This window comes from Telopea speciosissima, chromosome 1, assembly GCF_018873765.1.
Source record: "Telopea speciosissima isolate NSW1024214 ecotype Mountain lineage chromosome 1, Tspe_v1, whole genome shotgun sequence".
Lineage (NCBI taxonomy): Eukaryota > Viridiplantae > Streptophyta > Magnoliopsida > Proteales > Proteaceae > Telopea > Telopea speciosissima.
In genome coordinates this window covers 31,945,431-32,089,609 of record NC_057916.1, presented here as the reverse complement: position 1 = coordinate 32,089,609, position 144,179 = coordinate 31,945,431, and the positions used below count along the sequence as shown (strand labels likewise).

The following is a 144,179-nucleotide window of genomic DNA, read 5'->3' as shown; positions in this document are numbered from 1 at the left end:
GGTCCTAAATTTTACTTTATTTTGTAATCAAATTCTTTTGATTTGAAAAGAAAAAATAACTTTTATACTGATTAATTATTATTATTTATTTATCTATGGTAAGAGTTTTAGATAAATTACACAATTATGATTGCAAAACTTTATTTTTCAAAAATGATTTCACTTTTCTTTATAATTACTTACAATAACCAAATGAAGCTTAAATGAATTAAGTTTAGGTTTTAGTGATGGACAACGTCAAAGATGTCATCACTTACGTAAGTGGTGAAGCCTTATTCAAGAATATATATATTTTTTTGGTAAAGTTATTCAAGAATATTAATAGCTAATAAAGGAAGTGAATGATCCTCGTCTATTTTTGGAAGGTAAGTTCTAATGGGCCACCTCGTGAAGTTGGATCCTAGCGATGCATGGCTCGTTTAATGCTTTCTCGTCTTTGGTGTTTTCTTCATTAAAGCTAAGATTTTCTTCTACTTCTTGTCGTCTTCTCATTAATCTAATTATTATATTATGTCTCTTTGACAATCCATCCATCTATTTTCTTCTAGTAATTAGAGCCAAAAGTAAAGTTGTTCGTAAATTAATATAATAATTCGCCTAATAAAACATGCTCAAGGCTCAGACACGGCTCATGAGTCATAAGCTTGAAAGTTGAGCCACGTCATAAATCATAATGGAGCAAATTTACCGTTTCGTTAAAGCCTACCCTCCTATGAACCAATGAACCCAAAAAGGATTTTTATTAAAAAAAAAAAATCTGCAAAGGACCCGTGCATAAGATGTTTTTCCTTGTATAAGAGAACAATGAGGGTATTATTGATCATTCGTAAATATGTGACATACATTTATGGCCATTGATAGATGTGTTTTTCTTGCACCCACACTACACTAAAACTTTCTCCTTTTTTTTTTTTGTTTGATAAAAAAGATAAAGAACTTTATTTAAATGTAGAGGGTTATATCATCCATTACATTTTCGTTATAACAAAACCTACGCGTTGCTTGAGCTAATTGATGAGCAATATGGATCTCATGTCTATCTTTTTTTATTATTACAACATTCTGAAAATTAAGGAGATCTGCCTTGATGTCAAAGAGCCGAGAAAAAAGTTTCCATGGCCATGGGTAGTCTTGTTGATTTTCTATCCACCGCACCAGTTCTAGATAGTCCGTCCAGACTTCTATGCTTCTGCTTCCCAGTGATAATGCACTTTTGATGCCCTGTTGGAGTCGCTTGGTTTCTGCTTCTAATGCTATACCTGTGCAACCAAAATCCATAATTGCAGTTATAAGAGTATAGTTATGAAATACTGCTACTCCCCAGCCACCAATTTCAGTGATTGGGTCAAAACTGTCATCAGTGACGATAATGTATTTATCAGCGCTTGGTAGCTGCAGGTAGTATTCAAGTGTAGGGGGCTGGGGTATTGTTCTGCATTGATGGTGCCCTCCAAGTCGGGCTCACTAAAAATATTCAAATCCTTTTCCCATCTCCTGATGTTCCTTATGATACCGATAGGATCCAATCTTGTCTTTTGGAAAATTAATCGGTTCCTAGCCAGCCATATGAAATAACCAGTGATGCACGCGACCTAAAGAATTGTAGTTTTTTGCACTTTTGTTATCCCCGCAGTTGTGCAAATGGTATTGAAAAGTGTTTTTAAGTCCTAGAATTGTAAGGACTCAGTGCGCACTCCAAGAGACCCTGTAGCCCAGATTCTCTTTGTTACATCACAGGACAATAGGATATGCCAAGTTGTTTCCTCCTTCTGATTGCAAAGAGGGCAGAGTGTATCTGTCTGGATAAAGCCTTGAAGCCTGACTTTGGTTGGCAAGGCATTGTGTAGTGCTTTCCAGGCAAAAGTTTTGAACTTGGGATGGGTCTTCAGATTCCAAATAGTTTTCCATTTCACCTGTGTATCTTGTCCTGTTGGATTTAGATGAGATGCAGCCAGCTTGGTGTTGAATTTCCGAGTTTATGCATGGGTGAAATGAGGAAATCCGAGTGGGGGTGTTGGGGTAGTTGGATCTCACGAGAATTGCCTTTGTGGTATGTGTGGGGAAAATGGATGAAATGAGGAGATGTTCCGAGATTGAGCTATCATCGATTGCGACAAGCGTGTATGGAGGGTGTTGTGAGGGGGGGGGGGGGGGGGGGGGGGGGGGGGGGGGGGGGGGGGGGGGGGGGGGGGGGGATCCATGGGGATTTCCAAATTGAAGCCAGTTTACCATCCCCAATTTTCCAACAAATTGTTTTTCGCAGTTCCGGCAGAATTGAGTGAATACCCCTCCAGACCCAAGAACAGTTTCTTTTGTGACTAAAGAAACTGTTCTTTAGTCGATTCCTTCTGGCAGGACATGAGGTAGGTAGGAAAGCAGGACATGAGGTAGGTAGGAACAAAGTTTAGTACTGATTTAATCAGGGTTATTCTCCCAGCTTGTGAGAGGAGATGGCTGTGCCATCCATTCAGTTTGCTTTGAACCTTGGTAATGACATCAGAGAGGCTCCTAATCTTAGAGATAGGGGGGAGAAGGGGGGTTCCCAAATATTTGGCTGTATGGTCCATTTCAGGGATACCAAGGGACCTCGTGATGGAAGCCCGCAGATGTGGAGGGGTGTTGGCGCTAAAGTAGATACTGCTTTTGGCCAAGTTAATCTCTCTGAAAGGTCTTCAAATAGGGAGATAATGGATTAGAGAGTGGAGATGTCCTCATGAGTGGCTCTGCAGAACAGTAATGTATCATCTGCAAAGAAAAGATGAGTAATTTCTGGAGCTCCCCATGCAATTTTGATTCCCTGAAACATGTTGAGGTCTCTGTAGGTTTGGATAAGTCTAGCAAAGCACTCCATGGCAGTAATGAACAGATAAGGACGAAGGTGCACGCTACCAATGTGGTGATCATGTCTACCCACTCCTGCGGAAAGCCTAAGAATCCAAATATTGCTTTAATGAAGTGCCATTCAATTCGATCATATGCCTTAGACATATCCAGCTTGAGCCATAAAACCGAGTCTTGCTGTCTTTTTCCCCTCGGGTAGTGAAAAATTTCATGGCCAATGATAATGTTGTCACTAATTTATCTTCCTGGCATAAAGGCGGATCGAGCGAGGGAGATAAAAGTGTCGAGAAGAGGTTTGAGGCACAGGCCGAAGTTTGGTGATGATCTTGTATGACACATTACAAAGGCTAATTGGTCTAAACTCCTCAACGTGGCAAGCATTTGCCTTTTTGGGGATCAGAGTTAGAAGAGTGTGATTGACTCCAAGGGGGAGATATTTGGTTGTGAAGAAGTCTTGTACCAACTTACACACATCCCTCTTAATCAGTTCCCAGTGGTGTTGGTAGAAGAAAGCAGAGAGTCCATCAATACCAGGGGATTTAAAGCTCTCAGGCTGAAAATGGTAGTTTGGATTACGTCCTCCAGTGGCAAGGATAAGAGTTGAGCCGCTTGGGAGGTGTTGATACATGGGGAGAAGAGACTACTTACAAAATCAGGGTCTAGAGGATGCATAGTAGAGTAGATCTGCTTGAAGTAACCAACAAATTCTGCAGCAATTAAGGGAGGTTCAGAGATTTTATCCCCATCAGGGCGACGAAGGAATAGAGTGTTTTGATATTGGATATTCCCACGTGCAACAGAGTGGAAAAACTTGGTATTCCTGTCACCCTCTTTGATGTAGGAGACTCTGGATTTCTGCATCCAAAAAATTTCCTCCGCCTCCATCAGGGTGAAAAGTTTTGCCTCGGTCATAGTTAGGAGGGAGATAGACAGATAGTATCATCGGTCGGGGGTAAGGATTCAAGGGAATGAATTGAAGCAATGAGAGAGGATTTTAGGGTTGAAATATTTTGGAAGGTGGAAATATTCCAACGAGCCGAGAGACAGAGAGGGTTCCCGGCAGCGGACGGGTTGTGATAGAGGCTAGAGTCCCAAACATTTTCAAAGAAGGGGTCAAAGTCCGGGTGTTTTGTCCATGCCGCGATAATGAAATCTTTTACGGTAAGAGGTTGTGAGAGCGGGTTGGAGTTTAGGATGAGGGGCTTGTGGTCGGATCCCAGAGAAAGTAAAGTCCTTAATTCAGCATTGGGCCATAAGGAAAACCAGTCTTTTGACCCTAGGCAATGATCCAGGTGGGCTAAGATGGTATTGGGGGGCTTCCTTTTATTAGACCATGTGTACCATGATCTAGCGGGGTAGATTTCCTCAAGGTCCCTATCACCAATCAGGTGGGATAGGATATCCGCCGAGGGTCGAGGGGTAAAAAGGTCCTTCCCTCCAAATTTATCTTTTGGTTCCAGTGTTTCATTGAAATCACCAATAATGGTAAAAGGGTGGGGTAAAGTGGATAGGTATGTGGCCAGAGTTTTCCAAAAACACCCCCTGTCCGCAGGTTTGGGGGGGGCGTATAGGCAAACAAGGCACCAGAGAGACGAACATGCCACATCATTAATGGTAATACAAATAAACCTATCAAAACTATCAATCTTGTGTATAAGGATCTTTGGTTTGCCCAGAAGCCATAGTCCCCCTCCCAGGCCTTTGTTACCAGTACCAAAAATAAAAGCAAGAGAAGAGTAGGATTTACAAGATCTAGGTAGGGATGAGAAGGCAAAAACAAGAAGCTTAGTTTCACATAAAAAAATAAAATCAGGGCTGTATTTAAACACATGTGTCCCTAATGATCTAAAGGAAGTCTTACCTTTAAGACCACGAACATTCCAGCTCAGAACAATCAGTATTACAGGTTTTGGGTGTGCACAAGCAAAATAAAATTTTGGGATAAAGACACAGTAGAGATACACAGACATAAACAAATGATAAAATAAATCGCCAGGAAATCACTAGAATTAAAAGAGTTACAAGAGTGGAGTACCGAGGTCTCTGCAGTGTCTGGTTCCCTACGCACTCTTGATGGTCCACTAGCTTCACCAATAGTGATAACTCGCTTTTTGCGTGAAGTACTGTGGTGCCCAACTTCAGTTCTCAATTTACTAACCAGGTGGTTCATGTGGGGGGGTAGGGTACCCGGGGATTTGGACAACTCGATGAGGTTGGAGGAGAGTTTATGCAAGATTTCAAATTTGGCAGGGTGGTTCGCCACCGGGTCTCCAATCGGCGAAGTAGATGCTACTGCCCTTTTTCTTTTCTGTTTTCTTAGCGAGGCGGCAGGGCTAGAAGTATGAAGGGGTACCGAATGGGAGGATCCAACATTCTCCAGATCGTGGTGTAGGAGGTTCCTAGCCATGGTCCAAAGATTAAGAAGAGAGAGGGAAGCCCACCACCTAGGGTGCTTCTTGTAACGGCGCAATCTGCCAGCAAGGGGAAGGAAGGTTAATGAGTGTCTAGGCCGACGGCTCCGCAGAGGAGGGAAGGGCTTGGGGGAGTGGGTTCGGGTAGGAGCAGGTGCGGCGGTGGTAAAGGAGAGTGGGGGCAGAGGCGCGGGGCTAGGAGAGGGGTACAAAGGGGGGTGTGGGTGAAAGAAGTGAGAGGGAGGGAAGTGTGTTGGATGCGGAAAGTAGGAGGGTTGGGTCGTGGGTGGTGGGTATTTATAGGGTGGGGGGTTGGAAGTAATTAGTTCGAGATTGGTCAGAGTAGGAGTAGGTGGTGCAAAGTTGGGTGGTGGGGGTGGAGACAGTGATGGGGGTGATGTTGAATGGATAAGGGTGGGGACAAGCGCGTAGATGGCTTGAGTTGGATTTTCCAAAAAAGTTATGGGGCCAAGGGATTGGCATAGGAATTTGGTCCCAGGGTGGGCAAGTGGAGGAGAGTGTTGGTGGGTCAAAGGTAGCGGGGAGAGGTGGCGGGGGTTCAAGGATGGAGTATAAATCATTGCAAGGGGGATCATTCCACAGGGAGTCTAGATTGAGGAGATCAGGTGAGTCGGGTATTTCTCCCTCTTCAAGAGGGGGAATCATGGGGATTGGTTCAGGGGGTGGGGGGTTAATGGGTGGTGATGGAGTTGAGTGTGCTTGAACCACGGACGGGTGACCCGCGGTATTAGGCATAGAGGGTTTCATGACCAGGCAAGGGGAAGGGGAAAGTGGTGGGTTCGACATTGGAGGTAGTCCAAATGTAGGGGAGGGTTGCATAACCGAAGGGGTGGTGGTGGAGGAGGAGGTGGAGGAACTAACGGGTATAGCTGGTGCAGAGTTAGTGAGGCTGATAGAAGACATGGGGATCATTTTCATGGGTGGGGAGGTGATTCCTAGAATTTTAGCATCAGGCCAATTGGGGTATAGTTCCATCATTTTAATGTCATCTTTAGATTTTGGAAAATGAAAAGCTGCTTCATTGGCGGAGCAATCGGGCAAACTATGAGTGAGGCAACCGCAACGGAAGGAATAGATGAAGGTCTCATAGCGGAGGATGGTGGTGCAGGGGCCTCTAGAGGGGTTAGAGAAGGTGATGGAACGTGTAATCGGGCGTCTCTTGGGGTATTGCACTTTAACACGGGCAGTGTAAGGAGGAAGAAAGGATTGCTCCCAGTTACGTGAATAACCAGGGGTTCACCAATAATTGATACAGCCAGGGAGATGAGCTCCTTAGAGAAATAGTCCAGTGGTAGGGAGAGAAGTTGAGTCCACATAGGAAAGGATGTTGGAGCTTTCCGTATTATTGGGAAAGAAGAATTTTTGGGGTAGACATGGAGGAGGAAGGTCATGTACCACCAAGGGGATTCCAAAAGTATTTTTTCATAGTCTATTGGTTGATGAAAGGAGACTTCGAAGGTGCCATCATCGAGCATAAGGGCTTTGCGGATTCGACAATGGTCCCAAAGAGAAAGTAGGTGATCACCAAGATTTCTAGGTGGTTTCGAGCTACCCACAAGATACCCATACAGGGTGCACGTAGAGGCAGGTACACGGGCTGCAAGTTTAGAAGACGGAGCCATGGCCGAACCTCCAAACAATCTATTCTTCAACTTGGAGGTGGATGGTGTTCCCATGCAAGTTACTGAGGAGGCATGCAGAGAGGTGAAGTTGCCCATGCAAAGAGGGGGACAGTGCCCGTCCAAGTACAAAAGAAAACAAGAATAACAGGGGAAGGATGGATGGAGGGAAAGAAAGTGGAATATGATGGAAATAGACAATCAGCCCAAGAGTAGAAACGTGAAGCACCTAAATAGGACAAGTTAAAAATGTAAAGCTGTGGACGGAGAGTAATTAAGTAGGGCCCAAGGTAAGACAAATGTAAAATCAATGGCAGAAGGTGCAGGAGATAAGGTAGAAAAGGGCAGTCAGTAAGGTGAGCTGTGTACCCGTGTTGACAAAAAAGGAAAGTAATTAATGGGAAAAGAGTGGGAGGGAGGAGATGTGGTGGGGGTATGGTGATGTGTATATGCCCATGCCACAAAATTAGCAGGGAAGTATACCAGGGTAGGCTTGTGGTCCAAGAAAACCCAAGCAATGGTCATGTCTTGTCAGTGGTGAGGGAAACGCAAGTTACACTGTTCTAACTAAAAGACAAGAGACAAAGTCCTATCTGAAAGACTAGAAACAGTAAACGGTGGTGGTGTAGGTAGAGTGCATGGAGAAAGAAGGGTGGGAAAGTAATGAAGAGAGGCAAAGAGAGGGTCCTCCCCTCTCCCCTAACGTTACATACCTGGTTAGAGCCGTGAGAACCTCAGTGAGCCATCATTGCGCGTAGGGCTCCAGAACACTAGTGCAGAAGACCGGAAAGTGGCAAGGGAGATAGATGAAACCAAGAGATGGAAGAAAATGGAGGGGGAGGCAATGGTAGGAGGAGCTGCATATTTACTGACTCACTCAAGTTTTATCGGAATAATCGTTCTAAAACTTTCTCCTTCATTATTATACTTCCAATCATTTTACATCGAAACAATAAGATCTAAATGAAAGACAGATGATAAAGAACAAAGAAACCTTCCAATTTTAGACTCAATGCTAAATTCAGGGTTGTTTAACTAAATTAAAAGATAATTTATCTTATGGGCACTCTTCTTGACAATAGAATTTGTGACATGCTCGGAAAATTATCACCTCCAGTTTGCTGACCGGCCCAGTTCCCCAGTTCCTCTAATAGGGGGATGGTGGACCCCACCCGGGCACGATGTTTGGACATGGGTAGAGAGGTCATTTCAGTCCCCCTTTGTTAGAGGAACTGGGGAACTGGGCCGATCAGCAAACTGGAGGTGATAAAGATCCGACATTCCCAACTCTTTGAACTTGAGTAGGTTCTAGATTTTACTTGAGATAGAAGCATGAGAAATGCCAACAATGGGTCTCCACAACCCATTTATTCACAATATAGGGCGTCTAAAAGAAATGGTAGAGCTACTTAATAATTATAACTATGATTCCAAAAAAGGTTCAACCTGGATAGCAAAGAAGGGGCCGGGAGACATGGTTTTAAAACTCGGGTTGGAATCTACTAAATTGGTTGGAACCAATTCCAATCAAATTGATTCAACGCACATTGAGTCTAACTGAGCTTCTTGACATACAATTCCATTGTTACCATATCATAGCCAGAGCTTCTTGACCTGTGTTGCCATTGTTAACATGCAATTCTCCTCCTTCCTCTTTCTTTCCATTATGCAGAGCTCCAAAGTTATGATCATCCTCAAATCCACTATTCCATGGCCAATGCCACAAACATCTTGTGAAAGTGCTCTCCATGCATCCTCAATGGTCTCTGCAACTTTGTTGGGGATGAAACTTCGAAGTTTGAACACCGAATGAAATATTACCAGGTGGCTACAACCCGCTAGTTTGATGAACTCAAGACCTCCAAATTTTATGCTTGATTTGAGCAGAAACTTCTCAAAGTTAAAACACATAAATTGGTCTCCTTCCCCTCCTCACCCCTGTGTCTCTGGCCTCCCACCTCTCCATCTCCCTCTCCCTCGGCTTCCCCTGCATCTACCTCCTCACCTTTGACACCCTGATCTCCCCCTCGTCATCCCTGTGTCTTTGGCCTTCCACCTCTCCAGCTCCCTCTTCCTCGGCTTCCCCTATATCTCCCTCCTCACCTCCGACACCCTGATCTCCCCCTCCTCACCCCTACACTCGACACTCCCCCTACTCCTGATCTCCCCATGTCCTACCACCTTGCCCTACTCTCCTACCTCCTTGTCCCTCCCCCCTTGATCTCCCCTTCCTCCTCCCTTGCTGACACACACCCTAATCTCGCTATCCTTTCATGCTCCAAGAAATCCAGTAGTTCTTCCTTGTTAGTGGTTGTCCTTCGTTGTTGCAATAGCTCCACAAATCTTGTTCCGTCACCAGCATTGTAGTCAGCTATGTTGCACTTGTTGCATTCCCCTGCGACCCCGTCTACCTCTGCATCACCTACCGTCCTACATCGTCGTTGTTGTCCTCTACAGTCGATACCCCCCACCCTACTGTTGATGGCTCTAATTGGGTGGGAAAACACTTTCTAGGCTCTGGCTCGATAAGCGGGTGGCAGGTGTGAGGAGATAGTGGTCCCTTGGTCGATGAGGTTGACATCTTCTTCTTCGTCTTCTTTTTCATCTCTTCCTCCTTTGAATCTAGCTTCCTGCCTATCAAATCCCTTTTATTTTTTTTTTAAGTTCACAAGAAGAAGACATAAGTCCATCATGTTGCTGCATGTTGGCCACCTGTCCATCATGGTTTCCCCTGTCTCTCCATCTCTTTTGACCTTTTCTTTTTCTTTCTTTCTTTCATTAATGAGTCCATGTGTGCACTATGCATTTGTCATATGGACTTTTAAGGGAATCGGTCAGATCACTCCACCTAGCTTAATTTAGAATCATAGGAATTGTAATTGGTCATGACCAATATCGAATGATTGAGTCATCCGATTCAACCGATCCAATTCTGATTCTTGAATCCTTGTTTGACCTAGATTCGATGAAGACCAATCCCAAATTCGGTTTTAATTTTTAAAATCTTGGAGACGGCGGTCCCTCGTAGGATAACTCAGTGTGATTGTGGTTTCTGAGGGACTGAGTCCAATTAAAAGATGCATATATTTTCTGCATCATTGAAAACATATGTTACAAACCATTTTCCCCCAATTATTCGGTATGATATGCATATTATACATTGGACCGAGTTTTCCTTAAGCCACAATGAATGGGAATCCATTCACCATGTGGTTTCAGATGCATGTGGGAAGGTAATTTGGAGAACATACTAAAACCTATAGGGGTTTGTGAACCCTAAGATAGTGTGGTGAACCTTCACATGTTGAAGGAAAAGTTTCTCATTATACATCATTAGTCATAAGTAAGGGTGTCAATCGGTCGGATCTAGCCGGTTTCGCTTTGGCTTAATCGGTGCCGACCAATTTAAGGCCTCACACTGTCTCTGCCCGTTTGGGTAATCAGGCCTTGTAGACTAGGGCATGGACACATTTCTATTCGAGTGGTCGATTTTTGGTCCATAATCGGGCTCAAGGTAATTGGGATAATAGAGCTATACTCAGGATTTAAACGGAATAATTGGCTAATTGGGCTCAAAACAATCCTTAAAAGGGCCATAAATGGTCCTTAAATGGACTATAATTAGGCTAAAAAATTCTTAAACGTGCTATAAAGGGTCGGTTATCAGTCAATCACAACATTCAATCAATCCCAATCGCCTCCTGTCGGGCCACCGCCTTGTATCGGTACCACCCGATTATTAATCGGTAATTGCTTGAGCCGAACATGTTTAGTAATAGTTTGAACCAGTCTCGAGCTTCAACCAGTAGATTTAGGTCAGACCTACCTATATGGGCCAACTTTAGAGACCCCTAGTTATAAGTGTATTTACTATAGGTGAGACCTTTTTTTTAACACAACACTACCATGATTTATTAATTTGAAAGATTCCGGCAAGTAGCTCGAAGTACAACAGGGATAGAGGGGGGGGGGACTAGCCACCAAACATTAGAAAGAAACAAATTTGAAGCTTGTACAACAAAATAATGAGCTTCAGTGTTGAGCTTTCTGGGGAATGTAACGAGATAGAACAGAAGAAAACTGACAGACAAGGGAATCTATATCAACTACAATATCCAAAGTAGCCTAATCAGCCGTACTAGGCGAAGAGTGTAGAGCCGCCAATAGAGCCTGGCAATGAGAGAAGATAACCATGTGCTGCAAACCCAAACGCAGCGCCAACAAAAGACTATCACACAATGCCTCAGCTTCCATAACTGAGGGGGAGATACCAAAGCCAAAAGTACTCTGAGCCACCAAAAAACGTCCAGAGCTATTCTGAAGAACCACTCCACGACCACCCCTATAAGAAGAAGAAGACCATGCACCATCTGTGAAAAAGAAATGGAGGGAGTGGCAATGAAGGAAGAGGACTCATAGAGAACATGGGTAAAGCCACACGAAGCTGCTTGGACCGATGGGCCGCTTGCTTGCCTTCAGCCACCAAAATGTCTATAGTATACATAGTTTGCCTAAGATCAGGGTCACATCTACGAAAAACCGCATGGTTGCGAGCTTTCCAAAGAGCCCATAGCACTGAAACCAAGATGATGACAATATCGCTACTATCAGTCGAATTGCCAAACTGGCTAAGCAAAAAAGAGATCCAGTCCTGAAACGATAAACCATGGAAGCATGAAATGTCAATGCGTAAATGGGAGGGAGGCTCTCCAACAAGAAGCCACAAATGGACACTGTACAAGCAAATGCAATACAGTTTTAGATTCTGCATAACAAATAGGGCAAATATCTATCATCAAGAGGTGTCTATTGGTCAATGCCATATAAACAGCAAGACTATCTGTGCAACAACGCCATAAAAAGATCTTAGGCGAAGGAGAGTGGCCATTGTGAAGGGGAGAGAGAGAGAGAACACCAGGGTTCAGACTCAGCTCATTGAGCCGTTCCATAGCTCGGCTCCTTGCAGCTCCACTGGCTCATGACAAATTTGGCGAAACACCGGTTCGTTTTTCCCGGGTAGGAAACAGGGTTCGGTTTTCTAATACCTAATTAATGTTTTCTTTTTGTTTAGTATAAACCAAGTAATTAACACTCCAAATTTACGACATAGTCTCCCACTCTCCCCCCTCCCCCCTCGCCGAGTCCAGACCTTTTTAACCATGTAGCCAACCAGCAATCTCAGAGCCTCGGAGATCCCATTAATGGCGATTGCTGTGATTCGTTTCTCAACAAACACTCGAATTCGTCTCTGTCAGTTACTGCTTTCCTAATTCATGGAAATTTTATTGTATTTCTTTTACGTCAGTGTTTCACGGTATCAGATTCTCAATTGACCACGTAAAGATTTATATCCGATAGATATAGCTTCTCAAAGTTCGTAATTCGTTAGGGTTTACTACTTGTTGATAACCGTATGTGCTCTTGGATGTGATTGGGATGGTTACTAATGGCTCGAGACGGACACATCGTTCCTGCGGATCCTCAGGCTGCTCTGAAGAAGAAAACAGCCGTCTCGAGGAGTTGGATATTGCTGGATTGCACTGGAGAGGGCACTATATTGGATGTCGACAAGTATGCTATTATGCACAGGGTTCAGATTCACGCCAGAGATCTCAGGATCCTCGACCCTCTGTTGTCGTATCCTTCCACCATTTTAGGTCGAGAGAAGGCTATAGTTCTCAATTTGGAGGTGAAATTCTGTTATCCTTATTCTGTTTTTGCTGTGTTTCTGGAGGTTTTATGTGTCTTCTATATTGCTGACCTTGTTTTAATTCTTGTTTTCTTTACTTTGCGTCTGATGTTCAGCATATCAAAGCAATAATCACTGCAGATGAGGTAAACTTAATTAGTTCACCCCTGTTTCCCTTAATTGTTGGTTTTTGTTATTGTATTCTCAGTTTTTCTACTTGTGGAACTTTAGTTGGAAAAATTCTGATGTTAAGCTGTTTCAGTTATCTCTCTTTGAGCATCTGGTATAAGATTAACAATTTAGAAGGCGGCAATAACGCTAGTTTCAGTCTGTTGTTTCTTCTGGAATTAGGTATTACTTCGGGATCCACTAGATGATAATGTTATTCCCATTGTTGAAGAACTTAGAAGGCGACTGCCACCTTCGAATCTCATTCACCAAGGACAAGGAGATGGGAAGGAGCATCTGAGTGGGCAAAATGATGAAGCAGGCGAAGAAGATGGTACACCCATAATTAATGAAGCTCTTGTCTTGTATGGTTTTTGTTTCTTTTGTATTTCCTTCTAAAATTTTTGAAACTTTTTCTGGTGATCCAAAAGAAGTAAAGGATCCCGCTGATTGTCTTGCTATTTGTTGCCCCGTCTTGGAAGGGATTATTTCCTTGCAAGCATGTTCCCCTTGTAGAACCAATTCGTCTCTGTTTTATTTTTTTAAAAATAATTTTAAATTTGTGTTATTATATTTTGTTTTGTCATGGTGTTGGGAATGCTATGCAGAGTCCCCGTTTGAATTTCGGGCACTGGAAGTAGCATTAGAAGCCATTTGTAGTTTTCTTGGTGCACGTACAACAGAACTGGAGACCGCTGCTTACCCAGCTTTAGATGAGCTGACCTCGAAGGTTACAAATGACTTTTTCATTCCTATTTATTAGTTTAGTAACAGAATGAAATATATAGTTGATTTCTGTACATTTCAGGCTTATACTCTTTGTATGTTTGCATGCACTAAAACTCTAAAAGTGGGTAATTTGTGCTCACACTGGACTGCGGATAGTGTATTGGACATTCGATTTTGCTTTGTGACGGAAGCTAGCATTATGTTTTTCACAATATCATAGTTTGGCCTTTTAATTAAGTTTCTGCTATCGGGTTTGTCCTTTTGCCTGTCCTCTTACATTCTGTTTCATGAATTTCCTTATTGTGTTTTGATAATTGCTGATGGAGATAGCTTTGCTAACAATAGGAATGAGAGTGGGGTGGTGACAATTGATGATAGGGAGTTACCACAATGTGATAGCTTTAGATACATAGGTTCAATCATGAGTAAAGAAGGAGAGATAGATGATGATATTATATAGAGAATTATAATAGGGTGGATGAAATGGAGGAGTGCATCCGGAGTATTGTGTGGTCGGTGTATCCATTTAAAACTCAAAGGGAAATTTTATAGAGTTTCTTCCTTTTTTCTCTGTCTTTGTTTTTTGAGCAAGTGTGTTTTTAGTCGAGTGTTGATGTCTAGGTTTTGAGTTTTTAGAGGTAGATGACAGGCGAGGCCTCTATATAGTAGGCTGAGTGAAGGTGGTAGATGAAGGGCGATGCCCATTCTCGCTTCATTACCCTCATCTCGCTGAATTCATAAGGAATTCAATCGGTTTGGGAACATTGGGTGGAAGCTGAAGGCTGAAGGCTGAAGGCTGTATTTGGCGGAGTAGGCGAATGTACTCATGAAGGAAATGATCTTTACATGGAAATGAAATAATCTGGAGTGATTAATGAACAAAATATTGCAGAATCTAAAGTGGCTCTAGTCTATGGAACAGTCGTATGACCAGCAATTACATATGGAGCTGAGTGTTGGGCAGTTAAGAAAATACATTTAAACAAACTTAATGTGGCTAAAATGAGAATGTTGCGTTGGATGAGTGGTAAAACTAGAAAAGATAAAATAAAGAATGAACAAATTAGGGCAAACCTGGGAGTTGCACCTATTCATGATAAGTTGCAAGAAATTCATCTGAGGTGGCATGGGCATGTGCTGTGGAGGCCTTAAATGCTCCAGTATGGAGAAGTGAACTGTTTCAAATTGAAGGTGCTAAATGAGCTAGAGGTAGGCCTAAAATAACCATAGGGGAAGTTGTGAGGAAAGACATGTAGAGTTTGGGTCTGGAATCTTTTGTATGGCTTTGAATAGAGCTAATTGCAGAAAAAGGATTCATGTAGCCAACCTCATTCAGTTGGGATAAGGCGGAGTTAAGTTGAGGTAGCTTTGTTAAAGGTGGAGTGTGGTCTATTGCCTATTTCTGGTTTTGCCCGTAGTTTGATTAGTTGGTTGCATAGTTCTGATCACAACTAGTAAAGCTCAGCTTATATGTCAAACGGAAGGTTTCCTTCCTTGAGTTGTTGCAGTTGTTATAGTTTTGAGTGAATGGCTACTGGAAGTTCATATAATTAACATCTTTTCTGCATCTAAAGCGGCAACTAGAAAATGAAAACAATCATATTATTTGGGTCCTTTCTGTGTTCTTGGGTTTGCATGCAATTGTACATTTTTGAGTTTTATAACTACTGGAAGTCACACTTGGCATCTTGGCTCATTTCTATCTCTGAAGCAGATCTTAGAGGGATAAATTTGAGAACAATCATATTACCTGGCTTCTTCCTCCTCTTGTAGGACATGGAGAATTGATCTGTTCCAAATTTTTTGTTAGTAAATTCGTTGGTTATATTTTTGCCTTATGTATATCAAATAGTTGTGCAACATTTATCATCAGAGCAATTATGTGGTTGTCTCCCCCTCTGCATGCACATTGGTAGGAGCTACAAGGAAATAGACTGTCACCTATGCTAATAAAACTAAATTTGTGGTATAGACCATAGAATACACTCTCCCTTCCTCCCACGGGATGAAGCTTGTGGCCATGTACTGTCCTAAATCGTAAACACTAACTATCACAAATATGCTATTTTCTACAGTGTAAGCATAAACTATTGCATTGCAAATGACTGTAGTACAACCATATAGAGGACTTGAAAAATGAAAATAATGTTTTGCACGACTTTCCCAATGATCCGTTGATCCTCAGACTGATGTCTTATTCAATCCCGATAATGATCTCTCAGTCCTTGTTCCCAATGGAATTTTGGCTTTTGAGCCTTAAAAGCCCATTAGCCATTGCTTTGGGGATTTAGTAACCCAAAGGTTTTGTGGTTTTGGCTTTAGGTGATAGGGTTAAGAGAAAAAGGGCCAGAAATGGGTTCTAGAGTAGGTGCTTGAAGTTTTACTTAGCTGGGTAATGTAGTACTGAATTTGAATGATCAAAACAGTAGCCAAACAAGATCTGTTCATAGAAAAATAATTCCAGATTTGGGGAGATTATCAATAACACAAAATCAGATGGTTGAATGGTCCTATAACTCCAATCGAGTTCAGTATAAGGTTAGAGGAATAGTTGCTGAAAGTTTGAACCCAATCGGGTGGTTGAATCCGCAACTGATAAGGTAATCCTAGTACTAGTAGGAGTAGGGATAAAACAGTAATTTAGCTAATAAAATTAGGGTTCAGAAATTAACGAAGGTTAGTCGAATCAATCATGAACAAAACATATAATCAGTACTTGAATAGGTGTAGCAAATCAGAATCGATTCAAGCATGAAATAGGGCTTTAATGGAGAAAAAGGGCAAAACAGGAATTTCACTATAACAGCCAATCAGCTGGTCAGAACAGCCTAAATTTTGGATCGAGTTTCCCAATTAGGGTTCTTGATATTTGATAAAAAAAAATTGAGTATGATCTGATGGCTGGATCGCTTAATCTAAAAAAATATGTACTCTTCTAGAAACAAAGGTTCTTGGTGCAGGAAAATAGAAGAATACTTACTTGTTAATGGATGAAGAAGATGATGGAATAATAAGAACAACAGAAAATAACACCCGGGCTTCACACCATAAGGTGGTTCGATTGGATCAAACACCAACCTACCTTGATCGCACACAAGGGATTCCTTGATCAAACACAAGGGATCTTGATCAACTACAAGAGATCTTCAATGAAGAAGAAGAGCAGCAAAAGCAATAAAGAATCAAAATTAGACTCCTACACTAAAAAGGAAAGGCCTAACCCAATCCTTAACTAATAAATAACCTAAATTGACTAGGTGTCAAACCTGCCCCTGACTGGCTGGAATTTTTGATTGAAGGACAGGAACCCCTGACATGGCATCCAAGCACACTGTGGAGTATCACTCCAGTGATTGAATTTAATGGAGAACCCTCGAGGATGTCCTCATACATACCTGTCAGAAGATGGATTGCTGATCCTTGCAGTTGTACTGCCCACAATACAATGTACTGCTTGGACTCCAGGTATTCTCTCTCCTCTCCATGAATGTGGGTCCCACACCTGAAAATAGATGCAAAGGGCCTTGAGTGACATGTAGGTGCAAGGCCCCAACCCTGGGTCAAAACCCTATGCAAGCCCAAGGTGAAACAGCCTTGCTGTATTCTCTGGGCGATGCACACATCACCCAGAGACATCTCCCAGAGTGGAAAAATGCATTATTTTAATCTGTAGATGTGTGGGGACCACCCATATTAGACATGGGCACCCTCCATAGGTTGAAGGGAGTCTGAGGAACCACCTCATACCCTTGGACCCCTGTGGGCCCCACCTGAGTGCCCAGAGGGACTGAAAATCAGTTTAAAAATGCATTCTCAAAAGGGGCCTAAGCAAGCAAACAGACCTCAGTGGGGGCTGGTCTATAAATAGAAGACCCCAGCTCAGTTTTAGAAGTTTATTACATTGTTGAAACCGTGGAGAGAAAAAGAAGAGAGAAAAGAGAGAAAGAGAAAGAGAAGGAGAGGAAGAAGAAAGGAAGGGAAAGAAGAAGAGAGAAGGAAAGGAAGCTATCCCTTGTGCATCAGCCCAGTCTTGCAGCCATCCCTGCATATTCCAGGTATGAAAACATACCTTAAAAATGCTGCCATATTGCTGTTACCGTTCATCCCTCTAGATCTCTGTGTTTTTGGATGAGTTTTGGTCATGGTTTGCCCAAAACACTAAGCGGCTGCCATGTATGGCTTCAGATCTAACATGCAAACATGTTGCATGGAAGATCTGAGCCTTGAGACATGATTTTGGTTGCTGTTATACACCTGAGACCGAAATCCATGCATGTGCCAGACTGCACTGCATTGCATTGTTGCACCAAGAACAGGCAGTCTGGACTCAGATCTGTGTGCCCTGGCTGCATGTAGCCTAGCCATGAGTTGCAACAGCCTTAGATTGCCCTAACACACGTGAAACAACCCTTGCATGCAGCCAAATCCATGGTCTGCAGCTGAAGCTCTACTGGGTTACTATTCACTAGGCTGTCTGGGCAGCTCCTGGCAGCCAAGAGGTGGGCCCAGGTAAAAATCCATGAAGATCAGTGCAAACTGCACCCCATGAGGTCCATAATGACCTAACATGCATGGGGGATTGATCAAGGCACTGCCCGTGGTGCAAAACATAGGAATTGGAGCCTGCTCACGTGCTAAACAGGCTCTGGGCGATGCGATGCACACATCACCCAGAGACATCGCCCAGAGAATTAAAAGAGGTAATTTTGTTGATCTGCTTTGGGGACCTCCACATATGGACTATAAGCATTGTAAGGAGGTGGTAAATGACCAAAATACCCCTCCTCACATTTGCCCATAATTATGAACACCTTGGGTGCCCAAGTGGGCCCCGCAGGGCTTGGAAACCCTGCCTGTGTTGGCCCTGCAACACTGCTGACTTGGGGACAGTGTTGTATGGCTGTTGTGACCTAGATACATGTACTGCAGGGGATAGATTACCATTCTGCCCCTAGACCATATTCTCCGAATGATGCACCGGGACTTGGACCTAAAGCCCAGTGCAAGGCCTAGAGAATTCCAAGTGATGACTGACTGCACACCGAGTCAAACCAGTGAGCCTAGATCAACCCTAGGACGTCCAAAAATAGTTTGGAATATTAAGTAACATATTTCTGATTTATATTTAGGGTTGGTCCCGCGCTCGAGGTATACTGCCAGACCGCAGCCGGAACTGAAACAACAGCTGATCTCGTAGAACTAGACCCAGGTGAGTGAAATGTTATCATGTATGTACGTGGAACATTATTATTATTATGCCGGCAATTAATTTATAATTATAATGTTGTGTTACTTAATCAAATTCTATTTCATTATTATTACACATCGCGTAACTATTGATCAACTCTGTTTGAATATATCATGATGATTGTGACTGTTAGACTAGATGCAGTAGCCGGCTTGGAAATGAGCTTGTGGTAACCCGTAGAATGGGATATGGTTGACACCGCCTGACTCATACGATGCCATACAGACATGGGGCTAGAGATTCATCACCCGTGCTACGCACCCTTGCCAACAGGGGTTAAGGTGTTGGATGCCTGTGAGGACTACCATAAAACCTCGGGCGAATACGCCGGGAAGCCTCGGCAATATGCTGGGATGCCTTGAGCTATAAGCTGGGAAGCCTTGAGCTACATGCTTGGGAAGCACCGATGAGTGAAATTATGGCTATAAGCCAAACAAAGTTGATCTTCGAGCTACATGCCGGGAAGCACCGAAAGGGTGAATTATGATATTGAGTCGGTTATCTCACAGGTTTAATCACAGAGGGCTGGTCGGGCTGACCAAGGATTTATGCGCTGGTCCTCTCCGACAACTCAATGGGTGTATCGCGGGAAGGGGTAACCAAGCCCACACCAAGGATACATGTATTGGGGATTGTAGTAGCACTAACTTGTCTTAGTTGTATTGATAGGTGATTAATAAATAAATAACTGGACTTGCATATTATGTAGGATCATGTGGAATGTGGTTGCATATGCATGCATGATGATACGTTTTACTCACGGGCTCAGTGGAGCTCACACTCTGTTATATATGTTTTTCTATTAGATGATTCTACAGGTGGATGCCGCTGTGGCGTGGAGGCTCATTACGAGGAGGAGAGCCCTTGTGGTTATGATGATATTGGTATGGACCCCGACGGAGGTCGTGCCGATGATGCGAGCATTCTCAGTGGTTATTGATGAAGACCCGTGAAGGGTGCTCTTGATGCTTTTTGTCTTGGGGACTCCTTTTTGATTTGTCAGGAGTTTATCCTCGTTCTTGTTTCCTATTTTAGTTTCTTCTTTTCTTTTTGGGGTTGAGTTTTCTCGCCCTGTACATATTTACTTTTGTTTCCGCTTATGTATATGTCAGATCTTACTGTTCAGTTTGTGGGTTGTGTGGGGGAGATGAACAACTTTACTTATGTATATATATCACTATCATTTCCCGTATCACTATGCTTTCTCTTTTTCCTTTATAATTATAGATTATCTGCAACACTTTGATTTTACTTGTGGTAATGTTATGGATGTGTGTCCGTGAATGTATTAACTGCTTCTAGATCCGTGGGATTTGGCGGATTGCCGTTATGCAATTCGGGTCACCTACTTATTCCTCCTGGGGGGTGGTTTGGGGTGTGACAGAGCTTGGTATCAGAGCGTGAGGCTCTTTCTACATTCATGGGTTGCAGAATAGGACTAATAAGCTACCAATAATAAAACATGCTATAAAGTAAAAGCTATAGGGGAGGTCAATGCAATTAAAAGACAAGTGCATAATTACATTAATATAAAGATTACTATGGCCGAGCCACTACATGAGATTTGATTGAAAGTACTACTTTCAATTGACATAAGCTAACCAAAAAAAAAAAAAAACATAAATCATGATAAAAAAAAAGAAAAGGGGATAGAAGTCAGAACTACATCGAGTCAAGTCAGGCTACATAGAGAGATGCTCGAGCTGGAGTGCTACTCTGGTGGAGGCTGGGTCTGTCGTGAGTCGACGCGATAATATGTATCCTAGAAGTCCAAGCGTCGCTCTACTGATTCCACTCTACTCTCCAAGGACGAGAAGCCCCGATCCATCCTGGTAGACATGTCGGTGCGCTGAGTGCGGAGGTCCTGGAACTGTGACATCATCTGCGACCACCCGTAGGACTCTGGCACCTGTGAACTGGTGGCACCGGTCGCCTCATATGGGGGCAAGTCAGTGAACTGTGCACCAATCCCCTCTAAGTCTCCCTGTTCCTCTTCTTGCTCATCTCCCTGCTCCTCTCCCTGTTGCTCCCCCTGCTCCATCTGATCTCCCTCTGGATCACCTCCTGGCTCCCCTAGCACCTTCATCTTTAGGATCGAGGTCTTATTGATGGGTCTAGACCTGTCCCTATCTATATACTCACCATCCAAGGGAACATCAAAGTGTCGGAACACCAAGGTTAGGAACTTCCCATATGGAAGGTTCCCATCAGAAGGGTTTTGGGCGTGATACAACATGGCCTGTAGAAGAAGATATGGGAGGTTGATGACTGGACCCCCCTGACCCGCTCCCAACAAGCAGTAAGTAATGTAGGCCCTCAACATAGAAATGCTACCTCTATTCCTGCCCTTTGGGTAGATGTTATACGAGACACACCTACTGATGATCCGTGCACTAGGTTTGTAGGCAGCCTCGGACTTAGGAGTCCTCTCCGAACCTGTCAGTGCCTTGAAGACCCTCCTCTTGGTCTCCAAGGAAAACATGTATGAGATGTCTATCCTGGGCTTGTAATAGCATCTCTCACCAGTGTTTGGCAGCCCAAGGATCCCTGCCAAGGTGGCAGTGGTAAGTCTAATATCCACTCCCTTTACCCTGCTCTCCAACCCGAACTCCTGTGCCCCAGATGGCACCAAGTTACAATAGAAGTACCGAAATTAGGGTAACATGGCTCGGTGGGCAACAACATAGGTGCCCAACCTAGGATGTTAAACCTAGTGTATAAGTTGTACTGATGGAAGTCATCCACCTGTACCACCCTCCCATTCACTATGCTTTTGGACCTAAACTTGTCCCAATCCTTGAAATGCTCGTACCTAGAAAATAAGAACTGGTCGAAATCCGGCTCCTCGGAAGAAGAATCCTCTCTCGGTGAGGTGGGTGGCACTGATGAGGACGAAGAATGCTCAGATTCGGACCGTAGCCTCTTGCGTGCTACGGATTTCCACGCTGTGCGATGACTAGTGGACATGGTGCTGCAAAAAGGGAAGAATAGGAGAGCTTAGGGCAAGAAAAATAGTAAAATCCAAGCCAAGACAAGGAAATCATGGAAAATAACCTAAAACAAGAGAAAAAGTTAAAGAATCTTACCCTAGGTCGGGTAGGATCGCGGGGGACCCGTGAAATTGGGTGGATATGGTGTGGAAGTAATCACACTAGGCTTTGGAGCTCTGCCCTAGGTGTTTAGGAAGCACTAGAGAACAAATGGGGTGAAAAGGACTGGTCTCGGACTGATATAAGTTGGGCCCCGATTCTCTGGGCGATAGCACTGGGCAATGTGACAACGACCAGAGACAACGCCTAGAGAATGGAACTTTGCTGTTTTTGCATAAAAACCTGTGAACTTGTAAGTTTTGCCTAGAAAGGACATAATAAACATAAAAACACAAATTAAACCCATATGTGAACTTAAAGAAATAATATATTAATAATAATAAAATTTTTAATTAAATAATTAAATAATAATACACTTGTGGATAAATAACATATTGCATGCGGGGTGGGAGAAGTATAAAAGAATGCATTAGGGCATTTAGGATTTCCTCTATTTATTTAGATAATTAAGAATAAATGAATATGCTCATATCTATGAATAAATAGGGTGTACTTAATATTAAGTATTATGTGCCTATTGTCATGCATGTATGAACCATGATTGAATGTAGACCTCACCGTACCCACAACCTAGTTCAACCAAGAGTAGGTTCCGATAGGTTGTCTAATCGAAGTTAAACCCCATAGGTGCTAAGATGCCTCAAGCCAACCTATTTATTTTCTCCTGCTCATGATTACTTAAATTCCTATAGACATGTACTTAATTCTGTTAATTAAGTATCCATAGTGACTTGATACTTAGAACCTCTTCATGACAGGACCTTACTACCTCATTCAAGCCTAGAGACCCCAACAACATGCGATACATTAGGCAACTGAGGAGAAGACTGATCAGGATACATGACATACAAGCCCGTGTTGAGAACCAATTAGTAATTTACTTAGCTCTTGCGGACGCTAGTGGACCTGTGGATCGAGCCATTTACCTATCCCCAGCAGACGAGGTTAGAGGTGATATAGCTTACCTTTATGTGCAGAATATTATCACTAGTTGGCAGTTGCAGAGACTTGCCTGTTAGGCCCAGGTACATAACTCAAGAGAATCGTTGCTAAAATTTTAAAACTCAAGTGAACATCATGCATAACATGACATAAAACAAATAACAAAAAGAATTGAATGAATAAGCAAATAAAACACACCTTGCTGGAATGACTACATGAATTCACTGGAACTGTGGAATAGGTATGTACATGTATTAACTAGGAAATTGTTTGTTAGCCTCAGTAAGGAGTATCAGATTATTGAACAAGTTGCTCTTTTCAGAAAAGCAACCATGGTCAACACAAGAAGTACCCGCGGTGGTCGTCGAGGAAGACACCCTCGCACTATTCCAGAGGTTGAGTTGCCAAATGGAACCCAGGCCCAAAATTCTGAAGCATCGGTTATTCCGCCAAGGGCACCAATGGCTGCTCAAGCCACTGCTGCGGCACCTCAGCCGGGTATAGCAGCCGGTGAGGTGAATGCGTTCATGACTACTATGATGCGGACTATGCATTAACAACAAGAGCTGCTGGGCCAAATGTCTACACAATTTGCCGCCGTGATGCAAGAGTGCGCAACTCCACCTCCACCACCCAACCGGCCCGTACTCTTTCCATCACTTGTACCTCAATACTTAGCGGAAAACTCTACCACCAAGGTAATGGAGAGATTCAAGAAACTGCAGCCACCCGTGTTCTCCAAGTTGAACTCGGAGGCAATGCAGCCGGAACGGTGGATTAGCGCCTTAGAGAAGGCATTTGATGTGCTCAAATGTACGGATGCGCAAAAGTTGATATGTGCGGGTTACCAGCTATAGAATGAGGCTGAAGCTTGGTGGAAGGCTACTAAGCCAAATCTTGAAGCCGCTTACCCGAATCCCGCGTGGGAGCAATTTATAGAAGTCTTCTTCAAGAACTACTTCCCAGAGAGCTTTAGGGACAGGAAAGAAGCTGAGTTCTCCGCACTGGTACAAGGAAACAAGTAAGTGCTGGATTATCAGCAACGATTCGAAGATCTGTTTCATTTCGCTCCAGAGCACCTGAAGGGGGAAGTCAGTAAGACGAAGAAGTTTGAGAAGGGACTTAAACCTGAGATCGGGTCAGTTCTGTCGATTATGGACATCCGGGATTATGCTCAGATGGTCGACAAGGCGAACACTATGGAAGACAGATTTAAAGAGAAAGAAAAAGAGAAGGCTACAACGTCGCCCGGGTTGGGCAAAAGGCTAAACAATTTCCAGACTTATGGTTGGCCAAACAAGGTTTTTCGAGGAACAAGTTCAAGCCCCAATCCGACTCTGTACCGTAAGCCAAATGTGGGTCAGAATCCTTTCCGCCCCACTTTCAATCGACCTGCTCAATCGGTTACAAGTCAAGTGACAACAGCAGCTTCGCCAGCCCGACCAGCCACAATCCAAGTGAGCCAAGCCTCAACACCAGCTGTTCCACTGTATAAGTGTTACGTGTGCAATAAAGAAGGGCACATGGCCAAAGAGTGCAGGCAGTGCGGATACAACAATAATTCGCCAAATCAGTCCTACACTAGACCTTTTCAGCCACGGGACAATCGGACGCGAGGAAAGGTGTTCGCATTAACAAACAAAGACGCAGAGGCGAACCCCATTGTAATGACAGATAAGTCCACTGAACACTACTAAGTTATAGGGAATAACCGGTGTAAATGTGTAACCTAAACTATATACAAACCCTAGCTACCCTGAGTGTCTCAACCATTCTTGCACGAGTGTTATTCGACTCGGGCGCATCCCACTCCTTCTTTTCCACCACCTTTGCGAGTAGGATGGGAGCTCAACCGAGAGACATCGGGCGCGATTTAGTAGTCAGTACACCGACGGGTGGTATCGTGAGCTTGAAGGAAGTCTACGACCCCTGTCAGGTAGAAATTTGTGGGAGAAACTTGATCGCACGTCTAATAAAGCTCGATATGAAGGACTTTGACGTGATATTAGGTATGGATTGGCTATCCGCCTATGGAGCAAACGTCCTGTGTGTGGAGAAGAAGATAATATTCACCTATCAAAGTGAACCAAAGAAGAAACCCAGAAGGATAACCTTATCCGCCCTCTAGGCACGGAAGTTGCTGGATGATGGGTGTCAAGGCTTTTTGGCCACAATAATGGACACCGAGGCAAAGATAAAGCCCTTGGAGGAACTTGACATCATCAAAGAATTTCCTGATGTTTTTCCAGAAGATCTGACCCAGCTACCGCCTGATTGTGAGACAGAGTTCGCGATTGATCTAATTCCTGGTGCAGCACCGGTATCCAAGACACCATATCGAATGGCACCTATCGAATTGAAGGAGCTACAGGTCCAGTTACAAGACCTACCGAAGAAAGGTTTTATACGACCTAGTGTGTCTCCCTAGGGTGCACCTGTGCTATTTGTAAAGAAGAAGGATGGTAGCATGCGGCTGTGTATCGACTACCGCGAGCTAAATAAGCTGACCATCAAGATTCGATACCCGTTGCCGTGCATTGACGACCTATTTGATCAGCTACAGGGAGCGAGGGTTTTCTCCAAGATTGATCTTAGGTGCGGATACCACCAATTAAAGATCAAGAGCGGCGATATACACAAGACGGCGTTTAGAACTCGATATGGACATTATGAATTCCTAGCCTTATCGTTTGGGTTAAGTAACGCCCCAGCGGCATTCATGGATATGATGAATAGAGTATTCCATGACGTGTTGGATAAATTTGTCATTGTGTTTATTGATGACATTCTGGTGTACTCCAAGAGTGAAGACGAGCATGCTCGACACCTTACCTTCGTGTTGCAGCGGTTAAGAGAACACCAGTTATATGTCAAGTTCAGTAAGTGTGAATTTTGACTTCACCAAATTGGATTCCTGGGGCACATCGTCACCAAGGATGGCATTAAAGTGGACCCAGACAAAGTGAAAGCGGTTCTTAAGTGGGAGACTCCGAAGAATGCCACAGAGATCCGAAGCTTCTTAGGTTTCGCCAAGTATTACCGCCGGTTTATTGAAAATTTCTCGCGCATCTTGGCACCCATGACAAAGCTAACGAAGAAGGGCACAAAGTTTGAATGGAATGAGGCGTGCGAGAAGAGCTTCCAAGAGTTAAGGAACCGGTTGGTGACGGCTCCAGTTTTGACCATTCCGGACGGCACCAGAGGAATGGTGGTATACACTGACGCATCCAGAACAGGATTGGGTGGCGTCTTAATGCAAAGAGGTAAAGTGGTCGCCTATGCCTCAAGACAACTGAAGGAACACGAAAAGAACTACCCCACTCATGACTTAGAATTGGCGGCGGTGGTCTTCGCGTTGAAGATAAGGCGACATTACCTTTATGGTGAAAAGAGCGAAATCTTCAGCGATCATAAGAGTCTGAAGTATTTTTTTCACCCAGAAGGAGCTGAATATGAGACAAAGACGGTGGTTAGAATTGATGAAAGACTACGTCTGTGAGATTCAGTACCACCCTGGCAAGGCCAACGTAGTGGCGGATGCACTGAGCAGAAAATCACAGACTGCATCCCTCGCTTCCTTGGTTGTAAGCGAGCAGTTGTTAGAAGAAGCCCAGAAGTTTGATCTAGAACTCGTGATCAAAGGAATGGCTATGCAATTAGCAGCTATGGATTTACAGCTGTCGATACGAGAAGAGATAATTGCGAAGCAACCGTTGGACCTCGAGTTGGCCAAGCTAATCTGGGAAGTGCAGCAAGGAGTCCATAAGGACCCAGATTTCTCACTGTCCCATGATGGGGCATTGTAGTTTCGAGACAGATTGTGCGTGCTCGACGATTATGATGTCCAAGACCGAATCCTTAAAGAGGCACACAACTCACCCTATTCAATCCACCCTGGAAGCACAAAGATGTACAAGGATCTGAAGAATTACTACTGGTGGATGGGGATGAAGGAGACCATAGCAATATACGTGTCTGAATGCCTCACCTGCCAACAAATAAAGGCAGAGAGACACCAACCGTATGGGTTACTGCAGCCACTCCCTATACCTGAGTGGAAATGGGAAAGGATCACTATAGATTTTGTGACAAATCTACCCAATACCAGAAGGGGAATGAATGCAACTTGGGTGATTGTAGACGGACTGACGAAAGCAGCTCACTTCATCCCCATCAGAATAAACTATTCGATGGAGAAGCTTGCCCAACTATACATTGAAAATATAGTCCGCTTACATGGTGTGCCTGTCAGTATTGTATCTGATAGGGATCCTCGATTTACCTCAAGGTTTTGGAGAAGTTTACAAAAGGCACTGGGATCTCAGTTAAATCTTAGTACGGCTTTCCACCCGCAGACGGACAAACAGTCCAAAAGAACAATCCAGACTCTGAAGGACATGCTCAGAGCCTGTGTCTTGGAAATGAGCGACAACTAGGATGCCCACATACCTTTGGTGGAATTTGTCTACAACAATAGTTACCACTCCACCATTGGCATGGCACCGTATGAAGCTCTCTATAGTTGAAAGTGCCGGACCCCGTTGTATTGGGATGAAGTCGGAGAACGGAAGTATCTTGGGCCCGAAATGATACAGGCGACATGTGAGAAGGTGGATATCATTAGAGAGAAGATTAAAGCGGCCCAATTAAGGCAGAAGAGTTATGCTGATAATCGGAGGAAGGATATTGAGTTCAATGTCGGAGAAAAGGTATTCCTCCGGGTGTCCCCAACAAAGGGATTGCTACGTTTCAATAAAAAGGGCAAGTTGAGCCCAAGATTCATTGGTCCCTATAAGATCCTCAACAGAGTAGGACCCGTAGCATACCGGCTGGCATTACCACCAACTTTACAGGGCGTCCACGATGTTTTCCATGTGTCAATGCTAAGAAAGTACATCAACAACCCAACACATGTATTCTCAACTGAACCTGAGCAGTTGGATGTGGATATGACTTATGAAGAACAACCTACGGAGATATTGGATAGAAAAGAACATAATCTCCGTAACCGTACGGTTGCCTTTGTAAAGGTTTGATGGGGAAATAATCCCATAGAAGAGGCTTCGTGGGAACGTGAAGAAGAAATGAAAGAAAAGTATCCCCAACTCATCGAGCTACAAGGTAAGCAAATTTCGTCCTCGAAATTTTTGTAAGGTGGGGAGAAATGTCAAACCTGCCCCTGACTGGCTGGAATTTTTGATTGAAGGACAGGAACCCCTGATATGGCATCCAAGCACATTGTGGAGTATCACTCCAGTGATTGAATTTAATGGAGAACCCCCGAGGATGTCCTCATACATACCTGTCAGAAGATGGATTGCTGATCCTTGCAGTTGTACTGCCCACAGCATAATGTACTGTTTGGACTCCAGGTATTCTCTCTCCTCTCCATAAATGTGGGTCCCACACTTGAAAATAGATGCAAAGGGCCTTGAGTGACATGTAGGTGCAAGGCCCATAGTTCGAGAACTCGCGAGATCTCGTCGAGTTTCTCGATTTTTGGAAAAGCCGAGACGAGACTGCCTACGAGTCTCAAAAGTGCAATATCTCGGCGAGATCTCGGATCTCGGTTTTGACCCATTATTTTAACCCACCTACCACTTAAATACCTTTCCTAATTGGACAAAACTCGACATATCTCGGTGAGATCTCGGATCTCGGGTTGACCCAAAGTTGAGGCTTCGAGTTGAAAAAAAAAAATGCACCAACTCGGCGAGATCTCGACTCTTCTCGGTTTTTCCAAGAGTCGAGTTGGTATCGAGACCCGAGTTTTAGTACCTTGGCAAGGCCCCAACCCTGGGTCAAACCCCTATGCAAGCCTAAGGTGAAACAGCCTTGCTGTATTCTCTGGGCGATGCACACATCACCCAGAGACATCTCCCAGAGTGGAAAAATGCATTATTTTAATCTGCAGATGTGTGGGGACCACCCATATTGGACATGGGCACCCTCCATAGGTTGAAGGGAGTCTGAGGAACCAGCTCATACCCTTGGACCCCTGTGGGCCCCACCTGAGTGCCCAGAGGGACTGAAAATCAGTTTAAAAATGCATTCTCAAAAGGGGCCTAAGCAAGCAAACAGACCTTAGTGGGGGCTGGTCTATAAATAGAAGACCCCAGCTTAGTTTTAGAAGTTTATTACACTGTTGAAACCGTGGAGAGAAAAAGAAGAGAGAAAAGAGAGAAAGAGAAGGAGAGGAAGAAGAAAGGAAGGGAAAGAAGAAGAGAGAAGGAAGGGAAGCTATCCCTTGTGCATCAGCCCAGTCCTGCAGCCACCCTTGCATATTCCAGGTATGAAAACATACCTTAAAAATGCTTCCATATTGCTGTTACTGTTCATCCCTCTAGATCTCTGTGTTTTTGGGTGAGTTTTGGTCATGGTTTGCCCAAAACACTAAGGGGCTGCCATGTATGGCTTCAGATCTAACATGCAAACATGTTGCATGGAAGATCTGAGCCTTGAGGCATGATTTTGGTTGCTGTTATACACCTGAGACCGAAATCCATGCATGTGCCAGACTGCACTACACTGTTGCACCAAGAACAGGCAGTTTGGACTCAGATCTGTGTGCCCTGGCTGCATGCAGCCTAGCCATGAGTTGCAGCAGCCTTAGATTTCCCTAACACACGTGAAACAACCCTTGCATGCAGCCAAATCCATGGTCTGCAGCTGAAGCTCTACTGGGTTACTATTCACTGGGCTGTCTGGGCAGCTCCTGGCAGCCAAGAGGTGGGCCCAGGTAAAAGTCCATGAAGATCAGTGCAAACTGAGGTCCATAATGACCTAACATGCATGGGGGATTGATCAAGGCACTGCACGTGGTGTAAAACATAGGAATTGGAGCCTGTTCATGTGCTAAACAGGCTCTGGGCGATGCACACATCACCCAGAGACATCGCCCAGAGAATTAAAAGAGGTAATTTTGCTGATCTGCTTTGGGGACCTCCACATATGGACTATAAGCAGTGTAAGGAGGTGGTAAATGACCAAAATACCCCTCCTCACATCTGCCCATAATTATGAACACCTTGGGTGCCCAAGTGGGCCCCGCAGGGCTTGGAAACCCTACTTGTGTTGGCCCTGTAGCACTGCTGACTTGGGGACAGTGTTGTATGGCTATTGTGACCTAGATACATGTACTGCAGGGGATACATTACCATTCTGCCCCTAGACCATATTTTCCGGATGATGCATCAGGACTTAGACCTAAAGCCTAGTGCAAGGCCCAGAGAATTCCAAGTGATGACCGACTGTACACCGAGTCAAACCAGTGAGCCTAGATCAACCCTAGGACATCAAAAAATAGTTTGGAATATTAAGTGACATATTTCTGATTTATATTTAGGGTTTGATCCCGCGCTCGAGGTATACTGCCGGACCGCAGCCGGAACTGAAACAACAGATGATCTCGTAGAACCAGACCCAGGTGAGTGAAATGTTATCGTGTCTGTACATGTAACATTATTATTATTATGCCGGCAATTAATTTATAATTGTAATGCTGTATTACTTAATTAAATTCTATTTCATAATTGTTACACATCGCGTGACTGTTGATCAACTCTGTTTGAATATATCATGATGACGGTGACTGTTAAACTAGATGCCGTAGCCGGCTTGGAAATGAGGCCTGTGGTAGCTCGTAGAATGGGATACAGTTGACACTGCCTGACTCATACGATGCCATATAGACATGGGGCTAGTGATTCATCACCCATGCTACGCACCCTTGCCAACAGGGGTTAAGGTGTTGGATGCCTCTGAGGACTACCGTAAAACCTCGGGCGAATACGCCGGGAACCCTCGGCAATATGCTGGGTTGCCTCGAGCTATAAGCTGGGAAGCCTCGAGCTACATGCTTGGGAAGCACCGATAGGTGAAATTATGGCTATAAGCCAAACAAAGTTGATCCTCGAGCTACATGCCGGGAAGCACCGAAAGGGTGACTTATGATATTGAGTCAGTTACCTCACCGGTTTAATCACAGAGGGCTGGTCGGGCTGACCAAGGATTTGTGCGCTGGAGCTGGCTGGTCCTCTCCGACAACTCAATGGGTGTATCCCGGGAAGGGGTAACCAAGCCCACACCAGGGATACATGTATTAGGGATTGTAGTTGCACTAACCTGCCTTAGTTGTATTGATAGGTGGTTAATAAATAACTAACTGGACTTGCATATCATGTAGGATCATGTGGAATGTGGTTGCATATGCATGCATGATGATATGTTTTCCTCACGGGCTCAGTGGAGCTCACACTCTGTTATATATGTTTTTCTATTAGATGATTCTATAGGTGGATGCCGCTGTGGCATGGAGGCTCATTACGAGGAGGAGAGCCCTTGTGGTTATGATGATATTGGTATGGACCCCGACGGAGGTCGTGCCGATGATGCGAGCATTCTCAGTAGTTATTGATGAAGACTCGTGAAGGGTGCTCTTGATGCTTTTTGTCTTGGGGACTCCTTTTTGATTTGTCAGGAGTTTATCCCCGTTCTTGTTTCCTGTTTTTGTTTCTTCTTTTCTTTTTGGGGTTGAGTTATCTCGCCTTGTACATATGTACTTTTGTTTCTGCTTATGTATATTTCAGATCTTACTGTTCAGTTTGTGGGTTGTGTGGGGGAGATGAACAACTTTACTTAAGTATATATATCACCATCATTTCCCGTATCGCTATGCTTTCTCTTTTTCCTTTATAATTATAGATTATCTGCAGCACTCTGATTTTTCTTGTGGTAATGTTATGGATGTGTGTCCGTGAATGTATTAACTGCTTCTAGATCCGTGGGATTTGGCGGAATACCGTTATGCAATTGGGTCACCTACCTATTCCTCCCTGGGGGTGGTTTGGGGTGTGACTAGGAAAGTGAAATAATAAAGTAAACAAACTCAAGACAGGACTGGACTTATAGAATCCTAATCCAGCCTAACTAAAACACTTAATAACCATTAAAATAAAGAAATAAAGACACCTAATTAAGTAATTCAGTATTTCTAGCCTCTACCCACATTATAGGCCCATTAATCCATTACAAAGAAAACACATGGGATCAAAGGCCCAACACTGGCCTCTCTATATCTTTCCATGAGTCTCCTAAGTAAGAAAATTGCTTTTCATGGATAGAATTTGTTACAGTGGAGTTTAGTCTATCCTTTTCAAATTGGTTTGATTGTGTGCTTCTCATTGTTTCATTTTAATGTTCACAGTTAGTGGTATTGGACTTGAGCAACCCTCCCTCCTTGCTATTGGTTTGTTAAATTTTGTTACAATTTGCAGATAAGTAGCCGGAACTTGGATCGGGTACGTAAACTGAAGAGTGCAATGACAAGGTTGACTGCTCGGGTTCAAAAGGTATGGAATATCTCTCTCAAGGCTCTGGTATCCAAAGCACTGTAGACATTTTACTTGTATTTAGCAATATTATGTATTTTGTCTTATTCCCAAAATTTCTTTAAGTTAGGGGTGAAAAAAGTTTTCAAAATAATTTGAAAGTGCCCTTATCATAGTGTCATTCTCAAGAACTGTTGTTGTCTCACACACGTTTTGAGTACACATGGGAAATGAGATGAATTTACCATCACCGAAGAAGTTTGTTATTCTTAAGAGGGCAAAAAAATAAGGTTACAAATTATTTGACACCTTAAGGGGTGTCAATAAGAAAATCTCATTAATAAAAAAAGATGGTGGTTAAATTTTTTTCATGGCAGGGCAATCGAAATATGACATATGGTATTGTTATACTTTGACCTTTTTTATCGAAGCTTTAAATTATTGATATGCTAATTTGACTTCTAGCAAATGGTTACAAGAAAATCATCTTAGAATTTATTGCAGACTGGTGACACCAGAAACCTCTGAAGTAATACTGTGTGATCTCAATTCTGAAAGGAGTTTTATAGACTGTAGATATAATAATGCAATTTTTGAAGTGATAATTTAAACAAATTTCAAGGTTGTTAGGGAAGGGAAAAATAATCATTCTGGTCTCGGTCTTGTCATGATAAGCTTGTTATAATTCACAAATCAGGCATATGCCCCTCATATAAGTCAACCTTACAGCCTGAAGAATGCTTTTCATGTGTATCTTACTTTTGAGCTATGAACCTCTCCTTAAGCATCTTTACATCAATGTAAGCTCAGACATTTCTATCTGGTCATTCTGTTTTCCCAGGCTGATAAAGACTTCTGATTGTACGGGTGTGGCAGTGTTAGTAAATGACAGAACCCTGAGTGAATGTGATTAATTTTACACACTACCTCTTGTATGCATCCCCCCCGGGAAAAAAAAACCCCTAAACAAAAGAAGGTTTGGATATTCTGCTATATACTGTCTATGGTTTTATATCCTGGCAAGTTTAGTTGTTGGGGGGGGGGGGACAATGGGACATTATATTAGACTTTATGCAGTTTATCTATCCATGTTTAGTTCATTTTTATAGTGATAATACATGTTGTTTTTTTTTATTGTCTATCTATAGTTTTCGTAAGAATGGAGAATTAAGTTTTTGCTTTCATTTGTATTTTCAGCTGCATATTACCAATAACACTGTTTCCTTATAGGTTGGAGTCCTAAATACTGAAAATCAGACTGGCCTTGGGCATATTTAGGATTTTGGTTTGTAACAAATGTTGCTGCTTTCAGGTAAGAGATGAGCTTGAACAACTTCTGGATGATGATGATGATATGGCTGACCTATACTTGTCAAGAAAATTGGCTGGGGCTTCTTCCCCTGTTAGTGGATATGGTGTGCCTAATTGGTGCCCTGCATCCCCTACTATAGGATCAAAGATATCCAGAGCCAGTAGGGCAAGTGCTGCAACCATTCGTGGAGATGAGAATGACGTTGAGGAGCTTGAAATGTTACTTGAGGTTTATCACAGTCATATACTCACTCATGGGTGTTCGTACTTGATCAAAGCTAAAGCTTGACCTGACTCACTCTATATTTTGCAGGCATACTTTATGCAAATTGATGGGACATTGAACAAATTGACCACGGTATGCACTGTTGAACTTATGGATGCTGACTGATTACTTCTACGTGTATAGTCTAAGTAGAGAAAATTTTCTCCTTCCTAGACTAGGAGGAACTAATATACAGATACTTCCGCCTTATACTGTTTCACTTCCATATTGTTTAAAGCTATTGGATACAATCTCCAGTATGAGGTGCCTCTTACTCCTATCATATTATAGGCATATCAAGTAATCCTTAGTTTGCCTCTTACTTTCATAGTTGATATATTCTAGACAATATCTAGGTTGTGGTTTAACAACCAAATATTTTTTCGGGATGATGTACAGAATACATTATCTACTGAAAGAATGTGTTGGTTAAAGGTTATGAAGCAAAACAGAAAATAACATTGAAGGATTAGGGAAATCTGCATAATTAAATAGATTGATTATAGCCTAGCTAGATAATCTATAGTCTTCTCACCTCATTATGAATGTAATGCAAAGAACATCGAGGGCAGTAAAAATAGTAAAATCAATTTCCAACCTTGCTGTTATATTACTACAGGGTTATATGGAGATTATGATAAAACCTTTGAGAGTTTATTTTGATATTCCTATTGGATGAATCTGAACTATTTGAACTGCTAAATTACTAGCCATAAGTGAGTTCTAATGACCTACCAAGTCTATCACTAGAAGTCATGCATTTTGGGGCCTAACCATTGTTTTCAAAAGCCTTTGGCTGGAGTTTGAATTGCGGGGACTGATTTGGATCATACTTTATAAAATGTTTTCCTGAATAATTTATTGATTAGTATTAGAAAATGTTTATATCTTGAAGTAATTTATTGTTTAATATTACAAAATCAGTTTAGATTTATTCCAGGTAGATTCTTGATTAAAGGATGCACTGTTCAGAGAGAGGACAAAAGATCCTTACATAGTTTGTATTGATTTCGAGAAATCAGTGATTGGTTTCAGATGTTTTGGTTTCTTTCCTGAAGAAAATACATTGACGAACTAAGAACATGCTTGGTGGGGCTGTAACTAGTGTTAGAAGTTAGAATTACGTGGGATATGAGCATGTTTCTACTCATGGTGGGTTTTACACCAGGAAGGTGAAGCCTAGGCCTTGATGCATTAAGTTATGGATGAGTTGACTAGATCATAGATGACGAAGCTTGGTGTAAGTTGGGGAAGCTATGGTTTCTTGCTTTTTTCACTTATTCTAAGTCATTAGTTTTTAATGCTCCAAATTCTTGCTCATATTCACTTTTTCCCTCCTTTTAACTAATTTGGAGCAGACTTGTACAGATAAAGTTCTACGGTGCAAGCTGTTTTCTGATAATATGGTTTTTTTTTATGAGATTTTTTTTTTTTGGGGGGGGGGGGGGGTTTAAATTTCAAGTTTAAATTATGAAGGGATGTTTAAGAATTAAGGAGTTCTGTGATAAATCAGGCATAATGAAGTATATGAATTTCAAATTCAGTAAAATGATGTGTATTAATGAAGTTTTGGTTAAGATTGATGATTCAAAGATACTGTAGAACAACTGTCTATAAATTCTTGGTTCAGTCGGGAGATTGAAGAAGATGATGTGCATAGTGTTAGAGTTGGTGGCTAAAAATGTGGAGGAGCATCTGGAGGGTTGTGTGGCCACTAAGCCAGCAATGTTTTATGGGGTTTAATCTTGGGTTATAAAGAGACAACAGATGCGTACATTGAGATAACCGAGTGGCAAGACTGGGAAACATAACTGAAAACCAAAGCATTTGATGGAATTTAGGAGCACCTCCTGTAGATGGTGAGATCAGGGAATTTTGATTGAGATGGTTTGGACATCTGCAATGGAAACCAACAAATGCATCTATGAGAAATGATATGGTGCAAACCGGATATGTTAAGAGGACAGAGAAAACAGAAAATGAATTGGGTGAGTATGGTCTTAAATAGATTATGTGTTGAAACAGGTCTCCTGTAGCTGACTCCAAGTAGTTTGGGAAAATTTTGATGAGTACCATTGATGATCTATCGATCTGCATCCAAACTGGAAGCTGGGAATACATATTTTCATTACACTTTGGAGTATGGATGGACTTTAGATGAGGAATAAAGAGAAAAACTGAAATATGAAAGATGAAAGATAGTAAGAGGGAGGAGGCACAGCCCAGCACGCCAGGAGAATCTCAACTAAATGGGGTCTGCTACACTAAATGGGGTCTGCTACATGGATCCTTGCCCTCCAATATTCTCTATCCGAAGTCATACTTGGTACAAGACCTAGACTATGTGTGTCCTTCCTCATCACTTCTCCTATGGTCATCTTAGGCCTGCTCCTAGCTCTTTTAGCTCCTTCAATCGGAATCAAATCACTCCTCCTTATTGGGGCATCCCTAGGCCTTCGTTGAATATGACCATATCACCTTAAACGACTCTCTCGGAGCTTGTCATTGATCGGGGCAACTCCCAAGTCCTCTCTAATGCGTTCGCGACTCTCTCGGAGCTTGTCATTGATCGGGGCAACTCCCAAGTCCTCTCTAATGCGTTCGTTCCGTAATCCTTGTTTTTCCACACATCCATCTTAACATCCTCATCTCTGCTACACATAGCTTATTGATATGACACTTCTTAACTGCCCAACATTCTGCCTCATACATCATCGTCGATCGTACAACAGTCCTATAGAACTTTCCTTTAAGCTTTAAAGGAATACGTTGGTCACACAGCACTCCGGACGCATCTCTCCACTTCATCCATCCCACTTTAATTCTCTGTGAAACATCATCCTCTATGTCACCTTCTTTATTATGATTGACCCCAGATATCTAAAATAGTCACTTTGCGGTGTCTCTCTTTCCTCAATTCACACTATATCAGTATCCGTCACAGTGTGACTAAAATTACACATCATATACTCTGTTTTCGTTCTATTAATCTTAAAGCCTCTTGTTTCCAAGGTTGACCTCCAAAGCTCTAACTTAGAGTTAATCCCTTCTTTTGTCTCATCCACCAAAACGATATCATCGGCGAAGAGCATACACCACGGGACTTCGCCTTGAATGTTTTGGTTAGATCATCTTGTCAAAAGTAGTATGTAATTTCAGCGTAATTTCCATTAGTTTTTTTTGGCAGAAACGAGGATATTTTGTTTTGAAGTTTCTTTCTATAAAGCTCTAAGTTTTTTTTGGCAGATATGAGGATATTTTGTTTTGAGCTCTCTTTCTGTAAAGCTCGTTGTGTTGATCCTGTTTCGTTATGATATGGCTTTCTTGTACCCTTGGAGGTCTTTCCCCTTTTTTGGCTGAATAATTTGTATGTATTAAGGTGGCAGGTTTTTCTTCCCTGCTGAAGTAACTTCTATCACTGGCACCTGTATTTGCCATGTGGTAGCATATTTGGCTCTTCAACATCACCCTTCACTTATGTAATTGGACTTTCATGCATGTTGAAATGAATTTCTAAAAAATTATTGATTTTTTTTCCTGGAAATATGTGAACTGATTGAAGATGAATGGTGAAGAGTCATACATGGTCAGTCAAGAGATAACGGTACGAGAATTTTTTGGTATCTTTAAAAATAAACCAAGTGGAATATGTATGTTTTCAAAAAAAGGAATAACTGTGTTTATTTTGCAATTAATACACAGAATTACTTTGATAGTGAGTACTTGTGGGATAGATATGAACTTTATATGGGTTGAGAATTGTATGTTCCTACTTCCGAGAAATTTTTAATAGTATTTTATAATTTCTGATGAATAGAAAAAAATTAATGAAATTTAGGATATAGTTTTGATCTTCAGAACAGTTATCCAGTCATTTGTTTTGCTTCCTATCTGCATCCCTAGAAGATATAAAAGAGCTATGAAAATGGCATGCAGCCTTGGGGGAATTGAACATATAACCTGGAATTCTTGTCGGAAATTAACTTTACCTAGACAGGTTTATTGACTATGTCTGTGTGTGTGTCCATCTTTTGATAATCGGCTTGCTAATTGGTCATGTTTTGATTATGTTAGCAAAACCAGAAATATGGAATGGCTTGAATGACCAGAATCGATCATCCAGCCCCTTATTTATAATTACCTCAAATCATAGCCAAAGTATGAATCCCCCCTAGTCCTATTCCTACTAGGAATTCCCACTCCAATTAGGAATCCCAAATAGAGATCGGATAGGGCGAAAAATACAGAAAAGAAGATAACAGAAAAGAAAATAAAAAGTAAACATAAATCAACTAACATAAAAGGACTAAATTACCCTTATCGGGTAAAGTAGTCAATCTCAACACTCCCCCTCAAGTTGGAGCAAAGATGTCGATCATGCCCAACTTGACTAGATTGGGATGAAACAATTTCCCAGACAATCCCTTGGTGAAGATATCAGCAAGTTGATCAGCAGATGTCACAAAGGGAATGCAAATCAGCCCATCTTCTAACTTCTCTTTGATGAAATGCCTATCCACCTCAACATGCTTGGTACGATCATGTTGTACTGGGTTGTGTGCTATGCTGATTGCAGGCTTGTTGTCGCAGTACAACATCATAGGAAGACGAATAGGAATACCAAGATCTTGTAGCAAACCTTTAAGCCAGAGTAACTCACAAATACCTTGTGTCATAGCTCGAAACTCAGCTTCGGCACTAGAACGAGCAACTACATTTTGCTTCTTGCTACGTCAGGTGACAAGATTTCCACCTACAAAGGAGCAATACCCAGAAATAGACTTGCGATCTGCAGAACCAGCCCAATCAGCATCAGTGTATGTTTCTATCCGTAGATGACCATGTGTAGACAGAAGAATTCCTTTTCCAGGAGCTGACTTCAAATAGTGCAAGATACGAAGAACAACCTCCATATGAGAAGAGTAGGGATCATGCATAAACTGGCTCACAGTACTCATGGAGACAACAATGTCAGGACGAGTGTGTGAGAGATAAATCGGCTTCCCTACAAGTCTTTGGTACCGGCCTTTATCAATAGGCTCACCCTCTTTCTCCTTGAGTCGAACAATAGGGTCCATAGGAGTATTTGAAGGATGGTAGCCTAACAACCCGGTTTCAGCCAATAAGTCTAGGACATACTTCCTCTGGGAGAGAAAAATGCCTTTAGAAGATCTGGCCACTTCAATCCCACGAAAGTATAGTAGTTTCGCTAGATCTTTAATCTCAAATTCTTGTCCAAGGAAAGTCTTCAACCGTCTGATCTCATCACCATCATTGCCAGTAACCATTATATCATCAACGCAGACTATAAGAACAGTGAGTTTTTCACCAGCCCTCTTTATAAAGAGTGTGTGATCAACATTACTCTGCTTGTAGCCCACAGAAATCATGGCCTTGTGGAACCGGCCAAACCATGCTCGAGGTGACTGCTTCAGCCCATAAAGTGTACGCTTCAACCTACACACTTTTCCTTGGTTTCTGTCACAAGAGAACCCTAGTGGAATGTCCATATATACCTCCTCATCCAGTACTCCATTTAGGAAGGCATTTTTTACATCTAGTTGTTGCAAGTCTCATCCAAGGTTGACTGCACAAGATAATAACACACGAACAGTATTTGACTTTGCAACAGGTGCAAAAGTTTCCTGATAATCAATGCCGTATGTCTGAGTGAACCCCTTGGCCACAAGTCGTGCCTTATACCTATCCACAGTGCCATCTACCTTCTGTTTCACCACAAACACCCATTTACATCCAACGGTTTTCTTCCCAGGTGGAAGAACCACAAGCTCCCATGTGTTATTTTTCTTCAAGGCTTCCATTTCTTCCATCATAGCTACCTTCTACTTTCCATCTTATAGAGCTTCCTGCCAATTGTTAGGAATACGAACAGAAGAAAGAGGAAATAAAAGCACGAAAGGATGGGGAAAGGGAATCATAAGAAACAAAATTAGATATGGGATGCTGAGTGCAAGTTCTGACACCTTTGCGAAGAGCAATAGGTAATTCAGGAGAAGGAACATTACCAGGTGGAGGGGCAGGTTCTGGATCCGAGTTCGGCAATTGGATGGGTACTGGAGCAACAGTTGATTGAACCTGCTTATGTTTCCTTACATAGGTCTTCATAATACTGTCATCAATCCTCCTCTGAAATTCACTAATAGTCCTCTGGATAGAAGTCTGGACCGAGGTAGATTGCTCCCCCTGAATAGAAATAGTCTCCCCCTGTGTAGGAACCTCTCCCCCTGACTCAGGGGGAGTACTAGGGGCAGGCCGAACTGGTTCAGACTCGTGGTAAACAGACTGAAGTGGAGGTGGAGAGTCAATAGTCAGCACATCTTCACTAACACTCTCCCCTGAAGAGGTGGGGACACAAAATATGGAACATTTTCATGAAAGACAACATCCATGCTGACAAAAGTCCTGTGGGATGGAGGGTAATAACATTTGTACCCCTTCTGTGTAGCAGAGTAGCCCAAGAAAATGCAACGGAGACTACATGGGTCAAGTTTACCAAGGGACCTTGTATCCCTGGCATAACAAACGTAGCCAAATACCTTAGGTGAGACTATAAGGGAAGAAGAGCCAAGTAATAGCTCAATAGGGGCTTTGGAACATAGTTGTCACGGCGACATGGCGGTCCAAGGCGGTGGAGGCCTGTCTAAGCGCTTAGGCGGTAGAGCGGCCGCCTAAGCGGACTTAAGCTGTAAAGGTGGTCTAGTGTTAGTTTTCTCCCTTCCCCCCCCCCCAAAAAAAAAAAAAAAAAAAAACATACTCAATAGTCAATATATGATGGCATGATGCATCACAGTATCATACCTTATATCATTAAAAATTAAATACAGAGAAGTAGCAGGCAGCAGTAAACCAAGTTACTATAATACCATTACCAAGCCAAAAAAAAAAAAAGCAGCAGAGAAGAAGAAGTAGCAGAACCAAATCTCTTGAGCAATTGCTGTAGTTGTTAGTACTACAGAGAAGAAGAAGAAGAAGAAGCGGCAGTAGTCAACCAATAAAAAAACAAAAACAGAGAAGAAGCGGCGCAGAAGAGGGATGTTAGTGTGTTACAGAGAAGCGGCGATAGTTAACCATGTTACCAAGCCAAAAAGAAAAAAGCAACATAGAAGAAGCAGAAGAAGCTTAGAAGTTACAGAATACAAACTTTAAAAAAAAAAAAGGAAAGAAAAGAAAAGTAGCAGCAGTAGGCATTACAGGCTACAGAGAAGAAGTAAAGAAGTTACCAAGCAAAAAAATAAAAGGAGAGTTACTGTTACAGACTACAGAGAGGAAGCATAGATAGAAGTTACCAAAACAAAAAAAAAATAGAGAAGAAGTTACCGTTACCGACTACACTCTACAGAGAAGAAGAAGCATAGAAGTAGAAGTGTAGAACTATAGAAGTTGCCAAGCAAAAAAACAAAGAAGACAAGAAGTTACCGTAACAGACTATAGAGAAGAAGCATCATAGAAGTTACCAAGCAAAAAAAAAGAAGAGAAGATCAGAAGAAGTTACCGTTACAGAGAAGAAGAAGAATAGGGAGTAGAGACTTACCTTGCCGTAAAGGTAGGAGGAGGAGGAAGCTTCGCCTTTTGCGCAGAGGACTCGAGAGGTAGGAGGAAGCTTTGCCTTCGCCTGAGTGGAGTTGCCGTTACCAGAGCCGGAAAGGAAGGAGGAAGGTCGCAGTGTCGCACGACCTTTTGCATAGAGGAGTCGAGGGTTTTACTTTTAATTTCTTAGAGAAGAAGTTAAAGGCTTTTAGCCTTTTACAGTTTGACGTTTTAACTTTTAGGGATTTTAGTTTTTTAGTTGTAAAGGATATTTATCCCATGTAGCAGCATACGTGAGATAATTATACACCAACCAATACCAATTAAACAAAAAGAATAATATATAATTGCATGAAAAAAAACAAAAAACAAATACACACTCCATATTGGCGTCCGCCTTGCCCTCATGGCGTCCCAAGGCGTCGCTTTAACCTCCTTGGCGACGCCTAAAGGGTCAAGTTGGCCGCCATTCACGAGTCCTGTTAAGCATAGGCTCGCTTAATACATGGGTTTCTGCCTGGACACCAAGGCGGCGCCTTGACAACTATGCTTTGGAATGAAGAACCCGATTGGGCAGCCTATTAATTAAATAGGCTGCAGTAAGGACAGCATCCCCCCAATAAAGGGAAGGGACATTGTGAGCAAACATAAGAGCCCTAGCCACCTCCAAGAGGTGGCGGTTTTTCCTCTCAACCACACCATTTTGGGTTGGAGTGTCGACACAGCTGGTCTGATGGAGTATTCCATGGGCAGCAAGGTATTTTTGGAACTGACCGTCCATATACTATTTTCCATTGTCACTCCTCAAAATTTGAAGAGTGGCATTGAATTGGGTCTTAACCAACTGATGTAAGTGCTGAAAACATGAAAAAACTTCATTTTTTGTGTGCATAAGGTAGACCCAAGTGAACCTAGAGTAGCAGTCAATAAAAGTGACATACCCCCGATGTCCAGACAGGGAAGCTTTCCTACTAGGACCCCACACATCAGTATGAACAACACGAAATAAGGAAGAGGATCTTTTATTAGAAATAGGATAATTTGAATGGGTCTGTTTAGCCAAGACACAAGGCTCACAAAAAAACTCTTCCTTATTACGGTCTTTAACTAATGCTGGAAATAAAGTTGATAAAGTACCTAAAGGGGGATGGCCTAGCCTAGAGTGTCATTTGTGTAATTCAGAAGAAAAAGATGCCGAAGTTAAAGCCTGGGTAGGTGTAGGATCTCCATCAAGCAGGTACAATCCGCCATGCACTTTACCCGATCCAATCGTCTTCCCCGAGTCCAGTTCCTGAAAAACACAGTGAGTGGGAAAAAAAGTCACTTTACAATTCAGGGATTTGGTGATACTGCTAATGGAAACAAGGTTAGTTGTAAATTTGGGAATATGCAACACAAATGATAGTGTAAGAGAAGGAGAACAACCATAGTTGTCAAGGCGTCGCCTAGGCGCCGCCTTGGCGTCCAGGCGGAAACCCATGTATTAAACGAGCCTACGCTTAATAGGACTCGTGAATGGCGGCCGACTTGACCCTTTAGGCGTCGCCAAGGCGGTTAAAGCGACGCCTTGGGACGCCATGAGGGCAAGACGGATGCCAATATGGAGTGTGTATTTGTTTTTTTTTTTTTTTTTTTTTCATGCAATTATATATTATTCTTTTTGTTTAATTGGTATTGGTTGGTGTATAATTATCTCACGTATGCTGCTACATGGGATAAATATCCTTTACAACTAAAAATCTAAAATCCCTAAAAGTTAAAACGTAAAACTGTAAAAGGCTAAAAGCCTTTAACTTCTTCTCTAAGAAATTAAAAGTAAAACCCTCGACTCCTCTACGCAAAAGGTTGTGCGACACTGCGACCTTCCTCCTTCCTTTCCGGCTCCGGCAACGGCAACTCCACTCAGGCGAAGGCAAAGCTTCCTCCTACCTCTCGAGTCCTGCGCAAAAGGCGAAGCTTCCTCCTCCTCCTACCTTTACGGCAAGGTAAGTCTCTACTCCCTATTCTTCTTCTTTGTAACGGTAACTTCTTCTGATCTTCTCTTTTTTTTTTTTGCTTGGTAACTTCTATGGTTCTATGATGCTTCTTCTCTGTAGTCTGTAACGGTAACTTCTTGTCTTCTTTTTTTTTTGCTTGGCAACTTCTATAGTTCTACACTTATACTTTTATGCTTCTTCTTCTCTGTAGAGTGTAGTCGGTAACGGTAACTTCTTCTTTGTTTTTTTTTTTTTGGTAACTTCTATCTATGCTTCTTCTCTGTAGTCTGTAACGGTAACTCTCCTGTTTTTTTTTTTGCTTGGTAACTTCTTTACTTCTTCTGATTCTTCTTTGTAGCCTGTAATGCCTACTGCTACTGCTTTTTTTTTTTTTTTTTCTTTTTTTAAGGTCTGTATTCTGTAACTTCTAAGCTTCTTCTGCTTCTTCTATGTTGCTTTTTTCTTTTTTGGCTTGGTAACATGGTTAACTACTGCCTGCTGCTTCTCTGTAACACACTAACATCCTACTGCTGCTGCTGCCGCTTCTTCTCTGTTTTTGTTTTTTTATTGGTTGACTGCTACTGCTTCTTCTTCTTCTTCTCTGTAGTATTAACAACTACAACAATTGCTCAAGATATTTGGTTCTGCTACTTCTTCTTCTCTGCTGCGTTTTTTTTTTTTTTTTTGGCTTGGTAATGGTATTATGGTAACTTGGTTAACTGCTGCCTGCTGCTTCTTTGTATTTAATTTTTAATGATATAAGGTATGATACTGTGATGCATCATGCCATCATATATTGACTATTGGGTGTTTTTTTTTTTCAGGGAGGGGGGGGGGGGGGGGAGGGAGAAAACTAACACTAGACTGCCTTTACCGCTTAAGCTCCGCTTAGGCGGCCGCTCTACCGGCTAAGCGCTTAGACAGGCCTCCACCGCCTTGGACCGCCATGCCGCCGTGACAATTATGAGAACAACCAATGGATCCTTTCCCTGAGATGTAGGAGAGGGACCCATTAGCAATTTTGACTTTATCCTTACCAGAAGCAGGAGAATATGTATTAAAAAGGCTAGAAGAACCTGTCTTGTGATCAGTAGCACCAGAGTCTATGATGCATGGAGTGGAAACTACTGATGCACAATGACCAGCAAAGGAAATACCTGTACGAGCAAAGAAGGAACTTAAACTAGTAGTAGATGTAGTAGAGGCAGCGGATGTGTTCAACAGACGCCGGAGAGCCTGGAGTTCTTCCTGGGAAAAACCAATGTCAGCAGTGGGAGTTGGAGCTACACTTTCAGTGTGATTGGCTTTGTTTTTAGGCTTAGCACGACCACGTTTGGCCTCAAAATCAGCATGCTTCCCATGTAGTTTCCAACACTGAGCCTTAGTGTGATATGGCTTGTGACAATGATCACACTTCACAGGCTCTTTGGCAGTAGCAGTAGCAGCAACACTATCAGAAGAAGGATCAGGAGTGGAGCCAGTAGTCTGTAAGGCTGATCGCTCAACCTTGGGAGCAATCATCATGGCAGCCCGGCGGGTCTCTTCACCGTGAACATAAGAAAAAGTTTCCTCTAAAGTGGGGAAAGGAACCCGACCAAGAACTTGAACCCGAATAGGATCATAGTCATCATTAAGGCCAGCCAAAAAATCATACACTCGAAACTGGTCCACATAGGAGTGATAGGCAGTGATGTCTGTAGTAGTAGTAGGCTGAAAACGAGCATAATGATCCAATTGCTGCCATAAGCATTTGAGGGCAGCATAGTATTTAGTGACAAATAACTCCTTCTGAGTAGTGTTTTGGAGAGTCTTCTTGATCTCATAAACCTGAGCACCATTACCTGACCGACCATAGGTTTCCTTGACAGCAGTCCATATCTGAGTAGCAGTGTCAAGGAGGAGATACTGACTAGAAAGGTCGGTGTGCATAGAATTCAGAACAAAGGACATTACCATAGCATCGTTGGCAGCCCATTTAGTAAGGGCAGCACCTTCCTCAGTAGGCTGTTTGGTGGTGCCAGTAAGATGGCCAGTCAGTCCCCTACCAGCCACAGTTAAGGATAGAGATCTGGCCCAAATTAAGTAGTTCGTACCATCAAGCTTTATAGCAGCAGCATATGGTAGAAAATCAGACCTAGTTTGACCATTGCTGTCAGAAGTAGCCGTGGTAACATCAGAGTCTGGCATGGTGTGATAAGTGGGGCAAAAATACCAGAAGAAGCAACCGAAAATAGGGTATGAAACCCCCCTTGGAAGCAGCAACACAAGCAGCCCTAACCCTAAAAATCGATAAGGTGCAGGGTTTTTTCAAAACCCTGGAAGAGGTAATCGATTAGGGTTAGGGGTCTTCAAAAAACTTGAAAGAGGCTGAAACTGTTGTTGAGTACTATGTATGGTGTGAGAGACACCCTCCAAAAATCAGCAATATCCGAAACCAAAAAACCCAAAATCAGTAAAGTCGGGGTTTTGAAAAAAACCCTGAAAGGAAGATCGATTGAGGGAAGAGAGCTTCAATGCTGAATGCAGGGCTGCAGTAGATGCTGTCCAATGGTGCGAAATAGGAACCTCCAAAGGGGAACAATCAAACTCCAATAAGAAATAGGTCTGATCTTCAAAGCTGGAACTTCCAAAAAATCGCAGAGAAGAAGGGGCAGCAGCTAGATCATCTGATCACCTCATCAGTGCTGCCCTTAAGCAAAGAGAAAAAACCAGAAAAATAAAGGAAGAAGATGGAGGAGGAGGAAAACGATGGAGGGGAGAGAAGAGGGGGGAAGTTTTGTAACCTAGATCAGAGAAATAGGCTCTGATACCATGTTAGTAAAACCAGAAATATGGAATGGCTTGAATGACCAGAATCGATCATCCAGCCCCTTATTTATAATCACCTCAAATCATAGCCAAAGTATGAATCCCCCCTAGTCCTATTCCTACTAGGAATTCCCACTCCAATTAAGAATCCCAAATAGAGATCGGATAGGGAGAAAAATACAGAAAAGAAGATAACAGAAAAGAAAATAAAAAGTAAACATAAATCAACTAACATAAAAGGACTAAATTACCCCTATCAGGTAAAGTAGTCAATCTCAACAGATTAGATTGTACCCAATGGCCACCATCATAGCATCATGCCTCTAAACTAGGTCACAAATTCACAATGACCACACCCATATAACTATGCACAGATAGATAGATTGATAGATGGAATTGGATTAATCCGGAGTGTCTCGCTTAACAATTGTAACACATTCTACTGGCACAAATCCATTAGCTTGGATCTTAGTATATTTGTCCTGGACCCTTGATTAGGTTAGGTTGCCCCCCCCCCCCCCCAATCCATTGGTTTTCCTGTTTTCATTCCAGCTGGTTAAACTTCGTTATTCATGCATAACATTTTCGCCCCCTTTTACAGCTGCGTGAGTATATCGATGACACAGAGGATTACATTAATATTCAGGTAATCACTTGGAAACTTGATCTGTGAAACAAGCAGATGAGGGCTCTTTTGGATATGAATGTTTTATGACCTAAAGAAATCCTGTCTATCCTTTCTTGCAGCTTGACAATCATCGAAATCAGTTGATTCAGGTGATGTATAGAAGCACTCCATAGATCATTTTCTTACCCAATTTCTTTCTCCAGTAGCTATTCTCTGCATCAGTTCCTCTTAATCTTGTTTGTGAGGCTACATGAACCTGGCTTGGTAGAGCAAGAAGATCTTATATGTTCTTTTATGAATTATTAATCTGTCTTGCCTACATTATGTTCACAGCTGGAGCTCTTCCTAAGTTCTGGCACTGTTTGTTTGTCCATCTATTCTTTGGTGGCTGGAATATTTGGCATGAACATCCCTTATACATGGAATGATGATCATGGATACGTGTTTAAATGGGTAAGTAATGTAATATTTTGCGCCAGACTCAACTAACTAAAAATCTTCTGCGTCCTGTAATTTATTTGCCAAAGTTCTAGTCACTACACCTGGATGACACCCCTTTTTTTTTTTCTTTTTTTTTTTTTTTTCTCTCATTAACAGGTGGTCATCCTCACGGGAATAGTTTGTATTTCCCTTTTTGTGTTGATCATTTCGTACGCGCGCCACAAAGGTCTCATTGGATCTTGAATATCTTAAAAAACAAGTGGGCAGAATCTGAATGGAGTTTGAGGGCATGAAACTTTGAATATTAATCTCTACGTGGCAATAAAATACAGCTATGGTTGCTCTGGTCCACCCACAGTACCGTTGCTCTTTTCCAAATACTTTAGGCCATTTATGCTTCACTGGAAATGCAGGCAGCAACGCTGGGGAGCTGTGCTGCTGTATTATGTTTAAGATTCTGCCTCATTCATGTTGTCATTTTATATCATCCTCTTTTGAATGGTTTTAAAAATTCAGGTTAGGGATCAGATGAAGCAGGCACTACATAAGGGCAAATGTCAGTTGAGACTTGACAGAGATGGTTAACAATTTAATCCATCTACTTCAAGCTTCGATATGCAATAAACTATGAAATAGTATTCAGTGTCTTCTAATTCTTTTGATTTCAATTCTCCATTCCTCTTGTTTCAATCTGCTTCAGACGTGGGTTGAATTGAATGTACAACTTCTGCCCCAAAAAAATTGTTAAATCAGTACATGAGATATGCTTTCCTATATAAGTTTCAAGCAGCATATTAGAGTTGATACTGTGTTTGAGCGCTGCGTGTGGAGGAATGTGTTATGATTAGTGCACTACCTATTTTTACTTTTGACGGAGCATACCCACTGGCTTCAAGGAAAATAAAAAAAGTTGGACCATACCCAATTACCCACAATAGGGCATGCGTGGTATGGAGATCCAGATTGATCGATTGGTGGGTGGGGCAATCCCTTATAATCTTGATTTATGTGTGCCTGAATTTTATCACGTGTTTCAATTTTTATTTGACCTCTTACATTGCAATTTTTTTTTTTTTTTGGGGGGTGGGGGAGGTAATAAAAAGGTAGTCAATGTAAAGTGGGTTCGTAGCCTTCCAAGCTGATGAGGGCAACATGGTGGGGCCTTGGGATGACACCTAAGCTGACATGTGGCAGATTTTGGTCTTGTTCTACCAAGCTTGGAAATGCGATATAAAATAAAAAAGTTACAAAACTATCTAGATTAAAATCACATAGAGGGTATTAAGAGAATGGGAAATAGCTCAAAAATTGAATTGTACATCGCCTCATATATCATTGAATTGCATATCTCCTCACATACCATTGTTCATGTGAAGGGATGATATATCATAAAATCTCTTGCTCCGTTGGATTCCAAAAATGTTTTATTTACTGGGACTTTCATATTCTCAAATGCAATGCACTGTTCAATGCCCTACACTTAAGAATTAAGCCGTAAAAATATGGATAGTAATGTCTTTTTATCCTTTTAAGTATTAGTTCAATTGTTGGAAGAATGGTTGACTTCTTAAGTGTACTATACTGATATTGCACCGCACTTGAGATGGTAAATTTCCGGAACTCTCTCTTCCTAAGAAAATTAAAACAAAATGATACTTTGATGGGACAGGCAAGTCACGCCAAGCTTTTGCACAATGTAAAAAGTATTTGATGGGACGGGTGATCTCAGTTCACACGAAGTCAAGGATGCAAAACATGAAAATGATTAGCTACAACTTATAATAATGAGTGAAGAGCATGGGTTTGACACTTTGGAGGAATTGGTATTGGATTGATCAATTGGTATATCAGTATTGGTATCAGTATCGATACAAATAAGAGTAAAATATAAAAAAAATTCTATTTTTTTTTGGTACAAAACAAAGGTAAGCCTGATGATCAATCCAGAACCGGTACCAATACAGATTAGTAAAACCCTGGGGAAGAGAGGGGATACAAACAAGAAAAACCACTCTTTTCTTATCCGTATCTCTTCTATAGTCTAGACATCTACGTATGTAACAGAATATGGTACAAAATACTTTACTCTCATATATGAACTGATTGACTACTCTTCCCACTCGTGGAATCTACAACTTTTACAATATCTCTTTTCATCCTATATTGTGCAACACATTCTCAACATTAGATTACTAGTGTTTGGATTCCTGGATCATTACTTTTGTCCTATATTCAAATCGGGTATTCTAACCACTAAAAATCAGCTGCATTTGAATATCACCGTTGGAGCAACAACCCTAACCCATTTGTTCCCATGGGCATTTATCTGGAAACTCAAGCTCCACCCCAAATTCAGGGTGTTCTTACAGAAATGTTTAAATAATTGACTTCTAACCAAAGACATCATTCATCATTTCATTCCTCATATTGATCCTACTTGCCTCTCTGTTCTTCACACAGTGAAATTTTTTGGCACTTGGTCTTTAGTTGCCCCTACTCTAAAAGAATTTGAGCTGCTAGCAATCTGCGACTGAGACCGGAATTTTTGATCGGTACATCCTTTCAGGATCTGATTCTGAAGCTTTTTCACCACCCTGAGTTCTTAAAATCAGACCTTAAGTCTTTCTTAACCCTTGGTTCTATAGTGATGTTTTTCATTTGGTCTAAAAGGAATTTGTTTATTTTCAATAAAAAGAAGCAAAATTCTCATCATTTGTTATTTTTAATATCTCGGTGGTTTGCTTGTACTAATACCCTCAATCATGATAACACTTGTTTTGATTTTTCACCAACATCTCCAATCCAATTAATTGCAATGATAGATCATACTTTTTTTTTTTATCACTGATGGCAGTTTCCTTCAATCCACCAAAGAGGCGGATTGGGCTTCTTGTCTATTTCGCAATGATGATCAAATTAACATCAACCGTGATTATGAATCTTTAGGTTCAACAGTTGAAGCAGAGGCCAAAACAATTGAAGACGGTGTCAAGACTGCACTTGAAAAGGACATCAAGTATTTAGAAATATTGACAAACTAACAACAATCAGCAGATTGGCTATCCTTTCAATGTTCTTAGGAATGGCCTTGACAACTTTTTGTTTTAATTTCAAATTTCAAAAACATGTTAAGTTCTTTTACTTCTTTTGTAATTACTAAAGTAGATAGGAATCAAGTAGCTATAGCTCATATCTATACCACTACAGCTCGGATTTCTAAGCTCTCTTTTTCCATCCTAGCTCCTACTAACTATGTGATATTCATACTAACTATGTGATATTCAGAAGAGAGCAGCTCATGGTATTCAGTTAAGGGTATGCATACCAAAAAATTTGGGGAAGGCATTTGGTGATTGGGGTAAGATTGAAAAAAGCCTAAATCTATTATCCATTTATCGATATTTCTCATTATAATGTAAGGGATGGATCGGCAAGTTTTTCATCAAGCATTGGTTCCTAGCTATCCACAGAAAATAACAAGATAAAGAGCTGTTGCAAATGGCAAAGTGATGCCATGTGATGGAATACAGACACACCGTCTAAGAAAAAATTTCATTCTGTAAAATAAAATGTGATAAATTAATGGAAATGAATGATGTAAATAATCAGATTGAAAATTAATTTGCATGTATTTGGTTGTAATATAAATTTGGAAAGAAGAACCCTGCTTGATTGCATGGCGTCCCCACCAGTGTAGGGGCCAATGAGGGGACGCGTAGAGGGATCGACCTGGGGGTGGGAATTTTCATTTTGTAAGGGGCAGGGTGGGCGGTCATTTAGGGGAGTTGTGTCTTAGTTTAGGCTGAACGCAACTAGGCAACATTCTTTTTCCCTACAAATTTTTTTTTGAATCCACATTCTTTTTTTTTTTTTTTTACTGAGTCAAATTTTATCTGAAATGTTTATTTTTCCTCCTTTACATAAATACCATTGAAGATGTTTCAACCTTGTTTTCTTTAGATTAGATCCCTACATGTTTCTCATACAACGTACCTTAACTGGAGTCCGGATCCTCTGTACTTTTGACCAAATACTCCACAAAAGAGAGTATGATCAATGATTAAGTTAGTGTCCAACCCATACTTAGCTTAAAAAAAAAAAAAAAAAAAAAAAGGAAGTGGACGGTACGGGTTTTAAAACGCACAAATATTTGAACGGTGCGTTAAAAAAATAGTAAACAACAAAAAAATGGAAATTGATGATACAGGTTTTTTTTAAAAAAAAAAAAAAAAACAGCATCTCTTATAAATTGATGAATTTTTATCTAAATGACTAAATACCTACATCTATTGTTCAAAACAACTATAACATCCAACATTAATGCATATATATATACCACTGTCCATTATAAGTTTCATGAAAAATTCTAATAATAAAGGATAAACATGAAATAGAAGGGGTTGTAGTTTTTGTATAAAGAACTATTTCAGTATAAACAATTGATTCGATATGGTTATATATTAATTACGACACGTCTCACATGAAAGTAGGAGCCTTATGCTCCATTATCAGTATATACTCTATTCAAACAACGTGAACACGTTTAAAACGCGAAAGATAAAAGTATGTATTTTTATTCGTTCGTTTGAGAGACATATGGCAAAATGTATTTATGGCAAAATGTATTTAAATCGTTAAGAAACAGAACAGAGTTTTAAACGTGGTTTTGCTAACAATAGTCCAACCATTTGGGCAGTCATCTGACCCAAAAGTTTCCATTTAATTCATTATATTATGTATTTGAAATTATCTAATTGTTGCTAATTAGATGGGTAAACAAGAAAGTACAAACCCCCTTACCCTTACCCTTATCGTCTCTGTTTCGATGAGTAAGACTTCATTATCTTTATCTTATGAAATCCTTACTTTTTTTTCATGAACAAAGAAAAGAAAAGTATATTAAATAAAAAAAAAAAAAAAGCGGTCATTGACCATATTTAGGCAGAACCTTTAGTCGTAATAATATTTTTACCGTCGCTAAAGGTAGGGTTTTAGCGGCAATATTATTTTATCGCCTCTAAATAGGTTACTATGACCATATTCTGTAGTGATAAAATATTTCTACCTCTAAAACAACCCTTCCCTGCATTGGTTTCATGTATTTTTCAATCATCTATGTATTGGCTAATCCTTTGGTTTTTTCAAAATTCTATTTTGTTGTTAGGTGTATTTTGTCTTGATTGAACCTTTACATGCGAACAGAGGACCTTGAGATTATTTTTCCACAATATTTCATAATCATTTAACATGTCACATGGTAGTAAATAGGTACAAATTAACTAGAGATCTCAATCTAGTCAAGCAAAAAATAAAATAAATAAATAATATTTGGACCCTTGGAATAAATGATATATAATCTCCACAAATTTAATTTAATCATTGCAACGAACTTAGAAAATGGATAATTCTTACTACGATCCCCTATGTTTGTACTTACAAGGTTCTTCACAATTCACACTAATGAAGAGGGTTCCTCAAATTTACATTTAGTGGGACTCTCTATTTCATAGTAAGAACCACCATAATTATCTTCCCACTTGAAGCCCCTTTGGCAACCCTCCCCATACATTAAAATTTAAAATCACCTCCTTAATTTTATTTTATGATACAAAATATGAAAACAACCATTAATTACATGAACAGTAAGAGAAGACATCCAACACTACATAGTTTAACTTACCTACTTGGTTCCTTGTAGCTAAACCCGAGCTAGCACCCAATAGTCCTTTCTATCTTATAAATATATACAGATTTGAAAGCGTTCATAGTCATAATCCCATCCAATAACAAAATATAAATATCACAGCGCCCATTTTATTTTTTTTTGGAATTGGAGAGCTTTAATAGGGGGGGGGGGGGATAGGGGATGGGGATAGACCCCAAGGTGGTTTGAACTCATGACCTCTTATAGTCGCAACTAATAGAACATTGTTAATCTGAGTTTTAGAGAGAATCAATCAGATCATTAAACAAAATGGATTAACAGAATTTTACTAAGGAACTCAGTTCTTAGACCTAATGGTCATACTTCCCAAATGTGTTTACTAAGAAACTCAGTTCACGAGAGTAAATGATATTCCGATTATATTCTTGTTCCTTTTTACACCAACAACATAATTATCAGGGATTGAGTTTTCCTTAAGCCATGGTGAATGGAACCATAGGGCTTCAAATACGCATGGGAGGGTATTTTGGGGAACATACTAAAACCCTATAGGGGTTTGTGAATCCTAGGATGATGTGGTGAACCTTCACAGTTTAGTGAAGAAAAACTTTCTCTAATTATCAATATTGATAAATTTCGAAAGACGGATTTTAGCATACAATCCTTTATTCAGAGTTTTCTAAAATAAAAGTTTGAATCTAGGATGAATAGCTAATGACCACACATATTTCCATAAATTTGAGAAGGGCAAGAGATCACTGCTTGGTTGCATGACCCCTACATCAATGCGGAGACCAATGAGAGCGTATACAGGGGGTATCAACATGGATGGGATTTTTTATTTCAAGGGGTCCGTAATTTTATGTGCTCTTGTGTTTGGGTGCAGGGGCCACCCAACCATGCAACGTTACCCAAACTACATGAGGATTACACGATATACTTTTCAATCGATTGAGTAGTAAAAAGATACTTCCCAACAAACTCATGATTCTTAGTAGGTTTACCTTGCCCAAGTAAGAGAAGTCTCAAGTGTATGTTTTTTCTTTCCTCCTCGTGAGTGAGTCACCATGACCATTGGAAGTCATCCAAACAAAGACAATGACGATGGAGACGAGTTTGTGGTAGGGGATAAATTCGAAGACAACATTGTAGTAGTCTGGAATAATGCTCTAGTGGTTTTGGCATGGAATGCTCGAGGAGGGGTGAAGGTTTCTAAGATGGAGGCGGGCAATGATAGAGCTTCGGATTCAAATACATTGATATATGGATACAATTTCATGACGTTCCTTGTGAGCCACTGTTAAGACAAGATGTCATGGCGGGGGTTATCGCCACACGTCCTCCACCTCATCCCTCTTTGGGGGGAAAGAAATGAAGGTGGTGAGATTATATTGTAGGAGTTGCCACCTAGAGGAGGGTGTAAGACCCAAAATGTAAATGACTCTCATGCAATGCCCTTTGGGGACTAATCGATCCATTGGTCTGGGTACGGATCAAGTTACTGTCCGGAGAAGGTATTAGGCACCCAGTCCAGCCAGACTAGCTGGTCTCTCTATTGCTTGGCTAGGTAGGGGATTAACATGCTTTTGGGTAAGAAATTAATGTAAAGTACAGAGAGGGTAAAAATTAAAATACAAGGGAAGGTAAGGAGACATACCTAGAAGCTTGGCTGCATGGTAGGGGTTAATATACATGAAAATAAAGAGAATTAAATGGAGAAGAAAAATGTAAGCCTTTGATGAATACATGAAGAGATTCATGACAAACGAAGATGGAGACACTAACATATGTAGAAAAACACTTCTCAATGTAAAGTACATAAAGAAAGAGATGTGATACATGGAGAGAACATGCGAACATAGCATCATGTAAAGGTACAATGAATATGTCTTGAAGGACGAGAAACAAGGGGAGTCTTAGTCTACAGGGGATGAAGATCATGGATGAATGGAAGCAGAAATAAAATAAAATAGAAAATAGGAGGAGTACGTGGGATCAACATATAGAGAGATGGGATCACAAATTTCTAAAAGATGCAAAAGAAATATGTGAGATACAAACCGGTAAATCCAGTGACAAAATAAATGAAAGAAGAAGAAGTTTACCTAGTTAGAAGAAGTTCTAACAAGAAAGAGTGGAGGCTTCCCTTTTGTGACTCGGGGGAGAAATGTTTGAAGATGATATCGCCAATAGTTCAAGCAACTCTGATTCTCCCTTAGACAACACTTTGTTGTAGCATTAAAAAATCTTCTAGTATGGGTGTTTCTAAGCTATGAAATAAGAGAATTGTCCAAGGATCCTCCTCAACATGAGAGGAAGTGTGTTTCTAGTTGTAGAGGGGTGTGTGCACTCTCAAATTCGTGCTTGGATAATGTGTTTGATACGGATTGTTGGTGAAGCATCGGAATGGGTGTCTTTGCATCGACGGTGGATGTTTGGTCAAAGTTATTACCAATGAGGTGTGAACAAATGGTTTGTTGCCAAAGGAGGAGTTGCTTGGGGCCTAAGAGAGCCAAAATTCGAAACTAAGTTGCCAAATATAAATTTGGGCAAATTTGGGCGTGAAAGGAAGTGAAATTGGAGCTAAACATGGCAAGTTTGGGTGTCTAGATTTGGACAGGATAGACATTGAACTGGAGTCGAGTCGACATCGAGGAGGGGGTAGGTCGACATTGAGCTCCTGTTGATGAACAACTGTCTACATCGGCGAAGGTAATTTTGGATTTCGGAGTGAATGGTCTGAGTGTCATTGGAAGATAGAGAGTGAAAGGGTTTTGTTTGACATTCAAGATAGGTCGATGTCGATGGAAGGTATGGTCGATGTTGACTCAGGGCCTTTTAGTGTCGGCTTCAGGTATGGGTGTCGATAGGAAATTTTGGGCTATCTGGATTGGTCCTGTGCTGGGCTAAGTTGGTTCAAAGGAGGTCTGGGTCAGGGCTAACTTTTCCAAGGGTGGCTTGGAGTGCTCTGGAGCTTTGGTTTTGGCTCTGATAATGGTTAAACGATCTATGGACGGATTTGGACAGTGAACACTTGTGCTACATCTACAGATACATCGACTCTACATCTTGGAGGATGCTTATCGTCGTCACGGAAAACCTCGGGGAAAATGACAAAATGAGGTGTCTACAGTTACTATCTCTCAAACTCGCACTCAGCCGAGCATTCAAAGTGGGACTCCCCAACAAGGTGACGTTGGTGCAAGATTTTCAAGCGGGTACGTGGATCCAGTATCTCAAATGTTAGTGTGCTCGGCTTGGCCATGAAAACCGAATCTTGCCATCATCAACTAGTACAACCTCGAATGCGACTGCTACGCCACCACGACCACAACCACCGGTGCCAAAAATGATGGTCGTCAACAGGGTGGCTCTTTAGTTTTTAAAGTCCATGTGGCATCCTTAAGATCAATTGTGACTTTAAATGCTAATAATCCCATAGTTGGAAAACTAGGTTTTCTGACTCGATTCATCTTTCAGAAAAACCTAGTGACTCGGCCTTGTCAAACCCGATCAAAACGAGTCATGTTTTTTAATTTTTTAATGTAATAAATATATATAAATTAGTAAAAATCAGAAAAGAATGGGAAAACCGGGGAAAAAAAGGAATCACAAATCATTGCATTTTGAGTTCATACCATTGAACAAGACAAGGAGTTGAGGGTTTTTTTATTGTTTTACAATATAAATTTACTATTTTACTCATCTCAATTTCTAAGTGGATTGGCTTTATGGCTTTTTAAAAAACGAATATACTCGTCGATTTTGTCATGACTCGGGTAAAAATACCGAGTCTTATTTGACTCGGACGATTTATAACTCGGTCTTGCCATTCTTTACCTTGACCTAGTCTACACGACTCTTGACTAGGTTTTTCCAAAATTTTGACTCGACTCGGGCGACTCGATCCAATCAAAACCCAGTTTTCCAACTATGAATAATCCTCATCAATCGGTTACACCTCTAAAGGCGCTTCAATCCCTACATGTGGTCAGCCGTAACGTCTCAATAGTGGCTGTAACTCCTTACAACAATGAAGGCCTACAATTTCAACCATCTATAACGCTTATAAATCGTCAAACGGTTACTCCTCAAATTCCTCAAACGGACGACGGATTCATTTCCTCAACTGACACAACTTCTTGTGCCAATGAATGCCGTCAGTTTCACTCATTTATGGCTCTTCAAGCCCATCAAGCCGTTGCACCACTTACTGCTAACTATTCACTACAAATGCCAAGTGGTCATATCTCTTCGATTTCGAGCTCCTATTTAGAATCATAAACTTTTACGTTTATTCCAAAGGAGGAAAATAGTTTAAATGTCTCACTTGCCAGGAGGGCCCGGTCCTTAACATGTAGGACTCTCTGGCCTATTTCCACTCCATGACTTTTAAATGCTTGTAATTTGAAATCCACGTGTACTACACATTTTTATCAGTAAATATCTGTTTACCAAAATGAAAAGATCAAACCTGAGTTAAAGTACAAATCCATTTGTCAGGTAATGAACATAGTGAAATACACATCCTTAAAATATACTTAGAAAAAAAGGCAACGTCTAAAATATGCTTGTTAAAATTTTTTTAGTGAAAAAACACTTACTTAAAAAACTTAATTTTAATTTGTAAACAAATCAATTTAATATTATAAAAGCTTATGTCCATATATTAACTATTAATATTTAATTAATAAGACATGAGTTAGTTTTATAATTTGTGTATATTGTCTTTTTTTTGGTCAAGTATTTTTCAAATTTAAACTTAAAATCCATAAAATCTATTTTCCTTTTTTTTTTTTTTTTTTGCTGTTCTTGGAATCCATGACCTTATTTTTACTATCCAAGTGGGCTTTTTGGATACTAATTCAATGGTCAAGATGAGATCTTTGATGTTTTGGTATCTCCCATTCTCCCAGGTTTCATGTCTACGCGCCACTTCCGGGATGACTTATGACTCTTAAGGCATAGCTTTGCTTTCTCCACTGTTTGGTTGGTCGGAGTGCTTTTGACTTTCTAAATTAGAACACAATCTTTATACGTGGAACGGAATTAATACGCACCCCCTTGCATTCCCTGCGCTTCCTCCAGTTTCACCTCGCGTGGGACCCTAACATGCGCCAGGGAGAAACGTTTGTATGGCTTCTTGCCGTGCCGTGTGCGCCGAAACCATGAGAGAACGAGGAAGGGTGTACTGTCCGGTCCACCCGCGGCGCACTTTATCCGTGATCCTCTTTCTCTCTCTAAATTAACTCTCTCTCTTCAACTCGTTGGTTGTGTTATCATTAAAAACCTCACTTGTCTTCCATGCTATTTAGTCGATTCTTTCGATTCCGAGCCTCGAACAGATCATCTACGACTGGTTGGTCGAAATCCAACAAAACCCACGTCGGTTTTTCGCGTGTAATCCAAACCCATTCGTGAATCATCGCCGAAAATTGGTTCTTTATCTCACTCCAACGACGGATCGAGAGGTCTCATACTCATATATCTTCGTGTGTGGAGCAAGCAATTGTTTTGTTTTTGCGTAGTTCTTCGTCTCCTCGTTGTATATCTTTTCCGTGATTTTCATAGTTTTTATCGTCCTGAATGCTGTTGCAGAGAAGGGAATATGAACGCAAATCGCGTTCCTTCTTGTCTGTTGTTGGCATGCATCTTATTGGTACGTCCGTGAAACTGCTCTGAGGGGTTGCAAGGTTTGGAGAATGACGAGTCAGGTGGTGAAGGTCCGGAAGGACACTCTCGCTGCGTGCATGACATGCCCTCTCTGTAACAAGTTATTGAGGGAGGCTACAACTATATCGGAATGCCTTCATACGTGTGAGTCTCCTCACCTCTGTTTCTTCATCTTCTAAATTTCATTTCTTTCAATCTATTTCGATACTATTCCTCACTATTCTTTGATCACATGAGTTTTTGTTTCTCATATCATGCGTTTCTATGATCTGGGTGTTTCGTATTTTGCATTATTGCTATATGCGTGTGTTATCTCGCGTTATCATGTTATGGGTTTCTTTCAATCTGCAAAATTGAGGCTTAGCTAGAGAAAGGGGAAGGATTACGAGAGAAGGTGTTGTTTTGATTTATCTTCTTTCTAATGTTCGACGTGCTGATACGATTAAACTTACCAAAAATATTAAACCGGTTTCGTGTTTTCTTAGTCATTAATGACTCTATCGAGGAGGACTTGGTTCCGAGAAAATGTGATTTTGGTGTTTGAGTTTCTAATTTTGCGGTTTACAATGTAATAATGGCGTGTTTGTAATATAGTTTTTGCATATGGGAAATTATTATTAGTTAATAAGAGTTCGATGGGTTCTTCCTTTTTCTTTTCCTCCTTTTATGTTTATTTTATGTTATTGATCAAGCATGTACCCATGGCAATGAAGACATAAAACGAACACTTGAAGCTGGTGGTGATGTTTTGAAAACAGAACCACTATTGTTTAGCAGTAACATTAACATTAAACACAAGAAAGTATTTTGGGAAAAAGATCTAGTTACTGAATCGAGTATGTTTCAATTTTCTTATTCATGCTTCTCATCTTTGACGTGAAATTCTGTTTCTCCCATGTTTCCAGTCTACTTATGCAAAGCACTTCCAATTTTGGAGGCCAAACATGTCCAGTCAAATTAATTTACTTTTGACAGATGAAACAGCTTGAGATCAGTAAATTTCCTTGAGCTGGATTTTATATCACAATCAAATCGTGGAAAATTGGAACTTTGGTACAGTAGTAATACTGTCAAGTTACTTTTGCTTGTATTTGGTTAACTTTTGATTGCAATGTGTCTAACTAGGTGTGTCTGCTTTTTTTTCTTTCTGCTCATATGTTTTTAAAAGGTTGTCGATTCATAATATCACATGGGAATGAGAACTGATGAATGTCAAACATAAAAAACTGAACCTTCTCTGTACTTTTCCTTCTAGAAGCTTCTAAATTTTTTTTTGCACCTTAGCAGGTATGTAGTTGTAGGGAGTTTTTAGTTCTGTCAGTTAATTTCCCCTTTGGTTGGCGGAATGGTTCTTTGGGACTAAATTCTTCTTTACTCTTATGATTTCATATGCATTTTGTCTGGGATGCAATTTATTCTGTTGTTTTATTAACATCTAAACAGTTAGGGTTTGTTGAAGTTTGGTAGTTAGTTCGGAACTTGTTATCAACTGATATGTGTCTTCTCTGTATTGTTTCCCGTTATTTTCTCTCTTCCATCCTTTTCACTAGCAAGTCAGAGACATAATTCCTTATTCCACACAGTTGTTATAAATCATATATTGAATGCTTTAAACATTCAATATTCATCCTTTCAGAGGTTGTTTTAGTCTTTTTGTAGTCTTAATCTGACACTTGTATCCTTTTACTTTAAACCAGTTTGTAGGAAGTGCATATATGATAAGCTTACAGAAGAGGAGGCAGATTGCTGTCCCATATGCAATATAGATCTGGGTTGTGTTCCAGTGGAGAAGCTCAGGTCAACTCATTCTTTTGTTATTGTTCTGCTAAATATTTAAAATGTTATTAGTTCAACCATGCATATTATGTGTATAATTTTACATATTGTTCAATTTTTATGTGCATAAAATGGTTCTCTCTACCTGATGAAAGTGATTATATTACCTGAAGTTAGTTTATCGACACAGGTTTTTAATCATATACATGTGAGTGTTCTGAATTTCCTTCACCTGTATCAGTGGATAATACTTTGTCCAATTATTTGGTTTTCTAGGGTCTGTTTACATCTGTAATCTAACATGATATGTTATGCTTTTGTTCTAGTTTTGTCAAATATTAAAATAATGACTTTTTTTTAATGTAAAATATTGGAGATGTTTTGGTGAAAAGTGTTATACTATCTTAGATATTTTGCTGAAAGGTGTTATACTATCTCAGATATACACCATCACAATATCACTCATTATGGATAAGCTATTCAATAGGTTAAAAATAATAGTTATGTGCGTACAACTCAACTAAGCCTACTCCTATTCACCCAAAAAAAAAAAACAACTAAGCCTACCCCCAACTAAATGGATTGACTACATGAATCCTGTTTTCTTCAACTCTATTTGAAGCCATACTTCTTGTCCACCCTAATCCAGCCATGTATTTTCTTGCCCCTCCTCCCAAAGTCATTTTAGGCATAGCTCTTCCAATCTGAATCATAATGAGAAGACATAACAAAAAGGTCACCACGTATGCCATTTTCCCCAAAATAGCTTATAAGTTACATAAACTAAATAGTTATATTGCTGATAAAGTGACAGGATGTATTTAGTTATCAGTTAAGTCTATGGAAATATTTTATGTTAGTCAGAACTCCAATGACCTAGTGGGGAAAGACTGAAGTCTTGCAGATCCTTTTCTTAGGATCTGCAAGACGTCAGTCTACAACAGCTCAAGTTCCGATTGTATACTTTCCCTAGTTGGCTCGCGACTGTATTATAAAGATGGCAAACCATATTAGAGTTGTACTGTTCAGAAAAGGGAAAGTCAAACCTGGAGGTGGCTGCCATAGTGAAGAAAGGTTTCAATAAACAACCAGAGCCATAATATGGAAATCTATGAAATATTTCAGCATGTTCCAAAGATTTCTGGAATTTAGGTATTATGGGGATCATGGGAAACGTGAATCTATATTTTGAACATAAAAGAAGCATGACCCTACCACACTTAAAACTGGTTACTGTTTTTGGCTAGGAAAGTAGTGTAGGTGCTATGTCCAGATGCCCATTGATGTCCAACAAAGTGACTTTTAAGAACCATATCCGGAGGCTGTGAAACATAAAAATATTAACCTTTTGGTTCCTGTATACGAAAAATGTATATCATCTTAATATATAAAATTGGCACATAATGAATAATAAAAACTAAAATAACAAATCAGAAGAAACAGGATCTAGAGCAAGATAGAGGACAATGACATTGAAAAGAAAAATATTGATTAGATGACTAATAAATACACTTAACTCATTAAGCCTCATCCCAACTGCTTGAGATCAGCTATTTATAGTTGAAAGTGAGCAAGGATCAAGGTGAGAGAGAAGAAGTAGGAACGAGGAAGAAGATGATGAGGGGAGAAAGAGAAGGAGAGAAGAGTTACATGAGTGCAAACTTCTGCAGAGAGTTGTAATGACTCTCCCCTATATTGATTCATTAACATAAGATATTGGAAATTACATACAACTCCCTAAGGAGGTAAAAGATAAAAAAAAAAAAAGTTAAAGCTTAATATAGCTAACTAACAAGATAATAATCCAGTACCCAAAATACCCTCATTACATAAACTCCAACACTCTCCCTCAAGCTGGAGAATAAATGTCATACATTCCCAGCTTGCATAGAAGGGTATTAAGCTGGGGAGAATTGAGTCCTTTGGTGAAGATTTCAGCCATCTGGTGGCTTGTCCTCACAAGAGGAGTGCAGATATAGCCAAAGTCATCTTCTTCTTAATGAAGTGTTGGTCCACCTCAATATGTTTGGTCCGTCATGTTGTGTGGGATTGTGAGCTATACGGATGGCAGCCTTGTTATCACAATAGAGCAGCATAGGTGCCTTAGTATCAAACCCCAACATCTCTCTCTAGTGTGCCTAGACTTCCCACAGTGGTCACATCTAGGTTTGTCTCTGTCCTCCCCACGGTAAGGCCCTTGGCCTCTTCCTCCACCACAACAATCTCTTTGAGAACTAGAGGTGAGAGCAGATCTCTCAAGAGGCGGTACAGTTTCCATGGCAACTCTCTTTGTCTCTTTACTCTGCAAGTAGCTACATACTTATCCAAGGATGGAAGAGGTGATAGGCCCAAAATTTGCACTTGGATTGACTCACTGTCCGGGTTTAGACCACCGAGGAGAATCAAAATATGCTCCTTTTCAAGAGTTCTATAAACCTTTGCTTCATCCTCAAGATTGGACAACTGGAGATCCCAAAAATGATCATACTCCTCCTAGAGGCTAATAACAGTGTTATAATACTCAAAGATAGTCCTATCTCCCTGCTTCATTGTGATGACCCTTTGAAGGAGCTGGTAGACCTTAGCCGAGTCACCCACTCAGTCAAAAGTCTTACAGATGCTGTCCCAATATCCTTGGCCGTCTCCTTTTTCATAAACCTACTACCAATCTCAGGTTGAGAAAATCAATTAAGTCATAACGGTTGAATTCTTGGTCTCCCATTTTTGATATATTGGATCACTTGAAAGAGGAGCAGTAATGGTACCAATAATGTACCCTAGCTTCCCCCAACTTTGCAGGGATAACTTCACTAAATGTGACCAATCCAAGTAGTTGGTGCTGTCCAACTTCACAATGGATATCTGAGTGTTGGGATTTTCAAATGCAATTGGACTGGGGTTAATACCACTCTAACCACCAGCGAAAGCTTCCATAGGTCCACTAACCTCTGACATGATGTAATGATACACCTAAAAGGGAGTACACACTCCATCCCAGTACTCAGAAAAAAATCCAGCAAAACTTGAAGAATCTCAACTCACATATTCATTTCAATATAGAACATCATCCTATAGCAACTAATACAATTTAAATGATGTGACTCACCAAACTCCATCAGCCGAGAACACCACAGAGCATTTCGAATGAGAAACAAGACAATAACAACAAAGCTGGCGGTAACTCTATTCTGCGAGAGAATGAGTTGTGTTCCATTCACTCATTCTTTCATCAACCAAGGACATGGGGGAAGGGTAGTAGCTCTTGGGCGACTCCAAAGAACTTGGTCTCACATGTAATGGAGGCCGGATGAAAGAAAACGAACAAGATAGGGAGCAGCTGGCGGTATTTTGTTTTTCCCCCCTTTTTTTCTTCCAATCGATCTTCACAGCCCCTAGCCTTCTTCCAATGTGTCTTCTGGGTGACGAGAGAACTCCATTAGGTCTTCTTGTTGTATTATTTACATGGTATAACCCCTATTGGACCCCTTAACTTTTCTAGGGTTCCAAGAGAGGCACAAAGAATAAGAGAGATTTCTTAGTCGACTCTCAAACCTTCTTGGCTTTGATACCAAGTTGAAAGTGAGCAAGGATCAAGGTGAGAGAGAAGAAAAGTAAAGAGAAGAAATAGGAACAAGGAAGAAGATGATGAGGGGGAGAAAGAGAAGGAGAGAAGAGTTGGATGAGTGCAAACTTGTGGAGAGAGTTGCAATGACTCTCCCCTATATTGATTCACTAACATAAGATATTGGAAATTACATACAACTCCCTAGGGAGGTAAAAGATAAAAAACATAAAAGCTTAATACAAGCTAACTAACAAGATAATAACCCAGTACCCAAAATACCCTTATTACATAAACTCCAATATTTATCCTGTCACTGATAGTCTAATGCATTCAATGGTATATTTCTGTTAGTTCATAAAGAAATGAACATTTGATATACAATAAGAACGCTGATACAAATGTTGGTGTCCAACATGGCACCTGTGTAAAAGTCAATAGAGGCTTGAATAGATCAAAGAAGTGTAATGTATGACATGACAAAGTCTTGAAAAATGATGTGTCCCTGTTACAGGGCCTCACAAAAATGATGTGAAGAATTTCTTTTAGGGAGAGGGTTCTCTGAGCAAGAGGGGTAGCCTACACGCCCTCACAAAAAATTTTCTATTCCTTTTTTCTCTCTCTTCAAAAAATATAATAAAAGAAGCATGTGTGTATGTGTAGGCTACGGCGCTTGCTCAGACTTTTCCCTTATTAAAAAAACTAATGTTTGTTTCCCAGACCCTTGGAGGTTGGGGTTGGGAATCCCATGAATAATCTCTCTGTTGAATGTATGCACACCAATTGCTGGTCCATTGTGACATTGGAGCCTATCAGTTTGTTATGGGTCATTTGGGTATGACTGTGGCTTCGGATTGGCTTGTTTGTTCCACTACTTTCTTTTCGAGACCCTTTGCTGCTTAAAATAAATATTCAAGATTTTCCTAAATCCTATTGAACTTTTCACCCCAACTATCAAAAATGTTTGAATTGATAGCAGATGTAATTTAGCCTCTAATGGTCTTTGACCTATTTTTGGTGTAGGCTGATTCTTTTATTCTGTTTCTGCTTCCTTAATCTAAGAACTGCCAAAGACTACATACAACTTCTGGTCATCTCTAAATCATTAACCATTGCTTTTGGCTGAATCAGAGGTTTCGGTTATATGTACTGTATATATTGAAAAAATTTCCTTTCTATTGTCATCTACAGGCCTGACCACAATTTGAATGATGTAAGGGCAAAGATTTTCCCTTTCAAAAGTAGAAAAGTTAAGGCACCTGAAGTTGTGCCTTCATTGCCAGTTAGAAGAAAGGAGAGATCACTCTCATCACTGGTTGTCAGCACTCCCAGAGTGTCCGCACAGACTGGATTGACTGGTCGAAGAACAAAAGCTGTTGCAAGAAAGTCTACTGCTTTACGAGGATCCAATTTTACTATTGAGGATCCAGTTAAAAAAGTGGAGGATGCTGTGGAAGATCGGCCGGGGAGCTCAAGCTCACCTGAGACACTAAAGAAGATTGTTCAACATAAAAGGCAGGTAAGGGAGGCTCCATTGGTTAATTGATGCTCATCTTCATCAACTTCTTTAAGCTGCAAATAATAGTTCTGTTGTAATGTATTTTCTTCAATAGAGTAATTCCTTTTCCTTTAATACTAACAGTTTTCATGCTTCATTATTTTACTGTTGTAGAATTCTTCTACTGCTGAATTGTCTAACCACCAGCTGCTTAATAAAGAGATGGAGAATGGTGTTGAGCCATGGGCTGGGAAAGTTGACTGGAAACCTTTAAACTGCCTGGTTGAAGCTGCAAATAGAACGAAATCTTTTAAGTTCAATTCACAAGGTTCTGTTGCCAAATCAGAACCACCATCTGTCTCTAACAGCGAAGTGCATGTTCCCAAAAGCAAAGTTAAAGAACAGATGAACAAATCAAAAGTCCAAGACAACATAAATGGCACTGCTACACCTCCAGGATCTGGAAAACCTAGAAAGCTCCATGGGATTAGCCGGAAAAAAGCATCTGCTTCAAGGGAACCAGGCCTGTCTGTGCAAGCTGTGCTTGAGGCTGGGGGTGTTAAACGTGACAGAAGAGCTAGTCCAATCTGGTTCTCCTTAGTGGCTTCTGAAGACCAGTGAGAAACCATCTCCTCTGAGATTTGTAGTTTTTCCCATATAGAAATAAAACTTTGTATTTCTGGATTCGTGTTTGTTTCCTAATACCATGTTAAAAATTTTAGGGAAGGAGTTGCAGCGTTGCCTCAGATACCTTCTCGTTACCTGAGGATAAAGTGAGTTCCTTAGGCCCTGCTACCTGCTCTCTTTTCTTGTCTTGCTGTACTGTTTTCTATCTAATTTCATTCAACATTCTAGTTTTACTGTGATGCCGTACCTTGACATGCTCTTATGACAATAAACAGTTCATGTGTGTTCTTTGTTATCATATGCTGATTTTGTGTTTGTAGATGTTTTAGTATGATACATCAACTGAATGCTTCCTGTAATGAATTGTATTTTGTTGTGACTGCCTTTTGGCTTACCATTTCTTTTTCTTTTTCACCCCTTCTTTTCTTTGGGCAGGGGCGGGGGTAGTTTGTTTCTTGGTCACACCTTATTGTTCCCCTTTTTCTCTAATGCTGCTGAGCTGCTCTGACACCAAAACTCAGATTCCAACAATCATAATAACTAAATGAGCACCAGAAGCATTGAGCAGACAGATGAAACCAGCAAGATGAGCTTTAACCAAAAAAATAACTATGCCGCTGGATTTAGATCATTTGATGCAAGATCCTGATGATAAACCAGCAACTTGAGAGAAGTACAATCAGATAATGTTAAAAAAAAGGGATGATTCAGTTTATAAAACTTCATTTTTCAATCATCCCTGCAGCCTTTATTTGTGCTTTAAAACCAAACTTCTAGTTTCTCAGTGAGCCAGATTCGTTGAATCCTTGTCGTGCACTCACTACTTAATTCTTGTTCATTGGTTTTTGACTTGTATTTTTGGCCTTTTCTCCTATTAGATTCAGGAACTTCAATGTATAACTCGTGGTTCTTTTCAATCGTGCAATTAAGGAAATCAATGAAACCTTGTAGATGGAACATAACTCTTTGAAGCACACCCAATGCTACTAGAAGTACCCACTAAAACATTTTCTGATTCCAAATCTACCCCTTCCCATTAAGAAACGTATGCCATTTGGCTTAAAGGGGTGAGTTTCCTTATACCTGCACTTGTATGTTTTCTTCAGCTACATGTTAGCATCAATCTGTTTCTCCATTTTGTTTCTTGAAGATGCATGTATTTCCTTAAGAGGGTCATGCATCTTAAATTTTTATTGAGTAGTGAAGCGATGATCAGATGATGTCTGGATCAGTGAGGGAATGCTCAATTGGCTGTCTAGTTGAATTGGTTTTGGTGTTTAGATGCTGAATTGATACTTAATGATGGAATGCTAGGATGTAGGGGGAAGCTGGGCTGATGTTTGTGATGGATTATGGAATTGGATTAGAAGCAAAACAGTAGGATTTTGTGGATGATCAATTGGTTGAAGTGAGATTTATAGCTGGTGAACCCTAGAACCAGAAAACTAGGGTTAGGATTTTGAACCAGGGTTTGACATGCAAACATTGATAGAAAACCAGGTTTTGACTTGGGTGAGTCGCCCAATTCGAGTAAAAAAATGGCAAAACTTGGTCAAGAGTAATGTAGACTTGTCCAATATAAAATAATGACCAGAATCAGTCCGAGTCAAGTCAAACTCGCCCAGGTCTGGTCATATTGCTCTTCATCCTCTTCACTGCCTTGTCTGCATCATCGATGTTCTTCACTCTTTCGCTCTTTTCTGTGGGTGGTACTCTTCACACCTCTGCTCGTATTCTCTCTGTTCTCTCTCGTCAAACCGCTCTTGATGCCAACATTGGTGCTTGCATGTCTGGAGTACTGGATCTTCTCTTTGGAAGGCCAGAACTAAATTTACAGAGACAAGGGAGAGGACACAAACAAGTAAAGAAACTTTGCTTTGAAAAGCACTGAACTTTGAGCTGCAGAGTAAGCTTTACCTGATAAAATTATGGGATAAAGTTCTCTGCACCAGGGGCGCAGGGTGCACCCAGACACACGGGGGGGGGGGCCGAAATGACCGGCCCACCCTCCTGAATGCCCAAAATCCTGCCCCATGTGTGTGAGCACAGCCTGCGCCCAGATGCGCTCCTGGACAGAGAACTTGCACCCTAAAATTATATTAGAGAAAACAAATCAGGTTCCATTTTCAGAGAAGAGAAAGGAAGATGGAACAGATCGGAGAGAACACTTTGCAATCTCCTTGGTGCATTGGGGACACTTCCCAACCTCCCAACTTCCTTCCTGAATCCCCTTTGCTTTGAATCTCTGATCTATCTGTCCCTCACTTTCCATCCTCCTCGCCTCTCTCGCCATGATCAATTCCTTGTTAGGAATTAACAACACAGCAGAATAGCGATTTGCAAAAGTAAAACGAAAAAGGAGATCACACACACAGAGAACATAGATTTATGTGGTTCACCTAAGGTGGGTTACGTCCACGGCCGAGCGATAAGTAGAGCTTCCGCTATTCCGATGATCAAATTACAAACCCTCACCCCCTATATATAGTATCTTGTGCAGTACAATATAGAGACAATCCCCGAAAGTACAAAATTGTCCCTAATATAACGACTCCCAAAAAATTCAGGTAGGGAGCTCCCGCTCCCCAACCCCCAGCCCACTCAGCAGCAAGCGGGACCATCGATATTGGGGAAAAATCACCAGTACTTCTTGGATTAAGTTGAGATCAGGCTTCACCAATAACAATCCCATCCAAAACCCACTCTTCCTAGTGCCAGCTCTGGCGATGGGCAAAAGGAGAATGTGAACCAACTACAAATGCAAAGCCTCTCTTTTCCATCTCTGAACCCTCAACTTCAAAAGTTACCACACCTCCGACTATCTACAAAACCTTCCAACATTCTCAAAACCTTTGCACCACGACCATTTCTACCACTGCTCTAAGGAGTTCTACATCTCTCCCTCCGATGTCATTCTCCCTCATATTCTCTTCGATCTCTTCGGCACCTTCCTTGCGTCCTCCCCTCCTTCATTGATATATTTCTCCATCTCTCTCTCTCTCTCAAGGTCGGGTCACGATATCTCTCTCCCCCTTCCCAAAGTCCCACTCCAAAAAATACATGATTCACCTTGACCAGGTTACTTTTGCCCAAATCACCAGGTTTTAAGGAGGACGAGTTGAGTCGGAAAACCTGATTTTCCAACTGTGTATGAAAGTAAAGATGGCGATTTGTATTGTGTGATTGGGTTAGTTTGAGAATTTAGCAGATTTTGGGATGTTCCTGCATCATAGGTGAAAATGTGGGTACGGATGTTCTTTTTATTGGAATCCAAGGACTGTTGATGGGAAGGTTGATGAATTAGCCAAAGATGGAATGATGATTTGTTATGGGAAATATTATTCTTCTGTGAGAGATTTCTGTCGTAAGGGTGGGGTTCTCCTTTTTGTTGCTGTTATTGTGTTTCAGTTGTGGCTTTGTCCCTTTTCGGAGGCTTGTTGTATCCTCATTTTTTTAAGCTCATAATAAAATAACTTTTATTAGAAAAAATGGTTAGGGATCATTGGTCAAATGGTGTTGTAAGATAGGGTTTGAAGGTAGAAGAAAGGAGTGGTTTTGGTCATAAAGGCAATAGATGAGCTGCAAATGTAAACCTTGGGCCAAATTATATTTCTACTATTTTTAGTACTCATTTTGGGTGATGGGGTGTCCTTGTTACATAGAGACAAACTAAATTAGGAAACAGACTCAGACCAAACTCACTCTTCTGATGCAGCTGCTCTGACGTAGAAACATGATCTTCAAAGCAATTTTGGGACTTGTAAACAATCCATTCGGCCTCATTGAAGTTGGACCAGGATTGGCCAGGTCAAAGTTGGAAAGTTTTCTCTCCTTACAGGCACTGGACTGTTGCCCATGCTTTCCTTACAGGGGCACACAGATCATAGTGAAAACCATTTAATAGGAGATTCCCCTTGACAGATTCTATCCCCTTGGAACTCTCACTTAGCTAATATGCAGTTCCTTATTTTACAACTTAACAGACCTATTTATCAAGATAGCCATGCACCTAATTATGTCTTCTTTTCAGTGCCAGATGAAGTACTTATCATCCAACCATCTTATCACTCCGTCTCCTAAGCAATCTCTACTTCATTCCTTGATTCATACTGTGTTGGGAGTCATGAAAAGTCCAGTTTTACTGTTGATCTGATGCAAAGCAGGACCAAAGTATATCGCTTCATTCTGTAGTGGTTAATTCTTACAGGATTGGCTGGGTTAGTTTGGGTTTCAAGTTGCTGGTTTTAGTTTTGTTTAATTTCATTTAGCGTGAGGAATAAGAGCAAAATTTGAGATTTAAATCCCTTGTTTTCTCAACCATTGTCCCTTTGATGGAGTCCTTGAGGCACCAGCGGAAGTAACTTATAGCCGATGTAATGTATGTGTTATGCTAGGAAAAGTCTAGGATTGGGTTATATATGTGTTGGGCCTTTGATCCCATGGGTTTTCTATGTAATATGCCACTTTTATGGGCCTAAAATATGGGAAATTAGGTTGCATACGGGATTTCTTACTTAGTTATCACTTAAGTGATCATGTGACTTGGTTAAGTGTTCATATGACTATTTAAGTTGGGCTGGATTAGGACTTTATAAGTCCAGCCATGTTTTGAGTCTATTCTTTTGTTATTTCACTTTCCTAGTCAATTTAGGTTACCTAATAGGATAAGGATTGAGTTAGGCCTTTCCTTTTTAGTATTGGAGTCTATTTTTGAGTCTTTTATATAAGGTTGTAAGGGGGGGGGGGAAGTATTGTACACGAATTTTGATACTAATGAAAAGCTTTTTCCTGCTCTTCTTCTCCATTGAAGATTTTTGACTTGGGCTTGATCAAGGCTGGTGGGATTGGTGTTTGATCCAATTGACACCTTGCAGTGTGAAGCCCGGGTGGTTCGTTGATGGGATCGGTGTTTGATCCAATCGATACCTTGTGGTGTGAAGCCCATGTGGTTCTTTTGAAGCTCTCCTTCAAGTTCTACTTAAAGATTCAATTTTTATTCAAGTTTCTCAATCAAGCAAGCTGCTGTCAAGGGATTTCTGCAACAACAGTGAGTTTGATTCATACCAACTCTTAACCTTTCTTCTTCTAATCCTCTAAACTTAACAAGACCTTCACTGATAGACTCCCCTACATCAACTTGACCTAACCCTACCATCAAACCCTAGGTCCCATCAAACTCTAACCCTAATTTCACAATATTCACCTATTTTGACCTAGCCGAATTATCTAGTTCATAGCAGATCCTGGTTATTGGCTTCTAGTTGGTTTCCTACGAATCTAGAACTACATTAATGTTTTAATGGAGGGAAGTGTGCTGGCAGAATGTATATGTGGCCTACACTTGGTTGTAGGTGTTATAGAGTTGTGTTGGGAGCACATGTAGTTCTGATATCTGCATGACTCAATTCATAATTTATGCAGAATTCATTAGGAATCTGCAAAGTGGATGTTGTTTTTGCCAACTAGAGATGACTTTCTCCTTGTGGTTGCTAATGGGTAACCCAATCGCTGAATTAATCCCAAGGTCCTGCCCTGATTGGTCTGGTTCTAATTTCAGTTACAAGGTCAATAACCAGATTGACCTTGGAATCATGTTTAAGAAAGTTCAGGGTTTGGGTCCAAATGTCCAATTTAGATAACCTGTCAGATATCCATTGGTTTTACATACCTGTTGACTAATTAGCAAGTAACAGAATATGGGTTAATATGTTAATGTTAAACTAAAACTATGGTAGTAGTGTATAATATTTTACATTTTTTAAGATATGTATTGTTGGGCAATAGTTATGCTTCTGTTTTTAGTTTCCTTTTTTGGATCATGACTTGAGTTGTACTCTAAGTAGGAGTCCTACTTAGAGTCTATTTACAGTAACTAGAGTTTATAAATAAAGGCAGCTTGACCATGATAGATATAGACTGAATCTATTGTGGTTCAGCGAATCCTCTCTCTCCCACTTGCAGGTACCCAGGTTCTGGGTTTAACATGGTATCAGAGCCTTAACCAGTACCTAATTCTTTCCTTTTAGCCTTTTTGAAAGTCGTTCTTGGTTTCTTGTTTGAGGTGTGTGAAACCCATAGTTGTCAAGGTGGTGGAGGGGTGCCAAAGCGCCCGCCTAGGTGTTACCTAGGCAACCAAGGCGTCCAAGTGTTATTTTTTTTATTTCCCCTCTTTTCTAACATTGTTTAGTATGCTACAATATGTATCTTATATCATAAAAAAATCAGCATTAAGCCTCATCAGCTCATCAAAAATCAACATTAAGCCACATCAAGTCATCAAAAATCAACATTAATTCACGTCAAGTCATCAAAAATCAATATTAAGCCACATCAAGTCATCAAAAATCAACATAGAACTAGAAGACAGCAGAACTGAAGAAGCAAGCTACTGGAAGTTTGAAACAATCAAAACATGCATTTGGTTTATACCGTTCTTGGAATTGGTCATTGTCCAGGTATAACTAGTCTCACATTTGGTTTATATTGTTCTTAAAAAATATGATCTTATCTATAAGTAATTAAATTGCTCTCGATTTAGAAAAATTTTCTTGTTCTCTAAGAAGTTTGACTGATCAAATGATTTTTTTTTTACATGGGACTTTTTGTATTGGGTAGAGCACAAAACCAGCTTTCCAACAAATCCAAGATTGCTTAAATCTGATTATATTGAAGAAGTTATGTTCCGGTCAAACCTTATTTGGTGTTCGCGAATGCTGTCAAAATCGCTTTAAATGAAAATATTTTTTATATATCAAAACAAATGAATATTTTACTGCACGTTTGGTTTTAGCAATGTTTATAATATTAAGATTTATGGAATTTTTAAATTTTAGAAAAACGCATTAGAAAGTTGAAAATTTCACCTATCGCAAAAAATCCAGTTTTTGTTCTTGAACTAGGGGTTGACTTTTTATCCTTTTGGAATTTGATTTTGAACTATTTTTTTGGATTCAAATAGGGTGCATTTGCTTAAGTAAATGAAATAACAAATATAAAAACATTTACTTAAATGATACTTGGCATAAATAAGTGCCAGATTCTGGTTTGATATCAATTAAACCATTGTAAGGCAGCCTGCACTAAGGCGTATAGTTCAAAAACTCGCCGAATTCTCTGCGAGGTCTCGAGAATCTCAAGCTCCGTGAGACGAGATGACATATGAGACACAAAACATGCATAGTTTCGAATAACTCAACCGGAATTTCGAATATTTCGAGAATCTCGGAGAAATCTCGAATAATTTGAGAATCTCGGCCTCTCAGTACTCATAGAGTCATAGTATAATACTATTTGTACTTGGGTGTCTATTTAATATGCATTGTCCACTATACTTTGTAGTTTTTACTTTAAGTCCTTAAGTATTTCGTAAATAATTATTCAATGTTATTTTCTTCATCCATTATTGCATAATTTACTTGTTTTACTTGCCAATTATGTCTCATATCATTCAAACAATGTGTAGAATAGGCAATATTACATTAAGGGTTCGGCCTTTACTGCCAACCAAGGGTGCAAATCCAAAACGCCAATTTTTTTTTTCAATTTTGAAGATTTAAATATTTTTATTAAGCCTAAAAAACAAGCTTCCCTTCAAGTTTTGGAGGCAACTATGGCCATTTGCTCAATGAAACTTCATTCCGAAAAAAAAAAACACTGTCTTGCCGAGATCTCGAGAATCTCAATCCGGTCGAGACGGCTGTTCCAGACGAGTTTTTGAACTATGCTAAAGCGACAGTCGCCTAGACCCCTAGAAATCCGCATGGACGCCTTGACAATTATGGTCTTAATGGTCATCAATATAATTAGTGCTTACGCACCTCAAGTACATTTGGATAAAAGTAGTAAATTACAATTTTGGGAACACATGGATGGATTAGTGCAAGGTTTTATTCAAGGAGAAAAAGATTATTATAGTTGTACATGGAGGATATGGTTTTGGAGAGAGGAATGAGGAATGAGGTTCCTTGGTGATTGAGATAAAAGTAAGGATTAATGCCAAGTTGGAGTTATGAAGATCAACCTTGGAATCAAAAGGTTTTAATATAAGTAGAATGAAGATGGAGTATATGGTGTTATACTAGGACAGATAATGAGGTGGTGAAAGCTGCTGAGACCAAGATTCCGCAAAGTGATTATTTTAGATATATGGGCTCAATCATAAATAAAGAAGGGGATATAAAGGATGATGTTTCACAGAGAATTAAAACAGGAAGGATGAAGTAGAGACGTGTGTCTGGAATGTTGTATGATCGATGTTTCCTTTAAAACTTAAAAAGAAAAATTTTATAGGACAATCATAGGACTGGCTATGATGTATGGTGCGGAATGTTGGGCAGTTAAGAAGCATCATATAGATAAACTCAGTGTAGTAGAGATGAGGATGTTGAGATGGATGAGTGACAAAACTAGGAAGGATAAAGCGAGGAATGATCATACTAGAGCTGATTTGGGAGTAGCTCCGATACATGATAAGCAACGAGAAAGTTGTTTGAGGTGGCATGGCAATGTTCAATGGAGGCCTTTGGATACTCTAGTGCGGAGGGTTGATTTGATTCAGATTGAAGGAACTAAAAGAGCCAGGGGCAGACTAAAATGACCCTAGAAGAAGTGGTGAGGAAGGACATGCATAGCTTAGGCCTTGTATCAAGTATGACCTTGAATAGAGCTGATTGGAGGGAAAGGTTCCATGTAGCCGACCCCCATTTAGTTGGGATAAGGATGAGTTGTTGTTGTTGTTTTGTTGGTACTTGACTTGTATTCTAAGTAGGAGTCCTACTTAGAGTCTATTTGCTGTAACTGGAGTTTATAAATAAAGGCAGCCTGACCCCGATAGATGTAGACTGAATCTATCGTGGGTTCAGCAAATCCTCTCTCTCTTCCACTTGCAAGTACTTGTTCCAGGTTTTAGGTTTGTTACAACATTCTAACCCATTGAATTATGACTTCTAAATTGCTAACTGCTGTTACTCCCTCCACCCCTTCTTTTGTACTCCCCTCTTGGAGATGAAATTCAAAGTTGCTACTCTTCTTTTGTAATCTCCCAACTGATGGCAAGCGCTGTGCTGGTTTTTTTCTCTTCCAGGAATCTCTGAAGTGTGATGTGTTTGATAATAGGATTTAATCCTTTAAATATGAGACAGATGAAAGAATGTTTCCTATTCTTGGATCTAAATTATACACGTGGGCCCTAAGACCCACTGATGTAGTGAGTGCGCTTCATGGCCCGGAATGGGAGGGGAGTTTAGTTCCACATCGGTTGGGCAGTGTATGGCTGCTAGGCATATGACCTTAGGAAGGGCCTTTCCGCCTTGAAGCTTGAGCTTTTGGATTGGACGCCGTCAAATGGTATTAGAATGGGTTAATCATGCACTGGCCATGTGGGGGCTAAGGCCCAAAGCTAGGGGGAGTTGATGCAGTGAGTGAGCCTCATGGCCAGGAATGGGAGGGGAGTTTAGTTCCACATTGGTCGGGTAGTGTACAGTTTCTAGGATTATGAACTTGAGAAGGGCCTCTCCTCCCTGAAGCTCGGGCTTGTGGGTTGGACGTCATCTCCCACTAATGCAGTGCTAATCCCGAGCCAGTGAAATCCAGTAGGAGATCAGCTTGTGATAGGATCGCAGGAAAAAAAGGACAAACCAAATTTGAAAAGAATACTAATAACAGAATACCAGTAGGGCTGATTTAGCCAATAATCAAGTCTAAGGGTCTGATTTTAGTGTAGAAGTTCTCTGTAGAATGTGATCAAAATTTGTTGGTCAAATCAACCCTTATGGAGTAATCCTACTTGGGGAAACTGTAGAATCGATGGACAGAATTGGGGCTCTAAACAAAAATCAACTAAGGCTTTAATAGCTGATTGAATAGTCACAGAATATAGAAACATGATCAGAAATCTGATGATTGCATGAATCCTAGTTGCAGTAGGATTGCAGATTCTAATAGGAAAGTTCAGAATTTTATACCGTCACAAAATTCAGAACTGATAGCAGAACAGAGAACTGAAATCAGAATTTAGTGATCAATTTTAAAGCAAGAGATTTGGAGAAATCCAAGTTGAAGTAGGAAACTAGACTTCGATGGGCAAGATAGGATTTTTTCGGGGGGGGCTTTTGGCAATTGATTCTGAAATAGAATAGAAATAAAGAAAAGAGAGAAAAGATATGATCAGGAATCACCACCAGTATCCCACCCTTGGAATCACTACCAAGGGTTCCTGGAGTCACCACCGGGGAGCCTACTGATTCACCATAGCAGGTAGTATTCTGAATCACCACAGAACCAAAGGCAACATGCCAAATTCATTACTCAAATTCGTATACAAGGCTGGACCCCCTTACCAACTTATATAGAAGATCAAAAACAGACTCAAACACAAAAAAAAAAAAAAAAAAAAAAAAAAAGAAAAAAAGAAAAAAGAAGGGGGAAGGCCTTAACCGATCCTTAACTCATAATGTAACATAAACTGACTTAGGAAGCTAAAATAATGAAGGAAACTGACTTAAAACAGAACTCTATCTAAATTAATGAAGTAAATCCCGTATTCCTACCTTCTACCCATATTTTACAGATGAACGTAAGATGAATGATCTCACTATGACTCCTCAGTCTCCCACTGCTGATAATTACAAGATTGGCAATCTGAGAATCCCACTTTACTCTGTTGGCTCATAGCATGGAACCCTCTATAATGGCCAATGTTATGTTTCGTAAGATTCAAAGGGTGTCTGGGATGAACTCAAAGAGAGTTTTTATCATTTCTCAAGACAAAAATATGCCAAGGATATATGATTTGTATGAAAAGTTCTCCTTCAAGAAGAATGGAAAGTCAGTTGGCAACTACTACAGTACTCTTAAAGGCATGTGGGAGGAACTCAATGTTTATCAGCCACTCTCTACTGACATCAATGTCCTCAAATTTCAACGTGTTGAGTTCCTTGTGGCTAAGTTTCTGTCTGGATTGGACTCCAATCTTCAACCTGTTAAGAGTTAAATACTAGTTGGTGAGAAGATCCCTTCTGTCAATGAAGCTTATTGCAGAATTCAATGGGTTGTATCTCTTTCTGTGGTTAAACCTGATTCCACTCCCTCTTCCAAGGATAATTTGGTCTTTATTGATAATAATGGTGGTTGTGGTCGTGGTAATAGTGTATCTGGTAGAGGTCATGGATCAGAGGAAGATCGTGGACGTAGCATGGATGGTCGTGGCAATCCACCTTCTAATCCTATTGTTCACTGGTGTACTCATTGTGGCCGTCCCAATCATACTATTGATAAATGTTGGATGAAGCATGGCAAACCACAATGTGCTCGGCAACAATTTGCCATTACTACTGTTTCTAATGGGATACTAAAGCAATGCCTCCTACTGACACTAATCATGGTCCTACACCTGGTGGTAGTTTCTCATCTCATACTAATATAATCAATCAACTTCTAAAACATGTTCAACAACCTGAGACATCCTCTTCCACATATATTGCTACATTAGCACATTCAGGTACCCCTACATGTTTCAACTCCTCATACTCTCCTCCTTGGGCCATTGACTCAGGTGCATCCTCACATATGGCTGGTAAGTCTAATTTGTTCTCTTCAGTTCAGCAATCTGCTTCTACATCACAAGTTCTACTTGCAAATGGATCCCTCGCTCGTGATACTGGCCATGGTGTTGTTCCTCTTTCTTCTATGCTTTCATTATCTTCAGTTCTTCATGTTCCCAAATTGCCTCTTAATCTCTTATCTATTAGTCAATTGACGAAACATCTTAATTGTTTCATTACATTTTGTCCTTCTCATTGTGTTGATCTCAAAATAAAGATGACGATTGGTGGCGGACATGAGAAGGATGCCTTATATTCCGTTAATGTTGCCTCATCATCTGCGGCAACTTCTGCTAACTCTATTGGTGTTTCCCCTTTACATTGGTATTACCAGCTGAGTCATCTTTTTCTATCCAAGCTACAACATTTGGTACCAGGTTGCAAGTTTATTTCCGGGTTTGAGTGTGAAGCTTGTGAGCTTGGCAAGCATCACCGTACTGTTTTTCCGTCCTGCAGTGAGTCTAGGAGTCGGTCTTTGTTTGATTTCGTTCATTTAGATTTTTGGGGACCATGTAGGGTTAAGATTCGGTCCAGTTTCTATTATTGTGTCTTTTATTGACGATCATTCCCTTATGTTATGGTTGTATCTCTTAAAAGATCATTCTGAATTTGTGTCTGTTTATAAGGAAAAAGAGTTCAGTTTGGTGTTTGCTTGAAAATTTTGCGTACTGACAATGCTCTTAAGATTACCCAATGCAAGATTTCATTGTTTTGCTCTGAAAATGACGTCATTCACCAGACTAGCTGTTCCTATACACCTCAATAAAATGGGGTGGCCAAACGCAAGAATCTTCATGTCTTAGATATTTCTAGGTCTTTAATGTTCCATATGAATGTTCCTAAAATTTATTGGGGTGATGCTGTATTGACCGCTTGTTTTTTGATTAACCGGATGTTCTCTTCTATCCTACGCAACCGTACTCCCTTTTTTGTGGTTTTCCCTAACAATTTCTTGCTTGGTCCACCTCCTTGTATTTTTGGCTGTCAATGTTTTATTCATAATCTTTGCCCTGGTCTCAATAAATTGTCTCCTCAGTCTACCAAGTTTATTTTTTGGGGTTTCTCTCTTACTTTGAAGGGCTGTCGATGTTTTGACTCTATTACTCGCCGGCACTTTGTTAGTGCTGATGTCTCTTTCTTTGAACACACCCTATTTTGGTGGTCCTGCTCCTAATTTTGATACTTCTCTTCCTAGTCCACCACCTCTCCTTTAGCCTATTCATCTTAAGGTTTTGAATCCCGAACCTCCGGCAACTACTGCCAAACCCACATGTACCTTTATAGGTATACAAGCGCTGCCCAAAGCAACCATTGTCTGCTCTTGCCATTCCTCCGCCCTCACCACTGTCTCTTTACTTGGAGATCCTCCCTTTGACACTGATCTTCCTATTGCACTTCAGAAAGATACTCATTCTTGTACTCATAGTACTAAAACTCGCGAAATTTCGGTCGAGATATCGAATATTTCGAGTATCTCGACCTGTCCGAAACGAAACGCAAGTCCGAAATGAAAAAATGCAATATTTCAGAAATTTCGAAATTGCGGAAATTTCGGTAATTTCGGTCATCTCGTTTCAAAATTTTCGGAAATCTCGGACATTTTTGGCATTTTACACCCACAGAAAAATACCATATTTCGACCGAGATTTCGACGAAATTTCGGTATCTCGGAAATTTCGGTCAGACCGAAACACCGAAACGAAACGAGATTTAGTACCATGCTTGTACTCAAACCTCTTCGGTCACCTATCCGATTGCTAATTATGTGTCTATATCTCAACTCCCTGCCTCTGTTCGACAATTTGCTATTTCTCTGTTCGACAATTTGCTATTGCTCTTACCTCTCACTTTGTTCCAACCCATTACAAAGCTGCTTTGAGTCACCTTGGGTGTAAAACTGCAATGGATGTGGAAATGTATGCCTTTCTCTCTGCAAGACTTGGACTTTGGTCACTCTACCTCCCGGTAAGGATCTTGTAAAGTGTCATTGGGTGCATACCATTAAGGATAACCCTGATGGTTCCGTAGTGCAGTTGAAAGCTTGAATGGTTGCTAAGTGCTACACGCCTACATTGACCTATGGGATTGACTACTTTGAGACCTTTTTGCCAGTTGCTAGGTTGAATTCTATGTGAATCTTGATATCTTTGGCTGTCAATCTTGATTGACCTCCATCAAGAATGCCTCTTTGTATGGTGACCTGTGGGAGGAAGTTTATATGTGTTGTAATATGGGTACAAGGGTAGGGTTGTCATTAGGGGTATTTTAGTCTTCTACACATTCTAGATTGTTCTCCTCCATATTATATATAAAGCTGGCCAATGTCCCATTCGACTTATGTCATATTCATCAAACCAACATGGTATCAGAGAAGGAATTCTGATCTAAAACCCTAACCGCAGCTCTTTTTCTCCCTTTCTCGATTTTGGTGACTCCACTACCCACAGCCGAGTCCCCCTCTCTTCTCGGTTTGCATCTCCCACTATCACCACCACCCTTCTAACTGCTCTCAGTGGGTCTCCCCTAGTCCACCCAGAGCTTTTTCTCTCTTTTGGCGATGCCTCTCAAGATCTAAACACTCATGGGATTTTTTTCCCATGATTTGAGAGATTTTATTGATTTTTCCTTCCACAGGTTTTCCTGTGTTTTTTCAATCTATAGGGCTAACCCTGTATGTAGATTTTTTAGGGTCAATCCCTGCTTTTCCTTCTTCAAGGCTGAATATCGGTTTTTCAGGGCCAACCTGTTACCAATTTCTTCTAGGGACCAGCCCTGCCTTTCTTTTTTTGTTTCAAGGTTCCTCCACATCTTTGGTTTATCACAGGACCATCATTAGTTGTCGTCTCCACTCAGGGCCAACCCTACTTCATTGATTTTACAGAGTCCATACCCAAGAAATCGATTTTTTTGTCTACTGAGTTTTTCTATGGCTCTCTCTTGCGCCTTGCGCCTTGCGCCTTGCGCCATGCCTGGATCCTCGGAGATTTCTACTGCCTCCACTGGGACTGAAGGATTAACTCAGGGGAATTTTCCTTTCCTGCCTTGTTCGATCAAGTCCCGTGGTTATTACGGATTTACGGGTACCTTATTGACGATAATATTCGGCCTACTACTGCAGGTTCTGTTGTTGATAAATGGGAATGTGTAAATTCCCTCGTTATGGCATTTCTTATCAATTCTATACAGCCTCAGATAGCTCGTGGTTAACTGTTGTTGGACTTTGCTGCTAAAATTTGGAAGGTTGTCCAGGATACTTATTCCCAGGTTGGGAATGATGCCCAAGTTTTTGAACTCCACAAGAAGGTTCATGAACTATAGCAAAAACGAGTTGACTCTGTCACAATATTATTCCAAGCTATGCTCCCTGTGGCAGGAGTTGGATTTTTATGAGGAGTTTCAGCCTACTACCTCCACTGATGTTGCTGGTTTTGAAAAACGGTAGGATAAAATCAGGGTTTACGACCTCTTGGCAGGCTTGAATGTGAGTACGATCAGCTTCGTGCTCACGTTTGAGTCGTGACCCCTTCCCTACTCTGGAGCAAGCCTATTCCATGATTCAACTTGAAGACAGCCGTTGTACCACTATGTTACCCCGACCTATTCCAGCTCCTCCTGAGCGGTCAGCCCTTGTTTCTAGCTCTCAACCCCGTAGTGATACCCCACGATCTGGCAGGTCCTCTACTAAGGCCCCTGTGAAATGTGAATATTGTGGTAAGGAGCGTCATACCATGCTGGAAACTTCATGGGCTTTGTTAGTTATATTGGGCCAGAATACCGTGGGGGTATTCTGGACTTTTTTCCTTTATTATTTGTTAGTTTCTTATGTGGTTTAATCCTACATTGCTTATGTAATTATTTTTACTATTTCATTATAGTTATAAATACAATGTGCTTGGGATGAACTAATCATCCAAGCATTAACCTAATTCAAATCTGTTTCTTCATGGTATCAAAGCAGATTTCGAACTAGGGACACCAATTTTTCTCGATTTTTGTTCTTCTTCTCTCTCTCGATCTTCTTCTCTTCTAGTTCTCTCCTTCTTCTCCCTTGTTCTTCATTCCCATATAGGGCAGCACTGATGAGGTAATCATGCGATCCAGTTGCTGCCCCCATTACCTCATTTATGACTTGTAATTCTGTCCGATAGACTCCAATCAACACTGCTGCGATATTGGTTCTTCAGTTCCTTCTTGGAGATTGCTTCTACATCAGATACAAGGGCTCCTCTCCTCTCTTTGAAGACTAGAAGCTGCTGCAGAATTGTTGTTTTATTGGTTCAGAAATTATTCCTCAAGATTGAAGACTTCCTTAAGATCGATTCCTCCATTATCAGGGTTTTGAAAAAACCCTAACATCTATCGATCTTAGGGTTATTGCTGTCCACTGTTGCTGATTTTGTTGCAGGTTTTTTCTTCACTTATAAGGGCTTCTTCGACAGCTATATCAGCTTCTACAGATCTGTTTTTGGTGTGTGAAGACCTTGAGATCGATCTCATCATTACAGGGTTTTTTAACCCTAACTCTATCGATATTGGGCTGCTGCACCTGTTTTTTGGATCTGAATTTTTCTGCAGATGTGTTTCTCGTATTAAGGACTTCTCTACCTCAGTCTTTCAGCCACTTTGATATTATTTATTGTAGCCTAGGCTCCTCCATCGATTCCATCACTTTAGGGTTTTGTTCAAAACCCTAAAAACCATAATCGATCAAGGTTCTCTTTGGCTGCTGGTTCTATTTGTTTGGGACTTTACTTGAAGCTTGTTTGACCTTCTCTGCTGCCGGTATGGGTGACTCTACCAACTCTCTATCGCTACTTCTGTTCATGATGGCAATCACAAGACAGATTATCACAGCTTTCCACCTAACCCCATCAAACTGGATGGCTCAAATTACCTTCTGTGGTCTAGATCAGCCTCCTTTGCCATTGCTGGCCGTGGCCTCACTGACCATATTGATGGCACTATTGTTAAGCCTAGTGATAAAGGCCCTGATCAGACTAAGTGGCTGGCCAATAATGGTGTTCTCATGTCCTACCCCATAGGCTCTATGACTTCAGCCTTACAGCATAATTTTCTTCTTCTGGACACTGCCGACCAGATTTGGGCTGCTTGCAAGGAGACCTACGGACAGCTTGGCAATGATGCCCAAGTTTATGAAATTCGAAAGAAGGTCCTTCACACTACTCAGGGAGACCTTTCTGTTTCGGACTACTATGCTTCTCTCCGCAGCCTGTGGCAACAGTTGGATCATTACTCTAATTTTCACCCCTCTACAGTTGCTGATATTGCCTCTTATAAGAAACATGTGGACAAGATCAGAGTCTACGATTTTTTAGCTGGTTTGAATATGGAGTATGATCCCATTCGTGTTCAAGTGTTGGGCCATATACCTTTTCCCACACTTGAACAATCTTATGCATTGGTTTCTTCTAAGGAGAACCGTAGGGCTGCCATGTTACATCCTCCTATTACTGACAGATCTGCTCTCAAGGCTGCTGCCCCCATTACTCCTACACCCATTGGCACTGCTTCTCTTGGTGATTCTATTACAGGGACTGTTGTTTGTGAGCACTGTCACAAACCATATCACACCAAGGAGAGGTGCTGGAAACTTCATGGGAAACCAGCTGACTTTGAAGCAAAACGGGCTGCCAAGACCAAGACAAAGACAAAGCCCAAGGCCCATCAAACTGAGGCTATTACTACAGACCTTACTACTGACCCTGGTCTATCCCAGGATGAGCTACAGGCATTCCGACGTATGCTGAGGTCTTCCGCTGCTGCTACCTCTACTACATCAACTACTGCCAATTCTTCCGCTCATTTAGGTTCACACTTTGTCGGTCAGGTATTCCTTTTGGCGGTCATTGTGCTTCTGTAGCCTCCCATCCTTGGATCATAGATTCTGGGGCTACAGATCATATGACCGGTTCCTCTAGTTTGTTTCATCGATACTCTCCTACTTCTGGGAAGGACAAGGTCAAGGTAGCTGATGGTTCTCTTTCATCTATCTCTGGAAAGGGAATCATCAACTGCACCTCCTCCCTTCCCTTAACTTTTGTTTTGCACATTCCTAATTTTACTACTAACCTTCTTTCCATTAGTAGTATTACTTGTGATCTTAACTGCAAAGTTACTTTCTTTCCTTCTCATTGTGTGTTTCAGGATCTGGCCGCTGGGAAGACGATTGGATTGGGTAAAGTGCATGGTGGGCTATACCTGCTTGATGATGGTCGCTTCTCTCCACCACCATTACCTTCTCCACTGCACCAGAACTCCATGGTCTCTTCTGAACTTTACCCGTGGCACTCTCGGTTAGGTCACCCCCCTTGAGGAATTTTAGCACATTTATTTCCTAGTTTGGTCACCCTACATAATAAGGATGACTTTTTTTGTGAGGCGTGTGTTCTGGCCAAACAGACACGTTCAAATTATCCTATTTTAAATAAAAGAAGTTCTTCTTGTTTTGAGTTAGTGCATTCTGATGTTTGGGGCCCTAATCGGAAACCCTCTATTTCTGGCCATCGGTGGTTTGTATCTTTCATTGATTGTCATTCTAGGAACACATGGGTTTATCTCTTGCACACCAAAAATCAAGTTTTTTCATGCTTTCAACACTTTCATAAAATGGTCCAAACTCGCCCAGTGCAACTCTCAAAATATTGAGAAGTGATAATGGAACAGAGTATAAAGAATCACAATTTCAAAATATTTGGCTGACCATGGCATCATTCATCGACTAGTCATGTTGATACCGCCTGAATGGTGTGGCGTAAAGGAAAACCGCCACTTGTTAGAAATGGCCGTGAGCCTTAATGTTCATGCGAGGAATGTCCCGTCTCAATATTGGGGGGATGCGGTTATCACGGCAGCCTATTTCATCAATAGGCTGCCATCCCGGGTACTTTACTCCCGTAGCCCCTCTGATGTTTTAATTGGTAATTCCTCCTTTAGTGTGCCTCCCAAGGTGTTTGGTTGTGTGTGTTATGCTCGAGACACTAAATCTCCCAGCAAACTTGAACCTCGAGGACTCCGTTGTATTTTCTTGGGTTATTCTCCAACCCAGAAAGGATATAAATGTTACCATCCCCCTTCCCGCCGTACCATGGTTAGCATGGATGTTGTTTTCCATGAGTCCCTTTCTTATTATTCTTCGCCACCTCTTCAGGCTTCCTTCTGATCACCTCAAGCAGATGGCTATTCTTCCTTTCAGCAACTCCATTTTGAGCAGGAGTATCAACACAACTAGTTTGATGGAGAATCCCATAGGCAGCAAGGTAAGACTAAAAGGATCCCTTGAAGTATTCACGACCATTGTTACTTCGAAGAATCTTCACAGTAGCTGAAAAGTGAGTTTGTACCATACGATGGAAGTGCTGAAAACAATGGAAAACCTCCCCCTTGGTGTGCATCATATAAACCCAAGTGGCTCGAGAGTGGCCGTCGATGAAAGTTACAAACCAACGAAAGCCAGTCACAGAAATACAATGGGACGGACCCCAAATATCAGAATGAATTAAAGAAAAAGGAGTGGCACTTTTATTATCAGAAAAGGACGCTGTTCTTGATGAGCGATGTGGGACTAATTTATATTCAGAGTTTTTCATTACTTGTGGAACTTGTTTTACAAACTGAGCAGACAAGCTGCTTAAATAGAAAATCACAACTAATATAACCAAACAGGAACCAAGGTTACTTGTGGACTTTACAAACCAACCAAGGTTACTTTTTGACAAAGAACCTTAACTATAATTACAAACCAACCAAGGTTACTTTTTGACAAAGAACCTTAACTATAATTACTGTGCCATACTATGGTTACTTTTTGACAAAGATAAGTACAGGACAAAGACTTGAATAGTAAAAGACAAACCGGGACAATGACAGACACTATAGTGACATGGATTAATCTGTGTCGAAGTCGGTATCACTGGTGTAAGGGATGAACATGTCCAGTCGTGGTCCACTTTGAACTCCAGGTGTTCGCTCATGATTCGCCGAATGATCGGTGCGAACTTCGTTGTTGAGCGTCCCAAGTCAGGCGGGTCTTTGCGAAGTAGGCAAGCTGGGTAGGGTTGGAGGAGGTGTAGGCACAGGTGGCCGTGAAGGTGTACCATCGTTCTTTGTGAGCCTCGAATCATCACGATGAACAAAGAGATCTTCGATCGGTGCCACGGAGGGAGAAGGTCGGATCATAGCAATGAGATTGTGATCCAGGATGGGGGGTGTGATCAGGTGATGATGGATGAAATCAGGTGGTCGATGGAAAATATAGGTGACGAAAGGGTCGTCATCAAGAGCAGAGAGGGACTGAAGCCATTGAGGTATGGGAGCAAAGAGGCGGAGAAAACGGGCTAGACACTGAGGTCTTTGGAGACGAAAGTAAACAGTGCCAATAGGATTAGAGAAGATGGTGGAGACTGTGCTGAGATAGTGATAGAGAGTATGACGGTTGAAAGTGAGAGCAATTGTGTGAACAGCAAGAAGGTGCCAGAAGAAAACGACACATTCTTTATCGAAGAGGGCCGGGTTGATGGTGAAAGGAGTAAGGAAAGGGAAATCTTGGTGACAAACTACCCAATCATACTGAAGGCCATTATGATGGACCATGGAGGTAAGAACGGACTGATAGGTAGAGATATTATTGGTCCTGAGGGTACGAAGGGAAATATTACTGAAGAGGGATGCTGGGAGAGCCGGTAAGAGGTCAAGGAGTGGATCAGGTGGATCAGGTTGTGGTGGAGCTGATGAGGAAGCTCCAGGGGTAAGGGGCATGCAAAGGACAGGGATGGAAGAAGATAATGGTAAATTCTTCTTAGTCCTGGAGAGGAAATCTGCGAGGACATTATCTTTGCCTTTGATGTGACTAACTCTTGAAAGACCATTGTGAGAACCACTGTACCCATCGTAGTAGCCGAGATTCAGTGGAGCTGCTCGCTGAATCGTAACATCTTTGGGAAAGTCATCATATCCATCTCGATCCGGAATGTATGGCCAATAAGAAAGAACTGAAATTTCTCAATTCCACGATGGACTCGCAAGAATCTCTTTGAATGTGGAATGGTAGTGCTGTTCGGATGATTTGAACATGCCACTACGGTATCCGCATATACGCTCGTATTCTTGTCCTGGGATTCTTCAAGTAGAACCGCACCCATTGGGTATCACCGCATCGGATCGTAGAATACGAAGTCCTGTAGAGGTATCCGGAGAGTTGGCAATGATTGGGCCAGGGCTTTCAGATCTTTGACTGCCTGGGTATGAACAGAGGACCAGGGAGGTGCATCCTTTCTGAGGAGTCGGTGAAGATGATTTGTGAATCGGACCTGGTGAGGTAAGAACTCGGTCATATAATTGATGATGCCGAGGAACTGCTGCAACTCTTGCCGAGTGAAGGGGCCATCTGAGAACTCGAGGAGGGAGCGACCAATATGAGGCTGGAGTTGGAATTGTCCTTTGGATACAGTAACACCGAGAAAGTCAATAGTGTCGACTGCAACTTCCATCTTTGTGGGTGAGAGCATTATACCATGGGCTATGGTGATGTCCAAGAACTGCTGTAATAGAAGAGCATGATCTTCCTCTGTATCGGAGAAGAGGAGTATGTCGTCTATATAGATCAAGGCATGTTCTTGTATAGGAGCATAGATTTGTAGCATAGCCTGTTGAAACAGGGAAGGAGCTACCTTGAGGCCAAAGGGGAGAACTGTCCACTGGAAGTGTCCACCGGGAATGCAGAATCCGGTTTTGGACCTGTCGTCTGGATGAATTCCTAGCTGCCAAAATCCTGCTTTGAGATCAAACTTGCTGAATATCTTCGCCTTGGAAAGTTGAAGTAGAAGGGCAGGCCTTGTAGGTAATGGGAATTTGTCATCAGCCAGAAATGCATTGAGGGGTTGATAGTTGATTACAAGTCTCAGTTTGCCACGCTTCTGTTCAGCTCTTTTGTTTACATAGAAGGCTTCACAAGCCCAAGGGGAAGATGTCTTCTCGATGAGACCTTGAGCTTCCAGGAGGGCAACTTCTTGTCTTGCACTGGTGAGATGTTCAGGCTTCATACCAGAGTGACTGGCTTTGGTAGGATTTGCATCTTCATTCTTTTTTAAGGGGAGACGGATGAAGAACTTTGGGTTCTGCCAGAGGGGATGATCACATTTGGTGAGAAAGTCTGCATGATTCTCAGCACTGCAACGGAGGATCAATTGTTCTTTAATATCTGCAATAGGAGTGATTAGTAGCAAATTAGGAACAGTTGTCCAAGGAATGAATTGCTTTTTGTAGCTGAGACCATGTATACTCCATCTGAGGTGAGGTAACTGACAAAGGATGTCAAAACCAATAAGGGCATCACGACCAGGAAGAGAGGATCCTAGAACTGTATGACACAAGGTAAGAGAGGGGAATAGTTGGAAACGGATAGGGTTTTTGGAGATGAGGTTGACCGAAAAGGTTTCACCATCAGCTGCAGTGAAGAACTGTTTATGAGGTTTCCAATATTCGGAAGGAAGGACATGGGGAGCTAATATGGTTGTGGAACAACCTGTGTCAAAGTAGCCAATAACTTTGATAGGGCGGTCCCATGTAGTAGGAGAGATGGAGAGACTAGCTCGAGGAAGTGGGGTCTTGGTGATAGCAAAAGCTGGTGACTTAGGAGGGTTAGGAGAGGACAAAGGAGAGGCCATCGGGTAGATGGGGTCAAATCCATCGGACTCGGATTCGGGGGAGGAGGTATCCAAGTCTTCGTCTTCCCAATTTTCAAGGACAAACAGTAAGTCCGGGGAGAAGTCATCATCTACAGAGTAGTAGGATTCAACATCTCAAGATCCGGATCATCAAATGATGGAAAAGGGGGCGAGCATATGCATCAATTTAGCTTGCTTGGCCTTGTCAGGGCAATTGCGAGCAAAATGGCCGATTTTTCCACACGCATAGCATCTGGTAGAGGTCTTCTGCCGAAATTTCTTTCGTTTGAAGAACTTATAGGGCTGCTGCTGAGACCTTTGTTGATGCTTACCTTTGAACCGATGAAATCTGTGAGTACCATTTTTCTTGTGATTCTTCTCTGGACGGGAACTGATCTTGGAGAAGTGGGACTTCTTCTTAGAGGGACAAGAACAGTCTTTGTCTTTGTACTTGATCTTAAGATGGGATGTGTCACAAGCATCTGTAAGCTTATGAGTGGTCTTTTTCCATTGCTTAAGAATAATTACCGATCACATAACCTCAAGCAGGCACCTAAGGATCTCGATGTGAGACGACCGATAGAGCTGATCAATTCGGAGGCCAAAATGTTGTAAGGATTTTACGGCCTCTTTTCCCAAAGGTTCTGGGAAAGAATTGAGGAACACTTGTTTCATATTTGGGTCATCTAATCCTCCAAGGATGTAAAAACGGTCTAACATCCGTGTATAGTGCTTAGCAAGATCAGCCTTCTGAAAGGAGCTACACTTTATTTGGAAGTACTCCTCTCGGGCCTTGATTCTGTTGTTCTCAATGGGTCCAATCATTTCATTGTATAATTGTGCGATGAAGACATCAATAGGAATTTGAGTCCACTGGAGTTGCCGATAACCACTAAGGGCCATAACCATTCTCGAGGGTTCCATGGGTACGGCCAAGACTTGGTAATTACGCATATCGCCTCGTGGCTCCAAAGAACCAACATTTCTCATAGAAATCGAGGCATGAAACTCCTCTCGAAATCCGCTCAAGGCCATTTATGAAATGGGAGACCATCAAAAGTGAATAGTTATTTAGGGTCTTGATAGCCAAAAGGACGGGAGGAGTCGCTCAGGGGAATAATATGGGAGGCGTAGGGCGACCCGGGTTTATCGCCGCTGTGGTGCAGATCAACCTCACTTGCTGCCGCTTTGCGGACGATAGGTTCAGCTTGGAGCCCTGGAGGCATCCGGCGCCGGGGATGGGTTTGGTATGCGGTAAAGGACTGGGAACCGAGAGAGTCGGAGTCCGAGAAGGAGGTAACAGAGGCAAATTTGGCCATGGACAAAACAGGTATGGTTTTAGGTTGAGTCAGGGTCAACTGATTGAGGAAAGTACTGAGGGTATTAGTATTTTCCGGGAGAGGAATAACGGGATAAGCTGAATCAGGGGTATCAGGTTTTGATCCGGGAGGAACCTCGAGGGAACAAAACTAGAGGATCCTGCTTGGTCAGGTCGTAAAGGTTGAAGGTAGGTCAGAACCGTGGGTTTTGTCGGGAAATAGGAGTGGGTTGGAAAACAGGTTGTTGAGGAGCAGAATAGGATGTATGAGATCTCTTAGGTTTTGAAGATTTGGCTTTGAGGGTAGCTAGATGTCTCTGCTGGTCCTGTAACTCCTTGAACATAGCAGTTGGGAAGCTATGTGGGGCTGAATACTCATGGTAGATAGGGGTTGTAAATGATTCAGGGAAAAGAGTGGGGCTTGACGGAAATGGTTGAGTCTGAGCCAATCTGAGTTGTTCTTCCAACAGTTTCTTTTCCTTTTCTCGGCCAGAGATTAGAAAGGAGGCATAACAGAGTCCTTCACCGTCATAGCTATAGTCATTAGCTCTTGGTGGAGGGCTTCAATCCGTGTTTTGAGGTAACGGATGTCGGATTCATTCTGCCGGAGAGCAAGAGTATGGTGCTCTTGATAGGAAAGAAGCTTGTTCAGATACTGGTTCTGGACCAAAGCATTTTCTGCTGGCTAGTTCAGTTGTGCTTCAACTGAGGAGTTGGTAGCCATCTATCCCATATTGTCAAGGACATTAGGGGGTGTAACTTTCCACTTGTGGTGGCGACGATCAGCATCTTCATAGTCAGAAGTGGGAGGGAAATTTCTGCTGATCCCTTCCGAACTAGAAGCCATAAAATAAGGAATGGGTTGCTGGATCTCGTGTTCTGCCATAACATCAACCCGGGAGCCGTTGGAGGGGAAGGCGGAGCCGGAGATAAATCTGGTTTGCGGTAAGGCGTGACCGGTAGAGGAGATGGAGGGGGCGGGGGGGAGAACTGCTGCCCAAAGAACAGGGGTTTGCTTTGCCTAGTCTACGATAAAGCGATATCGCCACGGTCTTCTCAGAGGTCCAACATTTGGACGGCCGCTAATAATGAGCCGTAGAGGGTCAGACGCTTTTCTTCTTTGGCATCGGAGGTGGAGGTCGAGGATCTTTGTCGAAGATCGTCGGCGTCGTCCCAACCACTCTTGAGGATGCCGAAGAAACATGGTACACATATTAGCGAGGCTTTGGGTATGTGAGTGTGCGACCATCTTGAAGGGTGATAGTGGATTGTAGCCGTAAGGCGGAGTAGCATGGGATGTTATGAGTTGGCTTTTTGGGGGATCCGTGATCTAGAATGAGTTTGGGAGCGGGGGGCGTGGGGGGGGCAAGGGGTGTGTGAGTAATAGTGGGGATCCGATCCTCGCCGTCTGTCGAACGGGCTGCATGTTTGGAGAATCCAAGATCGAGGTTCAAGTTTTTTGCGTGGTTTTGGAGTCCGTAGCAGATCCGTAGTGAAGATTACCGCTATTGCTGCCTCTTTCTAAGGCGCACTGTCACAATCAATCGAAAGCGCCAAGCATCGAGGTAGGTTCGGATCTTGAAATATTGTAGTTAGGGTACATCGTATAGAAGGCAGCTGCTATCGCTCAGAGTGGGTTAACGTCCGTGATGGTCGTGATGTGGGAAATTCCCAAATCTGGTGTCCAGAAGATTAAGGCGCATGGCAACCGGAGACCCTTTTCGGCCGTGGAAGGTAATGGCAATCTGATAAAGACGCAAGGTGGAGATGGGCGTAACCGAAGCTGGATCCATTTAGCTCGATCAACTCGGAACTCGTGTGCGCATAGGAAAATATTGCTCTTTACCACTAGCAAACACTCCGATTCCGAGAGAAAGGAGGAGCCCCGGACGTACTCCTTTGTGACCTTGAGTCCTTTTAGGAGATATGATCGTCTTGATCTTCCGGTAATCGAGGTAGAAGACTCAGGGAAAACATCATAAGGATTTATGATGGGAAAGTTAAGTTCAATTGAATTTGTTCATTTCGGGTATAATTAAGTTCATATAAGTAGTCTACCTGTGAGGTACGTAGATGTTTTAAGGGTAACGGGAGCAATGAGTAGGAGGTTGTAAACTCACGATAAAAGGAGGAGAGATGTCTTCCGTCCTTCGTGAGATGCACCGAACCTTTTATCGTTATAAGATGGGAACAAGAACATAGCTGATGATGAAATGTGTCCTTCTCGACTGCACCAAGGTAACCCGAAAGGTACGGGATTTAGCAGCGATCTCCGCCTGCACCCACACCTTACTCAAGGGACATTACCAACCTGGTCGGAGAAGAAGACAACAAGACACCACACACACCTATTTCTCGATGCAGTAGGATCCGTCAAGACGGGTAACTGGCAGAAAGCATACTTAGGCTGTAAAATATAAAACATCATCATCACGGAGCATAGCAGGCCAGGGAGCAGTAGCTCCGTCGAACAGAAGGCAAGAAGGTTTTACTCACAAGGTGGAGATGGGTGTAACCACACTCGGGTTACCTCCGGTCTGGTCAGACGAAGGACATCTGTTCATCATCCACTACAAGTTTCTGTTCCCATCTCATACCGTATAAAAGGTGTGCGATCTCTCAAGGATTCGGAAGACATCTTTCTTCCTTTTATCATGAGTTTACAACCTCCGCACTACCGCTCCCAAGTACCCTTAAAACATCTCATTGCCTCAAGGTAGACTACTTATATGAACTTAATTATACCTGGCTGACAAAGAAATTCACCCAACTAACTTTCCCATCATAAACCCTTACGATGTTTTCCCCGCCTTCTACCTCGGTTACTTTCGAAGATCGGAGACGATCATATCTCCTAAAAGGACTCAAGGTCTAAAGGAGGACGTCCAGGCTCCTCCTTTCTCTCAGAATCGAGTCGTGCTAGTGGCGAAGAGCGATATTTCCCGCGCACATCTTGAGTTGATCGGCATGGATCCACTTCGGTTACACCCATCTCCCTTTGGTCGCTAAGATTGCCATTACCTTCCACGGCGAAAAGGGTCTCCCGGCCGCTTGCCGGGCGCCTTAATCTTCCGGGCACCGATTCGAATTTCCCACATCGACCATCACGATGGTTCGAGGGCACTGCTTTTTATCGGTGTACCTAACTCATATTTCTCGCAAGATCCGAACTGCCCGTGCTTGGCGTTTGATCGATTGGACGCGGGCCGGAAAGAGGCAGAGGATAGCGGCTCTTCACTACCGGGTGACTTCTAAAACCATGCCGTGAACCTCAATCTCGGATTCTTGATAACGATGCGGCTCTTTCGTCAGACGGTGAGGTCGGATCCCACTATTACTCTGTACCTCGGCAGTCGACAGAGTAGCCCCGCTCGAACTCATTCCTGAGTCATGGATCACGGCTTACAGACTCGTAACATCCCACCTTCTCCGCCTCTAACGGCTACAAATCCAGTCATCGGCCTCTGAAGATGGCCGCCCTGTCATACCCAAGCCTGTAATATGTGACCTGTTTCCTTCGCATCCCAAAGTGGTTGGACGGCGCCGCGATCTTGACAAAGATCTCGGCCTCCTCCCCTCCGGCCAAAGAAGAAAAGCGCGGCCGGACCCTACGAGCTCGTTATCGGGGCTGTCCAACATTGGACCTCTTGGAGAAGACCGTGGCGGATATCGTTTATGTGGACTATGGCAATAGAAACCCCTTCTTTGGGTCTGTTCTCCGCCGCCAGCTCCATCTCCTCCACCGGTCACGCCATGCAAACCAGTTTATCTCGGCTCGCCTTCCCTCCAACGCTCCCCGTGATGTTGTGGGGCAGCATCCAGTGCCCATTCCTTGTTTTATGGCTTCTAGTTCGGAAGGGATCAGTAAATTTCCCTCCCACGCTGACTACTGAAGATGTTGATCGCCGCCACCACAAATGGAAAGTTACTCCCCTAATGTCTCGATAATATGGGACAGATGGTTACCAACCCCTCGCTTGGCCAAGCACAACCGAATCGCGCAGAAAATGCTGTCCGGTCCGTAACTGCATTCAACAAGCTTCTTCCTATAAGAGCACCATACTTCGCTTCTCCGCCAAGTAATGAATCCGACATCCGGCATCAAAACACGGATTGAAGCCCTCCCTACCAAGAGCTAATAACTATAGCTACGACGCGCTAAGGACTCCCTGCTATGCCTCCTTTCTAATCTCTCGGCCGAGAAAGGAAAAGAAATCATAGGAAGAACAGCTTCGATTGGCTCGACTCAACCATTTCGTAAGCCCCACTCTTTTCCCGAATCATTTACAACCCCTATCTACTACAGTATTCAGCCCCACATAGCTTCCCAACCATATGCTCAAGGAGTTACAGGACCAGAGAGACATCTAGCTACCCTCAAAGCCAAATCTTCAAAACCTAAGAGATCTCATACATCCTATTCCCGCTCCTCAACAACCCGTTTTCCAACCCACTCCTATTTCCCTACAAAAACCCGGCGGTTCGACCTACCTTCCAACCTTTTACCGACCGCGCCAGACAGGGATCCTTTAGTTTTGTTTCCCTCCCGGCATCAAAACCTCGATACCCCGATTGACTTATTCTGTATTCCTCTCCCGAAAATACTAATACCTCGATACTTTCCTCCTCGAGTTGACCACTGACTCAACCTAAAACCATACCTGTTTTGTCCATGGCCAAAGTTGCCTCCTCCTTCTCAACTCCGACTCCCTCAGTTCCCGCAGTCCCACTGCATACCAAACCCATCCCCGGCACCGATGCCTCCCGAGCTCCAACGAACCTATCGTCCACGAGAACAGTGAGGTTGATCTGCACCACAGCTGACAACCCGGGCCGCCCGCACCTCTCATATTCCCCTCGGGCGACTCCTCCCAGTCCTTTTGCAATCGGGACCTAAATAACTATTCGCTTGATGGTCTCCCATTTCTTGGCCCGAGCGGTTTGAGTTATGCCTGGTATCTGCGAATGTTGGTCTGGAGCCACGACGCACAGTTAAGAGTTCTTGGCCCGATCCCGGGAACCCTCGGAGAATGGTTCTGGCCCTGGTGGTTATCGGGACTCCGGTGGACTCGTTCCTTTGATGTCTTCTCGCACGATTGTTATGAAATGATTGGACCCATTGAGACAGCGGGTCGAGGCCCGAGAGAGTACTTCCGGATAAAGTGTAGCTCCTTTGTAAGGCTGATCTCGCTAAGCACTATACACGGATGTTAGACCGTTTTACATCCTCGGAGGATTAGATGACCCCGGAATATGAAACAAGCTGCTCCTCAATTCTTTCCCTAACCTTTGGGAAAAGAGGCCGTAAAATCCTAGCAACATTTTGGCCTCCGAGTGATCAAGCTCCTATCGGTCGCCTCTCTATCAAGAGATCCTTGCAAGTGCCCTGCAGAAGATATGTGATCAGCAGCTATTCTTCAAGCAATAGGAAAAGACCACTCGCTAAGCTTAAGGACGATGCTTGTGACACATCCCATCTTAAGATCGAGTACAAAGACAAAGACTGTTTTTGTCCCTCTAAGAAGAAGTCCCACTTCCAAGATCGGAGTTCCCGTCAGGAGAAGAATCACAAGAAAAATGGTACTCACGAGATTTCATCGGTTCAAAGGTAAGCATCAACAAAGGTCTCAGCAAAGAGAGTTCTATAAGTTCTTCAAGCGAAAGAAATTTCGGGAAGACCTCTACCAGATGCTGCATGCGGTGGAAAAATCGGCCATTTGCTCGCATTGCCCCTGACAAGGCCAAGCAAGCTAAATTGATGCATATGCCGCTTCTTTTTCCATCACATGATGATCCGGATGCAGATGTTGAATCCCTCTTACTCTGTAGATGATGACTTCTCCCTGGACTTCTTGTTGTCCTCGAAAATTGGGAAGACGAAGACTTGGATACCTCCTCCCGAATCCGAGTCCGATGGATTTGACCCCATCTCGCCCGATGGCCTCTCCTTTGTCCTCTCTCCCTAACCCTCCCTAAGTCACCCAGCTTTGCTTGCTCACCAAGACCCCGCTTCCTCAAGCTGTCTCTCCATCTCTCCTACCACGTAGGGACCGCCTTATCAAAGTTATTGGCTACGCACACAACAGTTGTTCCACACAACTATTAGCTCCCACGCCCTTCCTTCCGAATATTGAAACCTCATAAATGCTTCTTCACTGCAGCTCGATGGTCAAACCTTTTGATCAACCTCATCTCCAAAAACCCTATCCGCTTCAACTATTCCCCTCTCTTTACCTTGTGTCATATAGTTCTAGGATCCTCTCTTCCCTGTGCCGTGATGCCCTTATTGGTTTTCGACATCCTTTATCGGTTACCTCGCCTCGATGGAGTATACATGGTCTCGCCACAAAACAATTCATCCCTTGGACAATCAAGTTCCTAATTTGCTACTAATCACTCCTATTGCGTATATTAAAGAACAATTGATCCTCCGTTGTAGCTGAGAATCATGCACTTTCACCAAATGCGATCATCCCCTCGCGGCAGTAACTCCAAAGTTCTTCATCCGTCTTCCCCTTAAAAAAGAATGAAGATGCAAATCCTACCAAAGCGGCTCACTCACTGTATGAAGCCCGAACATCTCACCAAATAGTGCAAGACAAATAAGTTGCCCTCCTGGAAGCTCAAGGTCTCATCGAGAAGACATCTTCCCCTTGGGCTTGAAAGGCCTTCTATGTGAACAAAAGAGCTGAACAGAAGCATGGCAAACTGATACTTGTAATCAACTATTAGCCCCTCAATGCATTTCTGGCTGATGACAAATTCTCATTACCTACAAGGCCTGCCCTTCTACTTCAACTTTCCAAGGCGAAGATATTCAGCAAGTTTGATCTCACAGCAGGATTTTGGCAGCTAGGAATTCATCCAGACGACAGGTCCAAAACCGGATTCTGCATTCCTGGTGGACACTTCCAGTGGACAGTTCTCCCCTTTGGCCTCAAGGTGGCTCCTTCCCCGTTTCAATAGGCTATGCTACAAATCTATGCTCCTATGCAAGAACATGCCTTGATCTATATAGACGACATACTCCTCTTCTCCGATACAGAGGAAGATCATGCTCTTCTATTACAGTAGTTCTTGGACATCACCATAGCCCATGGTATAATGCTCTCACCCACAAAGATGGAAGTTGCAGTCGACACTATTGACTTTCTCGGTGTTACTGTATCCAAAGGACAATTCCAACTCCAGCCTCATATTGGTCGCTCCCTCCTTGAGTTCTCAGATGGCCGTTTCACTCAGCAAGAGTTGCAGCAGTTCCTCGGCATCATCAATTATATGACCGAGTTCTTACCTCACCAGGTCCGATTCACAAATCATCTTCACCGACTCCTCAGAAAGGATGCACCTCCCTGGTCCTCTGTTCATACCCAGGCAGTCAAAGATCTGAAAGCCCTGGCCCAGTCATTGTCAACTCTCCAGATTCCCTCTATAGGACTTCGTATTCTACAGTCTGATGCCAGTGATACCCAATGGGGTGCGGTTCTACTTGAAGAATCCCCAGACAAGATACGACGTATATGCGGATACCGTAGTGGCATGTTCAAATCATCCGAACAGCACTACCATTCCACATTCAAAGAGATTCTTGCAGTCCATCGTGGAATTGAGAAATTTCAGTTCTTTCTTATTGGCCATACATTCCAGATCGAGATGGATATGACAGCTTTCCCAAAGATGTTACAGTTCAAGCAGAAGCAGCTCCCTGAATCTCAGCTACTACGATGGGCACAGTGGTTCTCACAATGGTCTTTCAAGGTTCGTCACATCAAAGGCAAAGATAATGTCCTCGCAGATTTCCTCTCCAGGACCAAGAAGAATTTACCATTATCTTCTTCCATCCCTGTCCTTTGCATGCCCCTTACCCCTGGAGCTTCCTCATCAGCTCCACCACAACCTGATCCACCTGATCCACTCCTTGACCTCTTACCGGCTCTCCCAGCATCCCTCTTCAGTAATATTTCCCTTCGTACCCTCAGGACCAATAGTATCTCTACCTATCAGTCCGTTCTTACCTCCATGGTCCATCATAATGGCCTTCAGTATGATTGGGTAGTCTGTCACCCAGATTTCCCTTTCCTTACTCCTTTCACCATCAACCCGGCCCTCTTCGATAAAGAATGTGTCGTTTTCTTCTGGCACCTTCTTGCTGTTCACACAGTTGCTCTCACTTTCAACCGTCATACTCTCTATCACTATCTCAGCACAGTCTCCACCATCTTCTCTAATCCTATTGGCACTGTTTACTTTCGTTTCCAAAGACCTCAGTATCTAGCCCGTTTTCTCTGCCTCTTTGCTCCCATACCTCAATGGCTTCAATCCCTCTCTGCTCTTGATGACGACCCCTTCGTCACCTATATTTTCCATCGACTACCTGATTTCATCCATTATCACCTGGTCACACCCCCCATCCTGGATCACAATCTCATTGCCTATGATCCGACCTTCTCCCTCCATGGCACCAGTTCCGAAGATCTCTTTGTTCATCGTGATGATTCAGAGACTCACAAAGAACGATGGTACACCTTCATGACCACCATGTGCTCCTACAACCATGTTGATCCTGCAACCCTACCAGCTTGCCTACTTCGCGGCACCCGTACAGCTTGGGACGTCAACAACGAGTTACAGCACCCAGTCATTCGGCGAATCATGAGCGAACACCTGGAGTTCGAAGTGGACCACGCACTGGACATGTTCATCCCTTACACCAGTGATACCGACTTCGACACAGATTAATGCATGTCACTATAGTGTCTGTCATTGTCCCGGTTTGTCTTTTACTATTCAAGTCTTTGTCCTGTACTTATCTTTGTCAAAAAGTAACCATAGTATGGCACAGTAATTATAGTTAAGGTTCTTTGTCAAAAAGTAACCTTGGTTGGTTTGTAAAGTCCAAAAGTAACCTTGGTTGGTTTGTAATTATAGTTAAGGTTCTTTGTCAAAAAGTAACCTTGGTTGGTTTGTAAAGTCCACAAGTAACCTTGGTTCCTGTTTGATTGTATTAGTTGTGATTTTCTATTTAAGCAGCTGATCTGCTCAGTTTGTAAAACAAGTTCCGCAAGTAATGAAAAACTCTGAATATGCCAGCGCACCTGGAAAACGCGTCTACCAGGGGAAGGTTGGCAACCACATATAAGCACAGAGAGCTATCCTCGATGAGCGATGTGGGACTAAGATCTCGTTCCGCACGAGACAGCCCCATCACCCCCACGAGCAATCGGCTTGAGCATACCGATGAAGTCGGCAACAACAAGCACTGGGAAAACGAGATCTACTGTGGGGAAGGTTGGCAACCACATATAAGCCTGAGAGCTATCCTCGATGGCGATGTGGGACTAAGATCTCGTTCCGCACGAGACAGCCCCATAGTTCGAGTTTGCTAGCCAAAACACATACCTCACAAAAAAATTTATTCGTATTACATTGCTGAAAAGAAGGAAAGATCCCAGCTGAAGTCCCTAATGGTGGATGTCCCAAACGGCGGTGCCACTACATTAACTCAAAAACGGGAGACGAAGAAGAAGTCTGAAGAGCTTGACCAGAGACCAAAGAAGGGCCATCATCAAGCAGATACAGACCATTGTGCACTCTACCAGAGCCCATCGTTGCCCCTGTCACCAGATCCTGAAACATAATGAGAAGGGAAAAAAGTAGACTTTGCAATTCAAATTGGAAGTAAGACTAATAATGGACAATAAATTAGTAGGAAAAGAGGGAACATGCAGAAATGAAGAAAGGGACAAAATAGGAGAACACCAAACAGAACCTTTCCCAGAAATGGTAGAACAAGTCCATTGGCTAAACGAACCTTGTCTTTACCAGAGCAGGGGGTGTATTGAACAAAAAGGTTGGAAGAACCGGTCATGTGATATGATGCTCCAGAGTCGATGATCCACGGGGATGTAGAGACAGATGCACTATGACCACAAAAGGGATACATGAACTGGCAAGGTTGGAGTCAGCAATAGCAACAGCGGAGGCAGAAGAGGCAGATGTAGGTGTAGGTGGCTTCATCCGAGTAAGAAGACGACGAAAGGCACGGAGTTCAGCTGATGATAGTGTAGAGCCAGCTGGTGTATTGTCAGACACCTCTATGGTTGGCCTGGTTAGAATTGCCATGACCTCTACCATGGCCACGATTAGAGGCATCAGAAGGAAGCCTGAAGAAACAGATTTGAATTAGGTTAATGCTTGGATGATTAGTTCATCCCAAGCACATTGTATTTATAACTATAATGAAATAGTAAAAATAATTACATAAGCAATGTGGGATTAAACCACATAAGAAACTAACAAATAATAAAGGAAAAAAGTCCAGAATACCGTGGGTATTCTGGCCCAATATAACTAACACTCCCCCTCAAGTTGGAGCATATATATCATGCATGCCCAACTTGACTAAGATAGGATGAAACAGCTTGCTACTCAATCCCTTAGTGAACACATCAGCTAGCTGATCAGAAGACTTCACAAAGGGAACAAAAATGAGGCCAGCTTCAAGCTTCTCCTTGATGAAATGTCTGTCAACCTCCACATGTTTCGTGCGATCATGCTGGACAGGGTTATAAGCAATACTAATAGCTGCTTTATTGTGACAATAAAGCATCATTGGAAGATGGACAGCAACACCAATATCCTGCAATAACCCTCTAAGCCACAGAAGTTCACAAATTCCTTGTGCCATTGCACGAATTCGCTTCAAGACTAGACCTTGCCACAACATTCTCGCTTTTCGCTGCTTACAAGGTTTCCACCCACAAAGGAACAAGAGCCAGAGATAGATTTCCTGTCAAGAGAACCAGCCCAATCGGCATCAGTATAGGCTTCAACCTTCAAGTGACCATTGGCAGATAGAAGAATTCCCTTTCCTGGAGTAGACTTCAAGTACCTCAAAATACGACGGACCGCATCCATATGAGAGGAATATGGATCGTGCATGAACTGACTCACCAAACTTACAAAGAATCGCAATATCGGGCGTGTGTGGGAAAGGTAGATTAGTTTGCCTACTAACGCGATAGGCACCCTTATCAACCGGCTCACCCTCTTTCTCCCTAAGTTTCGTAGTAGCTTCCATAGGAGTATCTGAAGGATGACAGCCAAGTAGCCCTGTCTCAGTCAATAGATCAAGGACATATTTTCTTTGAGAAAGAAAGATGCCCTTTGAAGATCAAGCAACTTCTATCCCTAGAAAATATTTTAGGGGACCAAGATCTTTGACCTCAAACTCACGGCCAAGAAGAATTTTCAAATCCCTAATTGTAGCATCATCATTACCAGTAATCACAATATCATCCACATAGACTACAAGAAGAGTAACCTTGTCACCAAGTCGTTTGATAAACAAAGTGTGATCAGCATTGCTCTGCGTGTAACCTGCTGAAATCATAGCCTTACGAAATCTGCCAAACCAGGCCCTGGGTGATGCTTGAAGCCATAAAGGGCACGCTTAATTTACACACCTGCCTTAGTCCTGTCATCGAGAAACCAAGTGGAATGTCCATATATACCTCCTCCTCAAGCTCCCGTGGAGAAAGGCATTTTTGACATCTAATCTGAAGACCCCACCCAAGATTTGCGGAGATAACAACACCCTGGCAGTGTTGAGCTTTGCGGCTGGTGCAAAGGTCTCACGATAGTCAACTCCATAAGTCCGAGTAAACCCTTTGCAACCAAACGTGCCTTGTGCTGTCCACCGAACCATCCGCCTTACGTTTAACTACGAAGACCCATCTACACCAGCTTTGGTTTTTTCCCGGAGGAAGAGCCACAAGATCCCACGTATTATTTTTGTGTAGTGCTCTCATTTCTTCCAACATTGCTAACTTCCACTTTCCATCTGTAGATGCTTCCTGCCAATTTCTAGAAACTGAAACAAGGGAAAGAGAAGATACAAATGCACGAAAAGAGGGAGAAAGAGAGTTATACGAAACAAAATGAGATATGGGATGTAAAGTGCAAGTCCTAGTACCTTTGCGAAGTGCAATCGGTAGGTCGGAAGGATTACCAGGAGATGTAGGATCTGTGTCTGGAGCCGGCAATTGGATGGGTACTAGTGCTATAGTGGGATGCAATTGCCCTCTTGTGGACCTTCCCCTTGTATAGGTGATCATGTTGGAGTTGTCAATTCTCTTCTGAAATTCACCAATAATTCTCTTCTGAAATTCACCAATAATTCTCTTCTAAAATTCACCAATATTTTCAAAACCCTGACATCTATCGATCTTTGTGGGTGGAAACCTTGTCACTTGGCGGAGCAAAAAGCAGAATGTTGTGGCAAGGTCTAATGCTAAAGCCGAATTCCGTGCAATGGCACAAGGAATTTGTGAACTTCTGTGGCTTAAAGGGTTATTGCAGGATATTGGTGTTGTTGTCCATCTTCCAATGATGCTTTATTGTGACAATAAAGCGGCTATTAGTATTGCTCATAACCCTGTCCAGCATGATCGCACGAAACATGTAGAGGTTGACCGACATTTCATCAAGGAGAAGCTTGTAGCTGGCCTCATTTGTGTTCCCTTTGTGAAGTCTTCTGATCAGCTAGCTGATGTGTTCACTAAGGGATTGAGTAGCAAGCTGTTTTATCCTATCTTAGTCAAGTTGGGCATGCATGATATATATGCTCCAACTTGAGGAGGAGTGTTAGTTATATTGGGCCAGAATACCGTGGGGGTATTCTGGACTTTTTTCCTTTATTATTTGTTAGTTTCTTATGTGGTTTAATCCCACATTGCTTATGTAATTATTTTTACTATTTCATTATAGTTATAAATACAATGTGCTTGGGATGAACTAATCATTCAAGCATTAACCTAATTCAAATCTGTTTCTTCAGGCTTCCTTCTGATGCCTCTAATCGTGGCCATGGTAGAGGTCGTGGCAATTCCAGCCAGGCCAACCATAGAGGTGTCTGACAATACACCAGCTGGCTCTACACTATCATCAGCTGAACTCCGTGCCTTTCGTCGTCTTCTTACTCGGATGAAGCCACCTACACCTACATCTGCCACTTCTGCCTCTGCTGTTGCTATTGCTGACTCCAACCTTGCCAGTTCATGTATCCCTTTTGTGGTCATAGTGCATCTGTCTCCACATCCCCGTGGATCATCGACTCTGGAGCATCATATAACATGACCGGTTCTTCCAACCTTTTTGTTCAATACACCCCCTGCTCTGGTAAAGACAAGGTTCGTTTAGCCAATGGACTTGTTCTACCATTTCTGGGAAAGGTTCTGTTTGGTGTTCTCCTATTTTGTCCCTTTCTTCATTTTTGCATGTTCCCTCTTTTCCTACTAATTTATTGTCCATTATTAGTCTTACTTCCAATCTGAATTGCAAAGTCCACTTTTTTGCCTTCTCATTGTGTTTCAAGATCTGGTGACAGGGGCAACGATGGGCTCTGGTAGAGTGCACAATGGTCTGTATCTGCTTGATGATGGCCCTTCTTTGGTCTCTGGTCAAGCTCTTCAGACTTCTTCTTCGCCTCCCGTTTTTGAGTTAATGTAGTGGCACCGCCGTTTGGGACATCCACCATTAGGGACTTCAGTTGGGATCTTTCCTTCTTTTCAGCAATGTAATTCGAATAAATTTTTTTGTGAGGTATGTGTTTTGGCCAAGCAAATTCGAACTCGTTATTATATTTCTGATAATAAAAGTGCCACTCCTTTTTCTTTAATTCATTCTGATATTTGGGGTCCGTCCCGTTGTATTTCTATGACTGGCTTTCGTTGGTTTGTAACTTTCATCGACTGCCACTCTCGAGCCACTTGGGTTTATATGATGCACACCAAGGGGGAGGTTTTCCATTGTTTTCAGCACTTCCATCGTATGGTACAAACTCACTTTTCAGCTACTGTGAAGATTCTTCGGAGTAACAATGGTCGTGAATACTTCGAGGGATCCTTTCAGTCTTACCTTGCTGCCTATGGGATTCTCCATCAAACTAGTTGTGTTGATACTCCTGCTCAAAATGGAGTTGCTGAAAGGAAGAATCGCCATCTGCTTGAGGTTGCTCGCTCTCTCATGTTTAAGATGCATGTCCCTCCCCAATACTGGAGCGACTTCGTTCTTACTGCAATTTTTTTGATCAACCGCGTGCCCTCTGAGGTCCTTGCCTTCCGCTCTCCTCTGGATGTTCTCTAGAGCCCTGCTATGTGTCCGGTTCCTCCAAAAATTTTCTATTGTGTGTGTTATGCTCGGGATCATCATTCCCATGGCAAATTCGACCCTCGTGGCCTTCGGTGTATTTTTTTTTGGGTTACTCAGCTACTCAGAAGGGCCACCAGTGTTATCACCCTCCATCCAGACGTTGGTTTACAACTATGGATGTCATTTTTCCTGAGTCCGCTGCCTACTATCCTGCGACACCTCTTCAGGGGGAGCCTTCTTCAGTTGAAGATGTGCCGCTTCTTACACTGGATGCTCTGCAACCTCTAGTTCTTGTTCAGGGGGAGATTGAGATTTTCACTACTACAGTTCAGGAACCCATACCCGAGACACATGTCTATGTTCTCAAACACCAGCAGAATCAAGCCACTACTGCACCCATTCTACCGCGCCAATTGCCACCTCTTGATCCTGATCCTGCTCCCATGGATTCTGGTAATGTTCCTCCCATTTCTGATGTTGATGTTGATTCTCTTGTTGATCCCTCTCTCGATCTACCTATTGCAGTTCGCAAAGGTGTTAGGTCATGTACATTACATCCTATTGCTAAGGCTGTTTCTTATGACTCACTTTCTCCCTCCTATTTTAGTTTTGTGTCCTTGCCCTCTACTTCTATTCCCAAGAATTGGCAGGAAGCTATTGTAGACTCACAATGGCATGCAACTATGGTTGAAGAAATGCAGGCACTAAGGAAAAATGACACATGGGATCTGGTTTGTCTTCCTCCACAAAAGAAGATTGTTGGTTGCAAGTGGGTATTCACAGTTAAGCAGAAGGTTGATGGTACAGTAGATTATTATAAAGCTAGGCTGGTTACAAAGGCTTTACCCAGATCTATGGGATGGATTACCAGGAGACATTTGCTCCAGTGGTCAAGATGAACACCAGCCGTGTTATATTATCCTGTGCAGCTAATTTAGGTTGGGACTTACAACAACTGGATGTGAAGAATGCGTTCCTTCATGGGGAACGTGAGGAGGAGGTGTACATGGACATTCCTCCTGGTTTTACATGCTCAAAAACACAGGGAAAGGTGTACAAGTTGAAGCGTGCTTTATATGGGCTGAAGCAGTCACCTCGTGCCTGGTTTGGGTATTTCCACATAGCTATGGTCACTACAGGTTACTCTCAAAGCAATGCTGATCATACTTTGTTCATCAAGCAGTCTAGTAAAAAGATTGCAGTTTTGATTGTATACATTGATGATATTGTCGTTACCAGTGATGACGTTGAAGAAATTTCTTGCCTCAAACAATATATGGGCAAGGAATTTGAGATTAAGGATCTTGGGCAGCTTTGTTACTTCCTTGGCATTGAAGTTGCTTGGTTCTCTCATGGCATCTACCTGTCTCAGCGGAAGTATGTGCTTGATCTTCTAGTAGAGATTGGTATGTTGGGATGCAAGTCAGTTGATACTCCTATTAATGCTAACTGTCACTTGGGTAGCAAGGAAGGAGATCTTGTTGATAAGGGATGTTACCAGAGATTAGTTGGGCGATTGATTTACCTCTCACATACTCGTCCTGACATTGCTCATGGAGTCAGTTTGGTCAGCCAATACATGCATGATCCTTACTCTACTTACATGGAAGTAGTGTTGTGCATCGTCCGTTACTTAAAGTCCACCCCAGGTTGTGGCATCCTTTTTTCTCCTCATGATCATCTCCAAGTTGAGGCCTTTACGGATGCTGACTGGGCTGGTTCTCCCGATGATCGGAGGTCTACCATAGGTTATGGAACCTTCGTTGGTGGTAATCTTGTCACTTGGAGGAGTAAGAAACAAGCTGTTGTGGCTCGGTCTAGTTCTGAAGCAGAGTTCCGTGCAATGGCTCACGGCATCTGTGAACTTCTGTGGCTTCAGGGTCTTCTCACCGATTTGGCTGTCCCTGTTACACTTCCTATGAAGCTTTATTGTGACAGCAAATCTGCCACCAACATTGTTCACAACCTTGTCCAGCATGATCGGACGAAACATGTGGAGATCGATCGTCACTTCATCAAAGAGAAATTGGACTCAGGTCTTATTCGTGTGCCTTTTGTTTCTAGCAATGAACAATTAGCTGATATCTTTACTAAAGGACTTAGTGGAAACTTTTTCATCCTATTGTTTGCAAGTTGGGCATGTGTGATATATATGCACCAAATTAAGGGAGAGTGTTGTAATATGGGTACAGGGGTAGAATTGTCATTAGGGGTATTTTAGTGTGGACACATTCTAGATTGTTCTCCTCCATATTATAAATATAGCTGGCCTATGTCCCATTCGATATAAAAAGTCATAGTCATCAAACCAACAATATGAAGCAACCTCCTAGGTATGTTGCTCAAAGGGGAGGACTCAAAAAGTTTGTAGGCTGCACAAAGCCATTTATGGGCTCAAACAGTCCCCACAAGCATGGTTTGATAAATTTAGTAAAGTTGTTGCTGCATATTGGTTTTTCTTAGTGTTAGTCAGATCACTCAATTTTTGTTCGACGATAGTTTCCTAAAGTTATTATATTGGTTGTTTATGTTGATGATATAATTGTTTCTGGCAATGACGTGTCTGGGATTACTAGTTAAAACTTATTTACAACAACACTTTCAAATGAAAGACTTGGGTATTCTCCACTACTTTTTTGGTATTGAGGTTATTTATAGTAAGAAATGCCTCAGTTTGTCTCAACGGAAGTGTTCTTGATCTTCTAAGCGAGATAGGGATGTTAGGCTGTAAGCCACTCCTATAGATCCTCATGTCAAACTTGGAGTATTTGATGACAAGGATTATGCAGATAAGCATCAATATCGAAGACTTGTGGGCAAGCTTATATATCTTAATGTTACTTGTCATGATATTTCGTTTGTTGTTGGTGTGATTAGTCAGTTTATGTAGATACTTAAGCAAGTTCATTGGGAGGCAGCCTATCGTATATTGAGGTATCTCAAAAGTGTTCCAGGAAGGGGATTATTTATCGTTGTGTTGTAAAATGTGGTACAAGGGTATTTATGTCATATCTATGTCGTAGGGGTATTAATGTCTTGTACTCATATTCTGGAATGTTCTCCTCCATATTATAAATAAAGCTGGCCTGTGTCCCATTAGACACAAGTCATTCTATTATTCCAACATGGCATCAGATTGGGTTACTCAAAAAGCCTAATCTTGGTCCATCTCTTCTTTCTCTCTTTCTCGTTTTTAGCACCACCACCAAAACCGAGATCTCTTTCTCTCCTCATCTCTTGGTTTGGCATCTCCACCACCACCACCCTCTTTCATTGCTCTCGGTGGGCTCTTACTAATCCACCATGAGCCTTTTCTCTCCTTTGATATGCCTCTCATAATCTAAATCACTTGCGGGAATTTCTCCCATGCTTTGAGAGGTCTGCGATTTTTTTTTCCCTTTTCACAGATTTTTCTGTGCCTTTTTCTGATCTACAAGGCCATCCTTGTATGACGATTTATCAGGGCCAATCCCTGCTTGCTAGTTGGTGATTCACAGGGCCAATCCCGGTCTCTTGCTGCTCCAGACTCAAGCTCGATCAGATTTCAAGTTTTCCCTGCTATCGTTTTTTGCAGGGTTTCCTTGCACTCGACCTTTGCTGGTTCTTCCTTTGATCGTGGCTTCTTCATTCTTCTTGGTATTTCTGGAGCTGAGTATTATTGGCAGTATTTTTCAAGGCCATCTCTTTGCTGTTGGAACCACTCTCTGCCGGTTTCGGTTGTTCAAGTTCTTCACCAAATTTTTTGGTTACCTCTTGCTTTGGTGATCTTTCTCTTGATTGATCAACCATGCCAAGCTCCGATGTTACTACTGGTGACTCTCACGATGGCAATAACAATTCTGCCCATAATTTTTCTGCTTTTCCATCATGTGCTATCAAGCTTGATGGCACCAATTATCTGATGTGGTCACGGTCTTGCCTACTTTCCATCAAATCCAAGGGTTATTATGGCTATCTTACTGGTACTACAGTTCGGCCACTTACTGGAACTACAGAGATTGAAAAATGGGAGAGTGAAAATTCCCTGGTTATGGCTTTTCTTGTGCATTCTATGCAGCCCTCCATCTCTCGCTGTTATCTCCTTCTTGATTCCGCTGCCAAAATATGGAAGGCTGCCCAAGACACTTATTCCCAGGTAGGGAATGATGCACAAGTCTTTGACCTCCAAAAAAAAAATTCATGGACTGCAGCAAAAAGACATGCCTCTCTCTCAGTACTACAATGAGCTCTGCTCTCTATGGCAGGAGCTTGATTTTTATGACGAATTTGTTCCAACTACTGCTGCAGATGTTACTAAGTTCAAGAAGCAGGAAGATAAGATCCGTGTCTATACTTTTTTAGCTGAGCTGAATGTCGAATATGATCAACTTCGCGCACAACTGTTGGGCTGTGAACCCTTCCCTACCTTGGAGCAATCATATGCCATGATTCAGCTTGAGGATAGGCGTCGTAGTACTATGCTGCCGACACCTGTTCCGGCACCTCCCGAGAGATCTGCTCTTGTGTCCAGCTCGCAGCTCCATAATGATTCTTCTCGGTCTGGTGGCTCCTCAACCAAGGCACCTGTCAAATGTGATTATTATGGTAAGGAGCATCACACAAAGGATTATTGCTGGAAACTGCATGGCCGTCCTGCTGATGCTCCTGGTTCTTCCGGTTCTTCTGGTCGTGGTTGTGGCCGTGGCCATGGCAACTCCAACCAGCCTCATTCTAGCCAGGCCAACCATAGTAAGGCTTCTGACACCGCCTCTCCTAGCTCAGCCTTGTCTTCAAATGAGCTTGTGGCCTTCCGCCATCTTCTTTCTAAGATGGACCAGCCATCTACATCTGCATCAGCTTCATCTACCTCTGCCATTGCTGAACAGCTTCCTGGTAATTCAGGTATTTCATTTTGTGGTCTTAGTACATCTGTGCTCTCCTCCCCATGGATCATCTACTCTGGGGCTACGGATCACATGACAGGTTCCTCAGATTTTTTTTCTTAGTATTCTCCCTGCTCTGGTACAAGCAGGGTTCGTTTAGCTAATGGCACTTTTTCTTCTATTTCTGGTATTGGTTCCATTTCTTGTTCTTCAAATTTCTCCCTTTCATCTGTGTTGCATGTGCCTTCTTTTCCTAATAATCTGTTGTCTATTAGTAGTCTTACCTCCAAATTAAATTGCAAAGTCACGTTTTTACCATCTCACTGTGTTTTTCAGGATCTGGTCACAGGGGCAACGATTGATTCTGGTAAAGTGCATCTTGGTCTGTACCTGCTTGATGATGAGTCGTCCTCAGTCTTTGGTCAGGCACTTCAGACTTTCTCTCCATCTCCTCCAGCTTCTGAGCTTCTTCATTGGCATCGCAGATTGGGACATCCTCCATTGAGAACCTTCGCTAGACTTTTTCCTTCTTGTAAGCATTGTGCTAATTTTTTTTGCGAGGCATGCGTTTTGGCCAAGCAAACCAAAACTACTTATTCCGTTTCCGACAATAAAAGTTTAGTTCCTTTTTCCTTTTTTGGATATTTGGGGACCATCTCGGGTTGTATCTGTTACTAGGTTCCGCTGGTTTATTACTTTTATTGATTGTTATTCTCGCACTACATGGGTGTATTTGATGTGTACCAAGGGGGAAGCCTTCTCTTGCTTTCAGCATTTCCATTAGATGGTCCAGACCTAGTTTGGAGCCACCATTAAGCTTCATAGAAGTGACAATGGTCGGGATTACATTGACACCTCATTTCAAGCCTACCTCTCTTCACATGGGATACTTCACCAAACTATTTTTGTCGACACTCCGGCTGAGCGGAAAAATCGACATCTCCTGGAGGTGGCTCGATGTTTACTTTTCCAAATGAATGTTCCTAAGCATTTTTGGAGTGATGTTGTTGTCACTGCAGCCTTCTTAATCAACCGCATGCCCTCTCGTGTGCTCAGCTTCCGCTGGCCCTTGGATCTCCTACAGGGCTCTGCGGCTTTTTCAATCTCTCCAAAAATTTTTGGTTGTGTTTGCTATGCTCGTGACCACCATTCTCATGGGAAGCTTGATCCGCGTAGCCTTCGGTGTATTTTCTAGGCTATTCTGCCACTCAGAAGGGCTACCAGTGCTATCATCCACCTACTCGATGTTGGTTTGTCACTTTGGATGTCATCTTTCATGAGTCTGAACCCTACTATACGGTGCCCCATCTTCAGGGGGCGCTTTCATCTACTGTTGAAGATGGGCAGCCTCTAGACACCTCTACTGTTCCTGCCGAGCTTCCTGTGTAGGGGGAGCCTCCTTCATTGTAATTCGGCCCCGACCAGGGATACGTGTCTACACTCGCAAAGGGCAGAATTAGAGCACTGATGTTACATCTCCAACTTTACCAAACCAATCGCCACCTCTTGGACCTGATCCGGCTGAACCAGATCCTGCTATTCTTGAACCTGGTAACTCTCTTCCCTCTTCTGAACGTGATCCTTCCCTTGATTTGCCTATTGCCACTTATAAAGGCACTAGGTCCTGTACCTTGCATCTTATTGCTAAATCTGTCTCATATGACTCCCTTACCCCTTCCTTTTATAGTTTTGCGTCTTCTTTGTCTTCTGTATCTATTCCTCAGAATTGGCAGGAAGCTATTGCTCAGTAGGCTCTAAAGAAAAATGGCACATGGGAGCTGGTTTGTCTTCTTCCACAGGAGAAGACGGTTGGATGCAAATGGGTTTTTATGGTCAAGCACAGGGCTGATGGTACAGTGGACTGATATAAAGCCAGGCTTGTTGCGAAGGGCTTTACTCAGACATACAGGATCGATTATCAGGAGACTTTTGCTCCAGTAGCCAAGATGAACACTATTCGTGTTATCTTGTCCTGTGCTGCTAATTTGGGCTGGGATCTTCAGCAGTTGGATGTTAAGAACGCCTTTCTCAATGGCGAGTTGGAGGAAGAAGTGTATATGGATATTCCCCCTGGTTTCTCAAGTCCTCAAACTCAAGGAAAAGTGTGTAGACTAAAGCGTGCACTGTATGGGCTGAAGCAATCGCCTCGTGCTTGGTTTGGTAGGTTTCATCGGGCTATGGTTGCAGCAGGATATTCACAAAGCAATGCTGACCATACGCTGTTTGTCAAAAAATCAAGTGGAGAGATTGCAGTTTTGATAGTTTATGTGGATGATATAGTCGTCACTGGTGACGACATTGATGAGATTTCCAGACTCAAGAGCTTCTTGGGCAAGGAATTTGAAATCAAGGATCTTGGCCAGTTGCGCTACTTTCTCGGAATTGAAGTTACAAGGTTCTCTAGTGGTATTTACTTGTCTCAAAGGAAGTATGTGCTTGATCTCCTCTCTGAGACAGGTATGTTAGGGTGCAAGTCAGCTGACTCTCCCGTTGAAGTTAATTCTCATTTAGTGAGCAAGGAAGGTGATCCTATGGACAAAAGCAGTTATCAGCGATTAGTCGGACGTTTAATTTATCTCTCACATACCCGTCCTGACATCGCCTATGCAGTGAGCTTGGTTAGCCAGTACATGCATGACCCTTATTCTTCACACATGGAGGTTGTGCTACATATTCTCTGGTACTTAAAATCTGCCCCGGGCCATGGCATCCTCTTTTCTCCTAATGATCATCTTCGCATTGAGGCTTATATAGATGCGGATTGGGCAGGGTCTCCCGATGACCGCAGATCTACTTCTGGTTATGGAACCTTTGTTGGTGGTAACCTTGTCACCTGGCGGAACAAGAAGCAATCAGTCGTTGCAAGGTCTAGTGTTGAAGCAGAGTTCAGGGCAATGGCCCATGATGTTTGCAAACTTCCTTGGCTCCAGCGTCTCCTCACTAATTTGGCTGTCCCTGTTGCTCTTCCTATGCGACTTCATTGTGACAGCAAATCAGCTATCAGCATTGCTCACAACCCAGTTCAGCATGACCGAACAAAACATGTGGAAATAGATCGCCACTTCATCAAGGAGAAGCTGGATTCGAGTCTCATCAGTGTGCCTTTTGTCCCTAGCAACGAACAACTGGCTGATGTCTTTACTAAAGGTCTTATTGCTAAGGTCTTTCATCCTATCATTAGCAAGTTGGGCATGTGTGACATCTCTGCACCAACTTAAGGGGGAGTGTCATATCTATGCACCAAGGGTATTTATGTCATATCTATGTCGTAGGGGTATTTATGTCTTGTACTCATATTCTGGAATTTTCTCCTCCATATTATAAATAAAGTTGGCCTGTGTCCCATTGGACACAAGTCATTCTATTATTCCAACATGTTGTTATGGTCACACTGGTATTGTTAGTTATTCTGATGTTGATTGAGCAGGAGTCAATGGTGATCGACAATCTACTACAGGATACTATACCTTCTTTGGAGGAAATCTTGTTATGTGGAGAAGTAAGAAACAGACTATTGTTGCTCATTCCAGTGCTGAAGCAGCGTATAGAGCTGTGGCTCACACTGCTGCTAAACTAATGTGGCTTCGATCCTTTGTTTAAAAGCTTGGTTATTCTACTGACAAACCGATGGAGAAGTTTTGTGATAACCAAGCTCTACCATTTTCATTTCTAATAATCCTGTTTTCCATGAGAGGATGAAGCATATCAAAGTTGATTGTCACTTTGTTCGGGATGTAATAATGAAGTTAATCTCCACTCCGTTTGTCAGTTCTCTTTATCAACGTGGGGATTTGTTTACCAAAGCCCTGTTTCAGAATGTTTTTCTGGAAGGGTCTTCCAAGCTGGGCATGGGTGATGTCTATGCTCCAACTTGGGGGGGAGTGTGTCAAATGTGTGTTAGTCTCGGTTTCTATTTGTAAGCATAAATAGTGGGGGATATTTTAGGTACTGCTAAAACTATGTTTAAGTCTGTGCTTATATCTTGAGGTTATTATAAATAAAGGTTAAGGCCCATGGTTTTTATTATGTTGCTTGTAACACAACCGTGGGAAGATTATTCCCACTCTCTCAGCTGCTTCTTCTTCATTCTCCTCTCCATTAGAGCTGGTTGATTAGTGCTCTAGTGTTGTCACAGGACCAAAGGCTCAACATGTATAGAATCCAACCCAAGGCTTATTTCCACTTTAATTAAGACATTTGTGATTTATTTGCATCACCGACCCTGAGCAAGGACCCAGGTAATTGGACCATTAACCGTTCTGCCCAATTCAAAACTTTTAGTTGCCTGATGGCCTGCAGAATGCGGACTAGTGCCTGTATATGAGAGTCAAAAAGCAATTGATTAACAACATGTGATAGATCTTGACTTTAAGAGCTTTTTCACTTAAGAAGCGACACCCTTGCCATTAGTCAAACCATTCCTTTGGGTAACATGTTACCACTAGTCAAGTCATTCCATCGTGTTACCTCCCATTTGGGTATTTGTTTAAACCATTTGGACTTTTCGTTCCATCAACCATTGAGCCGCAATGGTCCTGTCCCTGGTACATCTTTAAAAATATCAGTTGACACTTCTAAATCTCTTTGAAAATGTGTTAGCTCCAACTTCTGCATTAATCCCAAACTGATATGCTGACCATCAAATTCTGGTAATCCATTGAATTCTTTGGTCCAATGGCTGGGGGATGTTTCTCTTATTTCATTCTATTGATTATTCAGGACTTTGCTTCTTTTCTTTTTCTTTCTTTCCTTTATTATTTTTCACAATTTGGGGGTGTGGGTAGGAGAGGGTTGGTTTCACTGATTTGGATTATATGAGAGTTACTGTTTACTTACATGGTGTCATCAAATATGGCAACGAACCTGTTTAACATCTTTCAGCAAGTGTCCCATCTGATACTTGCAACTTTTTTTTCCCTCTCCACTTGATATAATAGTGCTAACTTTTTTTTGAATGCCATAGGGATGGTAATGTACCTGTTTCCTTTATCCAGAAGTACCTCATGATGAAACTTGATCTTAAAAGTGAAACTGAGGTGAGTTCATCTTTTTCTGAGAAAGTTAATATAAGTGAATTTAGTGAGTTTTTCACCTCAAAATAAGATAGATAACTAGATGTTTTTTTTTTTCTTTGCAAGGATGTACAAAAGGAGCCTTGATCTATATGACTTTTAGTTTCTATCATGTCAATTGTTTTCCTTACTTGACGTTAACGAGTAAAAGCTTGCAAGCACAATAATTAGTAGTTAGTTACAAGTTAAAAGTTTAACCAAGCTAATGCTAGAACTCATGTCAATGTTGTTTGGGGTATCATGTCAGTCCCTCTCCTAATCACCTGCAGTCCCTGGCAAATGGACTAGCTTTTATCATTGTAGCTTTCACCCTAGTCTCTATGTTGGATACTGTGCCTAAAAGCAGCATGGTAATCTGATATGAAGTTCACAGAAAGCATGATCATATAACCAATGTAACTAGTGATATGGGCAGAATGACTACAGACTTACATATTGGGAATCAATTAGAAGTAGGTTGTAAATGGGTTGTGTGACCCAGCTCATGTTTGGGTGTGCTTGTTCTGGAGATTAGTTGGACCCTGGTCCCTAGGTCATGCTTTACAAATGAAGCCCGTGCCCGGCCCAATATTTAGGTATATACAATAAAAAATCATAGGGCAAAGGCTTCCTTGCCTTCCTTTAATGGCCCAAATATATGCATCATCACATCTCTGTTGGCATTCAAGGTTTGAGGACATATTATCCATGTCATCATCTGTCCATTTGGTGTGCCTTAGCCCTTCCTATTTTTGTCATGTGGAGATACAAAGATTTGAAAATGAATCAAAAATTCAACTTTTGCTACTTTAGAGCAACTTCAACTGTTGAAACCGGAAATGTGAGGGAAAAAGTCTGAGCACATGGTCGGCCATACAGGAAGGATGGGCCGGAAAATTTGATGTCTAGGCCTTCCCATCCAATGGCTGGTTTGACCATAGGAGCTCTCCACATCATGCAGAAAAGGCCAAATGCGAGGGAATTTCCTATTTTGAGTGTTAAACACACAATACCCTATTGAATTTTGTAGCTACAAAACAGAGGTGTAGCAAGTGAATCAGGGGTGGTAGTCTTAGTGTTGTGCTTATAAATGTGTAGATGATTCTGATCGGTTGGTTCTTTGATGTCTTATAGATTGAGATCACCTGTCGGGGTAAGCCAGTGATGCCGACATTGCTGCTGCACAATTTATTGGATCTGTGGCTGCAGATGGGATCAACATCGAAAAGAGTGCCGATATCTGTAGGATCCTCAGCCAAGGAGTTCGTAATGGAGTTGGGCTATGGCCGGAAGATTCAACCACCATAGAGCATAACATGCCTCTACTTTTCTTCACCTGCATATGTTCAATAATCAGAAGTCTTTGGGATCTTTTGGGCACCCTTGATCCTGATCTCTCGTTTCAAGGTGCCTCCATGCATGAATTTTGGATGGCATGTACTGTTCATTTATGCGATTGTCGCCCACCTGCATGCTGCCCAACATTGGATATATTTCAGCTCTTGATGCAAAACCATGTAACAAAATGATTCGTTGTTTTCTTTACAATGGTAAGTTTAAGGCTTCATTGATGCATTTGGATTAGATGAGGACCAAGACACTGCAGAAATCTTTGCCCTTGATATCCTTTGTTCAGGTTCTGCTCCCTGTTAATAACATTATGAGTTATATTATGTGTTCAGAGAAGAAGATAAATGTTGTGGGTTCCTTTCTGCTGCTCATGGCACTAGTTGTTGATATGTTGATCTTGATTAGCAACTGCTTCAACTTTCAATAGAGTTGACCCCTTAGTTAACATCAGAATGTTTTATTTTAATATTTTTTATGAATACCATCAATGAGTAATGAGGCTGCTTGTGCTGAACTTTAATATCTTGTACTCTGATCCCCATCCCAACATTGAAGCATTTTCTGTTTTCTAATGTAAGTGAGCTGGCCTTCCCCAGAATTGTGTCTCAATAGAATTATATAATTATTCCCCCCCCCCCCCCAAAAAAATGATATACAGAAAAGGAAAAGAAAAAAGGGAAAAGGACTTTGTTTGGGAGTGCAGCTGCTGTGCCCAGACTAAATGATTGCCCTGCCCCCATGAAAAGCAAAAATCCTGCCCTTGTTGATGTTTACACGTGCACTCCCATTGGCCTCCTCGCTGACGCAGGAGCAGCAGAAAAGTCTCTCCCTTAATGGGAGAAAGAACGTTGCCATGCTGCAACCTTTGTATGATCTATATATTGGCGTGGATATCTTATACTCTTGAATTTCTAAGGTTTTATTATATCATTTTTGCTGATTCTAGTTGAATTGAATTGTTTTTCTTATGTTTTTTTGGTGCTGAATTGGGCTGACATTCTCATGCATAAGCATGAGACCTTATGATCTACCCATACACAAAATTTGGAGCCATCCAACTTCCCACATCATAGATAACAATACTAGAAGAAGAAGAAGAAAACAATGCTTCAATAGAAATACATTAACATAGGTACTTCAATAAACCAAAAGTAATTTTTATTTTCTTATTTATGAAAATAGTAGTTTTAATAACATGCATAAGAATTCGAATGAACAAATAGTTATAAGAAAGCATCTTTTAAAAGGTTCATTACTTGATTTCCTTTTGAGGTTTAGTATTGTAAGTCTCTTGCAAATAATTTTACAAATTTGTTCTTTAATAATCCATTTTGCTTTTGGTCACAAAATTAGTTGTGTAAGATTTCTAGTTATCTTTACTGCTATTTATATTTTGGGAAGTAGTTTTCTGTCTGGGAGAGTGGACTACGCCAGCACTCCCATGTATCTATCTCTCCCCTCCTCAAAACAAGGGGGCAGAGATGTCTTATCATATGGGAAAGAGAGAGCGAGAGACTCATGGAAGTGCTGGCGTAGGCCACACTCCCAGACAAAGTTCTTTTTCCCTTATATTTTTTATGAATTTAAGAATGGGTGTTGGTGGACTTATCTAGTCCTTTGTGCCATCCATTGTAACTACATGGTGATTATGATGCAAGTGAGTTTAATGTGGATTTTGTGATGCATTGGCTGATGAAATGATTCAATAATTTTTATTTTTATTTTTTTCTCAATTGGAAAAAGTAGTAGTACGAGTTGAAAAGTGTTTTATGATCCTGTGTTATTCTTTCACCATTTGTACCATGAAAAAGATTCCAGTTGAATTTCTTATAGCTCTCACAGTTTAGATGTTTCTATATGCAAAAATGGAATCCTATACAATGGTAATTAATATGCAATTTAACCAGTAAGAAGATTTGATATACAAGATTAGAAAGAACAGTGATGAGGCTACCATGGAAATACCAACTCTTGGAGAGAAACTGAATGAGTATGAAAATTTGAAACATTGAACAGAATCACTTCTGGAGTATTATCATTTTCCTTGACCATGTATTAAGAGTGAGATATGTAGAATTAATCATTTAGACCCAAATTATAAGACAACAACATCTTTGAGTAACCTACAAAATTGTGGCATCTCTTTACATCCATCAAATGGAAAATTTTATGTAAAGATTTTCATAATGAGTAAGATGATACAACAACAAACTCAACTTTATCCCAACTTAATGGGGTTGGCTACATGGGTTCAAACAAAACTAAGTAGGGAAAACTGCAATCTCTAAAGAAAAAAAGGAATGAAGAGATGAGAAAAGAGGGATGGGGATGAGATGAGATATGAAATGAAAAATGACACATGAAAGAGAGAAAATAAATAAAAACATGAAAGATGAAAGTAAGAGGAAAGAGGCACAGCCCAACAAGTCAAGAGAATCTTAACTACATGAGGTCTGCAACATGGATCTTTGTCCTCCAATAGGCTCTATTCGAGGTCATACTAGGTACAAGACTTTGATTATGCATGTCATTCCTCACAATTTCTCTTATGATCATTTTAGGCCTGTCTTTTGCTCTTTTAATTCCTTCAATTGGAATCAAAACACTCCTTATTGGAACGTCCCTAGGCCTTCTTTTATTAATTTTCTACTTACTTTACCATAGCATATTATATTAGGTATACTCTCTCTCTCTCTCTCTCTCTCTCTCTCTCTCGATGGGCAAAAAATATTTTTATTATTTTTTGTCGTACAATGAATTTTTTGATGGGTTAAAGTAGAGAAGTTTTTTAGGTGTCACATCAACTCCCGCATGGCTATAATTGGTAAGTCACCCTGATAAGCTCACGTTGGCCCATATAGCAACTTTTACCTTATTATTATCATCATGATTAACATGTTGAATAAATATATATTTATAAATAAGACTAACAATAAATAATAGCTACAATATTCAAAATGATCATGTTATTAAATATTATTGTCTCGATAGCTAAACTCATAATTGTGTCATTAATCTTCAAATCTACAATTGTAATAAGTCTAAAGGAGAAAAGTTTTCTATGAGAGAATGTACTGCCCACGCCCTGACACAATGGGGGCGAAATGACCCCCCCAATGAAAGACGGAAATCCCACCCCATGATGCTTACCCACATGCAAGGGCCATGCTCCCCCACAGAGTACTTCTTCCCAAATCAAAAATATGGGAGAGCATTCTCTGAGCAAACAACATGGAGGAGTATACCAATGAGATGCAGTACAATGATATCGTACATTGGAGGGTAGTGAGGTCATTTCATGTGAGGAGGAGAGAAATAGAGAGATAGGTGCTAACAAACCCTATCCCAAAGGGGTCAGAGAACCTTTTCCCCAATTATTACAATATTTCCTTTCTTGCATTTTTCTACACAACTAATAATAGTATTAAACAACTTATCTCTCACATTTTTTGAACATGTATATTTTCTTTGGTAATAGAAAACGGGTAGAGGCAGGCATGCTAGCGATGTACCCAGAATTGTGTCTGCGTCTCTCCTTCCCCTTGAAAAAGTCCCCAATCCCCCTCCCATCCTAGTGCCCCTTTGGTTGAGCCTCTAGTTTCAGGAAAGCCAGCAGTGCGCCCAACTTCTGCCCATAGAAATATAGGGTTCACTAACTACATCAATCTTGCAAAGAATACAAGTACCGATAATGTTCTCTCCTCATTAAATATTGTTGTATTTTAAAGAAGTTTGAAATGAATTTAAGAGGAAAAAAAATTCTGTGATTTTGTTTTTGGTTTTTGATCCCCACATGGAGTTCACATGCACCCTTTTACTCTTCTGGTCGACTGGCCTGGACTGGATAGGCGGTTGACCGTCCAATCGCTTGGGCGACCAGCATCTGCCGGTCAATGTTTACCAAGAGAAATTTTTGTCAGACGGTGTAACAGTCTATGACCATTGGAGGTTCCTAGTCGACTGGCTACAACCAAGGTGTAAAATTTAATGGCGAGAGTGACCTCCCTTAGGGTGTTTTGGATAGTTATGTCCAAGGGACACCTTCCCTCTATAAGTAGAGGATGAATTTGGCTGCTGGGGAAATTCTTTGAACACCTCCATGCGCTCTCTTATGCTCTCAAGCCCTCTTTTTCTTCGTTGAAGTTTTCTTTATTCTCTTTGCTTTCTTTTAAGAAATTTTAAAGTGTTGTTGAGCACAGCCCTAGGAGTTCTCACAAAACCCAGTTATTCAAGAAAATTAGAAGGGTCTTCTTGGGGCTGTTTCATCTTGGAGATTGTTTCACAAGAACCCTTAGAACCATAGGGGGTGAATGCAATCTTAAGGATTGTGACTGATGATACAATTCAGCTTCATCACTTTGACATCCTTAGTTCGTGTTGCAATAACACAATGAAGGCCTCTTACTTTTGGACGGAGATTCTTAACGTCCATCTAACATCTCAATTGGACCGTCATAACTACCATCTGAAACAACCAAGAGGGTGCATGGGACTATAGTGAAGAGTGCATGTACATACATGGGAGAGTGACATTAGTTGGGAAGGTGAAGTGTGAATAGTGATATTGCTCCTTGGATGTGGGTTGGCTGGAGAAATTTGAGATGTGGGATCATCTCTACCGATTCTAATTCGAATGATTTCGTAATTGGCCAGACTCAGTTTAACTCGATCTTTGTACATAGAAGATCGGGGTTAATCAGAATCAGTCCCCATCAATTCCAATCCAGGCTTTTAAGCCATGATTTAGGTGGTACCCTTCATACCTAAACCTACCCAATTTGTTTCTTTTTGCCTTAAAAAAAGTACTACTACTACTACCCAATGATGTTGAGTTAAATAGATTATCATGGTTTGAGGAATGAATGGGAATCAGTCCCAGAAGTCATTTTCCTCAAAGATATGATTCTATCAACAGAATAAAACAGGAACCAAAAAGGGAATTGGATCTTTTTGCCTTTATTTAGTCTCAGGAGAACCTGTACAAAGAAGTAGCCCTCCTGCTGACCATCTGATCAATAAAATGGAATTACACAGTGAGCATCACAAATCTTACCAGCCATAGCCATCTGTTTGGTATCATCAGTCAAAAATTTATTTACAACACGACATATAACATCCCAATTAAAAGTCCTAATAACCGCCTGCTCCAGTCTAGCCTTTTCTGGCTAGAATACATCCCCAACTTCTAAAATAGTTGTTGTATTGTACCCTTCACATCAACAGAATTAAAGCTGTTCATCAAACAAAAAATGTCCAACAAAAGGGAGAAAAAATGCTACCTGGACAGTGCACGTGCCCCTGCACCCAGACACAGACGTGCGAATGACCATCGCGCCCCCTGGAAAGGTGGAAATTCTCAGGGGCACAACAGTCATAGCACATGTCCCTGTGTCTGGGCACAGGGACAGCACACTGCACACTGCACACACCCAGGTAGCATTCTCTTTCCCCTAACAAAATATCAAAGTATTCCCAAAGCCAACCCGATCCATTTGCTTATGAAGTAACTGGACCATATCCTCTAAACCCATCCAAACTTCCAGAGATTCGCTACCCAATGACATTGCTCCTTGGATCCCTTGGAGCAGTCCCCTAACTTCGGCTTCCAGTCTTCCACCCTGCTTGCTGCCACACCATAATTAATTCCGAGAAAAAAAAAATCTGATTACAATAAATAATAGCCGAGGCCCACCCAGCCCTTTTAGAAAAAGGATCCCAATCAACACCTATAATGATAATGCATTGATCCATAGCAAGAAAGTGGGTAGTGTCAAAAAGAGAGCAACTTAAAAAGGGCAAAGGGAGGAATAGAAAGAGGTGAAGAAGCAGTAATACATAATTGAAGGTGCACTATCCATATGATTAATGTTATGCAATATACCCAGAAGATTATGTTTTACCTACCAGAATGAAACATGATTTTGATAAGTCCAAATAAAATAAAGAGTAATTACTACAGCACCAAAAAAAAACCGACATTCAATACATGAAATTGAGAAATCAGGAATAGAAGTACCAGACCACCTCTCCATTCTCAAATCCAACATCCCAGCCGCCCATACCCTTTAAAAAATTCACACGAAAAGAACACATGCCAACAAGTTTCTAGCTCCCTCCGACAGAAAAAAAACAAGCCTCATCAATAGTCATTTTGACAACCTGACTTTTTTAAGAATACCATTGTGTAGCAGCCTCATCAATTGCTAACTTTAATCTTCATGTTCTTGGAGATTATAGGATCTCCGTCACAGGACCGATTTTCTCTCACCACTTCTACTCATTCAACTGTGCCAGTCCTTCAGCCGCCACTTCCATCACTGCCTCCTCCACCACCCCAACCTACTCCTCCTTTGTCGTTGCAGTAGCTGCATTCACCCCCATTGTCTCCACCACAACCTACTAACTAGATGACCACAAGTCCCCCATTGAGCACTCAGAGTAGATTGTAGGGAAGGACCTCTCCCTACCTCACCCTCCCCGGGTCCCTCCCTCCCTCGTATTTCTGGAATGTTCAATCATGCAGTAGGCCATATGTTATCATGCAGCTAGCAGATCAAACCAATCCATTTCAGGGGGTTCGAATTGGCAGGAATCAGATTCATGATCAGGGCCGACCAATTCTGTATCCTTAAACCATGGATATGGTACGAGACAAGATAAGTGTGGGATCTTTTCTATATAGTGGATCATCTTTTTTCTTCTTTTTTTTTTTTTTTTTTTTTTCTTTTTTGTCAACAAATGGAGACATGAAACCCCAAATAAATTTTCATTAAAACATAGAAGCACAGAAGTTCCTACTCGAACGGAGAGCAAGATTTACAACGAAAGCAAGTGGATTAAGCAAACCAAACAGAAGACTTCTTCAACAAAACAAAACAAAACAAAAATACCCTTTAGCAAGAAAATGAGCTTCATCATTCAAAGACCTACGAACAAACAGAAATACAACACGGGAGAAATTACAACTAAGAAACCAACTGTCTTCAGCATTGACACGCATAACCCAATCTAAAGAATCAAAGAAGAATTTAAAAAGGAGACTAAAGACTCGGAATCACAGAAAACAGTGATATTCTCAAGCTGTATTATGTGAGCCAGTAGAAGACCATCACGCATGGCCTCCGCCTCCATAGAAGCGGCAGGAAAGCTCTGACTATGCTTGCACTTAGCAGCTACAAAGCCACTCTTGAAGAGTCTTGATGACAATATCCCTGCCACCGAGAGAATTGTGAGATGTTTAGTGGAGTTTGGGTGCACTGAATACGATGAAAGAAGACATGATAGGAATATTTTCTATTTTGGGGATTTTGAAACTACTCAAACCAAAATAACAGTAGTATACCATAGAACCAGTCACTTTCAGAAGGTCCAAGACACAGAAGACAGTAGACACGAACAATAGGCCTTGATTGGAAGCAAGGGAAAAAAAAGTGAAGGTAAGTAAAGTCAAATCAATATAAAGTAGAAACTTTTATAACATTTACTCACATGATGGTGTACCTGCCATCAACAATTCCAAATATGATTATTAAAATTTTTAATTTGCACTCAAATCCCTTTGAATTTAAAGGTAAAATAAAATATTAAATCTGAAAAATATAATTACTAATAGAAAAATACTGTACATACCACTGGTCCAGGTTCCCTCTCACAATCTCTATCCTCCCACTCATTCTCTTTGCCCCCTCCTCCATTCACCATTCTCCCGGCCCCATTGGCCCTCTAAATAGAAAAATACTGTACATACACCAGCGGTGTGTAGATCCTCCTCCCTTACTAAACATGGTAAGGTAGATTACACATTCATGATTATAAAAATTTCCTTTTTAAAACTGAATTCACTTCCTTCCACTAGCAACCAGAAGGAGACAGTGTTTGGGGAAATGTTTAACCCGACACAGCTACGATTAAAGCTTTGATTACCCATCCTGCCAAAGGATGGGCACAACATTAACGGACCAGCGTGAACTAACAAGACCCAAGGCAATTGAGAGTTACAGATCAAGCCCTTCATATAAGACGATCTTTGTATCCCAGTCAACATCTGAGGATTACCCAATCAACCATTCAGGTGATAGGTGACAGACCTTTTGAGCTATAGTTGATGATTGTTATTGTTGTCAACGCTGTCTGTTGAAGCTGTGTGCAGTGCAGTGGCAGTTGACGCAGCAAGTAGAAGGGCTGAGAAGAGAATGGCTTTTCATCTGGGGTGGTATTGTGGTCTTTTGAGGAGTAGAAGATCAAGGTTCTGGCAAAACTTGAAAGAATGCAGAAACTGGCCAAAATCAACGTCGAAGGGACTTTGATTGACACCAACAGATCAATGATCGATGTTGAGGGGTGGAAATGGCTCGATGTCGAAAAGGAAAAATAAAGAGAGCATCCACATCGAAGGAAGACAAGAAAGTGTCAAAGTGTTTGTGGTGGAGGGCCGGTAGAGAAGAAGGGAATATCAGAGTTGTAGGGGAGAGGGGAAATCACATAAGAAGAAGAGGGGGGGGGGGGGGGGGAGTGCACACGCACAGCCACACAGACTACTCAAACCATAACTATTCCATTCTATTCAATCTATAGCCAACAATGGGGATTTACATCATATATAAACAGAAATAAAAGACTCCTAAAAATAAGACTAACTCTCTAACTAGGAAACTAAGAAGAATTGGGAAACCAAATATCCTACATAGCTAATAGAATAAAATAAAGAAAACTCTAAAAATAAGACAAACTCTCTAACTAGGAAACTAAGAAGAATTGGGAAACCAAATACCCTACATAGCTAACAGAATAAAATAAAGTAAAAAAAACATTATTTTCCCCAAATAACATAGATTCCTAAAATCCTACTAGATCCAAAAACTCAAACTGGACCGGTTCATCTTCGTTTGAATACCCAAATGGGTTTGGGTCTGTCCAAGACTCCAAGGTAGTGTATCTGCATCAGTTTGTCAAAGGGTATCTGATGTAGAATTATCACCAAACTGGGCTTCTTTTATTAGGAATAAGTCTAGGGTTGGGATATATATATGTTGGGCCTTTGATCCCAAGGGTTTTTTATGTAATAGGCCACTTTAATGGGCCTGGAATAGGAGTATATAGGTTGCATACGGGATCAGCCCAATACTTAGTCTTATTTTTATGTTTTTAATTGAACCGGTTCAAAAATTGGTTGCATCCAATTGGTTCAATTGGTTCAATTTAAGTTATTTAGTGAGATGTCTTTTAACTTAAGTTAGTAGGGTTAAATAGGTATTTTTACTGTTTAAGTTATTAGTTTTAGTTTTAATTCCTTCCCTTCCACAATTTATCAAGGAAGAGGTTAAATTGTACTAGGTTTTGGCTAATAGCCTATTTTATAAATATTCAAATCGTGGGAGGCTCCCCACAGTTTTTGAGTTTAAAAAAAAAATCGTGGTTGGCTGCCATTGCTGCTGCTCCTTGCTCCCTTGTCAGTGTGTGCATCCTTGTGGATCACAAGGTGGAAAGGGACTGGTGGAATCCGGTTGACTCCTTACGCCGTGACGGCTGGGAGGATCTCTCTCTGAAGGTGGTTCCATCCTTCATTGCTCAAGCTTGCTGCCAGTGGAGTTCTGTTGTAAGCTTGAATTTTAAATTCTGTTTCATTCCTTTTCCTTCCCCATCATTCCCCTTTTATTTTATTGGATCCTTAAATCCTAACCAGCAACTTCCCCCCAATCGATCCCTTTAATTTTAGTTTGAATCCCATAAACCCTAACTCATCTAGAACCTGTCCAGCATCAGTCCCTCATAAGAATCCTCCCAATTTTTGACCACAGCTTCTCCTTAATACCCCCTACACTCGACCTAGCCTGCTGCCCCATCCTAGCACCCTAAACCCTAACTGACATTGTCTCTGTGAACCCCAAAACACCCTAAATTCTGTAAAACCCAATTCAGCCATTAGAAAACCTTCATATTACAGTCGAACATCCCCCTCCCTGTTTAGAAAACTCGACCTCAGCCCCAGCCCTTAGATCCCACTCAAAACCCTAAATTTGACCTAAATTCTAAAACCCAAAACCCTAACCCTAGAATTTCAGAATTTTATTTTTTTGTTTAAACCTATTTAAAACCTATACCATTAGCTTCCTTAAGACCTGCCCATCATTTTCATATATCACATTCACTCATTCCCCTTACCTAACCCTAGTTTTGAGTCAAATCAGCCCATTTTGCCCTAATCGGCTGACTAATTTCAGAACCATTGCTCACCTGGCCTCTAGTAGGACTGCCTCCTATTCTAGAGCTACATTAACTTGGTATCAGAGCCATGGATCAGCATGGTACTCCAGTAGTAAATCCACCAGCAGATCCTATGGCTGATAAGTTGGAATTGTTCCAGAAATTTGCTGCTGAGCAAAGGGCTGCAACTGAAGTCATCCTGGATAGGTTGCAACGATTGGGAGAACAAAGAGTCACCCCTACCAGAAATTATAGGGATAGACTCAGAGAGTACAGAGAAGACAGAGAAAGGTATAAAGAACACAAGGGCAGGTCATTCTAAATCCTCTTAATCTACCCTCCAAGATGCACAAACGACAAACCATGCGCACCAATCAGAAGGGGACAGATTATAAGACTAAAGTCTTAGCTGTACCACAGAAGGAATTTGAGCAGATCAGCCATGATTCAAGTCTGATCCTAGCCGTGGTTACACAAGAAGTTGCTGCCCAGCCTGAGGTCAAGTTGGCACAGCCCATCAAGGAGTTATTGCATGTTTTTTCTAATGTAGTGCCAGAGGAGCTGCCAAACGAGTTACCCCCATTGAGGGATATTCAGCATGTAATTGATTCAGAGGTGATTCTACAAGAGAACAATGACCTTCAAGATACTGTTCTTGAAGAGGTGGAACTTGTGTCTAAAGTATTAGATGAGAAGGTTGCTAACACTGAAGACTCTTTGGATAGGACATTCACAGTTGGTGCTGATTTAGAGGTAAAGCATATAGAGTTTGTTATGCCACCATGGTTCTTTGAAGAGAAAGCTCCAAGCCTGGAAGACTATATTCCTAATGTTCCTGCCCCACCAGAGTTTTGTTTGGGAATGGTCAAATCTGCTACTCACATGTTGTTTCCCCCTTACCACTACAAAATTCGAGGACGAATTTTTTCAAGCTGAGGAGAGTTGATGTAGAATTATCACCAAACTGGGCTTCTTTTATTAGGAATAAGTCTAGGGTTGGGATATATATATATATATATATGTTGGGCCTACGATCCCCAAAGGTTTTCTATGTAATAGGCCACTTTAATGGGCCTGGAATAGGGGTATATAGGTTGCATACGGGATTAGCCCAATACTTAGTTTTATTTTTATGTTTTTAATTGAACCGGTTCAAAAATTGGTTGCATCCAATTGGTTCAATTGGTTCAATATAAGTTATTTAGTTAGATGTCTTTTAACTTAAGTTAGTAGGGTTAAATAGGTCTTTTTACTGTTTCAAGTTATTAGTTTTAGTTTTAATTCCTTCCCTTCCACGATTTATCAAGGAAGAGGTTAAATTGTACTAGGTTTTGGCTATTAGCCTATTTTATAAATATTCAAATTGTGGGAGGCTTCCCACAGTTTTTGAGTTTAAAAAAAAAAAAAAATCGTGGTTGGCTGCCATTGCTGCTGCTCCTTGCTCCCTTATGAGTGTGTGCATCCTTGTGGATCTCAAGGTGGAAAGGAACTAGTGGAATCCGGTTGACTCCTTACGCCGTGATGGCTGGGAGGATCTCTCTCTGAAGGTGGTTCCATCCTTCATTGCTCAAGCTTGCTGCCAGTGGAGTTCTGCTGTAAGTTTGAATTTTAAATTCTGTTTTCATTCCTTTTCCTTCCCCATCATTCCCCTTTTATTTTATTGGATCCTTAAACCCTAACCAGTAACTTCCCCCCAATCGATCCCTTTAATTTTAGTTTGAATCCCATAAACCCTAACTCATCTAGAACCTGTCCAGCATCAGTCCCTCATAAGAATCCTCCCAATTTTTGACCACAGCTTCTCCTTAATACCCCCTACACTCGACCTAGCCTGCTGCCCCATCCTAGCACCCTAAACCCTAACTGACATTGTCTCTGTGAACCCCAAAACACCCTAAATTCTGTAAAACCCAATTCAGCCATTAGAAAACCTTCATATTACAGTCGAACATCCCCCTCCCTGTTTAGAAAACTCGACCTCAGCCCCAGCCCTTAGATCCCACTCAAAACCCTAAATTTGACCTAAATTCTAAAACCCAAAACCCTAACCCTAGAATTTCAGAATTTTATTTTTTTGTTTAAACCTATTTAAAACCTATACCATTAGCTTCCTTAAGACCTGCCCATCATTTTCATATATCACATTCACTCATTCCCCTTACCTAACCCTAGTTTTGAGTCAAATCAGCCCATTTTGCCCTAATCGGCTGACTAATTTCAGAACCATTGCTCACCTGGCCTCTACTAGGACTGCCTCCTATTCTAGAGCTACATTAGTTTCCACAGTATGGTGGTTCTGTTCGACACATTTCTTGGGCGGTTGTCATTGAAGCAAAACACGTAGATGTCGACACAGGCCCTTTCAATGTCGACACAGGCTCTGTCTATGTCGAGCATGAAGGGAACGAAAGACATTTCACGGCAAGTCATGTTTTCCTATATAAGGACTTTGTTCCATTCGTGGAAAGAGGTGAAGATCGTGACAAAAAAAAGGAAGAGGAAGGAAGGAGAGAAGACGATTGTTGCATTAATCCATTCCACCAACCATTCTTGAGTGTTTTAATGCTCCATTGAAGGGAAAAAGAAGGGTAGCTGAGCATTTATGTAAACCTAGAGATGGTTTTACAATAGAAAAGAAGAATAAAGGGGTCCCACCGGCAAATGTCCGCTTGAAGATTCAAGTTTGTCCCATCAAAGAGTTAGTTGAAGATTCCAGGGACCATTGAAGCAAAGGTTGGTGACTCAAAGCTCCTCAAAATACCAAGAATCGAAATTGAGCAAGGGTTGTAAGAGTTTCTACTTTATAGCTTGTTTCATGTGTATACTTGCACTCCATATGGGCTAGACCTTGGTTGATTATTGTTGAATACTTAGACTAGCTTGTGCTAGCATTGTAGGGCAATCATCTACAAGCCAATTGTTTTTGTATTGAGTGTTCCGTGGGTGCTGGACACGGGAGTTGTAGCTACCTAAACTTCGGTGTTATAGCGACCTCCTAGTTTTATGGTGAGTAAATCAGGGGTCGTTGTAGCGATCAAAAGTGTATAATGTTGAGCATATACGAAGCCCATTGAGACATTGCTCCGTGGATGTAGTATTGTCCCGAACCACGTTATATTTGGTGTTGTGGGTGATTGCTTGTGAATTGTTTGTGTGGATATATAGAAAGATTATTTTGCAGGATGGGTGTGTACACAGGGTAAACCTTTCTACAGGGTTGTGAGTGTGCCTGTGATTGAGAGGCAAGGTGTGTCACACAACTGTATGTATGTGTGATTGGTAAAGAAGCCATCGCCAAACAATCAATTCTTGGCATAGGTGTATGTGCGCTTGATTAAGGGTTGACAGACATTGTGATTGTGTGACTGAACACACAAAGAAGTCATCCCTGAGATTGTGAAAGATAAGGGAAAGAGTTTTTAGAACTCACTAATTCAACCCCCCCCCCTCAGTGACCGCTATTGTTCAACAAAGGAGTCTCAAATTGTGTATTTGGAAACCCATGGCATCCACTAGAACACGACATCTCCGTTTTGCAATCTTTGGCTTCAGCTACACTTGGACTACAAAGGAAGTAATTTTCCCTTTCCATACAGGCAATAGATTATGGAGTTTACTTGTAAACAGAATAACAGATAATCTGGAAAACAAGAACTAACACATTAATATAAACCAGCAATTAATAATAACTAGAATTAAAATGAAATGAACGCCTGATTAAAATGTGGGAAATCCCATTATAGGCATATTAAGAAATAATAATAAGCACACCACAAAAAGAACTATAAATAAGGACCTGTGTGCATGCACACACAAACCACTAGTATTAAATCTCTGCTCTCACAATAAGCAATGATTCGTTAAGAACATTTTGAATTTTGATAGAGTGATCGAGAAGAAGGCCAATTTAGAAGCCAAACCTAAACTTAGCTATCTGCACTGCCATCAGCTATCTTTGCAAGATAAAGAAATCAACTCAAATTTGTCATTTAAATGCATGTAGAAACACTGGTATTCCTGTATCAAGAGAGAGAGACAGAGAGTGGCATCCGTGCCCCCCTCCCCAAAAAAAAAAAAAAAAAAAACAAATGCATGTATAGAGAGAGGATTAAACCTTGCCATAGCAACTACAATGTGCTGGTTGCACATTAAGTATACATACTTTCAAGTCAACAAACCCAGATAAACCCACAGAACAGGATGTTGTTATTGCTTTGTTGGAATGCCATAAACATAAACAAAAGAAAAAGAAGTCCAACTCTACCAGCCTGACATATTTTAGGTTTAGTCATCCACAAAAAATACAGGATCAAGCAGTTCTACACAGATGGAGTTGTCAGAGCTTGTATCTGAAACATGGGGGGAAATCATACTCCTCACTTTTTCAGTATAATGTATTGTAATAGTCATGAAAGAATACAGATTGGAAATGCAATCCTATATGTATAAAAATGCTAGTTTCAACTCATGTTGCTTATGCTACAGATCCTATAGAAGACCACAGTTCATCCTCCACTACTTCTCAATTTGTGCCAGAAAGACAAACTCTTCAGCCACTAGGTTCAGATTTGCTAACAATGGTATAAAAGCTTGTAATAGAAGCAAATGAGATAAACTACAGACGTGCTCAGGCTTGCATTTAAGGATGTCATGGGCAACTGATTTGCTCAAATGTACATGATTTATATTCTTTCCATATCCTTAATCTATAGTTTTGTCCCCCCCCCCCCGCCAAGGGGGAAAAAATTAGCGACAGGATGATATATCTCTATAGCATGCACAACCACCAGAAACCAAACCCAGAAGACAATGTTTTACCAGTTGCTGACACCAAAGAGAGAGAGCTAACTGTAATGATGACCCTATTGCAGTATCAGCTACCTTGCCTGGTCGAGGAAGGTCTAGTCGTCAGGAATTGAAACCTCTACCACCTACACCTTCAAGAATCAGCAAGAACACTTGATCAACATCAAAACAATAGGGCACCTGAACGAAAAGAAGCATGAGGTCAGAGCCTCAGCCAAACTGGTAGGGGTGGCTAAAAAAATCATATAATGCCACATGTCCTGTTTATATAAGAAGGTTAATCCATTCACTCATAAGCCTAGCAGGTTGACCAGACAATGTTTACATGTGAAGATGATACAGAGGAGGACCAAGAAAGTATCTTCATTTACCCCATTAATCATATCATCAATTGACTGAAGATCCACCTATGTCATATGGTTTCTACCCAAAAAAAAAAAAAAAAAAAACTATGTCATGTGGTTAATCTGAATCAGATGCAGATTAGACAGGATTGTTCCTTTCTTTAGTTTTTTCTTTTTTCTTTTTTTCCCCCGGTGTTTTCATTAAATACTTACAGGAATAATTCTCAATAAACAATTGATCACTTGAATGAAATACACGATAACCCGACGGTTATCAACTAACAATGAAACATACATATGACTTCAACATAGTTGCAACTAAAATAAATGAGCCAGAGGAGGACCAAGAAAGTACCTTCATTTACCCCACTAACCATATCATCAATAGATGATACAGAGGAGGACCAAGAAAGTACCTTACCCCACTAATCATATCATCAATTGACTGAATATCCAACTATGTCATGTGGTTAATCTGAATCAGATGCAGATTAGATAGGATTGTTCCTTTCTTTAGTTTTTCTTTTTCTTTTTTTCCCCCGTGTTTTTCATTAAATACTTACAGGAATAATTGATCACTTGAATGAAATACACGATAACCCGACGGTGATCAACTAACAATGAAACATAGATCTGACTTCAACATAGTTGCAACTAAAATAAATGAGTCAATAGGATTTGTATGGCCAACCGAATTAAATTGGGATAAGGTGCAATTGAGTCGAGTCCAACAATGTAAGCAATCAGCCAATGTATAAAATGCATGGCACAACTCTTTGGAAAATTTTTACTTTCCCACCACATCAGTACAGAAATATCAACATAACAACAGAGAACACTGCCAAGTTACTAAAACTTTCAATCCCCATGGCAAAGAGTGCCAGTCTCTCTCTAGACTACTAAAATAATGCCAATTTGCAGTGTAGCACTTACAAAGAGATTCAAAGGACCACGTCAAAGCCCAAACTCGACTGGGAAAAAGAAAGAACAAATACAAGATCAAGTAAAATGTAACCTGACCTGCTCTACAGGAAGCTAGAATCGAACATTTACAATCAATTCCTCCATGATGTACCTTCCGGTAATAAAAACAAAAGAAATCCACGAAGAGAATCCCACTTCTTTGTGCCCAAACCCTCTACAGCAGCACTGTTAAAGTAGTCAACCCACAGATCGAAAATCGAAACTCAATGGCACTTGCTCAAATCACAATTCCGATTACCCAATCACCACACAACATCCTAATCACCAGTGCACAATACAAAGGACCAGTCATCCGACTCAAACACGACCGTAAGTTGGTCTCATCGGAGTAGGACTTCCAACAACAGAAAGCAATCCTCCACCGGCGACTTCCTGCTCGTCCAGAAACTGATCGTCGGTAATCCTAAAGGCAGCATGCAGACCAACAATCACAGTTCCAATAATAAGCGAAACCAAGACATTTAATCCCACATGAGTCAGAACCAGGGCAACAATCGTAACCAAACTCAATACAATCAGAACCACTCGATCGTCAAACGTCCGGTTAAATACCACCAACGGCTCATCACGGAAAAAGTAAAGGTAGAACCAAGCGACAAACACAATCAAGAAGACTATCATCGAAACCGGATGCCATAGAAGACTCAAGAACAGTATCAACAACATGATGAAGGCGTAATTGACACGGAAGTAATTGGCATTGCGCTTGATACGGACCATCGCTTCGCCATAGCTGTACGGGCGGACAAAAGCAAATACATCTGCGAGCTCTCTCCATGGACGCTGCGTAGCTATGATTGATCTTCCCCTTTCCTTTGCCCGAGAGATTAAATCGACCCCAGAGTTCAAATTGGAGGCTCCAAAAGACGGGGTAGGGATCGAGTTCGAAGTTGAGGCTCCAGAAGACGGGATAGTGCCGTAGCCAGTATGCGTGATCTTCGACATTATAGAAGAAACTGTAAACCTAGTTCTCAAAGGTAGCGATTTTGAATCTGTCGACGACGTAAGAAAATCACAGAGCCTACAACAACGCAGAAACGACGACAACAGATAACCAGGGAAAATAAACCCTAAACGCAAAAACAGAAACCTACCTCGTTAGGGGCTAAACTCTAAAGAAGCAAAATTGAAGGGTTTTCGTTTTTTTAAATAGGTAATAAAAGATTAAAGCTTAAACACAGTTTTAGCTCTACCGGCTCCGACCCTTTTCTATGGATTTACCTCTTTATGGAATACTGGAATGGCGCTACGTGTTTGTCTTTTGGAGGGAAAGGGGTCGACTGGGGGTGGAAAATGGAAAGGAGACATTCCTTGAGAAGCCATCTGTTTCGTGTCTACCGATGCCATATTGAATGTCAATCGGTACAGGTATTTCATATCGATATCCTATCGAATTCTATTTGATATTTCTTGGGGATGGAAAATGGAAACGAGACATTCCTTGAGAAGCCATCTCTTTCGTGTCAATCGGTATGGTTTTTGGTATACAGTACGGTATGGGTATTGATATAAGTGTTCTTACCTGACCATTGACGTGTTGACACATGTCATCCATTCAGGTCAGATCAGCCGAGCCGACCTAAATTTAGGAGTACCTGAACCAAAGTAGATCAGCATGATTTGGCAACCCATACTGAAATGAGAACGAAGATTAGATCGGTATAACCATGATTGACCCGAGCTTCAGATATCCATTGATCGGCCCCTGCGACAAGGATAGGATCGCTTCACCCATGTCATACAGACCGCTTGAGTTAGGGTCATGCATCCAGGATGACCCTCCTGGACAGGTGTCAACACAGGTAGAGCTCCACCCATGCATCCGTTAGATCGAAATAACGGTCTGGCATCGACAAAAAGCCTATGACGGTCTAAGACTCCCACCAGTTGCTGAAGTCCGGTGGGATTTCACAGTACAAGAAGATCACAACGTTCCCCCTCCAGCCCAGGAGGACCGGGGCATGATGATCCCACCTCCGCAGCCGGCATTGGTCGAACTTAGCACTCTCAACTCGAGCACGCTAGCGACCAATGCGCAAATCCAACGACTACAGCTCTAGATCCTGGAAAACCAGACTTTGTTCAAGGCATGTCTTGATCGGCTAGACATTCTAGCTCGGCAACCCGACCCGATCAAGTGATACCACCTCCTCCGGATGGAGGATCAGCTCGACGGTCTATAAGTCTTGAAGGTTCTGATGCAGGGAGGCGCGTCCCAAACGAAAGAAGGGCGTAACATGGAATCATTCGAGGAGAAAACAAAGAGCTGGGAACTACTCGAAACAATTCCGGCTCGAGTCGAAGAGCCCACTGGTCGAGAAGGCGAGGAAGTCCGATGAAGTAGAGGTCAGCGAATCAAAGCTAAAAAATCTCGACTACACTTCAGGTCGAGCATGGGAGAAGCGACTGTAGGAGTTGGATGATCGGATTAAGAATTTGGACAAGAAAGGAGCCGGCTCGCACTCTTTGATGCAACACCATCCTTACACCGATGAAATCATGAACGCCGACCTTCCTAGAAGTTTCAAGTTACCCAACTTCGTGATGTATGAAGGAAAAACTGATCCAATTGACCACATCAGTTACTACAACTCGGTCATGATGATCTACGGCGGAACGGATGCGGTGCTATGTCGTGCCTTTTCTACCTCGTTGAAGGGAACGGCAACACTTTGGTTCTCGAAGCTGAAACTGAAGTCGATCAATAGCTGGAAGGAGTTGGCCGAGGCCTTTGAGTTAAGATTTCAAAGTAGCATTCGGCAGAAGAAGACCATAGTGAACCTTTTCGAACTAAAACAATGGAAGGAAGAGCCGATTCGAGATTTTCTGACACGATTCATGAATGAGTCCCTAGATGTTGAGGACCTCAATGAAATGATGGCGTTCAACGCCCTGCATAATGGGGTGACCAATGTGGAATTGGTTAAGTCTTTGGTCCTAAATCAAGTAACCACCATGCCCAAGCTAATGGAACGATGCAACCAATACGCTAATATGGTCGAGGTACTCGCGGCTCAGGGAGAGGCTTATGGGGGCAAGACAAGAAAAGGAATGGTGACAAAGAAGACCGAAAGGATCGCCAAAAGATGACAAGAGACCCAGGTCAGATCGGAGGGAAAGGGCACAGAGTCCGGAGTATACCCGGCTCAATACAAGGCGATCAGAAATCCTGATGCAGATTCAAAATCGTGGAATGCTCAACTGGCCCGATCCGATGTATTCTAACGCAAAGGATAAGAACCCAAACAAGTACTGCAGTTTCCACAAAGATACCGGGCATGACACCGATGATTGCAGGTAGTTGAAAAGGGAAATTAAGAAACTGATTAGTGAAGGACACCTCACGCGATATGTGGATAAACCAAAAGTAGACAAAAGGGGAGGCCGATCCAACCAGAGAAAAGATCGGAGAGATGGACGAGACAATAGAGACGGAAGGAGGGATGAACGGAGAGGCGATCGAGGAGACAGGAAAACGGATCGAGGACTTATTCGGATTGATGAAAAGCGAGCCGATAATAGAAAGGAGGACGGAACGAGCCAGGTAGCATCGGGTGTCCCAATACTTACAATTTTAGGAGGGCCTGGACAGGAGTCAGCCAGAAAAGCCAAAGCTCGTGCTCGGTTTGTAGGGGTCGCAAAGGTGGTAAACAAGCAAGCAAGGAAGGAGTCTGTCATTACTTTTTTCGATGATGACATAGAGAAAATTAGCTGGCCTCATGACAATGCGGTGGTGATACAAGCTGTGATCGACAACCGACCTGTTCACAGGATTCTCGTCGACATTGGAGCATCAGTGGATATGATGTCCTATGAAGCTTCCGACAATTCGGACTTGAGGACAATAGTTTAAAGCCAGAAGGAACGAACTTGTATGGATTCTCGGGCGGTGGCAACAATAGAAGGAACCATCGAGATGACCTTAACAACATGAGTATACCCGAATGTGAGAACCATTAAGGTGAATTTTATGGTGGTGAAGGTTATGTCAGCCTTCAATGTCATATTAGGTCGGCCATCGCTGAACACCCTCAAAGTGGTCGTATCCATAAAACACCTGATGATGAGGTTCCCAACTGAAAACGGGGTCGGAGAATGCCGAGCTAACCAGAAAAAGTCTAGAGAATGCTATGCGGCTTTTGTAAAGCTGACTAAAGGCAATTGTTAGGCAATGGCTTACAACATCGAAGTCCCTGACCAGAGAGATGAGATGAGTGAGCAGCGAGGAGAGCCGGTGGAGGAGCTCGCCTCGGTGCAACTGGAGGAAGGATCTGACAGAAAAATACAGATCGACAGCTAACTAGATCCACAGCAAAAAATGAAGTTAGTGAACTTCCTCAGGGCGAATGCGGATGTTTTTCCATGGTCAGCCACTGATATGCCGGGTATAACTCATCACGTCGTCAAGCATAAGCTATGGGTCGACCCGAGTAGAAAACCTGTACAACAAAAATGATGAAATTTCACCCCCGAGAGACTTACGATGATTGAGGAGGAAGTAGAGAAGCTGAAGAGGTCAGGTTTCATCCGACCCATAGAATTCCCAACCTGGCTAGCGAATGTGGTCATGGTCTCGAAGGCCCACGGAAAATGGAGGATGTGTGTGGACTACACTGACCTGAACAAGGCCTGCTCGAAAGATAACTACCCCTTGCCTCGGATTGACCAACTTATCGATGCAATGACAGGATACAAAATGTTATCCCTCATGGACGCATACTCTGGATACAACCAGATATAGATGAGCGAGGCGGACAAGCCATTCACCGCGTTTTGAACTGAGCAGGGAAATTTCTGCTATAAAGCCATGCCTTTTGGATTAAAGAACGCAGGAGCGACTTATCAGAGGATGGGTAACACGGTGTTCAAAGATCAGATTGGTAGAAATATGAAGGTCTACGTCGATGACATACTGGTCAAGAGCAGGAGATCCGAGCATCACATAGCCAACCTCGATGAAGTCTTCCAAGTACTCAGTAAAAATCAAATGAAGCTCAACCCCGCGAAATATGCATTCGGGGTCGACTCGGGAAAATTCCTTGGCTACATGGTGTCAAAGCGGGGTATTAAAGCCAACCCTTTGAAGATCAAAGCAATTAGGGAAATGCAGCCACCCCGAACGGTAAAAGAAGTACAGCGGTTGACAGGGAGAATAGTCGAGCTGAACAGGTTTATGTCCCGGGCTAGGGACAAGTGTCATCCATTCTTCAAAGCCTTAAAGGGCTTGAGGAACCCATGAGACTTTAGTTGGACCGACGAATGCCAGAAGGTCTTTGAGGCACTAAGGAAATACTTGGAGAGCCCACCATTGCTAGTCCGACCCGATCATGGAGAAGACTTGTAGATGTACCTAGCTTCGTCCGAAATTACGGTAAGTACAGTGCTTGTGAAGGAAGAACACACAACTCGGCTTTAGAAAGTGATTTACTATATTAGCCATGTGTTAGTAAACACGAAAACTAGATACTCCCAGATTGAGAAGCTAGCATTTGCTCTGGTCATCACGGCGAGAAGGCTACGGCCATACTTTCAGGCTCACATCATCGTGGTTTTGACAAATCACCCTCTGAAGAAGATCCTGCACAGACCGATCTCTCAGGAACGCTCGTCGGATGGGTAGTAGAGCTGAACGAGCATTAGATAGAATTCCAACCCCAATCTACCATAAAGGCTCAAGCACTCGTGGATTTTGTAGTAGAGTGTACTCTTGCCGAGGAAGAACTGATGCCAGGGCCGAGCCGACCAAGTGAGGGTATTTGGACCCTATTCATCGATGGATCAAGCAGCTTAAGCGGAAGCGGGGCTGGCCTAATCCTGACTAGCCCAGAAGGCTTTAAAATCCAATATGTGCTACGATTCTTATTTCCCGTGTCGAACAATGAGGCAGAATATGAAGCACTCACAGCAGGGTTGAGGATCTCTTGAGCCATCCTAGCATCTCAAATTTTGGTCCATAGTGACTCTCAGTTGATTGTGAATCAGGTACGAGGTGATTATGAAGCCAAAGAGGAGCGGATGATAAAATACTTGGCGAGAGTTAAATAAATGATTAAACAACTCCACAGTTTTAAGATCCAATAAATTCCAAGGAAAGAGAATGGCTCGGCTGACGCCTTATCGAGACTGGTCACCGTAAAAGATTCTACTCTAGACATAATGGTATACGTAGAAGATCTGAGCCAACCATCTTATAGGAACGACGAAGTTAATGTTGTCGAGGAAGGGTCAAGTTGGATGGACCCAATGGTGGGATACCTCAAGGATGATGTTCTACCAGTAGATCGGGCGGAAGCCAGGACCATCAGGCGAAGGGTAGCAAACTATACGTACATTGAATACATATTGTATAAGAGGTCAATCTCCAGCCCTTTGATGCACTACCTCGGACCAAATGGAGCTCAGTATGCGCTAGAGGAGGTACATGAGGGTATTACGGTAGCCATATGGCAGATCGGTCCCTAGCATATAAAGTACTCCGATAATAATTTTACTGGCCCAGGATGCAGCAAGATGCCAGGGATTACATCAAGAAATGCGAACAATGCCAATTGCACAGCTCGGTGCCACACCGACCCTCGACGCCATTATCCCCAATGCTTAGACCCTTCCCCTTTGCCATGTGGGGAATGAATTTGCTCGGCAACTTCACTCCAACCTTGGGGAATAGAAAATTTTTTGTCGTCGCAATTGATTACTTCACAAAATGGGTCGAAGTCGAGCCCCTGGCGACGATCACAGAGAAAAGCATGAAAAAATTCTTTAGGGACAAAGTTATCTACCGACTCGGACTTCCTCGGGGTCCTTCTCATTGATAATGGAAAAAAAAATCGACAACCGGGCATTTTGTACTTTCTGTGACATGTATCACATTGAGTTTCGCAACACGTCGGTAGCCTATCCGCAGTACAACGACCAAGTGAAAGTGACGAACCAAACTATTAAAGATGGCATAAAAAAGAGATTATTGGAGGCCAAGGCAAGATGGGTTGACGAGCTCCCCAGCGTATTATGATCCTATAGAACCACGGTTCAGATACCTATGGGAGAACCCCCCTTCAAATTGGCATATGGCACCGAGGCTTTGGCCCCGGTCGAGGTAGTGGCTACTTCACATCGGGTCTCATCCTTCGACGAGCAATCCAATGAAGAGGGGCTTCGCGCCAACCTAGACTTTTTGGAGGAGGTTCGGGAAGATGCGCTAATGAAGAATGCCGCATACCAACAGAAAATAGCTCGATACCACAACAGCAAGGTTCAGTCGAGGGTTTTCCAACCCAAAGATCTCGTTGTACGGAAGGCTAGCGCTTCCGATACGAGAAACGTGAGCAAACTATCAGCTAATTGGGAAGGCCCATATATAGTTTCTAGGGTGATCTGACCTGGAACGTACCACCTTAAAACTTTGGGGGGAGAAGAAATACCTCGGCCATGGAATTCCGACAACATGAAGAAATATTACCAGTAAACAATTCACTGCTTTATAATGTTTTATTTTCTCCAAACTTTAGTTAACTTTACCACAACACGTGTAAGGAGTAATTTTCCAACAAATGGGACACTCAAGGCAGTTTACCTATGATTTGCCTCATCTTTTTATGTTTTTTGCCACATATATTACTAACAGTGAAGATCGTCCTCGTCCGTGAGTAGACGAGGCTGACATCCGGGTTGGTAAAGCCTTCAATTCGGAGGCAACAATGAAGACCGTCCTCATCCGTGAGTAGACAAGGCTGACCTCCGGGTTGGTAAAGCCCTCAATTCTGAGGCAACAACGAAGATCGTCCTCATCAATGAGTAGACGAGGCCGACCTCCGGGTTGGTAAAGCCCTCAATTCTGAGACAACAGTGAAGATCATCCTCATCCGTGAGTAGATGAGGCTGATCTCCGGGTTAGTACATCCCTCAATTCTGAGGCAATAGCGAAAATCGTCCTCATCCGTGAGTAGAAGAGGCCGACCTCCGGGTTGGTAAAGCCCTCAATTATGAGGCAACAGTGAAGATCATTCTCATCCGTGAGTAGACGAGGCTGACCTTTGGATTGGTAAAGCCCTCAATTTTAAAGCAACAACGAAGATCGTCCTCATCTGTGAGTAGATGAGGTCGACCTCTGGGTTGGTAAAGCCCTCAATTCTGAGGCAACAACGAAGATCGCCCTCATCTATGAGTAGACGAGGCCGACCTCCGGGTTGGAAAATAGACATACAGGCATTCAAAGATTGACAGAAATTGGCCATACATAAATAGGAGCTGATCTAAACAAAAATGCACAAAATATCCACACGATATGAACACATGAACGAAAATATACAAATGCAAAAAAAATGTGTTATATCAAAACATAAAATATCCAAATGTCAAGATAAATGTTCTTCTAAAGGACCCCCTCTAAAAAATTATTCCAAAAGACTTAAAAAAAAAAAAAAAAAACAAACTCTCATATCTCTCCATCTTCTTTCTTGTTCGGCTCACCCTCGGTGACCCAATCTCCAAAGTTTACCTTCTGATCAACTTCCAACCCTTCTTCCACTTGATCATCCATGACATCAACAATGGTGGTCTCACCGGTAGAAGTGTAGTATTCATAGTCGAAGAAATCAAAGGTCGGAAGCTTCCCTAGCACATGCTGGCAGGCATGGTTGGCACCCATGTCAAAAGCCTCGGCATTATAAGACGTGACGATCTGACCAAACTAAGTCGAATCCTTGAAGTCTTCAATCACGGACATTTTTACGGACAGCAGATCCTCCTCCACCATGGCCATGGTCTCCCGAGCTTCATTCCTAGCATCCTCTAAAAACTTAACTAGATCCATGTTGTGGTTATGATACCGGTCCCGCTCCTTAGTGAGCATGGTGGTTTGCAGGAACAGGGCGGCGTGCTTCCTTTGGAGATCGAAAATGGTGGCCTCTACCGCCTCCTTCTCTTTCTCAAGGGCTTTCCTCTCACCCAAAGCCAAGTTGAGCTTCAGACTCGTCCCCCACTGCTTCTGGGCAAGATTCTCCATCCGAAAACGGGCCTCAGCCGCGTAAGCAAAACCCTAAAAAGTAGAAAAGAGGAAGAGAAAAACAAGAAAAATTAGAACTTTCCCATACTGAGGAAAAAGACCAAAGGAGAAAACGAGCGAGAACGCACTGTGCTCAAGTACTTGTAAAATTCTGCAGAGAAAGCCCCGTTGGAAAGGTCCCTTAGGTCATTTTGATCCTGAGGAAGTCGGCACTTGGAGACCCACTCCCTGGCAACAACACCGTCGTCCATTGCTGAATCGCTAGCTTTCAAATTCTACCTAATAAAATAATTTGGCTCGGTATCCTTCTCCTTGAGCCTCATGTCCACCTTCTTCCCTTTCTCATCAGGAGATAGCTTTGACTTCTCCCGCTTGACCCATTTTACGAGTGGATCGGCCGCGGGGGAGGGGGCTCAAGTTTGACTAGCTCTGTTGCCCCCCCCCCCTTTGGTGTGTTTATATAGGAATGAACAACTTATTAGTGACATTTCTTATTTTGCAATTCAGCTTGCTCCTAAAGTGTGAAGATGTAGAATAAAAAAGGGGTTTTGTGATCTTTTAATTATAGTTGATTATTTTTTATCAGATTTCTTATAAAAAAAAAGGACTATTTTTGTTATCAAATAAAATATCAACAACCTAGTTTTAATTTCCCAATAAATGTCATGCATATTTAAACTCTTTAATTTGCGCATAAAACCCTGCACAAAACAACATCTCATGATGAACTATAGGGCATGTATTATAAAAAAAAACTATAGGGCATGTAATTAAATACTGCAAAATGCCAATTCATCGTACATGTCCTTCATCAGAGATTCTATGATCATAATTGGACACCAAAAAATACGATTAAACAATGTTGAAATAAATAATATATACTCAATTATTATAAATAATTTACAAAAATACCATTGGATCTATATTCCAATCCGATTGATCACAAATTATCTCTCTATCTGATATTCCCCAATCAAGAGTAGTGGATTCCATGTTGAGCATATCTTTCGTTCACAATGCTCAATCACGAATCCAACATATTGATATATAGTCCATACGACGTCAACCATTGGTATACTAAAATCCGTGACGTAACGATAAGCATCTCTCAGGTCAAAGGTTCAACCGATGACAAGTATGCATCTCTCCTTAATACGATAGGCAATAACGCATGTGAGAATTTGTACTAGAATCTTTTCCATACGCATACTCGATGTGTAATTACATTTATGCCCTGAAAATCCTCATTTCTAGGCAATAACATATTCAGACGGATTCGGATAATATCCTATTAGTTTTCGGATGGATTTAGATAGTTTTTCGGATAGTGATTTTTTGAATACGGATTCTCCTAAATGGAAATGAACACTGATCGAATGCGAATTTTCGACTGTCCATTGACATCTTTACCATTTTGTTGATGAGGGTTAGGGTTGGGAATTGAGAGTTTAGCAACCACCATTTCTTCTGCTCTTCTTAGTAAGTTAGTCTTTGATTTTCTTATGTTTTTTACTTTTGATTTTATCTTGTATTTATTTTAATAAATATGTGATTCCATGTATCACAATGCATAAAACAATATATATAAACCAATAGAAAATCTAGAAAAAGAATCACATTATCTTAACTTATAGATTACAAAAATAAGAAAACAAAATCCAATAAGGTAACTTAATTGGATAGACGGGCACAAAGATATATTTTAGACATTTTATTACCGCCGGATTGCTAAATGAATCGGATAATAATTGGTCGGATAGGGGGATTATCATATTCGTATCCGATTAGTTTTTAGATGGATTTGGATTCTCCTAAACAGATACGAACGCTTATCGAATATGGATTTTTGAATATCCATTAACATCCTTACTCATTTCTAGTGACATACAATGTAACGACCATATAAAAAGGATGTCTGACCCTATCCCTAGTCAAGAACTGTTTTGGGTGAAAACCGATAGAACAATGTTATAAGCCCGTAAAAGAGATTCATGTAATAATAGAAAATTAAAATAATTTATTCAAATTAGGGAAAAAGAACTTTGTTTGGGGGTGTGACCTATGCTAGAACTCCCATGAGTCTATCTCTCTCCTCCCTACATGAAAAAGACACCTATACCCCCCTTGTTTTGAGGAGGAGAGAGATAGATACATGAGAGTGTTGGTGTAGGCCATACTCCCGCACAAAAAGCTGTTTCCCTTCAAATTAACTCGGGTTTGATGGACACACTCCAACATTGAGAGGTCAAGTTTCTCTTCTAGAATTTGCGCTTGTGGGTTTCAAGAGCGGAACAAGGGTGAGGATGGGATTCGAAGGTGGAGTGATGGTGGGTTTTTGGAGCGGGGTTGCAGGAGGAGATTTTCGTCCTCTCCAATCGTAAAAACATGGGCAAATGACATCTTTTTTCCTCTCAAGTGGTGGGTGGACGGTTGGATTCTTAAGTGTTGTGCACTGGGCAGTGCACCGCACTTGAGAGGATAAATTTCTTGCAGGAGGTTAATGAAGATGGAGAATGTAAAAAAATCCCCTGCAGTGCACTAATTTGGCGGTGCATTGCAGTGTGGGCTTGAGAAATCGACTCGTGAATTAGTGCGACATCCAACAATGCGAGCTCGAGAAGTAAAGCAAGAAAAAAAAAACAAAAAACTGGATCAATCGACCGATCAGCAAACTGGAGGTGATAATTTTCCTCTCCTTTGTTAGAGGAACTGGGGAACTGGGCCGGTCAGCAAACTGGAGGTGATAATTTTCCTCTCACACCATTGGATGAAGCATCATTTATGTGTCGAACTCTCAAGCCTGCGGTGCATTTGCCTGTAGTGCAATGCACCGCCAGATTGGTGAACTGCATAGGATTTTAGTCCATGGAGAAGAAGGGTGTGGGTCCCAATTGTTAAAAAAAAAAAAGAAAAGAATAATAAATAAATAACTACAAACCGTTTGTTTTGAAAGTGGCGGGCGATCGATTCTTACTACATTGTCCCGTTTCCCTCTCGAGTCTCGCATTTTGCTCTCTCGCACTCTCGCACTCTCCGCACTCTGCTTTGATCTCAACAGCGTGGACTGTTGAAGCTATCGAGCCAATGCGGTAAGTTTGTAACCACGAAGGAATGCATATTTTGTTTCTTTTTTCATACTCAAAACCTTAGAAATTTCCTTGCTTTTGGATATGTGGACCAATTCTAGGGTTCCTGAAGGCCGATTCGGATATGAATTGGTCGATTCAACGATCCGAATTCCCGTTTTTTAAAACCATGCTTAGTTCTTCTTCGATCATTACTTAATTTCACTATTATACATGTCAGGCCTGCCTTGTCAATGGACTTCTTCCCTAGTGGCTACTCATTTCAACCCAATGATGAACAACTCATCTTGGACTACCTAAACAAAAAGGTCGCAGAACCGGGTTTCAGAGTCTCTTGTATCAAAGAAGTTGATATCTACAAATTTCATCACAGGTATGCTTTATTCTGTAACCATCTCATACTCAGAGAGCTAATTATTAATCTTCTTCTTCTTCTTTTTATTTTTTTTTGGGTTTCAGTTTTTGTGTTTCTTTCCTTCTTTCTTTCTTTTAATATAGATATATATAAAAAATATATATTGTTATATATGTAGATGAATGCACAAGCAAGAACCATTACTTTTTTCACAGAGAGGAAGAGGAAGCATCAACAGGGCTCTAGGGCAAGTCGACGAGCTAAAGATGGATCAGTGTGGAAGGCTACTAGTGGACAAAAGCCTGTCAAGGATTCCAAATCTAATACAACTATTGGTCTTAAGACAACTCTTGTCTATATTGAGAATAAAAATGGAATCAAATCTAAAATCAACTGGATCATGCATGAATTCCAAACTCATCTTCAGGAAACACCCAATAAATCCATCAAGGTAACTATATATATCTCCTTTTGTGACTTAGTTTTTTTTTTCTTTCT

The 144,179-nt window shown here is 41.8% G+C and overlaps 3 protein-coding genes and 2 long non-coding RNA genes across 7 annotated transcripts; 3 read left to right on the top strand and 2 right to left on the bottom strand.

The window, feature by feature from the left end:
• The first annotated feature begins 12,022 nt into the window (after nucleotides 1-12,022).
• On the top strand, nucleotides 12,023-47,333 carry LOC122671455 (magnesium transporter MRS2-I-like). 2 transcript variants are annotated; one of them, XM_043868671.1, is made up of 11 exons: nucleotides 12,023-12,581; nucleotides 12,698-12,727; nucleotides 12,933-13,083; nucleotides 13,358-13,479; nucleotides 32,054-32,128; nucleotides 33,420-33,647; nucleotides 33,732-33,776; nucleotides 46,617-46,661; nucleotides 46,763-46,792; nucleotides 46,977-47,096; nucleotides 47,241-47,333. In XM_043868671.1, exons 1-11 carry the CDS (start codon nucleotides 12,339-12,341, stop codon nucleotides 47,325-47,327), a joined length of 1,176 nt encoding a protein of 391 aa, XP_043724606.1. In that variant the 5' UTR covers nucleotides 12,023-12,338; the 3' UTR covers nucleotides 47,328-47,333. The 2 variants fall into 2 exon arrangements, with proteins under 2 accessions (XP_043724606.1, XP_043724616.1); XM_043868681.1 differs by lacking the exon at nucleotides 32,054-32,128.
• Nucleotides 47,334-57,916: 10,583 nt separating this feature from the next.
• On the top strand, nucleotides 57,917-115,064 carry LOC122670638 (E3 ubiquitin protein ligase DRIP2-like). 2 transcript variants are annotated; one of them, XM_043867598.1, is made up of 8 exons: nucleotides 57,917-58,220; nucleotides 58,348-58,566; nucleotides 60,120-60,219; nucleotides 64,952-65,279; nucleotides 65,433-65,875; nucleotides 65,981-66,031; nucleotides 113,462-113,534; nucleotides 114,684-115,064. In XM_043867598.1, exons 2-8 carry the CDS (start codon nucleotides 58,452-58,454, stop codon nucleotides 114,855-114,857), a joined length of 1,284 nt encoding a protein of 427 aa, XP_043723533.1. In that variant the 5' UTR covers nucleotides 57,917-58,220; nucleotides 58,348-58,451; the 3' UTR covers nucleotides 114,858-115,064. The 2 variants fall into 2 exon arrangements, with proteins under 2 accessions (XP_043723533.1, XP_043723523.1); XM_043867588.1 differs by having other exon boundaries at nucleotides 57,917-58,566.
• Nucleotides 79,660-106,084, top strand: LOC122670665. Its single transcript, XR_006334237.1, has 3 exons — nucleotides 79,660-79,705; nucleotides 86,762-86,765; nucleotides 105,959-106,084. It is a non-coding gene; the product is annotated as an uncharacterized LOC122670665 (long non-coding RNA).
• Nucleotides 94,888-102,594, bottom strand: LOC122670661. Its single transcript, XR_006334235.1, has 3 exons — nucleotides 102,499-102,594; nucleotides 97,570-97,571; nucleotides 94,888-94,900 (listed from the first exon to the last, which is right to left on the bottom strand). It is a non-coding gene; the product is annotated as an uncharacterized LOC122670661 (long non-coding RNA).
• A 16,086-nt stretch (nucleotides 115,065-131,150) lies between the features above and the next one.
• LOC122670651 (PRA1 family protein F2-like) lies at nucleotides 131,151-132,287 on the bottom strand. Its single transcript, XM_043867609.1, has one exon. It carries the CDS (start codon nucleotides 132,179-132,181, stop codon nucleotides 131,534-131,536), a length of 648 nt encoding a protein of 215 aa, XP_043723544.1. The 5' UTR covers nucleotides 132,182-132,287; the 3' UTR covers nucleotides 131,151-131,533.
• Between the last annotated feature and the right edge of the window lie 11,892 nt (nucleotides 132,288-144,179).

What these genes read in the sequence shown, in the direction of transcription:
- LOC122671455 (XM_043868671.1), top strand. Translation starts at nt 12,339, where the DNA reads ATGGCTCGAGACGGACACATCGTTCCTGCGGATCCTCAGGCTGCTCTG. An exon ending in CAATAATCACTGCAGATGAG is followed by an intron (nt 12,728 to 12,932) that starts GTAAACTTAATT and finishes TTCTGGAATTAG; the next exon opens with GTATTACTTCGGGATCCACT. An exon ending in ATCGAAATCAGTTGATTCAG is followed by an intron (nt 46,793 to 46,976) that starts GTGATGTATAGA and finishes TTATGTTCACAG; the next exon opens with CTGGAGCTCTTCCTAAGTTC.
- LOC122670638 (XM_043867598.1), top strand. Translation starts at nt 58,452, where the DNA reads ATGACGAGTCAGGTGGTGAAGGTCCGGAAGGACACTCTCGCTGCGTGC. An exon ending in TTGTTCAACATAAAAGGCAG is followed by an intron (nt 65,280 to 65,432) that starts GTAAGGGAGGCT and finishes TTACTGTTGTAG; the next exon opens with AATTCTTCTACTGCTGAATT. An exon ending in TCTCGTTACCTGAGGATAAA is followed by an intron (nt 66,032 to 113,461) that starts GTGAGTTCCTTA and finishes TGAATGCCATAG; the next exon opens with GGATGGTAATGTACCTGTTT.
- LOC122670651 (XM_043867609.1), bottom strand. Translation starts at nt 132,181, where the DNA reads ATGTCGAAGATCACGCATACTGGCTACGGCACTATCCCGTCTTCTGGA.